The sequence below is a fragment of the Xyrauchen texanus genome, chromosome 43 (assembly GCF_025860055.1).
Source record: "Xyrauchen texanus isolate HMW12.3.18 chromosome 43, RBS_HiC_50CHRs, whole genome shotgun sequence".
In the NCBI taxonomy this organism is placed as follows: domain Eukaryota; kingdom Metazoa; phylum Chordata; class Actinopteri; order Cypriniformes; family Catostomidae; genus Xyrauchen; species Xyrauchen texanus.
Window position 1 is genome coordinate 11,717,004 of NC_068318.1, and position 144,179 is coordinate 11,861,182.

General features: G+C 39.0%; 6 protein-coding genes, 1 long non-coding RNA gene and 1 pseudogene across 14 annotated transcripts; 3 read left to right on the forward strand and 5 right to left on the reverse strand.

Moving 5' to 3' along the window:
- The first annotated feature begins 12,457 nt into the window (after nucleotides 1–12,457).
- Nucleotides 12,458–15,467, forward strand: LOC127636023 (uncharacterized). Of its 2 annotated transcripts, none has more exons than XM_052116381.1 (2): nucleotides 12,458–13,908; nucleotides 14,269–15,467. In XM_052116381.1, the coding sequence occupies exons 1-2, from the start codon at nucleotides 13,024–13,026 to the stop codon at nucleotides 14,557–14,559; spliced, it is 1,176 nt and encodes a 391-aa protein (XP_051972341.1). In that variant the 5' UTR covers nucleotides 12,458–13,023; the 3' UTR covers nucleotides 14,560–15,467. The 2 variants fall into 2 exon arrangements, with proteins under 2 accessions (XP_051972341.1, XP_051972342.1); XM_052116382.1 differs by having other exon boundaries at nucleotides 12,458–13,335.
- A 9,230-nt stretch (nucleotides 15,468–24,697) lies between these two features.
- LOC127636029 (AP-4 complex accessory subunit RUSC2-like) lies at nucleotides 24,698–28,696 on the forward strand (annotated as a pseudogene).
- Nucleotides 28,697–31,587: 2,891 nt separating this feature from the next.
- Nucleotides 31,588–41,269, reverse strand: LOC127636176 (protein FAM166B-like). The gene is made up of 6 exons (XM_052116601.1): nucleotides 40,830–41,269; nucleotides 39,329–39,552; nucleotides 34,101–34,255; nucleotides 32,713–32,845; nucleotides 32,344–32,556; nucleotides 31,588–32,238 (listed from the first exon to the last, which is right to left on the reverse strand). The coding sequence occupies exons 1-6, from the start codon at nucleotides 40,892–40,894 to the stop codon at nucleotides 32,135–32,137; spliced, it is 894 nt and encodes a 297-aa protein (XP_051972561.1). The 5' UTR covers nucleotides 40,895–41,269; the 3' UTR covers nucleotides 31,588–32,134.
- A 4,683-nt stretch (nucleotides 41,270–45,952) lies between these two features.
- On the forward strand, nucleotides 45,953–47,565 carry LOC127635463 (uncharacterized). Of its 2 annotated transcripts, none has more exons than XR_007969478.1 (3): nucleotides 45,953–46,561; nucleotides 46,800–46,828; nucleotides 47,077–47,565. It is a non-coding gene; the product is annotated as an uncharacterized LOC127635463 (long non-coding RNA). The 2 variants fall into 2 exon arrangements; XR_007969477.1 differs by having other exon boundaries at nucleotides 45,953–46,327; nucleotides 46,483–46,828.
- Nucleotides 47,566–48,647: 1,082 nt separating this feature from the next.
- Nucleotides 48,648–63,930, reverse strand: LOC127635462 (RING finger protein 208-like). Of its 2 annotated transcripts, XM_052115539.1 has the most exons (3): nucleotides 63,201–63,930; nucleotides 56,596–57,014; nucleotides 48,648–50,779 (listed from the first exon to the last, which is right to left on the reverse strand). In XM_052115539.1, exon 3 carries the CDS (start codon nucleotides 49,773–49,775, stop codon nucleotides 48,996–48,998), a length of 780 nt encoding a protein of 259 aa, XP_051971499.1. In that variant the 5' UTR covers nucleotides 49,776–50,779; nucleotides 56,596–57,014; nucleotides 63,201–63,930; the 3' UTR covers nucleotides 48,648–48,995. The 2 variants fall into 2 exon arrangements, with proteins under 2 accessions (XP_051971499.1, XP_051971498.1); XM_052115538.1 differs by lacking the exon at nucleotides 56,596–57,014.
- Nucleotides 63,931–72,488: 8,558 nt separating this feature from the next.
- Nucleotides 72,489–84,306, reverse strand: LOC127635694 (sodium/glucose cotransporter 1-like). Its single transcript, XM_052115907.1, has 15 exons — nucleotides 84,072–84,306; nucleotides 82,865–82,936; nucleotides 81,719–81,823; nucleotides 81,400–81,459; nucleotides 81,145–81,249; nucleotides 80,609–80,714; nucleotides 78,504–78,584; nucleotides 78,049–78,260; nucleotides 76,691–76,826; nucleotides 76,245–76,352; nucleotides 75,995–76,145; nucleotides 75,671–75,839; nucleotides 75,077–75,292; nucleotides 74,129–74,234; nucleotides 72,489–73,574 (listed from the first exon to the last, which is right to left on the reverse strand). Exons 1-15 carry the CDS (start codon nucleotides 84,204–84,206, stop codon nucleotides 73,360–73,362), a joined length of 1,977 nt encoding a protein of 658 aa, XP_051971867.1. The 5' UTR covers nucleotides 84,207–84,306; the 3' UTR covers nucleotides 72,489–73,359.
- Nucleotides 84,307–90,488: 6,182 nt separating this feature from the next.
- LOC127635989 (14-3-3 protein gamma-like) lies at nucleotides 90,489–96,424 on the reverse strand. Its single transcript, XM_052116331.1, has 2 exons — nucleotides 96,024–96,424; nucleotides 90,489–94,847 (listed from the first exon to the last, which is right to left on the reverse strand). The coding sequence occupies exons 1-2, from the start codon at nucleotides 96,108–96,110 to the stop codon at nucleotides 94,194–94,196; spliced, it is 741 nt and encodes a 246-aa protein (XP_051972291.1). The 5' UTR covers nucleotides 96,111–96,424; the 3' UTR covers nucleotides 90,489–94,193.
- A 4,559-nt stretch (nucleotides 96,425–100,983) lies between these two features.
- On the reverse strand, nucleotides 100,984–134,673 carry LOC127635471 (GATOR complex protein DEPDC5-like). 5 transcript variants are annotated; one of them, XM_052115557.1, is made up of 42 exons: nucleotides 134,172–134,673; nucleotides 133,933–134,020; nucleotides 133,688–133,734; nucleotides 133,068–133,153; nucleotides 132,762–132,845; nucleotides 132,604–132,653; nucleotides 132,462–132,531; nucleotides 132,297–132,375; nucleotides 132,128–132,189; nucleotides 131,466–131,535; nucleotides 131,302–131,374; nucleotides 131,115–131,218; nucleotides 130,104–130,178; nucleotides 129,881–130,015; nucleotides 129,460–129,521; nucleotides 129,235–129,308; nucleotides 127,947–128,016; nucleotides 127,774–127,810; nucleotides 127,564–127,681; nucleotides 126,585–126,814; nucleotides 126,287–126,487; nucleotides 124,150–124,285; nucleotides 123,943–124,040; nucleotides 123,084–123,137; nucleotides 118,424–118,580; nucleotides 116,605–116,765; nucleotides 115,708–115,828; nucleotides 115,428–115,595; nucleotides 114,756–114,987; nucleotides 113,591–113,724; nucleotides 113,325–113,436; nucleotides 112,129–112,191; nucleotides 110,614–110,750; nucleotides 110,453–110,533; nucleotides 110,235–110,367; nucleotides 110,039–110,144; nucleotides 107,829–108,068; nucleotides 103,888–104,057; nucleotides 102,234–102,405; nucleotides 101,763–101,823; nucleotides 101,529–101,611; nucleotides 100,984–101,420 (listed from the first exon to the last, which is right to left on the reverse strand). In XM_052115557.1, exons 1-42 carry the CDS (start codon nucleotides 134,263–134,265, stop codon nucleotides 101,125–101,127), a joined length of 4,824 nt encoding a protein of 1,607 aa, XP_051971517.1. In that variant the 5' UTR covers nucleotides 134,266–134,673; the 3' UTR covers nucleotides 100,984–101,124. The 5 variants fall into 5 exon arrangements, with proteins under 5 accessions (XP_051971517.1, XP_051971516.1, XP_051971518.1 ...); XM_052115556.1 differs by having other exon boundaries at nucleotides 110,039–110,141; nucleotides 118,424–118,607; XM_052115558.1 differs by having other exon boundaries at nucleotides 107,889–108,068; nucleotides 118,424–118,607.
- Between the last annotated feature and the right edge of the window lie 9,506 nt (nucleotides 134,674–144,179).

The following is a 144,179-nucleotide window of genomic DNA, read 5'->3' on the forward strand; positions in this document are numbered from 1 at the left end:
TACCTTCAGGCATTTGGAAATTGCTCCCAAAGATGGAGGTCCACAAATGTTTTTTCTGAGGTTTTGGTTGATTTCTTTTGATTTGATGATGTCAAGCAAATTGGCACTGAGTTTGAAGGTGGGCCTTAAAATACATCCACAAGTACACCTCCAATTCAGTACACCTCCTATCAGAAGCAAATTTTCTAAAGGCTTGACATAATTTTCTGGTATTTTTCAAGCTGCTTAAAGGCACAGTTATCTTAATGTATGTAAACTTCTGACCCACTGCAATTGTGATACAGTCAATTAAAAGTGAAACAATCTGTCGGTAAATAATTGTTGGAAAAAATTACTTGTATCATCCACAAAGTAGACTTTCCAAAATTATATTTTGCTAATATTAAATCTGTGTAGTGGTTAAAATTTGTTTTTTAATGACTTCAACCTAAGTGTATGTAATCTTCTGACTTCAACTGTATGAACAGTTAAATAGATCAAAAAGATCACAAAGCCATATATTACATATCTTTGGAAAGGTCTTGATTAGTATTATATAATGAGTAAATTATTATTATTATTTCAGAGATGAAACTACAGTTAGTATTAGCATGTGAAATCCACATGATGATGATACACAGATAGATAAACGGTATTTCCGTCACATTGTGGTTTAGTACTTCATGAAAAGTTCACATGATAAAAAAATGACATATCACTTACAGCAGAGCCCAATCAAAGAGAACAATCAAACAAGCCCTCACTAGACGTCATATGGCGTATAAACGTAAAATGGCGATCGCTATATCAACGCTGTTCTCTGGAATCATCTCACTGAAAAACGACCCTTCACGTCATAGATGTGTCAGATTCCTCACTGGATAATATTCAGTGTGGGTCAATAATAGAACCAGAGCGCACATACATAGACTGCCCACAAGAGAGAGCTCAACGCACATTTTTGGAGTGATGGAATACGGTTGGACCATTCAGGACGTAGTTGTTATTTGTGTATTTATTTATTTGATTTTTGCTTTTATAGTTTACAGTTATTCTGTCTTAATTTTCAATAAAACACACAAATTATGGTTTGGGGAGTTTTTTTTTTTGGACACTTTGATTAACAAATGTCCACCTTGGGAATAAAGATTCCAGATATAACTTTGGATTGCTTTGTTCTATCAAAAAAAGAATTCTGGTATAGTTGACATGTTGTGTAGAACAACACCAAAGTATCTGTCAAACTGAATAATAACTGAAAAGTTTATTTTTAGCACTCATGTTTAGCACATGTGTTTTGTCAGCAGTGTTGTAGCATAAGAGTCTCTGAGCAGGATCCAAATATATTTTATTACATTTTGAAAGGTTTTCTAAAAATGTATACCATGCAATTGAAATTCTTTGCAATTTTTTAGAGCTATAAGCTGTTTTATCTCTTACATTCAGACACCGGCCACGCTGCATGGGGGTGACGTTTAGAGGAGCATGTGAACGCTCAAGACTACAAAATAATATGACATTAAACTGTGTTATCAGTTACTTCATGGCTCATTCTATGAGTGGAATTCGCACGAGATCAGTAAAAGAAGCTGTTTTAACTACTCTATGATGATTTAAAGTAATATCTACAGTAGATAATGTGTAATTTGTAATGTTTACCTTTTGATTTTATAGCGCTAACATGCATATGCAGCCATATTTTGCACAGATTACACTGTTATTGTAATTTATGATGACACTGATACTACAGCAAAGATGGGGTATAAAAGATTGTTAATGGGTAGAATACATACAGAAGAATGATAATAAGAGGCACATCTCACTTTGGGAAGATGCGAGAATGGCTTCTGAATGCATACGGCACTGGAGTGAAGAAGCATATTAAAGAGTGAATGGGCACTTAAGAGAATTTGAGCAGATTTGATTCCTTTTGTTGACTAATTAATCCAAAAAATTGCAGGACATGTTCTTGGAAAATGTCTCTACATGAACTACCATACAGATGTTGGTAAATTTGCTCCAGCTCGCAAATAACTCTTTACAATGGTGTGCTCATATTGACTGATCTTAACTGACTGAACGGGAATCAGTTGTCAGTCTCAATGTAGGTGGAGCTCCAGGCCACACCTACCAATGACGTGGACTAATGGCAGTAAGAAAGTGCTTAGCAGCCGGGGTGAAGTTTACCTGGACTTTCACCTTGGCGAGCTGTTATGAACCACTAAAATTAACTCAAAAACACATTAGTTTTGGCTAGATTTAGTTCTAAATTATGTCATACCTGTTCAATCAGTGTGCAGAGGCCTTTACAGAGTGAAAAGAATGATACTAATGATACATTATAACCAACTTTAATCTGTTTGTGCTGAACAGCTGATTCCACAGATCTCATCTCTGTCTTGGTTTACTACTGCCGTCCCACTGCTGCTGGTGCGGGTTATCACTCTAGCTAAAGATCTATCTGATGACATTGTTAGTCCACTTCTTGTCTGCGTCCACTACTGAAAATAATGTGTTTGATTATCTATTCAATTTCTTTGTATCTTTCTTTCATTCTTTCTTTCTTTCTCTCTCTCTCTCTCTCTCATTCCTATATTCACCTTACACACAGACCAGACTCTCTCATTCCTATATTCTGAGACTGAATAAGACTGACAAGCAGGTGAACAACAGAAAAGTTGAAGTGCTCATAAATGGAGAGTAAGGGTACACCCTTGCATGTTACTTATCAGTATATTTACAGTATATTTTCCTCCAAATGCATTTTTAGACCGGTGTTGCTAGGGAGGAGGAGGGTTTCATTGAGAAAACTCTCATAGTACACTGCAGTGAAATGGCTCACCTCTAACAACTGAAACAATTTAAATGCTAGACAAAGAGGGATTTCACTAGTTGACTGACTAACAGATTACACACCAAAGGACATCTTGGGTCAGCTTGGGCCATAAAGCATGCCAGTTGATTGGCCAAACAAATGATACTGTATATTCAAATTATCTATAATCTTAAAAAAAAACAAAAACGAAAATTCTCTCATCATTTACTTATGCCATACCAGATGTGTATGACTTTCTTTCATCTGCTGAACTCAAATTAAGATTTTTAGAAGAATTTCTTTCTCAGCTCTTTTGGTCCATATAATGTAAGTGAACGGGTTCCAAAAATTTTAAGTCAGCATATAAGTAATCCAGATGACTCCAGTGGTTAAATAAATATCTTCAGAAGCGATGTGATAGGTGTGGGTGAGAAAAAGATTTTCACATTCTTCTTCTTGTGTTTTTGGTGATTTTCATTCTTAATGCATACTCCTATTGGGCAGGGAGAACATTTTCAAGCAAAAAAAGTACTTAAAGATTGATCTGCTTCTTACCAATACCATTCATATCATTTTTGAAGATATAGATTAAAACACTGAAGTCATATGGATTACTTTTATGATTGTTTGCAACAGAAATAGAGGGATAATTTTATGAGCCCAACTTTTAACAGAAGTGCTTCTATCCTTCTAACCACTTTAATGTTTTTTACACATTTTTAATGGTCAAAAAACTGGTAAAATTGTAGGAAAGTATGTTTTAATTTACGTCAAGATAAAATATTTATAACCAAATTCCATGGTCTTAAACAGGCTGAAGAGTGAAAAATTGATAAACGTTCAAGTGGGTGCAGTAGCGGATCATGGCCTAGGTGATATAGGTAGGCGCCTAGGGTGGCAATGCTCTCTGGGGCATCAGGACAAGGTACCATATCGATCGCCCCTGCACAGAGCTCGCAAGATCACGATGGGAGAAAGGTGCCCTGAATTGTGCCACCCAGCCCCTGGATCGCGATGGGTGAAAGGTGCCCCAAATCGTGCCACCCACCCAAGCTCGCAAGATCGTGATGGAAATTATGCCACCCTGTTCCCGCACAGAGCTCGCAAGATCGTGATGGGAGAGAGTTACCCCAAATCATGCCACCCTGCCCCTGCACAGAGCTTGCAAAATCGCGATGATGGAAAGGTGCCCTGCCTAAAAGGCTCTAAATGGTTAGGATTATAGATAATGCATTCTTACATTCTGAACAAACGTAAGATAACCATAATCAACAGTATAGGTACATGGTGACACAGGATTGACTCAGTGGTCTTGAGAAAATAAGAATAAACCATGTGTTTGCTGGGCAAATTTGACAAAGTCATTGATGATTTTGCATCAATGAAAACTAGGAGGGGAGGACTAAATTTGAAATGGGATTTATCTGTAATAACACAAGCAGCAATCTGTAAGTACTCTGCCATTTTCTTAATATATTGACTCTATAATTTAATTGTGCATTTTAAGTTCTATAAATATAATATACATGTTAATATTATTTGCCTAATATATATATATATATATATATATATATATATATATATATATATATATATATATACACACACAGCATTTGTTGTGGCATCAATGATATAAAAGTATTGTAGATATATACTGTATATATATATATATATATATATATATATATATATATATATATATATATATATATATATATATATATATATATATATATACACTAACTGTGTGTATAAAAAGATTTTATCCTTTCTTTAACAATGATGATAATAATATCCAAATCTGGTTAGGTCCGTACACAAAGCTCATGAAGTATATCTAAGTATATTTTCAAGAGAACAAGCATTGATCGCCTCATGAATGCCCTAGTGCTGTTTGTGGAACAGGGTGGCATGATTTGGGGTACCTCTCTCCCATCGCAAGACTTTTTACCCAAAAATCTGCTCTTCACAATGGGCAGCTCATCTTCTGAGGTCAGAAGATGAGCCACCCATTGTGACGAGCAGATTTATAAGAAAAACGTCTCAGGTGGTTGAGGATGAGGACGTCGATGGAGAGAATGGACTGCTCATTAACGGTCACAGTCTGGTAAGATTGATCTAATCTTGGTGTACTAACAATAAAGATCATCCACTCCTCATCTTGTTCTGAAATAATATAGGATTGTTCATTAGTAGACAAAACCATTTTATTCCTTGTTTCTCTGGCTAGGCATTCGCTCTACAGAAGGACATGCAATTGGAGTGTGGCAGGGCAGAGGGCTGGGCCGGGTGATTAGCCTAATAAGAGACCGGGTGTGTAGGATCACGACCCGGCCCCACCCTCCGCCCTGCCACATGGAGGGAGCTCTTGAGGATAGTGTGCATGTGCCAGACAGTCATCTGTTGTAGGGTCACTCCACTACAGAAAGCTCAAGTGGTGGAATTAATCAAGAAGTACAAGAAAGGCATGACGTTGGCCATTGGAGATGGAGCCAATGACACCAGTATGATCAAGAGTGAGTGTTGAGATTGGATGAGTAAGATGAGTGTCACGGAAGAGTGGTACATGTGTAAAAGACAGAAGGAAGTGATCTGAAAGAGTAGAATTATCACTGTGTTTCCGATGAGGAACTGTGTACTAACACCATGCACATGGCCATCTAGGGGGTATTTACAGTTTGTCACTTCATGCGTTTTTACTGATCGGATTGCTATAGGATTGAACAAGCACATTCCATTTATACTTGGCCTCATCAGTGTCTCCATACAGATACAGATACAAATCTGTTATTCAATTTCCACATTAAATGTAAATAAAACAGAGTTCACTTCTGTGATTATGCTAATGCCAGGCAGCGAATTTAAAAGATTTGATTTATTATTTGATTCCAAGTGACTTTGCAACGTTAATGGGTATCTGTGTGTGTGTGCAGAATCTGCTGGCCATTACTGCCTGCTGCACCTCTGCCAGTGCCTTCAGTCATCCAGCTACAGAGTCATCAGCTTGGTGCCACCTATCATGGATGTTTCACCCCATTAATCCCAGAACATCTCTTGGTGGTGGGGCAGCAGTCAGGGACGTCTCCCTGACATCCAACAGCAACTGGACACCACATCCTCTTAATTGCCTCTCGTTCTTGCTCTCCAATCAAGACAGTCTTCCTTTCACATCTAGACATAACGTGCAACCAGGGATCAACCTCCCCCCAACCATGTGCAGGCCTACCCTATGTCCAATGGCTCTTCTCTGCAAATACAAAATTAAAACAAGCTATCATTCTAAACCTACCACCTGTCCAGTGCTTATCCTTAGACCAATCCTCCAACAAATCAAGTAGGAGAGCGACATGAGAGGTAAGCAGCAAGACTGCATCAGCCACCCCTCCAACACCAAGCTTGGCATGGTTTTGCTCCTCCATTCAGTTCCTCTCCAGAAACCCCTGGAGTGGGTCAGCAGAAATAATTAATCCCCACACCTTTTCCTCTTTCTCAAACGACCTCACCACATATAATGCATGTAATATATGATGCATTTAATGTGTTGCCACTAGGGTCGCCAACTGTCCCGTATTAGTTAGGACATCACATATTGTGGCTGAAATTGCGACGTTCCAGATTTTAGCAGATGGAGAAATGTTCCGTATTGAAGTAGTTGTGTTCCGTATTGATGGCAAAGTATTTTGCATCCCTAGCCACTAGTTTTAGCACTTTATCCAACTTGAGTTTTGAGAAAAATAAATTTCTGACTATTAAATTCACACTGCATGGTGTGATGGTAGGTAAAGCATTCAACTCACATTTGTAAGGTGCAGTCTTCACAGAAGTTTCGGTTGTTGCCACGTCTGCCATCTTGACAATTTTTTGTCAGGCCAGCATCGCACGCATCCTGAGAACTGCTCCTCTTCCTCTACATAGGGAAACCTGCAAGTGTTGAGTGCATGAAGTGACCATCATCCCACACTTTTTTTTTCATTTGAAGAATATCATCCGGGTACTCGTGGAACACTGCATCAGGGTTAGGGGTTAGGGTTTGTACGTTTTACATTTATCAGTGTGAACAAATTACTCAATGCACCCACTTTAAAAATGCTGTAGAAATTCTGTGCCTTAACTGTAATGTATATACACCCCTCATTCTTACTCGGTAGCTGCCCATATCGGTGTTGGCATTAGTGGGCAGGAGGGCATGCAAGGAGTTCTCTCCAGTGACTTCTCCTTCGCCAAGTTCCATTACATCCAGCGCTTCCTGCTGGTTTATGGTCACTGGACATATCTGTGCATGTATAAGTGCGCTACATCTTCTACAAGAACTTTACCTTCGTCCACTTCTGGTACGGCTTCTTCTGTGGCTTTTCTGCTAAGGTGAGAACGAAATCAGAATGTCTTTGAATTATATCACAGGAATTTGGTTGTACAGATTATCGGCCAACCCGATAATTCATGTGATCTTCGGCTATTTTGAGATTATCTGCATCATCCTAAAACTGTGGCAGCAGTTAGGTAATGTTCACATCAATCATCAGAGGGGAGGCTGTCAGTCTCCACCTTGAAGGTTTATGTAGCCACTATATCGGCTCACCATGTTGCAGTGGACGGTAAGTCCTTATGGAATCACAACCTGATAATCAGGTTCCTTAGAACCCTCGCAGGCCATGCCTCTTCCCCTCATGGGATCTCTCTGTGGTCCTTTCAGGCATCCAGAGACCCCCGTTTGAGCCACTAGAATCAGTCAAGCTCAGAGCCCTCTCCTTGAAGACGGCCCCCCTGATCGCGCTGGCTTCCATCAAGAGGGTTGGTGGACCTGCAAGCGTTCTCTGTTAGCGACACTTGCCTGGAGTTCGGTCCGGCAGATGCCCAGGTCATCCTAAGACCTTGACCGGGCTACGTGCCCATGGTTCCTACGACCCCCTTCAGGGACCAGGTAGTGAACCTGCAAGCGCTGCCCACGGAGGAGGCAGACCCAGTTTTTTCATTGCTGTGTCCTGGGCGTGCTTTGCATACCTATGTGGACCGCACTCAGAGCTTTAGATGTTCTGAGCAGGTCTTTGTCTGCTTTGGTGGACAGCAGAAAGGGAAAGATGTCTCCAAACAGCGGCTAGCCCACTGGGTCATCAAATCCCACCCCCTTGCGGGTTCGAGCACACTCGAGGCAATCACTTTCTCCCAGGAAAGTCCACTAAACTCGCGGCCCCTGGATGTCCCTCCTCCCTAGCCCTCTGGTCCGCGAATTCAGTGGAGGAATTCCCAACCAGACCCACTATGGGTACTAATTACTCTGTACAGGAATAGGTGCTCCACAGGGTTGGCCGTTCTGTTTGTTGATTGGCCTTGTTACCCTTGACCTTGTGTATTTAAACCCTGTTTATTCCTCAATTTCCTTGTCGGTCGTTGAATGTTTGCACTTCACGTGTATGTGTTAGTTCCTTGTTTCCTGCCCTGTTCCCTACTTTCACTTACTCGTTCGAGGTTCCTGTGCCCTTCGTAGATGTTTCTGTTTGTTCCTGTGTTTTGTATTTTTTTTTAGTTTTAGTTGTTGCTAAAACGACCAACCACAATGGATCCAGCGGTTCTTCAGACAAGCTGCCGCCTCCTGAACCTGAGGCAAGGAAGCCGCCCGGTGGAGGACCACCTTAGAGACTTCCTGGACCTAGCGTGGGCTACCGACTTCCCAGACTCCTCCCTGGTGGTGTTCTTCCGGGCTAGTCTGACCGATTCGCTCAAGGAGCTGTTGCCACCAGCGACGCGCGGCTAGACGCTCCGCGATTTTGTGAAGGAGACTTTGCTGGTCAGCGGCTCACCCATGGCTTGTCCCATCACACCTGCCCCACCTGTCAGCAAGCAAGCCTCCACACCAGTCGTTTCCCATGAGCCTGCACTGCCCACTTCGTCTGCCCGGAGGAGGAGGAGAAGACGGGCTTCCGCCTCCCGGCCCACGCCTGCCCCGGCCAGCGAGCCAGAGCCCACGCCTGCTCCGGCCAGCGAGCCAGAGCCCACGCCTGCCCCGGCCAGCGAGCCTGAGCCCTCGTCACCCACGGTCAACCAGCCAGAGCCATTAGCCCCCGATGTCAGTGAGCCAGCGCCTGTCGCCTCAGTCATCAGTGAGCCAGCGCCTGTCGCCTCAGTCGTCAGTGAGCCAGTGCCTGTCGCCTCAGTTGTCAGTGAGCCAGCGCCTGTCGCCTCGACCATCCCTGAGCCAGCGCCAGTAGCCATGACCGTCCAAAAGCCAGCGCCAGTGGTCGTACCCGTCCAAGAGCCAGTGGCCCCCGAGCCTCCCAGGCCTCCTCCTCTCGAGCCTCCCAGGGCTCCTCAAGTCTCTCGAGCCTCCCAGGGCTGCTCCTCTCGAGCCTCCCAGGGCTCCGCCTCTCGAGCCTTCCAGGGCTCCGCCTCTCGAGCCTTCCAGGGCTCCGCCCCCCCGAGCCTCCTACGGCTCCGCCTCCCGAGCCTTCCATGGCTCCGCCTCCCGAGCCGCCTTTGGCTCTGCCTCCCGAGCCTCCTACGACTCCGCCTCCCGAGCCTCCTACGGCTCTGCTCCCAGAGACTCCAGAGCCTTCTAGGGCTCCACCTCCAGAGCATCCTACGGCTCTTCTCCCCGAGCATCCTACGGCGCTTCTCCCTGAGCCTCCTACGGCTCTTCTCCCCGAGCCTCCTACGGCTCCGCCTCCCGCTCCGCCTCCTGAGCCTCCTACGGCTCTGCTCCCAGAGACTCCAGAGCCTTCTAGGATTCCACCTCCAGAGCATCCTACGGCTCTTCTCCCCGAGCCGCCTTCGGCTCCGCCTCCCGAGCCTCCTACGGCTCTGCTCCCAGGGCCTCCCGAGCCTCCTACGGCTCCGCCTCCCGAGCCTCCTACGGTTCCGCCTCCCGAGCCTCCAGCGCTTTCCATGGTTCCACCTCCCTCAGCTCCGCCTACTGAGCCTCCAGAGCTTTCCATGGTTCCGCCTCCCTGGCTCCACCTCCGAGGCCCTCCTCAGCTCCGCCTCCTGAGCCTCCCTCGGCCCCGCCCCCAGGGTCTCCTGCGGCCCTGCCTACGCTTCCTTCGGCGCTGCCACCCAAGTCTTCCATTGCTCCGCCTCAGAGGTCCTCCTTGGCCCCGCATCACACGGCTCCACCCGCTTCCCCAGTGGCCACTCCCAGGCCACCCAAACCGGTCCTAGCCCTGTGGCCACCACCCTGGCCTCCTAAACCTGTCCCTGCTCGGTGGACGCCTCCCAGACCACCTGACCCGGTCCCCGTCACATACCCCCATGGACCGCCTGTCGGCCCCTTGCGTCTCCGTGGCCTGCCTGTCTTGTCCTCTGTGCCCCCCAGGACTTCCTGCCTGCCCCTTGTGCCCCCTTGGACTGTCTGAATGCCCGTTGTGCCTCCCTGGTCTGTCTGTCTTCCGCTTGTGCCCACTTGGACTGTCTGTTTGCCCTGGGTGCCCTCATGTTGTTGTGGGTTTTTGTCTTTTGTTCTTTTGTTTTAGGATCGTCTGGAATCCGATCCTTTGAGGGGGGATTCTGTCATGTTCATTGTTGTTCTTTTGTGTACTTTTATTTTGAAATTCCTGTTCTGTTCCTAGTCTTGTCACATCCTGTCTTCCCTCCATGTTCTGTATCTGGTTTTTATTGGTTCATTGTCTGATTACTTTGATTCAGTTCTTGTTTGTCATTGGTTTTAGTTAATTATATTGTTATCCTGTTTCAGAGTTCTGTTTGTGATTGGCCTTGTTACTGTCCTTGTGTATTTAAACCCTGTTTATTCCTCCATTTCCTTGTCGGTCGTTGAATGTTTGCACTTCATGCGTATGTGTTAGTTCCTTGTTTCCTGCCCTGTTCCCTACTTTCACTTACTCGTTCGAGGTTCCTGTGCCCTTCGTAGATGTTTCCATGTTCTGTCAAGGTTTAGTCTCTGTTTTCCCATCGTGGATGTTTCCTTCTTTTCCTGTGATTTGTATTATTTTTTTAGTTTTATTTGTTCCTGTTTAGTTGTTTTAGTTTTAAGTTCCACGTTTGGATCCACACCTCCCGTTTGCCTCTGTCTCTAATCATAACAGCATGTAGCATTGATTTTCTCTGCTGTCCATAGAACAGAACCTTTAACGTGTTGGTCTGTTCCATGGACAGTAGAGAAATGAACACAATTAACATGTTGTTCACATGTATTGATGCACAGATGCATCCGTTTTTTTATGTTCTTTTGTTTAGAGTTAATAAGAAACAATGACATACCAATATATTGTATGTGAGGCAGTTCAATACTGGACGCCAAGTTTTAGCCACCTTTCCTAGCAATGCCTACAGCAGATGTTTGTAAGATTACTTCTAGATGCCAAAAAGGCAAGTCTGTTGTCTTGCAACTAGAATGATGTTGGGGTGGATGAGAAGAAGTTGATAGCTGTTTCATATATATGTAACATAACACTGACAACTAGGATGTGAGGACATTGGGGGCTTAGCAGAGACACAACTGAGTGCTACTGAAATAATTGATTTCTCAGAGTTTATCAGTTTAATGCACAATGTATGTTTGCACTGCAAAAGCGATGTGGTACTGAGTACTATCTCAATTTCCTTTTCCAAGTCCGTGGGGTGAAAGCAGAGGAAAATTCCCTCAAATGTGATCCCTCAACAACAAAGCACTGAGCATGCTCAGTGGGCTCTGTGATGCTGTTGCTATAGGATGGTGTGAGGCTCAGAACCACTGTACTGGAGGAGGAGGGAGATGAGAGGAACACAGGAGCCATGAGGTGTGCTGAACAGAAAGAAGTGTGACTAAAGAGGAACTAATAGAGCAACTTCACCCATTTCTTTCTTTTTATTTGTGTTTATCTTTTCCTTTGCTTAAGTTTGTGCTCAGTGGATGTAGAAAATGAGGTTGTGGTCATACGGCATGTTTGCCCCAGTTACTGTGCAGACAGAGTAAAAGAGAATGTGCTGCCTCTTGGATTAATGGAGCTTCATGGCTAGGTGAGTTGATGTAGTTGCCTGTGCTAACAGCCAGACCGACGAGTCCTTTTTTACTGGTAACACAAAATTCTATTTTTCACAGAATTCAGACCCCTATTTTTAAGAGTTGGAGTTTAGAGAAATATATAAAGGTTTTATTATTTTTTTTGTACATCCTAAAATGACAAACACAATCCTCAGTGTCTTAAATATAATTGTTACTGACCTACACTGCAAAGTTCTCTGAATTTCCAGAGAATATATTTGCATTAGATTTAGTTTTCCTATCCCGTTGGCAAATAGTGGTTCTTGTAATTTTTCATGCATAAATATAAAAATAATTTAGTAGGTTGATACTTTAAGCAAGAAGTGGAATTCTTGAAGTATATTTAAACTTTTAAGGACAAAATTACTGAAAAATGTCTCAAGAATTTGGCTTTAAAACAACCAAAAAGTTCCTGAAGAGTGATAAAAAGACTGAAAGTTGTAGGATTAGGTCATAATTAGATTTATTTAAGAACAACATAAGTCAGTAAGAAGTTCAGATTTTGTCATCCCATTTTGTCACGTGTCATTAATGGGTTGGTTTGTACTGAAAACTTGATTTAAAAGGAACCCCGATTATTAAGACACAAAGCCCTAAATATGCTACAACTGTTCTCTCCTACAAAAATATATAGTTAGAAATACATAAAATATTTTCGTTATTTAAAAAATCCTCAAAGTGTTTACAGAATTTGAACTACGAAGACAGCCATTATTTTTGCGCGCGCAATGCATTCTGGGTCGATGACGCATATTGGTTGTGTCGGTTGTGTTCAGAACAGAGAGAGGTGAGCTAGTGGCGCTATGTTTAACTGTAGCTACATCCGAAAAGTGAATATAATGCCACATTGTGCAGCGTTTGGTTGTAATTTCCAGTCCAAAGGCAACAGGGGAGTGATGTAAGCCTCCACTCCTTTCCAAAGGAGAAGAAAATAAGAAAAGAGTGGGAAGTTGCTTGCGGAAGAGTACAACTCCCTAAAGACCCACGGCTGTGTTCCCGTCACTTCAGCCCTGATGCGTTTGAGGCATTTAGTCGGCTAAAAGAGCTCACAGGTGCAGCTAGTTACAAGCGAAGACTAAAACCAAATGCCGTGCCTTCAATTTTCCCCCACAAGAAGCATAGCAAGCGTCCGCGCATAGCGAGTGAAAGCCGCGCTAACAAACGACAAAGGCAAGCGACTCCGGACACTCTACTGCTAGGATGTAAACAACCCGCTCCTGCAGTCGCGGAAGACGAATCATCGGACACTACGCCGATCATGGAGGTAACCGACAATCCACCAGATGCTGTTAATGAATCCACTGTAACGTTAGGCCTACAGAGTTCTCCTAGTATGGTTGATGCAGCAACGCAGACGGATGTTAACCAGTCGGATGCAGCGGTACAGTGGCCAGCTGATGTGGACTACCCGGTAAAAAAGGACCATAGTTACACAGGTAAACATGAAATTGAGATGGGCAAACGTGTACAGGAGGATGACATTGATAACTCCCAGGATCTGTTCCTCTCAAATGATGAACTTGGCGAACAGAGTCAACCACAGTGCAGTCACTTTGATCCGGAATACATTGTAAGTTCATCTGAGTTTTCTCAAAGCACCCAGGAATCACAAGCTTCAACCAACACGCATAAAGAAATGAGGGTTTTTCTAGTTTTTGAGGAACAGTTAAACCAATTGCTTCAGCGTTGTTTAAAGTGTGGCTCCCTGATTGTCCAGGAAGAAGTGAAAGAGTTAAAAATTGAAGGATCACAGTTGACACTTGAGATCACATGTGCTAACAACTGTAGTTACAGATGGCAGTCTCAGCCTACTCTGAGTGGGACCAAAGGGACAGGAAACCTGCTTTTAACAGCATCAGTTTTCTTCAGTGGCATCCGTTTTGCTAAATTTGAGCATTTCTGTAGTAACATGAACCTCAAAACAATTAGTGAAGACACATACACATCACTGAGGAAGAAGTTTGTGTTTCCTGTCATTCAAAAAACGTGGATTAAAGAGCAGAGTACAGTGTTATCTACAATGAAATCACAAGAAGTTGTTGTTCTCTGTGGAGATGGCCGGTGTGACTCTCCGGGGCACTCAGCCAAATACTGTACATACACTTTTTTAGACGCACAAAGCCAAAAGGTTGTGGACTTCAAGGTAATTTAAAATATTTAAAATACTGTTGGACACTTTTTACTGGTCAGGTAACAAAAGACATTTGGTATTATCAGGACCCACAAATATTCCCCCATTCCATTATTATACATTATATTCAACATTATATATAGTAGTTTAATGTAGTACTGACACTAAAACTCTGAAAATGTTAATTTTTTTCTCACACAGTAATTTTTTTTGGAGGGGGGGGGGACTATCCACGATACATATTGTTGCATTTTTGTATTGCAATATATTGTGGCACGATATATTGTAACACCCCTATGTGACACTGGTTATTGCACACTAAACTGTTCCTAACACCTTGTATCTATTTTCCATATTTCTGTTTTTGAACAGGCAGTTTTTCAGGATGGGGAGAGTGTTGGTGAACCCAAGTTCAAAATCTCATGGAGCAAAGTCCACAAGACATTCAGAGCAAGACCAGTGCCTGTTGAAAAGGACTATAGCTACATGACAGCTATGACTGCAGATGTTCTCTCCTCTGTGTTAGATTCAAAACAGGTCATGGACATGAGAATTAATCCAACACATGTCATGGCTCCACAAGAGAGACTATCCAGATCACAGATCATTTTCAAACACAGCAGTTTTCACGTTTCAAGTAGCTGCATCATTACGAACACATGACGTACACACCAGCATAGTTCAAATGCACAGTATCTTTAATTTTTAATTCTAGTCAAGCACACGTAGTACTTCAAACATACATTTGATATTGGAGTACATGCAACATTTTTTTTTAAACTAACATTTAATATGATATCCTATTTTGTTGCATAGCTTGTTTTCTTGACAAAATGCCTTCAAATGTCAACTATTCAGCTATAGGTCATTAAAATCTCCCCATGCCTCATCTACTTCTGCATGATCAGTGTCTTCATATTCAAACCCTGTATAGATTCCACTTGGTTCAGAGTAGACGTTTCTTATTTTGTTAACTGCACATGATGGAATGGCTCTGCGGACTCTTCTCCCTAGCCAGCCATGCATCCACCATGTAAACTGACGATATGAGGCATATCTGTAAGACCTAAAAGGCAGAATTTTTAAAACAATTATACTATTATAATTATACTATATATTATACTGTTATGAAAAAATGATTTAAGCTGTTTGTCTTAACCATTAAAACAGCTGAAGCCGTCACTGGAAGCGCACAGTCCAGTTAACTTTTTTCCACTATTTGTAGGCTACAGTGTAGGTAGGCTACCATGTAGGCATACTTAAGTAACCATGTTCAAGTTTGACTTGCCTATTAGTGACCTGGTTGCGATTTGGTAGACCAGCACTATGCCGGTCATGGAGGCTGACAAGGGCAGCCCATAAAACATCTTGATTGAGGCAAACTGCGTTAAAGTTTTCATGTGCAGTGATACACGGAGTATCTGTAAATATAACCAAAGCATCTTTTTATAGCGTTTTACTATATATTCTCATCAGAATCACAATCAGCTTTATTGGCCATTTGACTCTGGTAATCTTTGCTCTCAAAGTACAACACTCAGAATAAAAACATAAAGGACAGTAAGACATATTAAAAAAAATTACTGAAGTATGCAGTATAACAATACTATAGAATTTACAAATGTACAAAGAAATATACACTAACAATTGGAGATTGAAAAAATAGTGCAAATCAGAATTATCTGAGATTTAAGATTTTAAATATGTAGTTCAAGGCAATTCAATTATTAATGAATAACTGCAGTTCATTATTAATAACAATTTTGTAATTGTAAGATTAAAAATGTAGAGGTAGATGAGCAGAACAGTGTTGACTTGGTTCGGGAGTGAGGGGGTATTTCTGTGCGTAGTGACTGCTTGGTGAAAATAAAGCAAACGATGGCGGTAGATGACTTATTAAATTATTTATACCGATAGTACGATCGTCTGCTCTATACTTAGCCTACCCAGGACAGCTGCTGACAAAAAGTGGAGCTCTTTACAGCAAACGCACTCGTTCTCGCTTGGCATGGGCAAGCAGTAGCCGCGACAGACACCATCTGTTTTGCCCTACTCCGCTTCCTCAACTCTCTGATAATCTTGAGTGGGCCTATCGTCTTCCGCGTTATTCTCCTGATTTAAGCCTCACGGTGCGCTCGGGTTCAAACTGAAAAGGCTGAACGGCAGACGTGTTCATCTCGCTACCTGTCAAAACGTAGCTAGCTAGCCGGTACGTTGGAAAACGAATAACCGAAGCTGCTAGAGCGGCTAGGCTACAACCAGGCAACGACCTATACACGTCACTACCCAGAATGCATTGAGACGTAAATAAATATGGCGGCCTACGAGTGAACGGATTTTCGGCTTTTTTTAATAAAAACAAAAACATTTGGAGTTTTTTTGTATCACCTTTTTATAGCTGACACCCAATTTAATCTTATAAGGCCAACATGCTGCACTAATCGGGGTACCCTTTAAGATTCAGTTAAGTATGAGTCATGATTTATATGAAGGCACTACCATAGCAAGTCCACTAAATGCTTTATCCTTTTTTGATCCTATCTTTCAGTAGTGGAAATGCAGATATCTGATGTTACAAGAGGTCCTGCTGAGCTTTGCATGCACACTCTAGGATCTGTTTGTTGCTTAACCAACCTGTCTTACAAGGACTGACGTTTTCATGTGCTGTTGCTTAGAAAATGGATGTCTCTCCAAAGTCGGGAGTGACTCTGATTGTGTTCCAGGTCCCTCAAGTTCCATCTGTTGGCTGGCACCTATATACAGGCACCCAGACAGCAGTGCACTCTGAATCTCACGCACAGTATATCTCTGTCTGAGAGGGGAGATCTCCCCGAGAAGCACTTGACTATGGCAAGCCACAACTGCACGTCAAGTTCCACGAAAACTGCAAACAAAAATTTCAAAGGATGAGTCATTCCCATCTCTCCAACTGTTCTCTAGTTTCTCAGAGAACTCCTCATTAAAAAGTCATCAAGGAATAAAAGAGCCGTCACACTGCAGAGGTACTCCCAGATGGCAAAACCTTTTTATCCCTGAATCAGAGCTGGATGATTAAGATGAAGATTCAGATGGAGACAACTTGCACAAATACCATGAGGGTCATCCCTACAACTACAAGGTAACTTCAATGTGGTGCAAAATATGGCCACAGGGTACTCTACTGAATTTTCAGAGCCTTTTGCCACAGAATCCAAGACTGGTGGTTCTTTGTTCAGCCAGAATATTTTAAGCTGTGACATGAACCCTTTTAGCAAAGCCAAAGAACATAAAAAACAAGGGAGCACATCAGATTCAGATTGTCAGTTTGGCAGGGATAGCAATGGAACCCCTATATTAATGGATTGTAATGAGCAAGATTGGTGTGTTGAAGACTAGCAAGCTCTTTATACTCTTGAGGATCATGATAATTGGTGGGCTCAAACTGAAAACCTCTTGGATTGTGAATCCTTCAGTCAAAACCCAACAGAATATATCACAGACTCTTCTTGTAACAGCTCTGATGGAATGTTGGTTAACTTCGGTGTCATCTACAACAAAACCAACAATGTGGTTCCTGCAACTCCACTTAACCTATATTGTCCAGTTCATGAGTCAAGTACAATGTCACAAGATGGTTCCAATCCTATGCCCAGCGGGTCAACACAGAACGTTGATCCAAACTGCAACATCTATCCACTTGATTCTGATGGCTTTTCAAATGGAAATTTCTGACTTCACCATGTGTCTGCAGGGTCAGGCACAGTTGGCAGGTTCCACCCAGAATTATTATAAACTTGTTACATGTGACATATCATCTCAGTCTTCACCAAGCCCAGCTTGGTCTTCTTTGACCAGTTTCTTTGAGACTCATAGCCAGGAAAGCTGTTCTCCACACTCACAATTTTTCCTCTTCAGGCAGTCAGAGGGAGAGGAAATGGAGGGGCTAAAGTTTGACCAGAGTATACATCAGGTACAATATTTATGTCATGACCATACCATAGCGTTAAAATTTATTAGATTGACTGCTTTGTTTAAGGGACCAATATGTAAGATAAGTCAACATGAAAAAGCATTTGCTCGTCCAATGCACGTCCATGAGGGGACCCAGTACATGCAGCCTCTCGCATGATGTAAGCGCGTTGGCATGTTCACATGAGAGCTAACACTATACAACAGGAAGTGCAGATCGATTTGTTTACAAGAGAAAGCTGTTCACAAGCTTCATTATTTTTGCTTTCATTTGAACTTGCCAAGCTGAGGGCTTGGTGACGTCAGCCAAAAAATGAAAGTTGTTTCAGAGGCAAGGCAAGTTATTACATTTTGACAAAAGTATATACATTTTTTTTTGTATATACACATTTTTTCTTAAGAATAACATGCACTGATAATTCGTTCACAGTGAGATATATTTGTCATTATGCATTTGAAACTGGATGATGATATATTTTCAAGAAAAAGGTGTTTTGAACTGAAAATGGTTTCAGTATTTTGAAAGTTTTGTCCAACTGAACAGACATCCAACTTTTCCAGGGAAATGGGCACATTGAGGTGAAGAACACTAAACAAGCTACCAGGAACCAATATAAGGGAACAAAAGAGAGAATGGCACACGCAAACAAATTTCAATCTGCTACAAGAGTCTCAGAACATGATAGCTGTAATGGCATCACGACAACTACCTTGTCAAAGCAGGGAGCACTACAAAACAGCTGTCCAAGCCATTTAGACACAAACCTTGCTTTACCTCTATCCATGCTACATGCCACCTCATTTGTGGAAATTGCCAGATGTGAGAAGGGAAATAGAGATTCATCACCTATGAAAAACAGCACAGAAGTTCATACAGGCTCACACTTCATCCAGAAAGAGGATGCTTCTGATCAGAACACTATGTCATTCATCCCTAAACAGGAAAAAAACAAAACATGGTAGCAAATTCACTGAGTGCTGACAGCGGAAATCAATCCAATCCAAAGGGTGAGAACACTATCCAAACACTAATATTTAGCATTAATTGAACTTCTATGAATCCAAAGCAAAATTCTTGGTTCTGTAAGGTAACCACAAAGACAGTTTTATCAAGTACTCCCTCTCTGACAAACTTTCCTAAACTTGTTTTTGTGCCTATAAAGGTGCTTGCACTTCATCGACAGAGGTTGTGCGCTACACAAAAGCACAAATGCCCACCTCTCTCCCCATCCAACCTTTCATACTTCAAGCACCCTCAGGAAAACAGAGCAAGGCACTTGGATCCCTTCTTAATCAGTTAATTAGCCACAAGTACAGCAAGCCTGGGCCATCCAAAATTACGAACAAAAGCAATGGACATTCACACCATATGCCACCCTCACCTCTTGGGAGTTACTCTACCACCCACTTGAAGACAGCCACCAGCTCAGACACTTGTTCCACCTGCACATCAATTCCTATTTTGCCTTACAGTCATCCCAAATGTACCCAACCTAGCACACTGTTAGGACTCATTCAAAAAAACCTTTAGACTTGAACAGAAGTCCACATACACTCACCTAAAGGATTATTAGGAACACCATACTAATACTGTGTTTGACCCCCTTTTGCCTTCAGAACTGCCTTAATTCTACGTGGCATTGATTCAACAAGGTGCTGAAAGCATTCTTTAGAAATGTTGGCCCATATTGATAGGATAGCATCTTGCAGTTGATGGAGATTTGTGGGATGCACATCCAGGGCACGAAGCTCCCGTTCCACCACATCCCAAAGATGCTCTATTGGGTTGAGATCTGGTGACTGTGGGGGACATTTTACATTTACATTTACATTTACATTTATTCATTTGGCAGACGCTTTTATCCAAAGCGACTTACAAAAGAGGAAGAACATCAGCGAATCATCTTAGGGAGACAGTGTTACGAAAAGTGCCATATTACAAAGTTTCACTATCATCAGAATAGTACACCAAACAGAGTTAAGTGCAACAAGAAATGTAAATATTTTATTTTTATTTTTATTTTTTTTTTAGTGACCGGTTAAGTGCTTTTGGAAAAGATGTGTTTTTAGCAGTTTTTTGAAGATAGAGAGTGAGTTAGCTTCCCGGATTGAGTTGGGAATGTCATTCCACCACCGTGGTATGATGAAACTGAAAGTCCGGGAAAGTGTTTTGGTGCCTCTTTGTTTTGGTACGACAAGGCGACGTTCCTTAGCCGACCGCAGGCTTCTGGTGGGAACGTAGCTCTGCATAAATGTTTTTAGGTATGCTGGAGCAGACCCAGTGACTGTTTTATATGCCAGCATCAGGGCCTTGAATTGAATACGTGCATGAACCGGCAGCCAGTGGAGAGAGACAAAGAGTGGTGTAACGTGCTCTCTTAGGCTCATTAAAGACCAGACGTGCTGCTGCATTCTGGATCATTTGCAGGGGTCTAATAGCACATGCAGGAATGCCTGCAATGAGAGCATTACAGTAGTCCAGTCTAGTTATGACAAGGGACTGAACGAGCAGTTGTGTGGCATGTACAGAGAGGAAGGGTCTTATCTTCCTAATATTGTAGAGTGTAAATCTACATGATCTTGCAGTTTTTGAAATGTGGTCTGTGAAATTTAGCCCATCATCAATGGTTACCCCTAGATTTCTGACCGTTTTGGAAGGCGCAACTGTAGTTGGACCCAGCTGCACGGTGATGTTGTGGCTGGTGGCGTAGTGGCTAAAGCACAGGGCTGTTAATCAGATGGTCACTGGTTCTAACCCCATGGCCACCACCATTGTGTCCTTGAGCAAGGCACTTAACTCCAGGTTGTTCCAGGGGGATTGTCCCTGTAATAATTGCACTGTAAGTCGCTTTGGATAAAAGCGTCTGCCAAAATGCATAAATGTAAATGTAAATGTTGTGTTCAACAGCCGGGTTGGCTGGAAAGACAAGGAGTTCGTTCTTGGCAGGGTTGAGTTGAAGGTGGTGTTCCTTCATCCAGGCTGAGATGTCTGCCAGACAGGCAGCAATTCGAGCGGTCACTGTGGTGTCGTTGGGCTGGAAAGACAAGTAGAGTTGCGTGTCATCAGCGTAGCAGTGGTAAGAGAAACCATGTGACTGAATGATGGGTCCCAGTGATGTTGTGTATATGGAGAAGAGAAGTGGCCCAAGCACTGATCCCTGAGGTACCCCAGTAAGTAACTGGTGTGGCTTGGATACTTCCCCTCTCCATGCTACCTCAAAGGACCTTTCTGAGAGATAAAGAGTTGAACCAGTCAAGCACAGTTCCAGTGATACCCAGTTTAGAGAGGGTGGAGAGTAGGATCTGATGGTTGACTGTGTCAAAGGCTGCAGAAAGGTCCAGCAGAATCAGAACGGATGATCTGGATTCAGCTTTAGCCTGTCTCAGCGACTCGATGACAGACAGCAGGGCAGTCTCAGTGGAGTGTCCACTTTTGAAGCCTGACTGATTGTCATCCAGCAGCTTGTTCTGTGAGAGATAGGTGGAGATCTGATTGAAAACTGCCCTTTCAAGTGTTTTTGCCATGAATGGGATGAGAGAGACTGGTCTGTAGTGTTCTATCTGTGTGGGGTTAAGTGCAGGTTTTTTCAGCAGTGGGGTTACTCGAGCCTGCTTAAATGTAGTGGGAAAAGTGCCTGCGAGAAGGGATGTGTTAATTATGTGTGTAAGTGCTGGTAGGATGGACGGAGAGATGGCCTGGAGAAGGTGTGATGGAATGGGATCAAGGGAACAGGTTGTGGGGTGGTTGGAGAGGAGGAGTTTAGAGACAGTGTCAGTTAAAGGAGAGAACATAGGGAAAGAAGGGTTGCATACAGGAGCCAGGTGTTTGACAGGGTGTGGTGCTGTGAATGTATTGCTGATGGCTGTAACCTTATCAGTAAAAAATGTGGCGAATATATCTGCTGTCAGTGATGTGTCAGGTGGTGGAGGGGGAGGGCAGAGAAGTGTGTTAAATGTTCTAAACAAGCTACGAGTGTCTGTGGTGCTGTTGATCTTGGTCTGGTAATATGAAGTTTTTGCAGTTTTAACGTTAATTGAAAAAGTTGCAAGCAGAAGCTGATATTTACCTAGATCAGCTGGATCTTTAGATTTCCTCCATCTCCTCTCAGCTGCCCTGAGATCAGTCCGATGTTCACGAAGGACGTCAGACAGCCAGGGGCTGGGTGGTGTAGTCCATGCTGGTCTAGATGAGAGAGGACATATGTTGTCTAGACAGGTTGTTAAAGTAGAGCTAAGTGTGTCTGTGGCAGTGTTTACATCAAGCATGGAAAATACATATATTGTGGGAAGAGAGGCAGAGACATCAGTGGAAAGGCGAGAGGGTGAGAGGGAACGTAGGTTACGGCGAAAGGAAACCAAAGGTGGGGTCGGTTTTACAATGGATGGGAGAATCATGTTGAATTGAACAAAGTAGTGATCAGAGACATGTAAAGGTGTAACAAGAATATTAGAGGTGGTACAGTTACGTGTAAAAATGAGGTCCAGCTGGTTGCCCGGCCTGTGAGTTGCTGTGGTGTGTAGTCTTTCCAAGTCAAATGAGGCCAGAAGAGTATTCAGTTCAATGGCCTGGGGTTTGTCTTGGCGTATGTTGAAATCACCAAGAACCACAAGTGGCTTGCCATCCTCTGGCAAGGAGGACAGCAGGACATCCAATTCCTCAAGAAAGCTTGTCAGCTGACCTGGGGGGCGATAGATGACAACAACATGTAATTTTGTGGGTTGCATTGTAGTAATGGCATGGAATTCAAAAGATGTATTGTTACATAGGCCTGTGGTGAAAAAGTCCAGTTATTATGAATGAGCAAACCTGTTCCCCCACCCCTACCAGTATGTCGAGGGGTGTGGGAGAAGGAGAAGTTGTCGGAGAGAGCAGCAGGCGTTGCTGTATCCTCAGGACATATCCATGTCTCTGTCAGTGCCAGGATGCTGAGGGTGGACTGCGTGGCGAAAGCTGGAATGAAGGCAGCTTTGTTAACAGCACACTGGCAGTTCCAGAGTCCCACTGAGAACGAGAGTGGAGCAGGTGTTGGAGTACAAAGCGGCCGTAGGTTGTGTGGGTTGCGTTTTGTCTTGCATCTGTATCTTGTGAACGGTCTGCAACAGATAACAGGGATGTGCTTGAAGGCATGTGTTATGAGTGAACTAGACATGTTAGTATGTATGTATAAGTAAACTAATAAAGAGATAGAATAGAAAAATACTTAAGTGCTTTGGTGAGTAGTGCCTTGTCGGTGTCCTTGCTCGGTGGACTCGCACAGGTAGACTCAGCTGGTCTTTACCCAAGTAGGTCTTCACACGAGGAGGGCTTGACACGAGGGCCACCACTTCGCTGCCTCAGCGTCAGCATTAAGTCCAATAAATAACCACTTTACGAGCCGTTCAGTGGAAAAAAAGCAGCCACGCCTTAATGCTACTTATCACAACAAAGCTAGTCACGTGGTCACCGAAACCGAAACTCAGGGTTGCGCTGGAACAAACGCTAACTTCTGTACAGCGCAAATAAATTATGCTGCACTTTAGCAATAAAAATACTCTAAAACAAGTGAAGCACTGTTTGCAGACACTAAAACGACGATAGTTTTACACACACACAGGATAACCAACCCGAAGTCTAAGCAAATCTACCAACGAATCCTACGTGACAAGTTTAAACAAGTCTAACAATTCTATCAGCTGAATACTATGGGACAAGTCAACACAAATATAAGCACACACACCAAACACACGTCTAAGCGACCCGCGTTCAAGACAGTAAACAAACAGCACCTGATCTAGCAATGAATACCACTATGACAATGTTAAAAACAATGAAATAAACACACTTACATACAACTGCAGACTCCGTACAGTGAACTCATTGTCATGTTCAAGAAACCAATTTGAAATGATTCAAGCTTTGTGACATGGTGCATTATCCTGCTGGAAGTAGCCATCAGAGGATGGGTACATGGTGGCCATAAAGGGATGGACATGGTCAGAAACAATGCTCAGGTAGGCCGTGGCATTTAAAGGATGCCCAATTGGCACTAAGGGGCCTAAAGTGTGCCAAGAAAACATCCCCCACACCATTACACCACCACCACCACCAGCCTGCACAGTGGTAACAAGGCATGATGGATCCATGTTCTCATTCTGTTTACGCCAAATTCTGACTCTACCATCTGAATGTCTCAACAGAAATCGAGACTCATCAGACCAGGCAACATTTTTCCAGTCTTCAACTGTCCAATTTTGGTGAGCTCTTGCAAATTGTAGCCTCTTTTTCCTATTTGTAGTGGAGATGAGTGGTACCGGTGGGGTCTTCTGCTGTTGTAGCCCATCTGCCTCAAGGTTGTGCGTGTTGTGGCTTCACAAATGCTTTGCTGCATACCTCGGTTGTAACAGTGGTTATTTCAGGCAAAGTTGCTCTTCTATCAGCTTGAATCAGTCGGCCCATTCTCCTCTGACCTCTAGCATCAACAAGGCATTTTCGCCCACAGGACTGCCGCATACTGGATGTTTTTCCCTTTTCACACCATTCTTTTTAAACCCTAGAAATGGTTGTGCGTGAAAATCCCAGTAACTGAGCAGATTGTGAAATACTCAGACCGGCCCGTCTGGCACCAACAACCATGCCACGCTCAAAATTGCTTAAATCACCTTTCTTTCCCATTCTGACATTCAGTTTGGATTTCAGGAGATTGTTTGACCAGGACCACACCCCTAAATTCATTGAAGCAACTGCCATGTGATTGGTTGATTAGATAATTGCATTAATGAGAAATTGAACAGGTGTTCCTAATAATCCTTTAGGTGAGTGTATGAGCCCAATGAGAGCAAGAAGTCCTCAAAGCACAGAGCACACAGAGTAGAGTTCAAAGGCCTGCTCAAACCACACATACCCAACCCAAAAACATAATTGGACTGGAAAACAACAAGCTTGTCCACAGTCATTGGCCTCCACAAACCACGAACAGAAATGTCCTCTAGAGCAGTTGCCCCTTGTTCAGACTCCACCAATAATCAGAGAGGAGCTGTTGGCCAAGGACCCTCAGTATTACTCATACCCTTCTCATCAAAGTTTCTCCCCTGCCACTACCTCCATCCCCTCCTTGGTTTACATCAACTCTCTCATCTCTTTACCCTGCACTGGACAAAGATCCCTGTGGCCTTTTGAAGCAGCCTCACAGGTCTGCACCAATGAAGAACTCAGCACTAATATCCACCATATATTTGGGCCAAGGAGGTCACCTTGTGGGTGTCTAGAAATCTTAAGTTATTATTTCAACTAATTTAGTTAAATTATGTCTTGACAATGATTTGATCTGATTTGCACTTCTTCAACTCTGCAGGTGTAAAGAGGGAACTTCATCATGGTGACTCATTCACCATGGTTGATAGACCCCCTGTGGAGTTCTGCCTTTTTCCAGAAGCCCGTTTAGAAGTTAATTTTCTACACAAGAGAAGTGAGATGCTAAGTATTCAGATTCTGCATACATTTGTTCGTGACTATACCCTTCACCTTTTCCCCCCTACATTTTCACATGACTATCATTACTCAATTGCCAAAATGTGACGTTCTGTTATTGTGACTCAGTATAGAAATGTGCTTAAGATTCGCATGGCCATGACATTTATGAAATTTCTGCAGACATGCAGAAATTCCCACACAGACATGCCAAAAACTGAAATTGAACGATTAAAAACAGAGAAATACAATTCTGTCCACTAAGACAGGATTTATTTAATTAAATAGGGCCGAAATCCTCTCTCCTCATCTATGGTTATAGAAAATGATACAGAGTGGATATCTGCAGCATTGCTACTGCTTCCCTGAAGAGGAAAATGTGACCTACTTTTAACTAGCACTGCCTTGGATTGATTAAAGCACTCTGCCTGTTTGTGTGTTTCTAAGTGAGCACAAATGTACATACTACTGTCCTTTTTATAGTAGGTTTCCCATGTCCTCATTTACAGTTGTCCTTGGTTAGAAATGACCCATAACTGCAGCACTTAAAATGTAATTCAAACAACGAGTGTATATTTGTACGTGTTTTTTCCTTACTAAAGTCATTTTTTAATTAGGATGTTGAGGGTTCCGAAACACTGCTGCTAAGCAGAATATGTTGTATGAATTCTATCCTTCTAATTTTCACTAACACCCCTTCTTTCATTCATGTTTTTCTCCAGGTATGTTGAAAGCTGTGAGTTTGGCAGTGGATCTAATAACAGCACATTTCAGTTCAAGACGAGATCCAGAGGAACAGGTCATCCCAACTGACAAAAATAGTCATTGATGCTTATGTAACATTGAAATTGGGGCAAAATATATTGGATAAATGAATCACTGAAAATATGAGAAATTTCAAAAATCACCCAAGGTTCCTAGCACAATTGCTCTGTATACTGAAGAGTTCGACATTCAGATGTGTGGTGTCATTTTCGATGTATATGAAGTCTCAATTATATTTTGTCATTTCATATCTGTTTTCAGATCAGACTTGAGAACAGCTCACTGTGCACCAGTATCACCCAACTTGTCCTGAAACAGCTCTGCCCCGCAATACAGAACATTCTTCGCAATGGTCTGAAAGCCTATAAATTGGGCCTGATCATTGGACAGCGTCGCAACAAACTATGAAATGTCGTAGAGGCAACTGCCCAGCCAGGTCAGTGCGAATCAATCAGATTTAATGGAAAATCAAGTTAGTGTTCTTTATTCTGATTCTGTCCCAAAGCTTATGAACACTGTAGTATAACAGTTCCAACATAAATCATTCTCCTCAGGATCATCTAGCCGAATGCCTGACAGATTGGTATCTGAGGTAAAGAAATGTTCCCAATTATCAAGTCACAGTATGAGGCTAAATGTCTTCATCATGGATCTGCTAAACTAGGTCAAATGCTTAACACATCTGTAAAGGTTCTGTTACAACAATACAATTATCTAATGAACATCCTGCTCTTTAGCTTGTGTGCTCTGGAATTTTGGATGCATCATTTATACACTTGTGTAGGTAAGTCATTTTCAGAGAGAATAGAATGCACTGGAATGCATGATTGTTCACCATTCTATACTCATTTCTTTCCAAGATGTTTTGATGGAACACTATCACCAATGGGGTTTCTTGGCTCTGGCCCAAGGGTCAACGTACAAGCCATTGTTCCAGGAGCTGCTCCTCTTGATGAAGCCACTCTCCTTGCTGCCTTTTGATCTCCATTTTCCATCTGAACCTCACCTTCAAAGTAAGCAGAAGCAAAAAAAAAAAAAAAGAGTACCCTGCACCATCTGCTTCTTGCTCAGTCAGCTCAGATCTTTCAGATGAGCCTGATCCAAAAGAACCACAAGAGTCCTTTAGATCAGCGTAAAGTTTTTAGTAAAAGGGTAACTGATGGGTGTTGGCTTAATCAGACACCCACCTCAGATTGTGGAATGGCGATCAGCTGTTTTGACACTACACATAGGGAAGAGGATGATGAAACCAGAATGGAAACTGGCGAGGTGCCAGGATCTTCACCAAGGCCTCAGGAGGACGAATCCTTAGGTGAGCAGAGTTGGGCCAGGCTCTTTGGCTCTGGAGTTGGAACCCCAGCTGGGTCAGAGAGGGCCCAAAATAACTTAAGTGGAACTCTGAGAAATAGGTTAGTAGCTATAATTATTCATTTCTTTTCAAAACGTTTTTTAACAGCAGCTGTCTTCATGTCAGAACATTTGTCTTTTTGCAGGCGGCCCTCAGAATGGCTCAAGCTTGGTGCATCAAAAGTGGATCTGCTTGGAAAATCAGTGTGGACAGTGAAATGGCCAGAGATTCATCTCAGTAGCAACCATGTCAAAAGCACAGCAAATGAAGAACAAATGCTAAATCTAAAAAGCCTGTAAGTATTCTGTTTTCAGAAAGAGAGTATAGAAGCACAATTAATACATAATGACAAAAAAGCACTAGAATAATATTTTAAGATGAATGTATAATTAAGTACTGAACCGATACACCCTGTTTAATCCAACCATATCTTTTCCTCAATGCTTTATAGAATGGTGCCTTGAAGTTATTTCCAAATCAAGAGAAATTGCTTTATACATTTTTTTTTTGTTTTTTTATATACAGTATTTGAATATTCACTACCAAGTCATGATGTGATGATAAAGCTTTTAAATTCAATTTATCATACTTAATCAAAGCATAGTATCTAGAGTATTTGATGAGGATGGATATTTTCTGCCAGCACTCAAACAAACAAAACTGGAACTGAGGTCCCCAGAAGTCTTTTCCAAACAATCCCTGCACTTTCTCTATGTCTCACATTAGCTGTCAATGTAAAAATAAAATATGTTTTTGCTGTTGTTGAACTCTATAAAAGGTACATACCTATCTGGTCTGTGTTTATTATTTTGGTATTATGCTGAATAAATGCATAAATGATGATGCATGACAAACAAATTGTTTTTCCCAATTACGTACTAAGTGAATTAGTATTCCCGGATTTATTGCATTTTTGCATGATTAAATCTATTAAATATAAATATTTTCTTTTCATAACAATGCATGCGGAGTATTTGTACATTTACTACCGTTTCAGCGGCTGGATTAGTTAAGTAGTGGTATTGACCCCTACTGTTTAGTGACAGTAACATGGACAAGAGCTTATTGAGTTTGACACTTTGATTATGAGTCACTGTGGGAGAAAGTTTTTAAATGGCAGTGATTTTCCAATTTCCTGATATTAAAGTTGTGCCTAGTGAGATCCTTGTGAAAATAAAAGCTTTTTGAAAGTTTGTATTGTGTTTGTATTGGTGTACATGTATAGATATGTATGGAGTACCACAGGGATAAGTTTTAGGGCCTCCTTATAAATGCCTCTCTTAGGAGATATTATCAGGAATCGTGGAATAAGTTGCCACTGTTATGCCGACGATAGTTCTTTGAAACCCAACAAAATTTCACAATTCTCCAAATTAGCAGTGTACTAAATGAAATCAAAGACTGGATGGCCAGAAATGTCCTTTTACTAAATTCCAACAAAACAGAGGTACTGATTATAAGACCAAAAACCTCTAAAAATAAGCAGCTACGAATTAATGCGTTCATACCTCAAGACTAGATTATTGTAATGCATTACTGGGAGTTCAATAATTAAACTTAAATTGGTAGTTGATGCATAATGTGTCCATGGATTTTTATATATAGTATATATATATATATATATATATATATATATATATATATATATATATAGTGGATATAAAAAGTCTACACACCCCTGTTAAAATGCCAGGTTTTTGTGATGTAAAAGAATGAGACAGATCATGTCAGACCTTTTTCCACTTTTAATGTGACCTATAATGTGAACAATTCAATTGAAAAACAAACTGAAATCTTTGTGGGGGAAAAATGAAAAATGTACAATAACCTGGTTGCATAAGTGTGCACACCCTCTTATAACTGGGGATGTGGCTGTGTTCAGAATTAACCAATCAAATTCAAACTCATGTTAAATAGAAGTAATTATACACCTGCCATCATTTAAAATGACTCTGATTAATCACAAATAAAGTTCAGCTGTTCTAGTAGGAGTTTCCTGACATTTTCTTGGTTGCATCTCAGAGCAAAATCCATGGTCTGCAGAGAGCTTCCAAAGCATCAGAGGGATCTCATTGTTGAAAGATATTAGTCAGGAGAAGGGTACAAAATAATTTCCAAAGCATTAGATATACCATGGAACACAGTGAAGACAGTTATCATCAAGTGGAGAAAATATGGCACAACAGAGACATTACCAAGAACTGGACGTCCCTCCAAAATATATGAAAAGACGAGGAGAAAACTGGTCAGGGAGGCTTCCAAGAGGCCTACAGAAACATTAAAGGAACTGCAGGAATTTCTGGCAAGTACTGGCTGTGTGCTACATGTGACAACAATCTCCTGTATTCTATGGGGTAGGGTGGCAAGACGGAAGCCTTTTCTTACAAAGATAAACATCCAAGCCCGGCTGAACTTTGCAAAAACAAACATCAAGTCTCCCAAACGGACGTGGGAAAATGTGTTATGGTCTGATGAAACCAAGGTTGAACTTTTTGCCATAATTCCAAAAGGTATGTTTGGTGCAAAAACAACACTGCACATCACCCAAAGAACACCATACCCACAGTGAAGCATGTTGGTGGCAGCATCATGCTTTGGGGCTGTTTTTCTTCAGCTGGAACTTAAGGAACTTAAGTTCCTTCAGCCTTAGTCAGGGTGGAGGAAAGTATGAACAGTTCCAAAAACCAGGCAATTTTGACACAAAACCTTCAGGCATCTGTTAGAAAGATGAAGAGGAATTTCACCTTTCAGCACGACAATGACCCAAAGCACACATCCAAATCCACAAAAGCATGACTTCACCAGAAGATTAACGTTTTGGAATGTCCCATCCAGAGCCCAGACCTGAATCCAATTGAACATCTGTGGGGTGATCTGAAGAGGGCTGTGCACAGAAGATGTCCTCGCAATCTGACAGATTTGGAGCGCTTTTGCAAAGAAGAGTGGGCAAATATTGCCACGTCAAGATGTGCCATGCTAATAGACTCCTACCCAAAAAGACTGAGTGCTGTAATACAATCAAAAGGTGCTTCAACAAAGTATTAGTTTAAGGGTGTGCACACTTATGCAACCGGGATATTGTGAGGTGTTTTTTTTTTTCTTAAAAAAAACAGTTTGTTTTTCAATTGAATTATGGCTTTCCAAGGTGTTACCTGATGTGGTAACACCTTGGATGTGCATTATGTTTCAATCATTAAACGGGCCGCAGTCAATTATTCCGCTTATACCACTGTTACCATAACTTAAGGCATCGTTCAGGATTTTATCTCAAGACATTTTCTGTTTTTTGTCCCTAAAACACTCTTGTGATTGGAACTACTTTCTTCTGCCGTGGATTCAGCATCTTGCTTTGATACAGTCTGAGCCATCATGGCTAGTTCGAAAACATCACTTTAGAACTAGCAACAGAGGATAGCGAGGCTTGAGCTGCTTTACTGGAGTAACAAGGTAGTGCGTGTGTGCGTTTTATTTTGAGGGATCGAAAGAGAGAAACTCATAAACAGAGAGATCGCGTCTGGGATTAACTTTTTTGATGCAGCTCTCGTCAGCAGTAACATTGCTAAAAATCACCAAGATGTAAGTTTATGCAATTCTCAGCAGCAGCAAGTGTTGCTATTTTTGTATATAGCTTCTCTGATGTAAACCTTAACAACTGTTTTCCACCCTGCTGACATGCAGGTGTGCACTGACATGATGGCTCTGTTTTTTGCTCGTAAGCTTGTGCGTAATGCGTATGTGTGTCCATGTGTGCGAGAGATCTTAAGAGAGGGGGAGCGCGAGGATGTTTCACAAAGATATTTCAGATAATATAGAAATTGTTGATCAAGTTTATCTAGCTTTGATACAGCTCAAGCCTTTATCTGAGAGAGACCGCGTGTGGAATTACCTGTGTTTAAAGTGGCTCTCATAAGGGAATAACATCACTTCAAATTGACAAAGTGTAAGTTTAAGTCTCACTTAAGTGTCACCATTTTTGTACAGCTTTTGCATTGCTAAACAACTGTTTACAATCACAAAGTCAAGGGGTGCACTGACTTTGCTCCTGAGAGAGTTTGTGTGAGAGCGATAGAGAGGGTAAGGGGTGGCACAGTGCTTTCCACTACAGCTATGTGAGGCTGATTAGGGTGAAATACATTGAAATATAAACATTTTCACATATTAAAAGTTATTTCGGTAATAGAAACTGTTATATTGAACAAGTCACAGGGGGTGCGGCTCAATTTGTTGGTTGCAACTCGAGTCTCGATATGTGTGTGTGTGTGTGTGTGTGTGTGTGTGTGTGTGTGTGTGTGTGTGTGTGTGTGAGACGAGTGCGAAAGAGAGAGACACTTTTCAATCAAAATTTAAATAAATTTAGGATATTATAGACATTGTTTACCATTCTTATCTGATGTACTTAACCAGTGTCTTTGTTTTAATTGGTTATTTTGTTGTGGTAGCCTGTACAGCTCTTTGAAATAAGAGTGATATGGAACGAGTACCTCCCCCAATCGCTCCATCTACCCCCTGCCTGGAACTTCTTCATAGCTGTTAGTTTACTTGAAAAATAATTGCACACCTTAGAAAGTCCATCAACTAATCAAAATCAACCATTCAATAGACCCAGAGTATAAATAGAAACAAGAGTTTTGGTTAAACTCAACAGCTACAACATGTTGCTTGTTAGCTGACCAAATGCCTTTATTTGCCCTTAGATGTGTTGGGTGTAATAACTGTTTTCAGTTGAGTCTTCAATTCAGTCTGTTTTCCCCACTTTTCTTCCTCTGTGTACCAGTCAGACCCAAAGCATTATTAGTGAGCTGTCCAAATGTATGGCCATATTGAAACCTGTATCCTGGTGATATAAAATGACAAAACCGTATTTGCATTGCCCTATTACTAAGACAGAAATCATAATTAGGTAGGAAACATAATTCACTACTATGTTAATCAATCACACCTGGTATGTGCCCTGTGTAGCAGGGTAGGAGACCTGTTTTGGAGGGGTATATTGTGGTGATCATAGGCAAGCTGTCAGTCTCCTCCTCTGGCAAGCCGAGGGAAGTTTGACCTGCTTTCATTTCCTTGCCAAACTGGATCAGTGCCTTATTGGTGGTCATGGGATATCCAGCCCCGAAGAGGAACCGGGCTTTTGGGACATAGCCAGTAAAGCCTGCACATACACAAGTCAAAATGGCAAAAGTTACACCGTGGTGCAAAATTCTGAGCAAGCTATAAATGTTGCAGTAACTCATGTCTTTTATTGTAAATTATGTAAATATTTAAGGTACTGTGAGGTACTTCTTCCTTAAGCTCAGCTCTGGCTAACCTGAGATGAAATACTTATGTGGGCTGCTATCCTCCATGAGGTACGGAGAGCCTTGAGGCTTCCAGGGGTCCGGGGACTTATACGGTGCTGGATCTTTAGATATGGCTATCAGAGGTGTGTTCAACCTTCTAGGCTATAACAAAGGACAAACGTTAGCTTAAATATTTATGAATGAATGAATGTTACATTTATATAGCACTTTTCTGACACTACACTGAAAGTGCTTTACACAGTGAACATAGAACTCTCCTCAACCACCACCAGTGTGCAGCATCCACCTGGATCAGCAGCAGCAATAATGCGCCAGTATGCTCACCAAACACCAGCTATTGATGAAGAGAAAATAGTAGAGCTATAGAGCCAATTAATGGATAGGGATTACTAGGAGGCCATGTTTGAAAGGGACCAATGAGGGGAATTTGGCCAGGACATCCGGGTTACACCCCTACTCTTTTCGAGAAGTGTCCTGTGATTTTTAATGACCACTGAGATTCAGGACCTCGGTTTAAAGTCTCATCAGAAGGACGGTGCCTTTTTACAGTATAGTGGTCCCATCCCTATACTGGGGCATTAGGACCCACACAGACCGCAGGATGAGCAACCCCTGCTGGCCTCCCTAATACTTCGTCCAGCAGTAACCTTAGTTTTCCCCAGGAGTTCTCCCATCCAGGTGCAGACCAGGCTCAACCCTGCTTAGCTTCAGTGGGCAACTGATATTGAGCTAAAGGGTGATATGCCTGCTGGTTCTGCTAATACACATGTTATTCTAAAACTATACATTTAACGGAATAGCTCACCCCAAAATATACATTTTCTCATCATTTACTTTGGTCTTTCCAACCCCATTTTCCGTCTTTGTAAGGCAAAATGTATTTTCTATACCATTAAAATACATGTTGATATTTCCTGCCAAGCACCAAAATGGACAAACAATTAAGTACCATAAAAATAGTCCATTATGACTCCTATGCCATTTTCCTAGTCTTCTAAAAGAAAGTTTAATGAGATTGCAACAAAACAGGGTTGAGTAAATTATGACAAAATTTGTATTGTTAGGTCAAATATTCCTTTTAAAATAACAAGCTAGAAAAGTAGCTGATGAATGAGGCTAAAGCAATGTACTTAATAGCATCTTTATCTTCTTTTGGATTTTTGTTATTGCCAAACAGTCAATCAGTGGACTTCCACAGCTTGTTGCCACATAATGGGATGATAATGGTTTGGTCCTGGTTTAAAAGGCTGTTTAGTAGCAGTATATTTCTTTTTCAATTACAGGGCCTGTGATACTCAACCTGCTTTGATACTGGATATTTAGCATGTATAATTAAACAGGGTGACCCTACAGAGAAGAGCTGTGAAAGAGAAGTAAGCTGAGTGTGACGGCTCACTTTGAAGTCTGGGAAACTGCTGTTGACAGCAGGAGGCAGGTCAGCAGAGATTGCACGAAGCCTTCTCTCTTGTTTCTGGTTAAAATCTAATAGCGCCTCTCGACACGTTTCTGCATATGTTTTGCAGAAGTAGTTTTGACGCAATGGTACAAAACCTGGGAGAACAACACATAGAAACAGTGCATATTAACAGTTCTGCGAACCAGACACAAAACAGTCTGAAGGCATTTCAAAACAAGGGGTAAACTGCGTAACATTTATTACAAAAGGCACATAAGAGAACTGCATTAGTAGAGTCAGCCCCACTGCACATATTTAGAAATATTACATAACATAAACATCCACCTCATCTGCTAATACAATGTAAAGGATGATATACAGTCAGCCAGATATTATTGTAAATTATTACACAGCTCTCTGGAATACTTGATTCTGATTGGTCAATAACGGCATTCTGCACTAAAATATTTTTTATAATGCCCACTACACAGTTTAATTAAATGATTCTCAAGCTGTGGTACACAAAGCACCCCCAGGTGGTACTGTGTCAATTTAAAACACGAAAAAGATTTTGGCAACCATCCACTTGCATTGGATGGACCCAAACAGCTAAGAAAATCTTCTAAAAATCTTAATTTGAGTCCAGCAGATGAAAGAACACATCTGGAATGGAATAAGTGTGAGTAAACGATGAGAGAATTTTCATTTCTGGGTGAACTATCCCTTTTAGGGAGATGGTGCAGCTGGCAGCACCTTCACGGTCGATCCTGATATTCACAGAACTCCTTGAGTCAGAGAATGGCTATGAGGCAGTACAATTCAGATTACCACAGTTTGGGGTTTACTGTCACTGACACGGAAGAGGACCCAAGGCCGTAATGCGTTATGTGATGTGAGATTCTAGCTTTAGTCGCTTTCACAGATACAGCCTTTTCAAGAAGATTACCTGCAACTTTCTGTTTAGATGTCATGTGTGAACAGGCCCTGTTCGAAAATACTGGTAAATTTTGCACTGGCTATTTTCTGAATGACAAGATGTAACATCACCTTAAAAGGTCAGTTTTGATGCTATGTGTGAACATAGTCATAAGAATACCAGTTTGAGCATGTTCAAGGTCAGGATGGCCTAATGTTTGACAGAGATGATTCAGTTACTCTGGTTTTAAATTATTCCATTTAATCAGAAGATATAAAAAATATTTGACATTTTTGAGTGGACTATAGAGAAAATCTTGTAGTGTATGATGCTCCACGACTTAAATCTGAAGTCATATGATGAGCAGCCAATGGAAATTGACTGTGCGTGGCTACAACACTGTATCACAAAGAAATGGAGATGGCAAACAAATGCTCAAAGTGGAAAAAATATTTAACGGCACTTACTTTCGATTCGCGTTGCAGGCTCCGCTCAAGACCCCACCCAGAAATTTGCATGCTCCCCCCCCGGACATACCGGTATAAAGGGAAGCGGGGCAGCGAGTGTCAGTCAGGATTTTGCACTGAGGAGCCGAAAATAAGGTATGGCCGTTTACAGTGGTAGGTCTAGTGCTGTGGCAGGACGGACACAACATCTCGTTTCTTCCCTTGGGGAACGGAGGTTACAACAGTAACAATGACTTTCCCCTTTGTCACTCACTCGAAGTTGTGTCGAATTAAGTGACACAAGGGGACCCATCTAAAAATGCCACGCATTGACCATGTTACGTGAACCGTCGAGACAGGTGCAAGCAGGCTACTGCGTGCTAGAGGCAACTGTGTCGGCTGCACGTAGCCCTCCCCAACGCCCCCAAAGAGATGTCACATACAGACCTTAGGTTCCCCGCACCCCTGAGGGGGGGGACAGGTACTACATGACTAGCATGGGAGCAAGCCCGGCAGCCGTGGCCTTTTCTCTTGCTATGTCTCTCACATAGGACATGAAGCGGCTTAACGCTATGAAATGCATCGGGGAAGGCGGTCTATCCCAGTCCTATTCTTTCAGGGGGAAAGACCCTACGGAGGCCACATCCTGCCCAGTCTAGGGGGAGGTAACATGTGGCAAATACACCACGAGGGTTGTGAAGCCGTATATAGGAAATGGCGCACTGGCAGGTCCAGCCTAATGAGGGGGGACTCTAAAGCACGGCGACCGGGGCAGCGGTGCTGCTCAAAGGAAATGCGGGTCCGCTGACAGGGGGACTGTACCGTGGGAAATACATCACGGGGAGTTTGCCTGAGAAAGGAACTAAGCCTGTGGAGCCCGACCCCAGTACAGAGCACCTGTGACTCGTAGTGGGTCTGGCCGCGAATTGCTCCACTGAATTTGCCGGCCAGAAGGCTAGGGAGGAGAACATCCAGGGAGCGACGCTTAGTGGCTAACCTGGGATAGAAGGCGCACTGGATCAACTTGGTGAAGGGCGCTGTGTGCAAGCGGAACACCCGGTCGGTTGTGCCGCATTACCGAGTTCTACAGGCTCAGACCTGACAAAACATGGAATGAGACCAACTCAACCCTGAGATTGTAAAATCTGGCAAAGGTATTGGGTGTTGCCCAGCCCGCTGCTCTGCAGATGTCTGCCAAGGAGGTGCCATGGGCCAGTGACCACAAGGATGCCACACTTCTCGTAGAGTGTGCTCGAACCCGCAAGGGGGCAGGCACGGCCTGGGTGTGATAAGCTAAGGAAATAGCATCAACGACCCAGTGAGCTAACCTCTGTTTGGAGAAGGCGAACTCCGCCAAAGCAGACAAAGAGCTGCTCAGAACATCTAAAGCTCTGCATGCGGTCCAAATAGATACGCAAAGCATGTACCAGAAAAAGCAATGAATGGGCTGGGTCTGCCTCCTCTCGGGGCAGCGTTTGCAGGTTCACGACCTGGTCCCTGAAGGGGTTCGTAGGAACCTTGGACACGTAGCCCGGTCGCGGCCTCAGGATAACGTGAGAATGTGCCAGACCGAACTCCAGGCAGGTGTCACTGACAGGGAACGCTTGCAGGTCCCCAACCCTCTTGATGGAGGCTAATGCGATCAGGTGGGCCATCTTCAGGGAGAGGGCCTTGAGCTCAACTGAATCAAGCGGCTCGAAGGGGGGTTTCTGAAGGCCCGAGAGAACCACTGAGAGATCCCAGGAGGGGAATAGGCTAGGCTGGGGAGGGTTCAGTCTCCGGGTGCCTTTCAGGAACCTGATAATCAAGTCCTGCTTACCTAGGGACTTGCCATCTACTGCGTCATGGAGGGCTGCGATAGCTGCTATATACACCTTCCAGAAACCTCTGGAGGACAAGAGATACAGCCAGCAACTCTAGAAAGTTGATGTACCAACGCTGCCAGGGTCCTGTCCAGAGGCCAGCGGCAGCGTGCCCATTGCACGCGGCGCACCAACCCTGTCGAGAGGCGTCTGTGGTAAACACGACATGTCTGGACACCTGCAGCAAGGGGACTCCAGTCCGCAGAAAGCAGAGGTCTGTCCAAGGGTTGAAAGTCTGATGGCAAGAAGGGGTGATTGTCACACGGTATGTGCCGTTGCGCCATGCCCATCTCGGGAAACGAGTCTGTAGCTAGTGCTGAAGTGGTCTCATATACATCAACCCGAGCGGAGCGGCCGTGGCTGAGGATGCAATATACCCCAGGAGCCTCTGGAATTGTTTTAGAGGAACTGGTGTGCCGGGCTTGAAGAGATCAAGGCATGTGAGCACTGATGAGGCGCACTGTCATTGAGACTGAGTCTAACTCCATGCCAAGAAAAGAGATGCTCTGAACCGGGACGAGCTTGCTCTTTTCCCAGTTGACCTGAAGCACTAGACGGCTGAGGTGCCTGAGTACCTGGTCCCTGTGAGCGCATAGTAACTCTCGAGGGTGAGCCAGGATGAGCCTGTCATCGTGGTAGTTGAGTATGCGGATGCCCACTTCCCTTACCGGGGTAAGAGCTGCCTCTGCGATTTTTATCTATTGATAAAATAAATAAAAAAACTGGTAGATTCTGCTTGTTGTGAATTTGATCAAAGCTTGACCCATGAATTCACATCTGTTTAGTGTGCTCTGTAATGAGGCAGTAAACATGTGCAGTTTTTGCTACATTCTAAAGTGAGATGTTATCAAGTGGCAAAGTACTCATGTGGCTCTATGAACTTCCCTCCGAGGTGCAGATAATTTTGCATCAGCTGCAGTCTCGCTAGCATGTCTGTTTGATGAAATAGGCTGGCAAAATTAGCCTATTTGGCTGATATATTCTCACATTTGAATGAACTGAATTTGTAACTGCAGGGGCTCATTTTATAATTTTTTGATGTGCATGATGATTTTATCTACCATGAAGAATAAGCTACAGCTTTGCATCAATAAAGTCAAGATGTAAAAGTTGTGCACCTCTCGTCATTAATAAAATAACTTACAGAGTACTTTACAGAGGATGCAAGACCAGAGTGGGTCATAAATCCCATTACTACTGATGTCAAAGAAAGCCCTCCAGAACTGACTTGTGTTCAACAGGAGAAGTTGTTAGAATTATCATCTGATGTAACTCTCAAGTCATAATAGAAATGACAGTCACTTTTGAATTTTTGGATCCAAAGACAGAGTGAACATCCTGCCCTCTCCTTCAAAGCTGTGCAGGTTTAATGCCTTTTGCTACTACCTACCTTTGTGAGAAAGGCTTCTCTGCACTCACTGCAATAAAGACCAAGTACTGCAAATGAATGGATGCTGAGGCAGTGCTGTGTCTCAAGCACACTGAGATCATCCCTAACATTGCAAGGCTTTTCTCATTTAAACTGTTTTATTATTATTTGTCTGTAAAAGAGAAAATGTTTACATTGCGCTGACCCCTTTGATTTTTGTAATGTTTATATATGGTGGCAAAGTAATACATAAAAAAAACAATAATTATAAAAATAAAATATTAATATAAAATTATCCACTTTTTATTTAATTTTTTTTCTAAAAGTGTGATTTCTCTGGTGGCGAGTAGGTGGTACTTAATTGTTTTGTGTTTATTGTTTTATTAGAAGACCACCGAGTAATAAAAAATAAATTAAACTAGTACAGCTATGTAGGTTTTCTGGGTCAATGGTCAATTATACAATTTAGTGGTCATTATACAGTACAAAAATATTAGACCTCAGAATGATGCAATTGACCAATCAGAAATAAGCACTGTAGGACATTCCAGAGAGCCCTGTAACACAGTATACATATTTGATGTACATCATATTCAGTAATTATTAAAACAATTTATGCCCAAGCTAATTATAACCTGTGTATCCTGGTATCATTTTCTCCAGGTTCCTCCTTCCTTCATGTTGGCTCCTCCAGATCTCGCTGATCGGCCCGGTGTCATTCTCTGTGGATGGGAAGTGGCCGGATTGGAGCACAAGCCTCTGTGAGTGGGACACATCTGGAGAAGTCAGGAGCTTTGCTGTTAACTGACCATATGTCTGGCCCACATGATACTTCAGCTGAGGACAGTAGCCTGCATACCTGAACACAACCATCAGCAGATTTCAATAGAAATAAAGAAATTATACTCTTCCATAAAGATAACAAAAAAGTGGTTATCACAAATTTTGTGAACTTTGCATTTTTCTGTGTGATTTCAAAAGATGTAAAATTAAGTGAAACAAGCTGTGAAAATCCAATGACAGACAGACAGACCAATAGATAGATAGATAGATAAGGCAGGCAGACAGACAGACAGACAGACAGACAGACACACACACACACACACACACACACACACACACACACACACACACACACACACACACACACAGATAGATAACTGTGAAGATGAATAGATAAATAAAAGTTTTTAGTTTCGAACCACTTGCACTAGTTGCCATGAGATTATATGAACTCATCAAGTGTGACAGCTATCATTAAACATGTTCACTTTAAAGGTGCACTCAGTAATTCTAATCCAATACACTTCATGTCAAATTCTGCAAATATTCTGTCTGTTCTGTGGGTGGGCTGTAAAACAAATCTAGTATTTGTACACAGCCCCTGGCTCTGTAAATGGGACAAAAACAAATTGGAACAGACCAATCCACAGAGCAATTCTCCAGCCAATCAGCAACAGGGGGTGGTTCTTGCACGTGCACAGGATGGGGGGTGGGGGCAGAGCAAGAGGGAAATTCGTTAGAAGAGCGACAGCAAATCTGACTGATGTGAACTTTCTAAACTCCAAGGAGGACATATGGCTGAGAAACAGACCAAGAGAAAAAGGTCAGATGAATATAAATTAAACGAAGGAGGATTATGATCAGTCGACATCTAGAAGCCGCATCAGCTTTTGAACAGTGGAGAGATCTCAGAGAGGTGAAAGGCTTGAAGACGGATGCAGAAGTTGCTCTTTTTCTTCTTGATAGGTGGGTAACATAAATGTAGCTATGTTTCACAGAACACATATGCTGTTGTTGTGATGTTAGATTTAGTAGCAGGAGAGATGTGAGTGTCTGGAGTTGGTGGGGGCGGAGCTACCAAAGAAGCACTGAAGGTTCGAATATCAACAGTGTTTCTCAGGAATCTCTGAGTACACCTTTAACAGAGCATAGTTTGAAGTTAAATTTAGAAAGGAGTTTTATTTACAACTTTGGCAGATCAGGATTTGGATAAACACAGACCTAGAAACTACCTAAACTATCCTGCAAAAGCAAGAGTGCACCTTATTAACATTATTTAAAAACAAACAGTGGTTATGGGACCCAAACTATAACAGTTCATTTACTAATTCAGAGAACTCGACACAGACTTACCCTGGAATGTACTGCGGGTCAGGTGTCACCAGCACTTTACTAAATTTCGGTGGAAACTGCTCCATGTCGTGTTGGCTGAATTTAGTGAAGCTCGCAGTAGTTTCCAACACACTGTAAGTGTTGTGGACGGTTGCTAGTGAGTGCGTCACGGTGATGATGTAGATTGTCCGCGTGCCACTATTGTGTAGAGAACGCGAGATGATGTCACGGATAGTATTTGGTCATCCTGAAAAAGAATAGGCTCATATTAAAGCGAGCAGCTAAATTAAATATGATGGTGATTAAAAACGACAGAAAAGAAAGTGAATTCAGCCATTAATTCTTAAACACAAACTGTAAATTAGAATAGGAACGCTTAACTGTTTACCTATTGAGTTTGACGGTACATGACAAGTCAGTGGTGATGTTGCAGCCTCTTGTGGTTAGCAGCGGAAATGCACTTACAGTATAAGATGGACAGATGTTTAGTTTTACTGCATTATAGTTATGTCATGTTGTTACTATAACTGTGACCGAAAATATAATCGATTGAGCCAGTGAATGTTAACGTGTGAGAAGAAAACACACATTGCATGCTTGTTTTTATACTGTCACTGGGAACAAGAATGAAATATAGGCCTACTAGTCGAAATATATTATAGTTGTTTTTTATTATTATTGTTGTTGTTATTGATATTATAATTTTTTTTTTAATTCTAATGAATTCACTTTGTTTTCAGCTTGATGAGATACAAGAAGACAAAGATTTATGTAATATTTATTGAAGTAACAATTTAATTATGTGGACTAATTTGGCTTATAGTTGCATATAGGGTTGGGGAGTAACGGAATACATATTTGTATTTAAAATACAAAATATTAGTAACTGTATTCCACTACAGTTACAATTTAAATAATTTTTCATTATAATAAAGTTACATTCAAAAAGTATTTTGATTACTGAAGAGATTAATTTGCATTTTATTGTCATTTGTTTCATTTAATATTTAGTACTTTGGATCACATCATTTATATGTGTAAATGTTTTCCATCTGAAAGTGCATTTGAACAGCGGTGAAACACTTTCTTATGATGTGTTATATTCATACGAGCAGACAGAGAAGTAAGTTTGAAGTATGTTTGGAGCAGAAGAAATAGAAATAAACCTTGTGTATATTATCAGCTTTACGCTAAGCTAAAATGCTATTTCTAGCCATTTTACATAAACATGTAACCAGACACAATCATATTTCTTTATCAGGAAAATTCACTTTGGATCATAATTTCTCCTTTTATAGTAAGACCTTTGATATTAGGGCCAATATCAAATTCTTGATAATAATTTTTGTCATGTTTTCCTGTAAAATATCTAAAAATCCTTAGAACAAGATCGATTTGATTTATCTTGTTTTAGAAACAATACTACATAAGATATTTAGGTTTTTCAGAGAATGCATTTTTTAAATTTGTATTTTGTCTTACTGTACTGAGTTTTTATAGTCAAAACAAGTGAAAAAATCTACCAGTGCTGAAGAAGTAATTCAACGTATTTAGATTACTTTACTGACCTTGAGTAATCTAACAGAATACATTACAAATTACATTTTTCAAAAGTAACCCTGGTTGCATAATACCATAATAACATACACTTAACCACACAGATTAGAGTCATAATATCATAAATCTATTCACATTTTATTGATTATCATCATAGGAATTTAGAGATGCAGTCTGTTTAATGTTTGACACTTGAATTTAATGAAGTGTAGGCCTATTTTAATTTTTCCTACACAGAAAGGAATTCTGATGTTATCAGTGAACAGGAATGTGTATTCCTCTGTGTGGCTCAGACCAGTAGACTTTGCATAGCTGTGAAATGAATGAGACTACAATTATGCAAGTTTCACTAAGTTTACTCTTATTCTTTACTAAGGTGAAAAATTACTGTAAAGTGGCATTTTCTCTTAACTTGAGTGTTTAAAGATTGTTGTGTTGACTGCTAATTGGTTTTATGGTTTTCAGCACTGGCAACAGTCAATTGTTATAAACTTGACACTTTCATTTTTTCACTTATGCACTGTAAAAAAAAAAATACTTGCCGCAACAACTTACAACTTTCAGGAACAGAAAAAAGCCTCTTAATGCAGCTTTTCTGTTATGATATAAGTTACTCTAATTTTCTTTGTCAAAAAAAAAGCATAGCAGGTGACTTGGATTCATGCTTCTTTTTTTTAGTTCACACAGGCCTACAAATTCAAACAATTAAGCTAAGCAAAAATGTTGCCTTCAGTTTTTAAGTTTTTAACAGCTAATTTATGTTCAATGTGTATTTTCAAAGTAACAGTATATTGTCATATTGTTATGTTGGATAAAATCATGTCTTTTAAATGCATCTGGGACCTTCTTTTGCACTTTCTTTTCTGGATACCAGCAGATTCAGTGAGACTGCATATATATATATATATATATATATATATATATATATGCAGTCTCAATATATTCTTTTAATTTTAAGTTCATCCCACTCACAAAAAGTCTTAACAGATCAATAATCCAAGAGCATGAGTTCAGCCTTTTGAAAAGGTGCTTTTCAGTTCAATGTCAAAAACTGACTTCCCACAAGCTATTAGTCAGTCAAGGTGAGGAACTGCACGTGATCTTATTGATGACAACAGCTGAATTTGGAGTCTCAAGTTAATGGCTCTGTTGAGGATGATGTTCGACCTTCATCACCATCTCCTTCTGTTTGCTCTTCCTCATCCTCATGTGTCTCTCTGCTCTGTGGCTCCAAGATGAACATGTCCGAAGGTGGCGCAAGCATTGAGACGAACAGAAACAAGTTTGGGGCATGTCTCATAGAGAGGACTCCCACAGAAGGTGGAAAGGGGAACCGCTGAGCCATGGTACCATTGCAACACAGCCACATTTACAACCAGCTGTCACACAATTAATTTCAGATCACATTATCGATTCAGTTATCCAAGGAGAATTCATTCACTTCCTTCAAATCCCAAGAAAGCAGAGTTGTACAATAAACAGTTGAGAGCCAAATGGAGGTGAGCATCTTTCAGTCAACGTCTACTTCTTTTTAAGATATTGATCTTTATCACATCACAATACACAGTACAATGAAAAGTGACTGCTGGTCTGAGAAAGTAATGAAACAAATTTTACATTATTGATTTGTAGTAATTTTATATATCAAATAAAGCAAAAGTGTTTCATGGAAAACCATTGTGCATGATGCAATACCAAAGAAAGCTGTTTAGCATATCTAGGACAATTCTAGCAAAATGATTTCAGTGTGTTTATTTGTTATGAAATAATTTACCAGTTAAATATAATCATGCATTTCCACCTTTGAAAGCATGTTTTAGAACCTCTTTGTGCATTGCTGTTATGCACTTGACACATGCATGAAATTTTTTCATATCATAAACTTGGACATCAGACGCCGAAGTGACTCACCTGGTAACTTCATGCATTTCGGTCAAATGCATAACAGACTTCCTGAATTCACCTTGTAATTTTGCATGCTTCGGACAAAGTAAAAACAAAGATTATTCATAAACAGTAACATATCATGGTTAGAGAATTTATTAGCTTAAGTTTTACATCATCAAGTTCAAAAGGGTAAGCATTACATAGTATAAAATATTATTTTATAAAATAAGTATCCACCGATAAAGCACCTCTGATGAACCCCCTACAAACACACACACACAGATTTAATAATGTGGTTTATTGGAATAATTCACACAAAAATGAAAATTATGTCATTATTTACTTACTTATTTAATGTAAAACAAAAGGAGAAATAATTAAGAATCTTCATACAGCTCTTTTCCATACAACAACAGTAATCATATCTACTGTATCAAGTGGCAAAAAGGACAAAAACAATATCACAAGTTGTCCATATGACTCATGTGCTGTATTTCAAGTGTTCTGAAGCCATTCGATAGCTTTGGAACAGGAACAGACCAAAATTGTTATTGATGGTAAATTTTTATTCACTGATAATCTTCGCCTCTGCCATTGCTCAGAAAATGACTACAGAAGTTGTGTATGGACAACAACAATCCTGCGTCGATGCACCACTGCCCGATTTTACAGCATTAACACAAAACGCTATCGGTTTCCGTGTGTCTCATGACAAAACATCACTGACATCAAAACTAACACAATGTGTCTAAAGGCGCCACACTGAATTGGAGGACTATGATAAAGAATTCTTTCAGTGCATAACAACTTACGTTTTGGTCTGTTCCGAACACGAAAAGCTACATAAAACTTGGAAAAGGGTGCACAAGTCATATGGACTATTTCTAAGGTACTTTTATGTTTTTGCCTTTTGCATTTTTCACAGACATAATCATTGCAAAATGTCTTTGGTAAAGAGCTGCATGAAGATTGTTAAATAATTCTCCTCTTGTGTTCCATGGTACAAAACTAAAAGCATGTAGGTTTGGAACAACATGAGGGTGAAAAAAATGATTACTGAATATTTAACCAGACTGACACACACATGTATGTCTTTCTGTATCATGCATTCTCAAACATGAACTGTCTAGACATCTTTTGTGTATACTGAAGTCTCTCTTTGGACTTTTTCTGGATCTGTGTAATGAGACCATGAACTAGTGCTGGTTGACTGTGAACCGGTTGGTTCAGGTGAGGGAGGGATGGCTGGAATGGTTCCAGCATTGTGCAGGAAGCAAGTATTGTGTGGGTGTAAAGAATGAACATATTTTACAAGAAATTGGAGTGAAAAGTCATTAAATGTTGATTGCTGCTTTACCCATCATTTATGTGGGCTTAGCTTAGTAACAGCAAACTCTTGAAATCAGTCAAGTTTTAGTTTAGTCTCCCGTGAGTAGCACTATTTGTATTTGTATTTGAGAAGAAGGCAGATGCCTATGTAGGCAGTAAGCAGCAAGGCAGGTCAATAGGTTTTGGAACAGAGCTGATCTAGAACAGACATCAGATATTACATTCCAAATAGTAACCATTATGTTCTTAGATTAGCTTTTGCCTTTTATATTGCATAAAAATTTTATTACATGAGAGGGTGAACAATGTGGACAAGCTCTCTCCAGGGCTGCTTTACATGGAGCAGGTGTGCAGGATGATGGAGAACATTGCAAAGCTACAGCAGCAAAATCAAACTCTGCAGAAGGAGGTGGAGATCCTGAAGAGTCTGCATGCTGAAATTGAGGTTAGAGTCTTTCCATTTTCTGTTTTGCTTCGGAATTCATGTCTGTTTGCTAAAATTGGTATCATTTATCAAAATGACTTATTGTTTCCTGCGAGTTGAAACAAGAAACCAGTACATAAACTCTCAACTAAATGCTTTGTCTGTGTGCAAGCTTGAATGAGGAGGAAATTCACTTCCCTGCCAATAAAAGTTTAGAGATTCTGGGTCCTGAAGATCTAACCAGCTTACCGATTCACCAAAAGAAAACTAGAGTTTCGGCACCGATCACAGTCTGATACACGGGCATTCTTGACCCTTCACAGTGAGTTTTATCTGTTTTTGACAAACTCTCAAGACAGCTTAAATAACAGAATAAAATAATCACATCATTTTAAACTAATATTTCATCTGTAATGTCACTATTTAACTTTTAAAATGAGCTATTGCTTAGCTGATTCATATTGAACTTATTCACAGTAGCACCATCATTGATTTGTAATGGAAATGAAAATGAGGCTGGAGGGAAAGACTTACCATCTCTTCATTGGCACACATGGTAAAGCTGTATTAAACTCCTAGATCCCATCTGATTTTCAACAACTCATGTTGTCTGGAGTGTTTTGTCAACTGAATTTTCTTGAAAATATATTTTTTCAGTGTTTTTGTCTGCGGAACGATCCAAAAACACTTTTGCAGTACAGTCTATTGAAGAGACTGTCTGACATTTGGTTCATTTCATATACATTTCCACATCATATCAGTCTAATGCCTGACATGTGCTGTCTCTCCCACAGGAAGGGCAAGAAAATAAAGAAAATAAAAGGTGAGGTTTCATGACAATTAAAGTGTAATGCTTTCTCTTCTTGATAAATAATAATAATAATAATAATAATAATAAAAAATAAACATTTTATATATATATATATATATATATATATATATATATATATATATATATATATATATATATATATATATATATACTTATTTATATGTTGATTTAGTTATTTTTCCTGTACTTTTCCTCAAAGCATTCAGTCTGAGGAAAACAAAACTATCTAACATTTTCAGGAGTAGAACGATGACCACACGGCTTTGTAATTCATGTCTCATTGTTGCCCAGTCAACGGCCTCACAATGGGAACTCACACCTTCCAATTATGTGAGGATTATGCTGCATTTACGTAACACGTTTCTGTCATATTTTACATTGTAGTGTTCATGTTACTGTGTATTTACTTCAGTAAGTATTGAGTAATACTAATAAACTACATGTACTTAATTTGTATGTATTTTGTTCAGTCAGCCGGTCATGATTGCAGAACAAATCCTGACAGGGTGATCAGGTTTTTATTTATTTTGCAATAATAGTTGGCTGACTGTACAATATCCCACTTGTTACAAAGCTGCTTAATCAATACATTTTTGGATATGAAAAATATGCAGGAACTGTCAATTATACAGTTTAACTATTTAGCCATGTAGTAATAATTTTTAATACATGTAACATGGTCATTGTAATTGAAAGTATCGCCATTGGACCTTTCTTATAATCTTCCATTTTCCTCACAAAACAATGGAGTCACATCATTTTGTGATCTCGATTTCAGTCAATATACCTTTGCTGCTAAAATAATAATTTCCTTTCGTAAACATGTTATCATATTTCTGTATTCAAAATAGCTCTTTTTTTATCATGTGCAATATTATTGTACAGTGCATTTTTGTGTTTTGATGATAATTGTTTCATGTAATAAAATAACCATTGTAAGTGCAGTCTCCTGTCATTGTGTCTTCACCTTTGTACTTGTAGCCGCATATGTCAATGACACCTTCAAATACTATATTCTCCACTGGAATCTGGGGTTTCATCTCAAGTTTTGTGTGCAAGGCTCTTCCTCAACAGCTTCTTCCCCCAAGCCATCAGACACACACAACTGTACACCATCCAACTTTCACACATGTCCAGAGTTGCACTTTAATTCATTGTCAATTTATACCTGGCTGCTACCTCAACAACTGCTATGTCCATGTTTACATTTGGCATTTTTAGAAAGTGTCATCTTTTTGCACTACTCAGAATACAATGTGTACTGGTCGGCACTGCACTGTCTCTCACTGTGCTTATTGTGCTGTTCCTTTAGTAATTATTGTATTGTCCCGTACTTTTTGCACACGTTTGCACATGCACTTCATGTAGAAATGTTATTTAGTCTGTGTAGTCTCATGTGGTTCTGTGTTTGTCCTATGTTGTTTTTATGTAGCACCATGGTCCTGGAGGAATGTTGTCTCATTTAGCTGTGTACTGTACTAACTGTATATGGTTGAACGACAATAAAATACCACTTTGACTTTACTTGACTCAATGTACTGTACTGTACTGTATGCATGCAAAGGCGAAGTGTGCCATTTTAGCGCCACTAGTGGCATCAAACGGTATTGCAATCTGTTTGTTTGAGTAGCCCTACTAGGCCAGACATATCAACACTTACCAATGGCGTTAGTTTTGGGTGAGAATATCTGTTTGTACAATGGAAATTGTAGAAGTGTTTGAAAACAGCTTCCAGTTCTGTTTGGTGCCACTAGTGACTGAGCTACTGGTTTACCTTTGAAAGTTTAAACCAAACAAAAACTTTGACTTTTAAATTCTTTATTGGTCTTTATTATACCCACGATAGGGGAAATAGACTTCTATTGGCATTCCCATTTGAAGAGATGTCAATGATGAACACATCCAAACAAGAGCTTGAGGGCTAGAGGGGAATAAGTTCATACATAAAATACATTTACTCTGATATTTCATACAGTAGCTCTGTTACTGCGCACAAGTGTCCTTTTCACTTCCACAATGTATCCTGTGCTATTAAATATACTGATACATCTCTGACTTTCATGGGGAGTGAATGTGAGTGGCTCAAGTTTTTAAGATTGTGGGCACAGGTGGATTGCATTTTTTGGATGAGTTGTGCCGGTGAGCTGCCCTCTCGGGTCTACATGATGCCACAGGAGGAGAGGGGGTTGGCAATGTGGCAAGTGCAAGCCGACTGACAGTACTGGCGCACCGTCTGATAGCAGCTGCGGTCACCATCGGTGCCCCACTGCACGGCCCCTGCAGAGTCAGGTGGCAGCCGGCTGAGGATGCTGGTATTGATGGCCAATGCTGCTAGCCCGTAATCGGTAAAGAGGACGGTCTCACGGCGGCAAGTGGGGCAGGAGATGAACTTGTACTTGGGACAGGACTCATACAAGATCTGCAGGCACTCCTCACACACTGAGTGCAAGCAGGACAGAATGCGTGGTCGCTTGCCGGCAAAGTTGTAGGTGTGTCCACAAGTGGGGCAGTCTAGCGGTTCACATGGCATTACTGGGCCTGAGGAGGTGGAAGAGGAGGAGGAAGAGGTGGAGGAAGAGCGGAGCACATACTGGTTGACGATAACGTTGTCCATTTTGTAATGGAACTGGTGGTAGCAGATGTCGGATGCGCTGGCCTTGCGCTGTGCAAGGTAACTGGCTTCACGGCGGAGGACAGGGGCAGGGGACGACACCAGGGGTCTTGGTGGGACAACTGTGTTTCCGTTAACCTCCATGGTCAGGTCACCACATGCCTGGTTGACAATAACCTCTCCCTCACCTCCTCCATCCCATGCCACACGGGGAGGTGGTGCATAACGTGGCTGAGTCTCAGGGACAGGACACTCCCGAGGAAACTTCTCAGACTGGATGATCTTGACAGTGTCCATGGGAATGGTCACAGGTCGCAGGCAGGACATTCACTCCTTGACTTGGTGTTCTTGGCAGAGGAACTGTGTGTAGCTAATGGTCCTGCAGGTTACGTTGTCAGTGCACTGGGGGAGGACACTCAGCCATTGCAGGGGACATGAGGACGGATGGGCTTGTCCATTGCTGTCTCAAAATACCTCCTTGGTCACAGGCTGTTTCACCCTGAGTCTTTGTATGGCACAGATGGGCAAAGACTTCCGGCCAGTGCAGAAAGCGTACTTTACAAAAAACCCTGAAAGACAACAGTTGTCTTTGTCCAGCTTCAGAGGTCTCAAGAGGTTGCAGTTTGTGGCTCCAGTTAAAAAGACTTGAGGCAATGACTTACACCCCGTTTACTGATATTGCACAATTCAATGTTGTTAATTTATAATAACAGGATATTCAATTAAATTATAACACTACACAGTGTGTCACACTCAAAATCAGAAGATATGTTGGCAATTTTTTCAATGTTTTCACATCTATCTTGGCATAAATTCAATAAAGTCCTAAATACAGAGTAGCTTTAGGAGAACCTTCAGATATTATATGCTGTTTAGTTTAACTCAGTTGTTCACCATCTGTCGTTAGGTTGCTTTATGAGTTTCAGATAGGAAATTATGCAACAATCGTTACAAAAGTTTCATCCACCTCAGTGTCACAACCACCCCGTATCTTCTTCCTGTTTTTGGCCCCCGTTGTGGTATGACCCTGTTCTGTTCTAGAGTTTTCTTGAGACTGGCTACACATCCATGAGCTGTGTTCTGATAAGCAAAGTCTTTTTTGGGAGGTGCTCACGTGGCATTGAACAAAATCTGTAAGGCAGTCTCCCAATCCTTAAAAGCCCAGAATTCCTTAAAGAGTCTGTGTTGATTCTGACAGTAGGTGTGTCCACTCTTTGATGACGTGACAGATCTGATAGTGTCTCAGGAGTCTTGCCAGACCTTTCTTACTTCCAGTACTTTTCCCAGCATGGCGCAGATATGCAGACTCATAGGTAGTGCTGTTTCTTTTCCTGGGGAGGTAAATAAAAGGACAATGACTTAAAATGTGCCCTGTCATCTACAGATAAGAAAAACAGCACTGGGGAAATTCTGATGAATACATTTTAAGAGATGATTCAGTGCAATTCGAAAGCATTCAGCCAGGCTGTGATCTACACAACATGTCCATTCACAGCAGATATCTGGAACCCTCTAGCATCTTTTCCAATCTAAAAAACTATCTTGCTCTAGCAGATAGCTGCCATCTGTAGCCCTATGGGGCACCTAACATAACTGTGGGCAAAGAGATTGAAGACCTGACTACAGAACAATCTGTCCTACTGTTAAAAATTGCTGTAATAAATGCAGTATAACAACACAATATTGCAGAAGCCCACCGAATCTAAAATGGCTGCTGGTGTGTATATAAGCAATAAGGCAGGGAAGGTTGTTCTACCGTATGTCAAAATTTAAGACATTTAGCAGACAACCTTATCCAATTGCAAAAAGTGCCTTACCTTCAAATTTGATTATTATTGTGACAATTATGAGAATCTGTTATGGATATAGTTAACTGTCATTGTTAGGCAAAATCCCATAGCATGACCTTGAGTGCCGTATTGCTTTTATAAACTGGTTACTTCAAAATAAAAACATTAAGCAACAAAAATTTCATAAAATTATTTTAGCAAATTTATTAAGTGCAATACATCCACTAGAAGATATAGTCCCAACCATAGTACCTAATGGCTAGGGTATAAAAGTTTTTCTGTGTGCCATTCCCATCTTGCGCACGGTTGAGTACTCAGCCTTTTCAAAGTGACCGCAAGCCAAATGCGAATGCATGCACACTAATACTGCTTTGTAATACTCTTTTAGCACAGTCAATGTCAGGCACATATGCCGAGGCCACACAAAGCCACGGACAATACGCGTGTCTAGAAAAACTAGGATGCACATGGACAGTACTGTGCTAATTACGAAATTTGTGCATGCGCAAGACATACCAGTACATGGAAAACCAAGGTAAATTACACTTTGGCCTTAAGGTTAAAAGTTGGCCTCTGTGGGTGATGCGCAGTGATATAAACACAGAAGCCAAGTTTTCCGTGTCACAGTTGTTGCTATATTGTGTATTGTGGAGCGGAGGGGGGCGGGGCCGGGTCGGAATTTTGCGCGCCAGGTCCCCAATCGGCCTGATGAGGCGCGCGAGGGATAAAGGTGCCCGGTGACGATTGTTCGAGAGAGAGAGAATTACGGGCATGTCCGTCATGTGTGTTTGTTTATGTGTTTTTGAGTTTTCATTAAATTATTATTTACATTGACAAGCCGGTTCTCGCCTCCTCCTTTTCCATCCTTTAACTGTTTTACATTGGTGCCGAAAGCCGGGAGGGAGGAGGGATGGTCGTCGCAGAGTCCTCGACACTGCCGTCCACCAAGGGGAGCGCCGCTGCCATCTGCCGGGTGACGGTGTAGCCCAACCGCCCGGATGCGGGGTACGGCCGTCGTCCGCGGGGCAAGTGGGGACTGGATACCCCGACCACCTGGAGCAAGGGAGCCGCTGTCGGGGGCGGAGGAGTGCCTTGCCGTCCCCAGAGACGCGGAGGGGTCGAGGGAAGACCGCCGTCAGAGAGGGGAGGAGGGAAGAAACTCTCCGACCGCCCGGAGCGGTAGAGCCGCTGCCAGGGGCGGAGGAGTGTCCCCATTTGCCGCCAGAAAAGCGGAGGCGCGTTCTGCCCGCTGGGGGTCGACGGTTTCACTCCGGTTCCCCCGGGGGTGGAGCGGCTGTCGTCCGCCTGAGTGTGGAGGAGTGTTCGAGGACCACGCGACGGTACATCAGAGAACCGGTGAGTGAGCTTTTTCTCTCTCTCCTCTCTCTCTCCCTTTCGCACCGTGTTGGCCTTTTCCCTCGCCTATTTTGTTGTTGTTTTTCCCCTCCTGTCTCCTCCCAGGGCGAAGAAGGCGGGGATGACCACGCGGGACGCGAGATACGTCATGCTGGTGGCACCCCGGCCTGAGATAACGCCGGGAGGAATGTGGAGCGGAGGGGGGCGGGGCCGGGTCGGAATATCGCGCGCCAGGTCCCCAATCGGCCTGATGAGGCGCGCGAGGGATAAAGGCGGCCGGCGGCCTTGCCTCCTCCTTGCCCATCCTTTAACTGTTTTACATGTATTTTGTCTGAACATTAAAAATAAATGTAAAAAAATTGTCCACATTCACTTTCATTGTAAATGCCTCACTGTAACCTCTAATTTTGCTTTTTTTTTTAAGAAAAAGGAGGAACGAGTAGAAATAATTTTTGGTTGTAATCAACATTATGCCACAAATGCTGTCGACTGAGCTAAACTTCTTTTGAACCCGGAACATTCCATTAATTTAGTGAGTGTTTTGCTGCCATCAACAATAAAGCAGCAAATTAATTTGTTTGAGCATTACAAGTTTTGTCACAATTATTAAAAATATCTTAGGTCTTAAATAGCTTTAATAAAATCATTATTACGGTAATTAGGTCATTATGAGTTACACGTCATCTCGTAAATGTGGAAATTCTGACAGACGTGAATACACCGTAAATGTAACCTCTATTTATGGCCTCTTTCCACTATCTCTTCTCTGTGTTCACACTTCACTGCAAAAGCGCTCCACCCACAGATGTGGACAACCGCTCTCGCCCACACACATAGACACATACGCAAGCGTACAAAAACATGTTTCTTTTGTACCAGCATCCAGATGATTTTATGACTAATCCGACCTAATAATTAGTCATCATAAACTCTGTTCATCATCTCTCTCGTTGGTTTGATTGTTTTCACTGCTGTAATTAGGATGTGAACACAGAATGTTGCTCCAAACCATCCTCCCTTTACTGGAGGTCAGATGCACCGATCATCCAACTGTCAGTCACTTTCATTTGAGTTGCCACAGCACCGCAGAGCTGCAAGGCAGAGCCAAAAATAACCACACACTCTCACTAGTTCAAACACACACACCACACACTCACAGGCAAAGGTGTGAATAAGCTTTCTGAATTCAGCATAGTCAGCTGGTGCATGGGCGTTGGAAACCATGAGATGTGGTGAGTAAAATGGTTCTCACGCTCTCAGATAGAGATCTTCAAATATATATTGAATGACATGAAAAGACTGTATATTATCCTGCTTGTTAAATTGCTTCTTACAACAACAAATAAAAAAAAAATTTTTTTTATCAAGAATTCTGATTGAGTTTAATCAGAATCAAGAAATCTAGAAAACCATATAATAATTATAAAAATTAAGTTCTAAACATAAGTTTGGGAGGAGCTTGTTCATCAAGAACATCATATGCCAAGGATATATAAGAAGCTTCTTCCCTTGCACTGGCGAGGACTCTTCCGACATCCCTACACCTCCACATCTCCACCTTAATATTTAATAATGCCTATAATCAGAGCTCAAGCCCAGTCCATGCTCGAGCCCCTCCATTAAGAACAGCACGCAAAATCCATGAACTTTTATGCACTACAGGACTATTTGAACCAGTGAACTTCTGATAATTTGATTTATATAAAGACTGCTGTCAAATTTAAAAACCTAGTCCATTATAGTCCATAATATAACGTATTTAGCTTTTGTTAATAAATCACATGTATTTTTTTGTTTGATTAATTTCTCTACAAAAAGCACTGACAGTGTGGTACATTTATTCTATGAGATCATACAGTAATCCCATGGTACAGTACTTTAATATATACCAGATTAATATACCATGATATTTACAGTACATGGAACTCCAAGGTACTTCAAATAATACCGGAGTACAACCATGTACATATCCCAAAAACCATGACAATCTCATGGTACTTTTTGTAGCTTGACCCAGCATACCCCTCAGTGTATGCACTGTATATCATACGCAAAAACTGTCTGTGCTGTGAATCAACTGTGAATTTTAGTGCTGTGAATCAACTCATTGCAATTATTTTACTTGTTTGGTTTATTCAATAGCAACAGGAAATGTGGCTCAGCCTCTCTTGGCTAGCATCGCACACAGGATTTTACATTTGAAAAGACAAGCATCTCCGTTATGTAAGAGGCTCATCAGAGAAGCAGACAGCAGATCATACATTAAAACAGGCCAAATGCCTGCTGCTCTGCCCGCCATTGCTGGCCCAGCAGATGAAAGAAAGGCAGAAAGGAAGACGAAGGGACAGCAAATGAGTGAGATGAGCTGGACCATAATACAGGAGGAGAACCGATTAGTAAATATTAATGAATGTTAAAAATGCACATATGGACACCAGAGTGTGTATTTGTATTCACTGTACTCAATACTCTTAAGAATACCACGTAAGGGGGCCTGGGTAGTTCAGCAAGTAAAGAAGCTGACCACTACCCATCGAGTTCGCAAGGTCGAATCCCAGGAGGTGCTGAGTGACTCCAGCCAGGTCTCCTAAGCAACCAAATTGGCCTGGTTGCTAGGGAGGGTGGAGTCACATGGGGTAACCTCCTCGTGGTCGCTATAATGTGGCTCACTCTCGGTGGGGTGCATGGCGAGTTGTGCGTGGATGCCGTGGTGGATGGAGTGAAACCTCCACACGCGCTATGTCTCTGTGGTAATTTGCTCAACAAGCCATGAGATAAGATGTGTGAATTGACGGTCTCAGACGCAGAGGCATCTGAGATTCGTCACTACGCCACCACGAGGACTTATAGTGTATTGGGAATTGGGCATTCCAAATTGGAGAAAAAAAAAAAAAAGAATACCATGTTACATGTCCAAAAAAAAAAAAAACAAGTCTGTTTTACTGGTGGTACCATGATCTTTACATACTAAGGTAAATACTGCAGTACTCCAAATAATGTAATGGCATTACCAAGGTATTACTACTGTATATGTCCAAAACAGCATGGTAAAACCATGGTACATGTTTGTAAGATCAGTGTCAATGTTACATATACACCGCTACAATCCACCTAACAAAGAACGTTTCACTTTGGCTAACGTTTGACGATTTCCAATCAGAAATGAAGCGCGAACTCTGGAGGGAGCAGGTCACTTGTGTCTCATTATATGGCCACTTGGAAAACAAGGGAGCAATGAAAGACAACATCACTTCCTTTATCTTCAAGTGGAATGTTACCATGGCAATGCAGTGCATCAACTTCATTGTTGCAAAATTGGTCTACTTTCAACATTATCCACCTTATTCCTGGGGGTCTCACTGGGGAAAAGGATATGGGATGAACTTCCGCCAGAAGTTGTTCTGTAGCATTTGCTAATGTAGGCAGTGGTCATTTAGACCCCGTTTTCAGCTGGTATTAAGATGTGATTCGGATGATTTGATGACAAGTGATCAGCAGTATATACAGGTGTAAACGGGGTGCAAAACCTTATGTGATCAGATCACAAAAAACACATACAGAGGTAGTCAGAAACACTGTAAACACCGTCCGGGATGCAGCGAAATGTCACTCCTTATCTGTTAATCAACAGCTGTGCTAAATCAAGAGTTTAACTGTTCATGACTCTGGTGACACCTGGCTTTAAAAGGAAATAACTGTCCGGTCAGAAAAATAGCTTACATATACATGGTACGAGATCTTTTAAGATCTTCGGTGTCTTCGTGTGCACTTACAGTAGATTACATTTGAGCTGTACCTGGTGCACCATTTTTCCAAGCTTCTCTTTCTTTTGTGACATTTTTCCTGTTTATTAATTTATGATAGTATAGATGCTATATGTCACAAGTGCTCACAGGAGATTCATTTGTGCAACCAACAGCGATGTGTCTCGTCTGACCACATGTGATCTGTCACCTGAGATACATCTTAATACTGTGATGATGTGCATTAATTATCAATACCTGTTATTCTTCATGAATCCAGTAGATGGATAACTTTGTAGATCATCAAGTAAAGATGCTGACTACAACACCTGGAGTCTTAAGTTCGAATCCATGGTGTGCTGAGTGACTCCAGTCACGCTTCCTAAGCAACCAGTTGGCCCGGTTGCTAGGGTGTGTAGAGTCACGTTGGGTTAACCTCCTCGTGGTCGCTATAATGTGGTTCTCGCTCTTGGTGGGGCACATGGATTGTGCGTGGATTCCACTGAGAATCATGCAAGCCTCCACACACACTACATCTCTGCGGTAACGCGCTCAACAAGCCACATGATAAGACCCACGGATTGACGGTCTTAGATTCGTCCTCCGCTACCCAGATTGAGGCGAGTAACTACGCCACCACGAGGACTTAGAGTGCATTGGGAATTGGGCATTCTAAACTGGGGAGAAAAGGGGAGAAATAAAAAACAATGTATCCAGTAGATGGCACTTTGTTCAAGCCAATTTTTGCAAATGGTTTGAGAAACAGACATACAAGACCAACTTGTAATGTGTGATCAGTCAATAAACAGAGACAAGTTGAGATGTGAGTCATTTTATTTTGAAACATGTTACGATGTCTTTACAGAGCTCAGGGATAACATGTGCGATTCGTAGCTCAACATACATCCTGAGGCCACTTCTTTAAATCGTCATTATTAAGCTCTGTCAGGCTGTGCTCACACATCTAGAAGTGTGAATGAATGATCAACACCACAACGAAAAACATTTATGAAAGTATGGTGCAACCAGAACTGTTTACTTAGAGGAATTATCTCCCACATTTCGTGAAAAGCATCACAGGGTGTTGGAATAAGAAGGATAGCCTTCACAGATCGCTGCATGTAGTCACATTTAACTAACGTAACTACTATTAAACACACTACGAAACTTATTTAAACTACATATTAAATATATTCCATGCATGACGGAAATGTGTGTAATATATCACAACAAAACAATATTACATTTAATGTATATGTAATATATTACATCATATATTTATATACTTTTTAGATATTTTAATATTTCTACTTACATTTATACATTAACCCGAACTCTCCCACCATCTTACTTTAAAATAAAGTCGCCAGGACTCGCCACCCAGGGTCGCATGATAACAAACGGTAAAATTACTTAATTTAAGTGACCATCACATGTACCCTTCACTAACAGCCTTGTGGAAGGGCCCTTTGTTTAGGGCTTGAGTTAATCACTTTCATTTGGAATGTCCATTTGTGTGGCTTCACCTTTTTGCAGTGCCCTTTAAGGGTGCAAAAACACCGTTTGGTATTAACCCGTATTGTTTAAATAATGTTAAAGGAATATTTTCAGGTTCAGTAAAAGTTAAGCTCAATAGACAGCATATGTGGCATAATATTGATTTACACAAAAATTAATTTTTACACATCCTTCCTTTTCTTTAAAAAAAGCAAATCTTGGTTGCAGTGAGGCAATTACAATGGAAGTGAATGGGGCAAATCCGTAAACATTAAAATAATTAATGTTTCTTAAGGAGAGCCACAAGACGTAAAGGAAATGTGTGTAAATATGATTTTTGTGTGATAAAATCACTAAACATTGTCTGTGTAAAGTTATAGCCAATTTTACAACACTGTTGCCATGACGATGTGAAGTCAACAAACCCTAAAACAACTGTAAAAATGTACATTTTAACAAATTCACAGCTCAAATAATACATGAGTTTTAACAGAAGAATTATTGAAAGTGCTTTTTTTTTTTATTATAAGCTTCACACTTCTGTTTAAACCCTCCAAAAACTGGCCACATCCACTTTCATTGTAAGTGCCTCACTGTAACCTTGATTTTTGTAAAGAAAAGGAGGAACGGTCAAACATTTGGAAAATGTTTGAAGAACATGAATGTGTTAGTTAGAAGCTTTAAAGGCTATTTCGTCCATGTGACTCATCACATGCCACGTCACACAGCAGTACTTATGTAATCAAAATGGCATATGAAGACTAAAGCGCAAAGTGAAAAAAAACACAGGACACAGGAATATGCATTCAAAAGAATGTACATTGACAGGCTCAATGACAGAGAGCATTGAGTAATAGTCAACAGCATTCATGAATTCATTCACAACCTTATCACATCGTAAAGTCATCACATTCCTCACATCCTGACACCTCCACATAAACAGACATACAAACTGGTACAAAGCTGGCCTTAAATCACTTAAAATCTACACTAGTCTCATCAACTGAACCTAATATAAAACATAGAATGCAAGCAAACTGATGAACGCACACTCATCAAAACACCTAGAACATTCCTGTCCTCATACCCCACTCACTCCTACTTTCACACACACACAACAAAAATACACACAGGTATCACCCAGCACATTCCTTAACCACATCCCTTTCCCTGACGCCCACACTCTCTCTCTCTGGATGCATTCCACCTTTGCAGTGAGACAGTAAGAATGAGACATTAAGGAAGAGGGCACCAGGTCCTTTGTCAGTGATGTTAAGAGGTTCACCTCACCTGTCCCGGGCCCTGCCCTTATGCCCACAGCTGATCTCACACATGCAGTCGCAAGGTGGACTTATTCATATTCTCAAGTGTTGTTTGTGAAAAAGACTGGTAGAACTGAATTTGTTGGAGACTATGCATGGGCAATCACCACTGTCTTTACCATTTAGATTTAGAATCACACTTAAGTCCAGCATGAACACCCAGTGGCGAATTCTCAGGGCCAGCAAAGCCTTCTCTGCTGGCCTAACATGCCAAATAAATAAATAAATATTTTTCATCCTTTTATTCTCCATCACCTTGTGTTTTTAATCACTTTCCACTCTTAATCTACAAACAAATAGAGAAAAATGAAATTATTATCCAGTCAGGATTTATTCCTTGATGCTTACAAGCAAAGTGTGACAAGTGATTCACAAATCACATGTCCAAAGCAGCATGTGAGTCTGAACTCCAACCCTTCAGGCCTTCGGAATATCTGCAGAATCCCTCAACAGTGCAAATGAATGAGCAACTAAAGTGAGATTCATCAGCCAATCAGATTGATTTATTTGTTCTTGGTTGGTGTGATCTTTATGATATGTCCTGGTCGAGGCCTTCTAGCTGACCTTGAGTGATGCCAGGAACGGATTACCAGTCAACAACTTTTGGGCAGGAAAACTAAACCCCGAAAACAACAATTGGAGGGGGTGCTTGGAGATAATTGGCTTCAGGGCCTTTGCGAGTCATAATCCACCCCTGAGTGATGCAATCACGCTAAGTGATGTAATTTGAAATTGAAGAGCACCAGATCTTGCTGACCAGTCGACTGTCATTACTGCCGCTATCACCATTTAGGAAGAGATCCTTATGGGTTTAAAAACACAAGATGTTCTGCATGACCGTGTGATTGATTAATTTATTAATCAGGAAAGGAGGACTGATTTTTCACTTCAAGCAAAGTGCTTTTTGTATTGTTACTGCAACATCAGGAGTTTTCCAAGTGTAAATTAGGCTGCTTGAGCATTCAGTGTCAGTTTTGAAAAGAAGTGCTGCATTTCATTGTACACGGAAAGCTGAATTTTACAACTTCCTACTAGGAAAAGTGCAATGGATTGCATCTTGAAGTCAGAATTACAACTTGTAGGCTCGGGCATAAATTCTCAACTCTGATTTCACCGAGATGCAGGGGCATGATGTCACACAAACATGTCGACCCTTGGGGAGGTATACAAAGTAAGTGATAAACATTCACTTTATTAAGTAATATCGATAAATGAGTTTGTTTCCACATGACATGATATTAAAGCTTGTTTAACAAACGCCTGCAGAAACAGGTGTATAAAACATTATAATCTCTTTTGATAATCGTACACCTGAAGCACAAATGTTAGCGCTGCAGCGTTATTTATCAGTTGGGTTGCTAGGAGGCCTCTCTAATGAAAGTTAAACACCTGCTAAACTAACGGGAGAGTTGCAGTTCAGAATATCGGAGATATCAAGCAGGAATATCCCACATCCAACTTTAATTGAACGCAGCATAACCGTGTACCCTGATGAAACAAAATGTATTGCAAGAAACATTTAAATCGCAAATATTATTAGATAGATTTTTCCAGGTATTATAGACATGCTTGGTAGATTCATATGAAAAATTATGATTTTTGAATGTCTATTCAGGAGATGTTCATTTCACAAAACAGTCATGCTGCAGTTAAAATTAGGCTTCCTTGAGCATTAAGTGTCGTTTCAGGTGCTGGCTTTCGTGCGTGGACGTGCTTTTATAATGTCAATTGGTATTATTAGTTAGCTGCGTCATAATGTATGATGTCCAAAGGCATAAGGTGTCTTATTCATTGGGAAACTGTTTGTTCTTAATGGCATGAATCACATTATAGGCCTAGACTTTTAATGCACAGCCTGCCACTGTGAATACCTATAACTACAAACCTACGATACCTAATAATGAGATAACTTTGGCACTTGCCACACCACAAACTTGAGCTTCTTTATAATGACAGAAAAAAAACATGTCAGTTGATGGAGGCTTTTTTAGGCATTATTATAAATTAATGTTGGTTTAAGTGATTGCTTGTGCCCCCGAAAAATAATGAGCCATTGCCGTAAAATGCAGAAGACATATTCAGCAGATAATACAGTTTTTCTAGGTCTCATTAACCAAAAGCAAATTTGTGATATTGACTAACTCCTTGGTACAAAAGGTCAGATTTCCACAATAATCACAATGCAAACAATATATTTTTTTATTAAAATATGTGTATAAAATAAGAAAAATGCTAAATTGTAACATTTTCATTAGTGTTCTTAGACCGACCCCATTGTATAAATCTTTCTGTGTATTGGGCTACGGTTGAGAAAGCATGCCAGTTTTAGCGAGAAGGCGGCAGCATTTAATAATTCAGTGGCTGTCATTTAGAGTAAGCGTCAGCCATTTTGCCCACGGTTCATTCAGGAGACAGACTCTTTGTTTCCTTTGACTCTACTGATGGAGATCACCTTGTGCTTTTCACAGGACATGTCACAAAGATCATTACAAATAATGTTAGCAATTTTCTAAGACAAAAGAGCACAAAGACATCCAATTAGCTTTGAAAGGTTAGCCTTAGCAGCGATGTTTTGACCTAAACAAGCCAAGTGATTCTCAATGATAATGAAAACATTTGCTAATGACTGAAAAATGATTTTCTCAATCAGTATATTTGTTGTTTTTCTGTAAAAATATCGAAACATCCTTAAACAAGATACATTTTCTTGAGAAGCAAAATTAAATAAAAAGATAAACTAAGATTGAATTAAGCTTATTTCTCGATTAATTTAAATTCTGAAGAATAAACTGATAAATAGTTATTACAGTACATCCAGTAGGGCCTTATTTGATTCTAAAAGGATTCTTGAAAGGACTTTTGATTGATCCCATTAGGATTTGTTTCCAAATTGCATTCCAACTTAATTCCATTAAGATTTTTTGACAATAGTGCCTAGTGAAAATAAAATGCCCACTAAAAAGATGATCCATATAACCACAAATTCCAATAAAACATATAAACACAGTGTCGTTATTTGACTAAGCAAGGCTTATTTTGCCATGACCTCAGTTGCACAGACATCTTCTGCTGTCCTCCTTTGAGATATTAATGGACCATATTGATTGTTCAATCTTCACTGTGTCAGAAGGCTAAATCTACAGTGCGGGCAGCAAACAGGAACTTTTGGATGTTCCATTGAGATTTTCATATTTCTAAGTATTTTGGGACTATGTGCCTCAGAATTGGCGGTTTTAGTGCAGTGTCGTGGGAGGGGTGTGCCAGCAGTGGCAGTTATGCAACCAGAGCAGCATACGCAGCACCCATACTGACTGCAGCGCCCATGCATGCAACACACACACACACACAGTGACTCAAAAATACAGGTGCTTCTCTGTCTAAACCGCAATGTCGGTTCTTGTTTGTTGTAGTAGTCCCATGCGATACGCTGCCTACTCACAAAATGTGAGCCATTGATGGAATGCGTGTGTGTATGTGTGTGTGAATGCAATCATGAATTGCAACCTGCCTGGTCCACAACATGGTCAGCATGGTTCTACAAGAACAGAAGTGCAATATGGGATGTGGAAACCAGAAATGCAGATATGAGGAAAAAAAGGTGAAAGACGAAGAGACCTGCTCATACACAAATGCAAAGACCACGTGCTAAAAGAAACGTATTGAACAACATAAAAAACATTCAAACAAATGTAGGTTGAAAAACAAATACTGTATATTCCCCAAACCTTCAATATCAGTGTACTCCAATCAACATGGAAACTGTAGATGTTTTGTGATACTCTAGAAAATGCACTCCATGTGGTAGCTTCTAAATAAACTGGTTTTATTCAAGTCAAATATAATACTTAATATGGAAAAAACCCTTTACAATTTAGGTTACACCAATGAAAGTAATCTTTAAGAGATTATATAGAAATATCTCAAGGAAACAAAAGCACATTTTACCGTGTAATAAAACGTTTGACAAGCACAAACATACATAACTCATATAATCATAACATATGTTACCAAATGAAAATAATACACCTGTCTTGGCATCCTTACCTGTACATATATATGTGTCTCTTGTGTTTTTAGTTGCAGATCTCTGGATTTGGATGTGTGGCGTGGTTTATTCAGTAGATCTTAGCGTCTCTATTGCATGAGAACACAAAGTTCCCCAAATCTGTTGTCTCGGGCTGTCTTGTCCCTCGGTGTGCTGCCCATCGCATCGGATCCTCCTGTTGCATTCGTGAGGACGAAGAAAACACTTCCCTGTCTGTTTTCAGAAGCCACGGATGGATGGAATGGTGGAGGATGGGAAAGATGGAGGTTGAGATGTCGGATGCGTCACAAAGCACCTTTGCTAGAAAAGATTTAAGGTGCACTATATTCTTGTTGGTCCAGAGATGATTGAATCCTGTGTCCCTCCAGTCAATCATTCATTCACTCACTCACTCGGTCAGTTGTGTAAGAGGTTTCATGGATGTCTTAGTCTGCTTTCCTCCTTTTCGATGTCCACACACTCTGCCCCGTCCTCTTTCTTGGAATTTTCACATGTACGCAAGATTTTTCTGCAATATCTTTCTCTACAGCACTGCGAGCACCATTTGTCTGTGGAATTCCTTTCCCTTCTTTCTCTATCTGTCTGTCTCTCTGTACACACACTCATACACACCCACAAACACACACACGCACGCACAGAAGCAATCTGACTCACAAGCACATGCTATGCCTCTGTTCCTGTGTGTATCTCGTACTCTGCCTCCTCACAGACTCTCTCTCTCTATCTCTGCTGCAGTGCCTCTGCAGGCTGTATCACGTTTTCTCATCGCCAGGAAAACAATCCAGCCAATCAGAGCCCACACTCACTCCCCCTCGCTTTGCAAGCTCTTGTTCTCTCTCTCTGTCTCCATCCATCTCTTTGTTTTACTGTCTCTCTCTCTCAAACACAAACAGTGTACAGATGCAACTGCACTCACATTTGCATTGTATCATTGTATTCAGCTGCTCTGGATCATTCTGATGCTTTGCCATGATATTCACAAATCAGCGCACGCTGGATACCTTGAAAACAACCAGGCGACACATTAACAGATTAAAGCTTAATACAAGTTATCTGCCTTCAAAGAGGCAGAAAGGTTGACCATTAGAGCTCATTATATTTTATTAAACCACTTAAAAGGTGTGCAAATGTGCCTATATGTATTCGAAAAGAAACACATGCAATGTGATGAGCAGTATCAGCATGGGGATGTTGGGCTAGGAGATTGTGTTATATAACAGGCAGAGAATTTCATCAGTTTTAGCTTTAACACATGTCCTTGTGCTGACCTAACAGATAATCCAAAGGATTAAGAGGGGAATAGTGTACTTATGATTTTATATGCATACACAAACAGAAAGAACAAGATTTATACATCTAACAGAAAATGTGAATTGTCTAGTCTCACCTCCTTGATGTTGTTTTGGGTGGTGTCCAGGGATTTGCTCTGTGTTTGCCAAGGTGTTCTGGGTGATTGCTAGGACATTGATAGGTGGTTGTTAGGGTGTTCTGGGTGGTGATTACTGGCCCAAGTCAAAAGAGCCCATCCCCAAGTCTCTATGTTCTGGTCGCTAGATAATCTATGGCCCATTTTACTGTCTGCCAGGCAAATATTATTGGTACTCTCCTCAACAAGCCAAACAATTTAGGTATCATTCAAACCCAGAGCACAAATAGTGCAGGGCAAAGTAAATGTTTAATACTTAAGGTAAGGGATTCAAAAATAGAATAGCAATAGAGATAGTGAGGATTGCCTTAGCAAGCAACACTAAAAAGGTGTGAGTATAGAATTCAGGAATTAAGCTAACAGGACTGGAAAACACAATTAATCTACCTGTGAATATGCATTAGTTTAGGGAATAAACCGTACTAGTTACTGAATAATGTAGACACACATTTTTGTAAGTACATGTGCATGCTTTCACAGAATAAAACCATGTCCTCATTCTAGCTAGTAAATAATAGCTCAACCTATCCTGCTACCCCTGCATCACGTCACACATTTGTGCAGTCCAGTGTGTCGGTAATCTATTAAAATATACGCACACACACACACCATTCATCATCAACTTATTTCATTGTACAGGAAGAGAGAGGGAATAATAACATTTGTGTGAGGTAACATGACATTTATGATTTATTAACATTATATAATTAGCATGAGGCCATTTTTCTTAGCATACTTGTGAAATGCAATCATTCATGTAATCTTGTAGATTACATTTTTGGGGTAATCTAATCAGAATACTTTTGTATTACGAAGTAGGATAATAGAGTAGGATAATCATTTTAACATAAAAGTACAAAGAGAAAGAAAATGTATTTTATTCTTTTTACTAACAAAACCAGCCTCACAAAAAGCTCCTTATGACATTTTTTCAAAAAGTGCATTAAACAACACATAAATGAAATAATCATTAAATCTAACAGCAATGACACTGCACGGCCCAAATATATAATTCAAAACTCTAAGACACCAAATTAATTTTATGTGCATAAAACACGCAACATTATGAACATGAATGACCATAAAACAAGATAACAACAAAAAGGATAATGATTAGGATGATCAATAAATTATTAACAGTTTACTGCCATTGCCTTGCTAATATGTAATCATGTAATCTATAAAAAGTAACACTACTTAGTATTACTTACTAAGTACTACTTACTATTTTAAAATGTAATTTAATCCAATTAAAAGTAATCTGATTACATAATCTTGATTACATGCAATCTGCTACTACCCAGCAATGTGTATATATATATATATTTTATATACAATAAAATATACAATTTTATTTTTATTTTTTATTTTTTTTTCATGTTAATACGGATGTTCTATATATCGAATGACTGACGAGCTTATGTGTTGTTGGTATTTGTTGCTACAATCTCAACCTCAATTCATGTGCATGCTCTCCGTTTTGAAAAGTCAGCCTACAGTGAAAAAAGCATTAAGAGATTATGTAGCAGGGCGAGAGAGAGAGAGAGAGAGAGAGAGAGAGAGAGAGAGAGAGAGAGAGAGAGAGAGAGAGAGAGAATGGAATGGATATGAAACCTTGATCTAGAATAAAGTGTAGATATAAGTGATATGAACAGATGAGGTGTCACTGTCAATACGTCATTGAGACAGTAACACTGGCACAAGTAATATGGTTCAGCATCACAATATCTATTACATATTATCTTTAAAACAGCTCCACGTGAGCATTATAAGGTATATAGATCCATATTTAAAAATACATAATAATAAAAAACATCCCCAATGCTACGCCACTGCCTACCCCTGGTTACTATTGCTAGGATAATTTTGGACTTTGTTCAATTAAGCAGTTTAATAAAAAAAATAAAAAATAAAGAAATCCCCCCACTGTCTAAATGTTTGACAAGTTCAATTAGTGATAGCTAAATAATTAGTAGTTAAATACAAACTGTTAAATCATAAGTTCAATATAAAAAAAAATATATGGTTCTACACCTTAAAAGAATTGTCGTAGCTCTTTACACCAATTAATTTATATATGTAACGTTGACGTCTTACGTAATAAATCACATCATCGCGTGATTGAGCTACTTTTAGCGACATTTCAGTTAGCCTTTGGTGACTTCCAGCCTGACTGGCAATCTGACTGGCCGACGTACTTTGAGGCCGATGGGAGGGGGTGGTTGACTGGCCATCGGGAGAACCAAGCGGGCCGGTGGATTGGCTGTGAAACGGGCCGAATCGGTTGCTATAAGCTAAAATGATGTGTGATATGCAGAAAAGGACAGCGAACACCCACAGCGACCTGGAGGAACGTACATGCTGCTTGATGGTTAAACAGTGACCAGAGGCTGACAAGCTCCAAACAGTCCCAAAATACCATAAAAGTAGTTCTGTCTATTTTTTAACCCTATTGTAATTGTACTGATTTCTTCTTTTTTTTTTTGCAATAAAAGTGTCTGGACGTCAGAGACCATAAGTTGTGGAGACACCAATCTTGGCAGGATGATCACAAACCCCCTCACAGTCGCACAAACGTACACCCATCTGATCCTAGGTGTGCTATATCAAACACATTTAAGTTTAGGCTCATATCTCTGCAAACGTAAGGGTTAGAATCAAAATTCTCTTTTTCTCTGAATCCTTGAGTCAAGCCCTACAAGCATCTCTCCGATTTAATTTCCGCCATTTTAAACTCCTAGACCGTTAGTCTGACTGACATGCTATTTGGTAAACATCATCTACAGACCCTCCTGACAAAATGTTATCAAAAGAATTTTGATACGTGAAATTGTTCTGAAAATATATCTCCTTTGCTTTAACACAATTTGAGTAATTGATCAATATCTACTCAACGCAAACTCCAAAAGTATCCAAAGTCAACAGGACATTTAGAAGATGTCAGCAAAGATTCATGCGATTTCACCCCTAGGGGGCACTACGACAAAAAACTGTCATAACTTTGCAGCCATTTGAGTGACAAAGTTCAAATGAAATATGCACCTTCTTTGTTTCAAATGCTATAAATATGCTTTAAGATATTCTTAAAAAAATCGATTCGACAAATTAACAAAAATGGCTGCCAACGGCCAGTCAAATTTCAGCACCTTATAACTCGTATTGGGAATGGCCGAGGTTTATGGAAATTACTAAACACATAAAATATTAAAATATAAAATGTAATTTTGTGTGGTGGGGGTATAATTAGCTAATTTCTGTTCTTGCTTATAACTCCGGAACCGTATAGGCAGGGTTGGGGAGTAACTGAATACATGTAACAGGATTTCTATTCCACTACAGATACAATTAAAATAATTGGTCATTAGAATACAGTTACATTCAAAAGGTATTTTGATTACTGATGAGATTACTTTGCATTTCATTGTCATTTGTTTCATTTAATACCTTTCAGATGGAAAACATTTATACATATAAATTATGCGATCTAAAGTGCATTTGAACAGCGGTGAAACACTTTCTTATGATGCGTTACATTCATACAAGCAGACAGAGAAGTAATAGAAATATAATAGAAAAAAATAATAGTAACAGAAGAAATAGAAATAAACAAAAAAATTTAAATGCGAAATTACATAATAAATTTTTTTTTTTTTGCATCAATATGACCAAAGTAAGTTCATAGTTGTTGCTTTTTCCCTGAATAAAATTGTATATGTTAATTTTGCGATTGTGTATTTTTCACTCACATGTAACATATCTGTTAATTGGTTGATTGTGTGAACAGCCAAAAGCACTATGAATTTGACATTTTCAAATCCGATCTGGGCCACTTTCATATGTGGAATCGTGTCTGATTTTTTTCCAATGTGTCTTCGGTGTGAACAGCTAGGTCAGATTTAATGTCACTTTTACATTCAACATTCGTCATTTGCACACTTGAGTTCCAGCGTATACGCCTTTATATTTATAAACTTTTAAGTGCGAGTCATATCTGTCAAGTTAATTCCGTTTCTTTTTAAGGGAAGAAAATAAAAGTATAGGCTTCAACATTTGGTTCATTGTTTCGCTTGGCTTGCATGTTAAATATGCGTATGAAAAGATACAGATGTAGATTTATAAAATGCCGCTCTTTGGTCATGTCACTCGCTAAGAAAACACAGTTTCTGTATTTCTCAAACTGTATCAAAAGATGAACGCAAGCAAGTCAATGGAAATATGAAATAAGTAAACATAACTCTTCTTACCTTAAATATATGTAATGCCATTTTCCTGCTATCTTTCCATTTTATGGTGTGTTTCGCTAGTAGGTAATATTACACTTATTATTTAAATTCCACCATAGGAAGGCAAATGACTACATAAAAATACTTTATCCATCAACGGTCTTTCACTCACAGACATATTATCAGATAGGCATGTGTCCTATCTGTGCTAAAAACAGATAATTACATTTTTAATTATAATTTAATTCATTATTCATACTATAATGATGAACATGCTGTAGTTTGTTATACGCATGCTCAAAGAGTGATAAATGCACGTGGGTGAATTTAAGAGTGTCGGCTGTTCAGACCAGTGTCCGATATGGGCAACATTGAAAATGTCACGTGAACAGCCTAACAAAAAATCAGATTTGAGCAAAAAATTACATCTGGGCCACATTCAGTGCGTAGATGATCAGTGCTACAGCTTCTCTCGCAGCAGTCCGCGGCTCAGTGAACACGTGTGGAGAGTGAGCAGTGCACTTTTGCATTTTTACTGAACTCCAAACTGTTCATTTGTAATAATGCCGATACACCTATATAAAAAAAAGTGCAATATCTGCAAACAAGTGATCAGGCTTTCGCTGCTGTTTATGAACAACGAAGCACACTAGTGCTATGCGTGATATTGGAGTGATCTGATTTTGCCTCATCACATCGTGAAGCTCATATTGCAGGACCTTTCACTATAGGGAGAAATATCAACAACAAAAACAAATATTTGTGAACCACTGAATTAAGCTGCTGGGTGAAGAGAAACGCTTAAAACTGACAACTTCATCCTTAAACACCCGTTACATCTCTCATCTCCGTCTCTCTAGAGCTCCATCTGACATAAAGAGGTATTTGTTTCTTCCTTTTGAATAATATAAGTAGGCCTATGTAGCCTACTGATTCACATAATATTAATAATATACATAAATCTCTAAAACATCATCCTATTATCTATCTTTAATATATATATATATATATATATATATATATATATATATATATATATATATATATATATATATTATATATGTAAGTTGTAAGTAATTAAACTATATTTCTTTGTTTCTTTCAACATACCCTCTGATGTTCATTCAGGGGTTTTTTTATACTCGACGTTGGAGAGCGAGAGAATTTTGCCCTGCTCTGCTTGACATTTTACAGCAATCTATCACACACAGCATTAATGAGCATAAATAAAACATTTATTGTTTGAATTTGGTGATAAAATTGATCAATTGAAATCACTTGCAAACAAGCTAAAATCTTGTTTCTCATAAATCTAATACTCACTCAAATGATGGAGCATTTCACATTTGTGAATATGTTGCTGTAGCTGGTGCTGTTCAGTGCTTAAAATCTGCATTAAGTGTGTGCAGATAATGATGCTGGTTTCTAAAGACAAATTTGGCTTGTTTATTGGCTGCTGCGGATCTGTGTGGGTTTCTATGAATGTTTTGTATCGTGAACAGTCTAAAATTCAATGCTGACTGACAACAAGCAAAACCAAAGTAGAAAGCAAATGGTTATGGCAAGCGCTTTTGGTTGTCAATATAATTTTTCAAAATAAAAGTCCTACATTTTTGTAATTAATATGAACATGAATTACATTGTAAAAATAAAGAAAAGTAAATAAATCAAAAGTAATTACAAAATAAAATATTTTAGGTTATCATATAATATAGTGAAATGAGCTTTATATTCTAATGCTAATAAAATACAAATAATTGAAGATTCATTTTAATATCTACTACAAAGCTAATGGTAAAACTGTGCATATTATACACAGTCTAAATGCAATTTGGAACAAAACACATTTATATTTGTGATCTCTGTGATGGTCCTTTTTATTCCAATAAACGTAAGTTTATTTAGGTGGTGGGGGTTCTGGTGTTCTGCACATTTATTTTTTTTATTTTCGATATTTTTTTTAAAAACTACCTTTTCAAACTCGTCCTAGGCCGTTTGCCTGATTCTAACGGTATATATCATCTTCAGACCCTCCTGACAAAAACGTATCAAAAGGATTTTGATGCGTCAAATCATTTAAAGATATAAGCAAATATGTTTTGGCCGTAGCCTATAATGACTAATTAGCTTGTCTCCTGTGAGTGCAATTTTCAAACTTGACAAAATTAGAGAACACTCTGAGGTAACATAAGTTTAATTCAAGTTTTTTTATTTAAGTTTTAAATCTCATGAAATGTAGTACATCATTTACGAGTTGGCTATTTCGTTTGGTCTCACACAATGTTGCTCGCATAAACTCGTATGACTTCATCACATGCAAATTTCCGGATGTCTAATGTGGAAGTAAGCGTGAGTTCTGCGCACAAAGCATTAAAGACATACTTATTAATATTATGCCCTTACCCAAACCCCTTACCTAAACTTAACCAATCAGTTGAGTGGGTAAACATGCTAGGAAGCTGTTGTGTTAGACAGAAACAAGTAATTGTCACATATTAGATGGAATCGATGTCTAACGACGTCAATTGACTGTAGTGAAAGTCATAGGAATTCAAATGAGTGCAGTCGCACGATATCATACGAATTAGCGAAATTTAAAAAAGTCCTACGAATCCTGATGATTTCGCCATGAGAGTGTGTTTTACTCACTTTTGATGTTAGGGGGCGCTATAACTTAAGACAATCCTATTTTTGCAACTGTGCTCAAAGCAGGTGAAATGTCATACCAAAATAGCTGTCAATAGCATCCACATGATCTTTTCTGTCAAATTTGTTTGCTTTGGTCATCTCGACATGTGTGCTTGGCCCCCGACAATAGATGCTATATTATAATTATTATTGTTTTTTGTTTTTTTTTTGCATTGGGGGTATGGCCTCATGTTGGGGTTTCATTTTGTGATAACTTGACTAGCTGACCACATAAATACATGTCTGCTTATTAAATAAATATATATATGGCCATGAAATATTAATTTAATAAAAGTTTAAATTATGTGGTAATAAAAAAGAAACAAGAGAGACATCAAGCTAGCACAGCTAAGTAGAAAAAGGGTTGCCTGGGACAACTGTCAATTATGCTGTTTACACAAAAACATGCGATTGATTGGTCAGAATTAAGTATTCCAGAGAGCTATATAATGACATGCATTACTGAAATGGCAAACAATTTGTAAAGCTAGTAGCCTAGAAATTGTACTCAATTTGTTCAAAATCTGTGAATTAATCAACCAAATGAATGTCTCCATTTTCAGCTTCAGGGAAATCCATCATTGAATCACACCAATGGATCACTCATTGCTTCTTGAGTGGCTGTAGAATGAGGAAACTATGACATTCCTGGACTTTGATTTCAGATGTATTGATAGAATCTTTATGCAAAATCAAATATTAACTTTGCTATGGTCGGACCTTTTGTAAGAGTTCTGATCTTCTCACCTGAGATTTCAGTGGTGAAAATGATTTTGCTTCTAGCTTGTAGGCCTTATATGTGCAAATCTTCTAAACACATAAAGACAAGTGTTGCAAAGTAGATAATACATTCATTTATTTTATTACAATAAGGCAGAAACCATAAAATTAACATTATATTACAGGAAATATATTGAATATATATACCAAAGCAGAGATATGAATATTATTAAATAATATCCCTCCATGTCCCAGCAAAAAATAAAAATAAAATAAAATAAAATAAAATATATATATATATATATATATATATATATATATATATATATATTTCTACTTACAACAAAGTAAAAAATAATTTAGTGAACTCTCAAAATTGTAAGACCAAAATATAAAAGGAAAGACAAAAACACTTATTTTGGGAGTTTGGTTAGTAAGAGAAAGAAAATGGATTTTAAAATGTCCTATCATGTGAGCTCCTAGAGCCTTTGCTTTCATCATACTGCATTAGAACAATTTGCAGAAAACAAACAAAAAAGTGGCAAAGAACTCAGTAATATTAGTTGAACCTATTACTCTTCTGTATGTATTTTGAAGTAAACGATATGATGACAAACGTGAGGTTTTGGATGGGTAAATGTTGTTTGATGTACACGAAAACTTGCAGGTATGTGTAAAATTAGCTACTGTAGCAGATTAAAAGGTATGTGACATGACTACTGTACAAGAAAACACCAAAAACATCATTTGTATGAATTGTTAGTTTTGTCATTGGCTTTAAAATGAAATTCTAGGTGCTAAAGGTGCTAAAAACAATGTATATTATCTACGTAAATGTACAACAACAATATATTTTATTGCGCTTTCAGCCAGTAAATCTAATCGGGCAGCAATAAGGAATTATATGTTTGTTGAGGATGTTATAAGGAAGTATTAAGTGTTTGAAGAGGAACACTTAAAATCAGGCTAATCATATTTGGCTTTATGATAATGAGAAGGTAACTGTTAAATCCAGAGAATAGGTTGAATAGTTGTTATCCTTTACAGTATCCGCTGTTACAAATACTTTCAAACACATTTAGCAAATATCTAGAACATTTTTTAACTGAAGAAACCATGGAAAAAGACACAGACAGCAAGGAGGATGATAGCATTAGCGTTAACCACATTTCTCCACAGCGGTTTCTCAGATGTGTCAGTAAGCTTCATCTTCATCTCTGCCTCCTGCTCTTTAGTCAGTTTAGGGGCACTGCCCTGATCAAAGCCACAGAACCAGTTGTAGGCCTTCCTACAGAAACTTGCTTCTTTACGATTTTCTGTGGGGTCAAGAGACAATCAGAAACAGTTGTTATCAGTTGTTAAACGCTAATATTCTACATGCACAATGTAATTTGCTTCATTAAAACGTGCCTGGATCAAAATACTTTGATGTTGTAAGGACAACTAATCATAGCAATATAATCAGAGGGCAATGATTGGTCGATAGGATTGTTGATCCAGGAATATGTCCTGCTTGCATAAATTATTTTAATTTAAATAACTTGGTCATGTCTGGATGTTAACTCTTTTATTATCATTATCATATAAGTATTGGTAAGTAAAATGTAGATGAAAATTTTTGTTTGTTTAGTCACTGAAACTTAAATTGCCGGACTTTGCGAGGGTACCGTCGCAGTCATGTTTTATATGATCCTTAAATGATTCGTAAGTAATCATTTTAAGTAAATTTTGTATTAAATATAAGAAATTTTTGTACGTTTCAGTGTCAATTTATGTTGACTATCTAGAAACAACCATGTCTTGCCATGATACACATGAGGTGGGTTTACAGTGTGTCGTTGTGTTGTGTCATGTCAATATGTAGATATACCTTCTATTTCCATACTGTTGGAATCTTGATCTTCAGTCCAGTCATCTTCCTCTAGATCTATCCTCTCTTCAGTGTTGTTCCGTAAACTCCAGCAAAGCCTGTAAAGCTGTAAAAAAACAAGGGGCCAGAGAATGAACGGCCACATGAGGATCATGATAAAGAAACTGCTTTTTCACAGATATACTGTAGAAATACTAAAATGACACAGTTAAACTACAGTGCAACTGTTGTCGTTCTGAACAGAATGAAATGTGGTATTAGATGGCCATTTAAGGAATATTCTGGATCACAAGTGCACTGGTTTAAATATTCCTGGAACGCATTAATGTAAACAGATTTGGAGGGGCTCGAGCACAAGACTGGGCTTGAGCTCTGAACTTACGTTTGGAACTTCATTTAAATACGGGAAGCCTATGGGGCAAATGTTCACTTGCCAAAGTACAAGTCAAAGAACATATTTCAAATCAGCAGTAAAATCTGACAAAAATTGTCTCATAAATTGCGCTTCTTTAAAACTTATTTTTGTGCATCCGACATTTGGGTGTTCCAATTTTTCCCATTCATTTTAATACAAGTGCTCCGTCTTGAGCTAAGTAGTCTCTGTTTCAAACTGAGCTGACATCATTTTATGTGGTAACTGACTGCATGCTACAGATTCTGTGGATAGCTTTAACCTGGAATATTCCTTTAAGTGATATATAATCAAAATTTTAAGTGTATTTTGAAGTGTATTACTTTTAGTGACACCCAATGGAAATGGGGTTTTCAAACAGTTGTCCAAAACACACACACACATTCATGTGCAGTTTTTTTAAATGTGTAAAAAAAATAATTATGTATTTATGTAAATAAATGGAGGCTTGATTAAGGACACAAAATAAGAATACAATGTACCATACTAGTCACAGAGGCACTAAGTATACATTTTTTGTTGAAAAAAGAGCTTACATGTTTGTCGTCAATGGGTTTGGTCATGAGGGAGATGGCCACTATCAGTATACAGGACAAGCTGAAGAGGATGAGGGCAAAATAAAGGTAGTGCACGCCACAGATGATCGTAGGACAGTTACTGGGTGCCACACAGCTGCCCGTGCCATACGCAAACTCAGTTATCATACGTGCCAGACCCACCAACAGACCAATACACAACCCGTAGAAAGCACCCTGTCAGGGAAGATTAATATGTATCAAAAGCCAGAAAAATAAGCACCAAAATGCCCACATTAAGGCATATTCTTGGAAGACAATCAAGTATAAAATGTGTACAGTATATAAAAAAATACCATGGTAGATGTCCAAAAAAACTGTGCTATTACTGGATAAAACTAAATGAAACTGGGTCATATTTCATCCCAAATATGTGACCTGGACATGTTATTGACAAGTTTTATGAGATTCAACCAACCATGACACATGTCCAAAAACAATGGAATTTATGTTTTTGTTTTTCTGTTAGTGAAATATAAAACCTAAACATATACTGTATGACTGATAAAATGAATTGGGAGAAAATACAGAAAAAACCTGCAATGTGAGACTCACTGGTTCATTGATTCGCTTGCAGAAAATGGCGAGGGTGAAGACAGCAGCGATGGGTGGAGCCAGATAACTGGTAATAGACTGTATGTAGTCAAAGAGCTGCCCGCTCTGAGCTGACTGTACGATGGGAATCCAAGCGATACTCACACCGATAAGAAACAGCATAAACACCCTACACACATAAATAGGACCATCATCTCTTCAAATTCAAACTTTGAAGACAGACAGTACAAATTGTCTTTCTATTTCTTGCTTTAGTCAGTCCTGATAGATGGGGGGGTGAAGACCAGTCCTGTACACAAGACAAACAGATGAATGCAAACACACCTGCCAGCGATCATGAGCTCCTTTTCCTTAGCCTTGGGACGGATCTTGGTGTAGATGTCCATGGTGAAGAGTGTGCTGGCACTATTAAAGATGGAGGTAAGTGAGCTCATCAGAGAGGCCAGCATGACGGACAACATCAATCCTCTGAGACCTTCGTACACACATACACAAAGAGCAATTTAGACTCATATGACAAACCAAACCCTTCAATCAAAATTCAAAATAGAGAAAGAAACATCATATTATTTACCGTTTGGCATCAGGTCCACCACCAGTTTGGGATAAGCAATATTAGTGCAGCCCACACTGGTTCCACAGTAGTAGTTACACTCATCTGGATCCACACACGCAATCTCATCTTACATAAATGGAAACACAACCATTAGCCTCAGATGGAAGTCATGCTGCACACAAAAATGGCAAGTCATCGCTAATATTACCAATTCAATTATGACTGGCTTCTTCACAACTTCCAGGAGTCAGGGTTTGCAGGTTTATGCCGAATGTCAAGGGTCTGGCTACATGCAACTACCTAAACATTAAACTTGCCGTATATCACTCAACCAAGATTCTGTCAAGATATTTGCAGACTACGCCACTACTGAGACATGTACAAAATGGTTAGTCACTACACTGCCATTAGTTTTTGCAGACCTACTGTACATTCCCAGCAAGCACAGTGGCAGTGTTTCTCACCTGTGTAGAGCACTCTGCTGATCATGCCAGGGAAAACCATGAGGAACATAGGCAGAAGTTTGAGATAACCACAGAGGATGCAACCAGCTTTCACATGAGACAAGTTCTTGGCAGACAGGCAACGCTGCACAATCACCTAAAACAAGATGGAGTCTTCAAGTCAACAAGGTACATCAGGAACTGTGCTAAACTATTTGATGGCTTATTGGAGACGTGGGCTGGTGGGTAGCACACAGTCTCAACATCTGTAAACATCCATCTTTTGTCTGTTAGCAGCTGTAAATGATCTACAACACTGACAATGTTAATGGACTTTACAAACCATTTACTAAACACTTCTCAAAGAGAACTGCTGCAACTTGCAAACATCTTAAAAACAAAAATCAATGTGGTTATGTAGTTAGCGTATAACCATTTTTTGCTAATGTGACCAAATCACTCAACTAAAATCACACACAATTTCCAAATTAGGATGGCCAGACATGGGAACCTGAAACAGACAGGGCTAAGTGTTGACTCTTGCTCATCGGCTGTTAAACTAACTTAGCAAGTGCGCGAGAGTGTCTGTCCCCTTTTTGGCTATTTGTGTATCTTATCTTATTTAGCTGGGACTAATCTGGGGTCTAACTAAAAGGCCTGTCTAAGTGTATAGGTCTCTCACTTGGACTAAAAAAGAAGCCCACTGTTAATCCTGAGAAACCCAAGATAAAAGTGTAGTTTGTGGTCTTAAAGTGGACACGATGTCTGTCAATGTATACTTTATGTGGGTTGAAAGATATGTCAGCGGTTGAAAGACATGTCAGTGATGTCTGCATTTTAGCCCATGTGGTTGAAAGAACTCGTTTTTCTCAAACATGTGACCAAAAATTGCCAAAAAAGGAATAGTTCACCCAAAAATGTAAATTAAGTAATCATTATACACATCCTTATGTTGTTAAAAATTTATATCACTCTCTTTTGTAGAATACAAAAGAAGCTATATATAATATTTACACTGAATGGGAAGTGTTAAGCACTAAAAAACACCATGAACACACATAAAAGTAGTCCATATGACTTATGTGCTATATTCCAAGTCTTCTGAGGGCATATGATAGCGTTATGTGAGGATAGCGTTATGTCACTGAAATGTAAGTAATGTTTATTTTCATTGTATGGATAAGAGCAGCATGTAAATTCTGCCTATCCTTTCCTTTTGTGTTCTACAAAAGGATGAACTTTTCCATTAATTACATACTGTATACACAGAGCAAAAAAATTAATATATATATATATATATATATATATATATATATATATATATATATAAAATAAAAGGTCAAAGTCATGATCATATCTACATGTAGATGTATTAGTACCTGGTCAGTGCACCAGTACCAAGCGGCCTGGATAGTCAGACCAAAAATGAGTCCGGGCCAGGGCAGATCACCAGAGATGGGGTCTCTAAAAATGTGAAAGGCGTCTGCACGAGGAGTGTAGCACTTTTCACTGATGTTTACACCCACCACTGATGGGATCGCATTCATGTAACGCACCTTGAAGTTCTCATAGCCTCCAACCTCAGTGAACGCTGTCAAATTAAATAGTACAACAAAAAAAAAAGAGTGAAACTGCTTGTTGAACCTGTGGATGTTTAAGTAATGTTTTTATTCAAAGCACCTTAAGGGATGACCAGACCAAGCTACCTGTTACCAGCCCTGAGAGCTTTAGCCATTACGCTACAAACGTTCTGAAGAGGAACTGTTTTCTGTAACATGCAAAGATGGGAAATTGTGAACCTGACAACTCATGCAAGTAAAGTGAACAGACTTACCAAATCCCATGAGAATAAAGGATCCCACAACCATGATGATGGTCTGCAAAGTGTCTGTGTAGATGACTGCAGCTAGTCCACCTGAAGACAAATAATGTTCCATCAACATTTGAATGTTACGATTGTTTTTAGGTATTTTCATGATCTTTAATTTATTTATTTTTAAATCTCATTTTTGAAACAAATATCACTGCATAATGTGTTATGTTTCACATGGTATTTTTCTTTATGTTCTATTTAATACTGTAAACAACGGCTCTATACAGGATATACCGTGCAGTATGCAGTTCGTACTGAGCTAGTATTCCATTCCAACATATAGTACAGTATGCACAGCCTGAAATATATATTTTTTATAGTTTCCATTCCATCCAGATTTTGATGTTAATTGTGCTAGATATCGTATTATAACCATCATTGTTAATGGCCTCTAGCTGCTATAGCTATGAACTGCAGTTTTGACCATAAGAGGACTCTCGGTGTAAACATTTACAGCAGGCTGGATCATTTCTGATGTCTGTCCCCTAAGAACAAACCAGCACTAAACAATAAACTGAGATAAACCCATTACACAACTGACCACGTGGCCGATGAAAGTTTAATGTCACAAATTCAATGCATTATAGCTCGCCTTCTACAGGCTTATCTTGTATTGTCAAAATGGGCAATTACCCATGACGCATACACATCACCCTATAAGCATCTCACCTCATTCACCACAATCCCATTGGTGGCCCTACATCCTTGTGAAAAACAAAGGCTGGACTTTACTCTCTGTTGTAGTTTAAGCTTCAGAGTGCATTTAAAAAATCAATTTAACACCCCTGAACTTATTTAATCCCACGTAGAAACCTCTGTAAGGTATTCTAGATAAGGAAGGCAGGGGACCTAGGTATAATAAGGTACCTCTGGAACCATGAGCTCACTGGTCCACAGAGGTCCCCTTCCATTTGTTTTGGGACTGCTGTGTCTGCAGTGGCCCCCTTCCAGTTGTTGAGAGGGGGTGGGGGGTTCATAGAACTGCTGTGCATTGAACAAGCACTACACGGATGTCTTTAATGGTTGTGCACTGTCACCATGTCAACAACTGCATTTCGCGCTGAAAGTGTTTAAATGAGCTCCTCCCGTGAATGTGGATTGGGGAAAATGGGCCCCATGGCCACGATCTGGGTCCCATGGGAGTTGTAGGCCCTGGGCTCCAGCCCGTATAAGCCCGTGCATTAAGGCGCCCTTTCTTCAACTACAGGGTGCCCCCCCCAAAAAACGAGGCAACTATGTTTGATTGCTCTTATTTTAAAAATGCATGAAAGCGTTTGCACGATTTTTGGAGTACTTCTACGAATTTTTGTAAACAAGAAAATGACGTCACTGTGACGTCACCTTGAGCAACAACTTGCTACAAATAAATAAATAAATGATTAAGTAAATCGTTTTGCCCCACAAAATGGGGTCACATGGCAAAAGAGAAGCACCTACATTTACTGCCACTGAAAACGTATTTAAACAATTTACTTATTCACAGTGACATCATTTTGTTGTTTACAAGAAGTCGTAGAAGTATGCCAAAAATCATGCAAATACCTTTTTGCATTTTTAAGATATGAGCAAACAAATATAGTGGCCCGTTTTTGGGGGGCCACCCTGTAGAGGTAGTGTACTAACTGTCTGTACATACTTGACTGAAATGTTTTTCTTGTTCTTAAAATTTTATTTATTATTCCTATACTTCCATTTGTGTTATTTAGTAGTTTTGATGACTTTACTATTATTCTAAAATGTGGAAAATAATTATAATAATAATGAATAGGTGTGTCCAAATATTTCACTGGTAGTGTTCAAGTTTTGGGTAAGTTACCCAAAAATGTAATCTACTACAAATGACTTATTACTTGTAATCATGTTATTTTGCTGATTACATCATTTTCAATCACATTACTAATTACTTTACTTGTAAATTACTTTCTATATACAAAATATAATTACTTAATTGTATCTTTTGATTTTTGATTGTATCTTTTGGAAGAAAAAATTGGTGGACATTTTCTAAACAGCTTTTCAGAGAATCAACAACACAGTATACAGAATTTACTCAGTGATCAACCAACCTGTTATTGTATATAGAGCTGTAATCATCAGCAAAATGATCACAGCCAGGTAAATGTTAAGTCCCAAAGCCTGGTTGATAAAAATGGCTCCTGCAAACATGTCCGCCTAAGATGAAAAGGAAGAACATGTGGGTGGCGTTCTGGAATTGTTTGGGCTGTTTGTTTCAAAACAGGCTCCTTATATTGACTTCTAAAGCAAATTTAGTTTGACTTGACATGGCAATAAAAGCATTTCCATGTGGACATAACCGTCAAATCAGACCACTACTATCAGACTACAATCTATGGTTAGTTATGATGATGTAAACAATATCAACAATCTAAATATTGAGGACTGGATATAAAGTAGAATACTGAGCTGTTGTACAAGTACAGATTTTCCAAACCATTACTGTTAATGGACAGATAAGATATGGCAAAAAAAAACCATACACGTACACAACCTTCATATCAGAACCTTGAGAAGGAGGAGTATTTAAGTATTACCATTTGATCCCAGTGCTTTTTACATAGTGACATAGAGATACCAGACTCACAGAGATTTTGGTGAAGACATAGAGAAAGAGCGACAGCACAGACAGGTAGATACGGATGCGCTGCCCTCCAAAGCGTTTCTTCAGGTACTCTGGCATGGTCACAACCTGCAGATTACATAAATAAAGGACCATAAAAAATGTTATCATAGAGATAAAGTGGTCCCACTCACTAATGTTGTATAAGTAAGCAATAATGGGAAGTTCTTTTTTGTTGTTGTTGCAATGCCTAATGCAGGAGAAGAAATGAAAGCATACCCCGGCCTTTATGTAAATGGGCACAAAGAGCCATCCCAGAATGATCACCACAACAAGAGCCTGTGTTAAAAAAAATGGAAAAGTATTTATTTAGATATATATGTTTCTAGTTAAACTGGCATTCGGTTATAAAAAAGCAATATCAGCCAATATCTAGTAGTAATAGTTACTATTAGTTAATAGTCACTTACATGCAAAATGCTTTTGATATAGAATATTATTTCTCTTTGTAATCACTCATAGTCATGAATATGAAGCTTAAAAATACAATCATGCAACAATATCATAAGTATTTGTCATTTTTAGATTTTTAACATACATTCCATTCAAACCCTCCAATTGCAATACCAGCGGCTGCTCCAGTTCCTGCTATTCCCACGAAATGCCCACTTCCAATGTTACTCGCAAAGAGAGAAGCACCAATCTGGAAAATAGAGTAAGGCCTAGTTGAGATATGCCTCATAATAGTTTGTACTGTATATACTGTATGTGCAGATGGATGGAAATACAGTATACAGTACAGTAGATTGATATGTACTGTATAAATATAATCTAAGTGATCTGTTACTTGTTTTCATAGTTGAATGGTTGCAACAAGACATTAGGATAGCACTGAGTGAGCTGTTCTATGCCAACACATGTAAAATGTCTTGCTTCAGAATATATTAACTCTGTCTACTGTTTGACTATATCTGGCAATACAATCACCATAATGATAAGCTATGAAAACTGCTTCTACTGCATAATCTGAGGTGTATTTCAAACAATAATGATTGGAACAATGAACTTTGTAATAAAAATGTCAAAAAGAGATAATTTTGATGACGAACTTGAATCATAGCATGACATGACAAATTCAGCTCAATAAAAACTGCTTTCTCTCCCAAGCATGATCAGACAGATAAAGAGTTTCAGTGCATTAAGATCAAATTAATTGTGTATTGCATCTGACATCACAACGTTATGGCACCATAAAAGATTTTGTTCACCCTGTCATGAGATGAGGGTGGCCATGAAAAACATGGACTAGTGCAATGAAGGTCTAGTTAGGAACATTATCGTGTCGTATCAGGTCGTGGTATTGATAAATACATAATCTGCCCCAACTTTTATGGCCATTTCAGTCTTGCATAGCAGATTACAACAGGGTAATATTGTTGATGGGATTTCTTAAAACTGTAAACTTAGCACATTAACTGATCTCTCTCTCTCTCTCTCTCTCTCTCTCTCTCTCTCTCTCTCTCTCTCTCTCATATATATATATATGTATATCTATCTATATATATGTGTGTGTGTGTGTGTGTGTGTGTGTGTGTGTGTGTGTGTGTGTGTGTGTGTGTGTGTGTGAATTATCATACAGTCCAATTTTTGCATTGGATGTCTATACAAAGTTTTAAACTCAAAATAGCTTCTTTTGTTTCTTTTTTTTTTTAAGGTTTAAAACTTGGTCAAGTGTTCTCCTTACCGGCCACCACACCATACTCCTACCAGCCAGGAAAAATCCCCCTACAGTGGATCGATTGGTCCTCACCATTGCCTTTGGAAAGAAAGAGGCACACCCATTGAATTCTGCGTACATTGTTGCAGATCCTTCATTGACAGATTGTTGACTGATTATTACACAGATTGCTTCACTTTTTACTTCATATTTGGCATCATAACTGCAGGATCAGAGAGTGTTTTTTCAAAGCACAATGTAGGGGAGACTGGGGCTATTTGTCACATGAGGAAGTCATCTATGTCTCTATGGCTATATCTAAATAACTATCAAGTTTTAAGTAAAAAGTCCAAATGTTTTCTTTAGTAGTGTTTATCTATATGTTTGAATAATTTTTGTAATTTTCTTATAGAATATTACATTATTAGATTTTAAAGTGTGTACACACATATATTGCATAAACAGTGAAGGTAGATTTTACTTGAAAGGTTAAACCGTGTTCAGTTTTTGTAAATGTCTCATTTTATTTGTTGTAATTTTATGCAATTTATGAATTACAATTTCTGTTGACCAAAACAATAGTTATATTTCTTGTATACCTTTTACATGCACTGTTTACATTTTGTGCTTCATAAGTGTTTTTCTCTTTAAATGTTGCTGAAAAGCCCATAATAGGCAATTTAATGTGAGGTTGCTACTGTGACAATTTACCCCATAATGTGTGACAACATGCCCCAATAGTGGGTCACTAAAGGTCAAGGATGTGTTAAATTAACTGCATTTTTACCCCTGTATTTTATTTATTTTTATTTTTTTACTTTTTGTGCAATAGAGAAAATGTTCAATATAGCTTTCCGTAGCAAAGACTAGGTATGGGCCTGTACAGAAACGTACCTACAGTACATTGAGAAAGTTGATTTGAGTTTTATCCATTCATATAATTTACTTATATCTCTGTAAAGCCAAGTAAAATATATATTTTTCATAGGAATAATTATTTTCAAAAACAACATTTCCTAAGACACATTGCTGAAGGATACATTTAACTTTGAAATAAACATCTGTTTGCATTGCTATTTAGCTTTTTCTCCCCATGAAATCAGTCACATTGTCCACATTCGGATTCTTAAGGCTTATCTCACATAGCCATTGTCCATTTATATGTTGATGCATGGTTAACAATTCGCAAAATGTCAAATGTTTTACCAGTGGATAGAATAGAATGGTCACTTACCCATACTCCCACAGCCAGAACCACCAGAAAATAAATAACAATCACGGAGATGTCCGCTGCATTGTTAATAACTGTGGTGACATTCTTTCTATTATCATTTCGGACATAGGCGAATCCAAAATAATCTGCACCCATTTTGACAGTGTTTCAGGAGGGCTAGTGGACCACTACACTTCGTCCCTCTCTGACACGAGTCTGATGGTAAAGACACCTGGCACACTTACATACACCTGCAGGAGTCTCTCTGTGTGTGCATGCGTACACATTCACCTGTATATATGTGTGTGCGTGTGGGGATGGGTGTGACCTCAGAGTTAATTATAAAAGTGTGTTTGTGCCTTAGAGCTGTCAAAAATCTACGACTGAGTGCTGATTGTGGGCAAGGGAGTCATTAATGATCAACTTAGCAGGAAGTGGAAGTGTGAGATTCAGTTCTATGTAAAACTTAAGAACACAATTTACAAAGCTGCATCACCTGCATCAACTGTGTTAAGTAAGGGTCCTTGACTGCAATATTTGGTGTGCAGATTTGTGCATTATACTGTAACATGGTCATGAGGACACCCTGAGGTGCTGCGTGGCATTGCAGGTAGACGGCTGCAGAAAGATTAGACCTCTATCACAGGATTTTGCAGAGGAAGATTTAGGGTGACTAAAGCAGGGGGTCAAGGTTTGGATGCCTAGCATGGCCCATTTAGACCCTGCTGGTAGATGCTTGCTATAACTACATCATCTAGGGCCAAAAAGCATCTTTCACCATTGACGTCCATTCAAAAGTAGCCATGTATTCTGACAAAATAACATTTTAATTAAATATAGGGTACAATGGGCAAGTTTGATTTCTCATAGTAAGTTTATTTCTGTCAATTTCTGTATAGAAGAAACACACAGTTCATTGCACAGTCCTTCAAATCTACTGCCTGTTGTAGGCTTTTCAGCTAAATTTCAAATGTAAACAAATAGAAAGCACAAATTTAACCATGAAACTGCAAAAAAGGCAAAAGATTATATATAAAAAAGCAAAATATCAACGTATCAAACCATTGTTATTGGCCAACAAATATTGTAATTGATAAAAGCTCTACTTTTGTGACATTTAAAACATGTGACAACATGCCCCGACCTGACATTTTTAAAATTATGTTGTCCTGAGAACTCAGTTCAAACTTTCCGTTAAAACCTACCTTTATTTTATAGTTAACGATAGCCTAACTGCATGCCAGTGTGGTTTTATTGTGTTCACTTGTTTACCAAACTAAAATGATGATGCCATGATGGTGGATATAATTCACAAACAATATTCAAATTTAAGAGGTTTGAACTAGGTGTTTGAAACTAACACAAAACCTGTGCAAACCTGTACATAAACACATTTATGTAATTGGACTTCTGACTCAAAACCCCCTAGTTACTGAGAAAAAAGCCACTGTGAAAACCTACCAACGTGACAACCAAAACTCCCCTTTGAGCATTTTGCCACTTAAATAAGGGACAACAGATATCCTGTATGGGACGTATTAATTTCAGCCAAAATACTGGACATCCTGGCTAATACAAGACAGTTGACAACCCTATTCTTACTAGAGAAACACTGAAAACTCTAATAGGATGACTTAGTTCAACTGAGGGAACACGTTAACTCGTGGCGTCACCAGAACTTGTATGATTGAGGTCACTTTATATGTTGTTCATTTAGAATTAAATGAACTATTTAAGTCGATGCAAGTAGACTTAACTCAAATTTGCTATTTAAATATTGTTTTTCAACTTAATATTAGTTGAATTGACTCCAATTTAAATCACAGCTCAAATAAAGCAATCTATAACTGATTCTAGATTAATCATTAATCCTTAAATAGACGTATTTCTTCACATACCCTGTACATCTGTTGCATAACAAGAACATAGAGTTACCGGTGTCCATCTTGAATAAAGGGGACACAGATCACCCTAACGGTGACGTCACACAAAACAACTATTTGCAAAATAGCAACATAAATAATACTACAAAAGAGCTAAATAATAGCTAGAGTATTTAGCCAAGAAACTTTGGCCAAGAAAACATTAAATAGTTCAAGTGCAAGGGATTATGGGTATTCCCCAAAACCTACATTTTCTACTCAATCGTTATTAACACTTAAAATCTGAAGACTAGGAACATATATATATTTGAGTTATGAGTCACAAAACTTGACATTTCAAGTAATGCTTAATTAAGACTACTTGATTTTTCCTTTAATGACAACATTTGGGTTTACAATGAATCCCTGACAGATATGAATGTATAAAGGCATATGTTTTGTTTGTTGAAAGAGCTGGGTCAGTATGAGATGAAGGCACAACTGGACCTTTCTCTCTGAAACTGGTCAATGGGCGCATACGCAGCATTGCAGCAAAATGACACGTTTCTCAACTTCTGGTCGCATGATGGAGCATCTCTTTCATGAACCTTTTCCTCTACGTCTTTCCTTGCAAGGCACCATGCCTATTAAAATCAATGGATTCGTACCATTGTGTGAGTTTACAGTAAATTATTGGCTAGTTGCATGACTTTCACAGTATATTTTACAGTAGTATTTCTACAATTTATTACAATGAAAATACAACTGTACACTGTGACTCTTGAGGAAACAGGGCCATGAAATTACTAAAATGTATAATGGAGTGAATGGTGACTTCAAATGAAACACAATTATCCCACAATGCAGTGTGATATTGTTATTTATTTATTTTTTTTACAGTCATTTGTTGTGTTATAACAGAAAATGGAGCAGACTGCATTAATTTTACAGTAAAATTCAGTATATTATTGTAAGAAATTTATGTAAAAAATTGTTTTACATTGCGCCCTTAGCCATGAGATGCTCTATGGGGGAAATGATGCATCAATTATTCTTAACTTAAGAGTTACTAATGGCTATAACAGAGCATTGGTCACCAAGATTGTCTAATCTAAACCCTGTGCTTGGGTGAGAGAATTAAAATCTTGAATTTCAACCACTATCTTTTAGTTAATGCAATAAACCACATTCCCCAGAAACCCTCACCTGCCACAACAGCCATGTAACAAATGGATCAATCATTAACCAAAGATTACTTGAACAAATTCAGGGACGTTATTATTCTCATAATATCACTATTTACATTTTGTTTGAGCATCAAACCCCATCGCATGTGACCTAATTCGTTTTAAAAATCTAACCATAAAGATTTGATGTGGATTACCTATGAAGATGCATAGATTTCAGTTCAAATCACGTTAATTTGGCATAATGTGTGGTGTGACAGAGGTGTCTGTGAGTAGTCAATATCAATTCCTGTTCAAATCTCCTGATTTTCCCAATAGTCATATCTGAAGAGTTATACCTCATCAAGGCCAATAACTTTTTATCTTTAAGATGTAAAAAAATCTGTAGTCATAAACTCTGACCTTCTGAACCCAAATGCCAAGACGATAAAAGAAAATGTCCTTCAGATTTTATCCATTGTGCTTTAACTACACTATTATAAATCGATCATAACATGTAACGGCTGCATGTCGGTGCAATCGCTATTTATGGTGTGGGTTATAAACATATTCAAAGGCATCAGTTAATGATAACGTAAATAAAACTTCAACGTGCCAAGTCAATAAGAAATCAAAATTGACTCCATGTACTTTATAATACACGTTCCTGGTCCTATTTTGGTTCATTCTTCAGCGCATGTTATTCCAAAGAAAAATAATGTTTGTCTTTGTAATCTGTCATTAAAGTGTAACACGTGCAACTTCTGAAACAACTTTACTTTTCAGCTGACACCACCTAGGCTATGCAGGCTACTAGATAATGTCAACCAATAGCCAAATACTGTATATTTTCAGCAGGGGACTTGTCCTCCACAATCAGATGCAAACTGGCTCCATTCCAGTATGGCATGCCAACTTTTCAATAGCCCATGAATTCTCAATAGAAAAAGATAAAATTACACTATTATAAATAAAGGACTCCATGTAACTGATGCACATTGGTGTAATTACTATTTAGCATGTGTGTTATAGATATATGAAAAGGCATCAATGCTAAAATCTTTTACATAATGAAAGGGCAGGACTGCATGGCCAAAGGGCTTGTGACTTATTGAGCTCACAAGAAATTGTACACCAATTATGCGTTATACGTGTGTGGTTATATAAACACATTAAACTGCTTTCCTGTAATGGTGTATAAACTGCTTAAGAATAAATCGATCGACACAGGTAGATTTTTGCCCATTACCTTGATTCCATGTTGCATGTAAATACCTTTACCAGTGTTCCTACAAGCTTATACAATGTACGCAATTGTACGCATACCTCTTCACAATATGATGTCAAAAGCAGAGAATAATGTGATTGTTTGGGGACTTATCAGTATATTGGTGTTCATGTAAACGGGCTCACTCAGTATTCTAATGCTAACATAAATGAACACTGAATTGCTCAAAGTCAACATGAAATCAAAATTGACACTGTTCACTTTATACTATGTCCTTAATACACCTTCCTGGTCTTTTAATCCACCACTTTACATTTTTGTCTCATGTTAACTTTATGACCGCAGTTTTCTTTCCTGTGTTCACGTATTTCCTAGCTTGTCAGGGAGATGGGCTTGTCACCTTTCTTAAAATAGCCTATAGGCTGAAGTTAAGTCACAGCCATGAACCCTGATTTGCTACTTTCTAAACGGTTGCAGCTGGTACACACTTAAAAACATTGTAGTCAGGTAGGTGACATTACTTAAATCGTTTTGATTTCAAAATGTTTAAGTTATAAACTCGATATTTATGTGTTTAGCCAACCAAAATAGGGCAAAATGATCTGAATGCATAATTGTATTTAAATGTTTGTTTTTAATAACTTCAACCATTTATTCCAATTGAGTTGGTCCAACTTAATTATAAAGTTGGTTGCCAAGTGTAGCCAACAGAAAAGAAAAATACCTGATTGTATTATTGTGGGCTATTTAAATGTATAGTAGAACATCCCTACAACCAGCCATTAAAATGAGTTGGATTAGTCCAAGTTCAATAGAGCAACACCTGAAGATGTGTCAAACTTTCATGGGGTGACATGCAAACCTGTGGATCTTGCTTCAATATATTTTGAAGAGAAGATAACAACTCTGTCAGGATATACAGGATATAAATAGTTTATAAATAACTGCCTTGATGTCCAGTTAGCAGCCATACATTATATATATGAAAGATAAAAATGTGCAAACAACCTGCTTGTTTGTACTGGAAAAAGTACTGTAAAGAAGCCTAGGACCTTTTGAATTGGATACCATTAATCCAACTGCACCTGCTCCTGAATATATTACACAGACTTACATAACATAAATTGCCATAAATGTAGTACTTTTTTGTTTGATGAATTACAACTTATCCATGAGTGAATTTTTCAAATCAGCTACAGGTCTTTTCTGCAATTTTTTTAAACTGAATGCAATTTGAGCTAATCTGCTGACATGATCTGCCAGCTCTTAACTGCAACGGAGAGCCATTACTGGAATTCAAGCTCAGCACTACTTCAGTCGATTTGTTGAGTTTACCCATTTCATTTCCTGTACACCTATATCGAAGGAATCTTTTTATTTTTTTTACAAATACAAAAAGTAAAAGGGAATACATGATCATTATCCAGTTTTTGCCTAGTTTTTCAAATGACTTTTTTGGCTTGTGTACTGGATTGTCTGTCAGTTTGCATTCTGACTCTTAAGAGATCTGCCAATTTCTGGGAAGTTTTAATTTTTTTTTCAAGTCAACAATTGTACAAGTAGGCCTATATTATTTTGGACATTAAAGTATAATTTGATTTGTTTACCTCTTTCACTGTCTCCTTATTTTATGTTCATGACATATTGTGGAAACTAAACGGATAAATAATGTCAGTCTTGAAGTTCGACCGGTTCACCCCAAAAACAATGAGACCGTTAACATTCACACTATGCTGATAACTCTCAAAAATCATGTTATTTCAAAAAATCTGACAAAGTAAAAAAAAGAAAAGAAAAAAGTGCACAACACTTGCTCATTAACATACTGTGGATACTGTATTAATTTTGGAATTACTCAACAATATATCATATCAGAAAATACATTTAATTATGTATTCAAAATATGTATTCTTTATATATTTATTTACATCGGCATTAATATTTCTGTTTGTTTAACTTAACATGGCAACCTTTCCTAAAGATTAGTTAGGTGAATTTAATTCTAAAAGATGAGTCATATTTACATAAATGTACTTGAACATTAACATATCTGTTGGTTTTACTTAACATGGTAAACTTTAGTTAGATAAACTTAAATCTTACATTTGAAACACCAATTCATTGACTTGAAATTTAATTTTGATGTTTGATTTACTTTACTGAAAATAAAATATGTAACAATAACTTAATATAAATAAGTGTTAAAAATAAAGATGCTCAGAGCACTTAAAATTATTTCATGTTGAATTCACACACAAAAAAGGAAGAAAAAATGCATTCAGATAGTTGCTTCGATTTGTATATATAATTATTTTTATAGTGGAATTCCTATTAAAGAACTACCCATGATCCAGATGTTCCAATAATAAGAGTATCACCACAATAAAGCCACAGCGAAAGTCAGTCTTCCTTCACTCCCAAACTACTTACTTTTCATAAGTATTTGTATATTTCTGAATGTTGCAGGATACTTTAGATATATGGTTGCTATAATTATTATCAACTAATTTAAACAAATAGTAGTTAGATTTTTTTTACATAATTTATCATTTGATTACGCCATTGGAACATCCCATTGCAATGGGAATGTAGTTTATTTCCTCACAGAAGACATTAATACCCATCCTTGTACCTTTGTCTTTTTGTCCGATTTTCAAATATTATTTTGCTTAAAATCAGGCTTGTAATCTTTGATTCACCTGGGAGCTGGTTGCTTTGATTAATGACTTAAACTTGTTTTATGAAGGATTTTATAAAATCTCTATGGAACAAAAATTTGAAAAATACTTCCAGAACTAGGATGGCTGAAAAAGAGGGTGGACATTGTTGCACTTTATAAGGAGGAGGAATATTTTTGTTTAGAAAGCATTTGATTGGACAACATTTTGTGTAGTGCAAGATGAGTCATCAATATTTCTTGGTTAGTTTTCAAGGATGAGTGTTCATTTTAAATGTGTATACCTGTTAATGGTAAAATTGCTGCATCATCCATACAATGAAAGTGAATGGTGACTGAGACTGAACATTCTGCCTAATATCTCCCTTTGAACATAAAATCATACAGGTTTGGAACAACATGAGGGTACGTAAAGGATGACAGAACTTTTTTTTAATATTTTTTTTTAGGTGACTACCCCTTTAAAAAAAATTATTTCATTATTGTCATGTTGCATGTGAAAGTTTATAAAACAGACAATGAGAATCTGAAAAACCATAAGAAAGTGCCAGAGATAGACTGCATATTGAGAGTTCCAATGGTATGCAATGTCTTTAATGTCATTACCTTGCATATGTAATCCTAATCAAAAGACTCTTGAATCACTGCATCTCGTAACAGAGTGCCGCCCACATTTTAGATGACAACGTACTGTTCTGAGATCAGCAGATATACACAATTCACAGTGGTAGCAAGGTGTACAAGGTAAGCTTCATGGGGGATTGACAGACAAACACATCTAAGCAGTGATGGAGGTATAGATCAAGGACAAGTGAAGAATAACAATGTAACTGGTAGTAAAATGTAACATCAGCACTGTACTGTGCCACGTACTGAAGACCTCATCCTGCAATAAGCGTTACAGAGTTTCTACAAAGATCGAGTCCTTACAAGCACGTATTAAGTAAATTATCAGCAACTCATCAAGGGGAGGAGGAAGAGAACAGCATATGGAAAAAGAGTGGAAGAAAGGAAAACAAAGAAAGAGACAAACAAAAAGAAATAGCCTACAGAAAGAGAGAGCTAACAAGTAGGATTTGGGAATCGAGAACCATTGTTTAAAAAAAACAATGTAACCTGATGATTTTCATGATGCTCGGTTCCGCTGATGATTCTGGAACATCAGAATGCTTCCAAAAGACACCTTAAAATAAAAAGCTTTCAAATTAAAAAAAAAAATAAAATACAAAAAAACATTTTTGAATGGCCAACAGGCTATTTACCATTGCTACTTACTAGTTGGTTGCAGTTGGAATTAGGGGGAGGTGCATTCTCATTCTAGAGAGTACTCAATTGGACAAAAATCTGTGTAATGCAACAGGAGTCATCAAAATTTCCACTCTGCCTCACAGAACATAAAGTCTGTAAAATTGAAATATATGAATATCTGCTAAAAGTTCATCTAGAGAACATTTAAGAGTACATACAATGGTGGCCAAAAGTTTGGAATAATGTCCAGATTTTGCGGTTTCGGAAGGGATGGAATTGGTATTTAATTCACCAAAGTGGCATTCAACTGATCACAAAGTATAGTTGGGACATTACTGATGAATAAAACAGCACCATCACTATTTGAAAAAAGTTATTTTTGATCAAATCTAGACAGGCCCCATTTCCAGCAGTCATCACTACAACACCTTATCCTTGAGTAATCATGCTAAATTGTTAATTTGGTTCAAGAAAATCACTTGCCATTATATCAAACACTGCTGAAAGTTATTTGGTTCATTAAATGAAGCTTATTAGCAATATTAGGACAAAAATGGCAAAAAAGAAACAGCTTTCTCTAGAAACGCATCAGTCAATCATTGTTTTGAGGAATAAAGGCTATACAATGCTTGAAATTGCCAAAAAACTAAAGATTTCATACAAAGGTGTACACTACAGTCTTCAAAGACAAAGGACAACTGGCTCTAACAAGGACAGAAAGAGATGTGGAAGTCCAGATGTACAACTAAACAAGAGGATAAGTACATCAGAGTCTCAAGTTTGAGAAATAGAACCCTCACATGTCCTCAGCTGACAGCTTCATTTAATTCTACCCACTCAACACCAGTTTCATGTTCAACAGTAAAGAGAAGACTCAGGGGTGCAGGACTTATGGGAAGAATTGCAAAGAAAAAGCCACTTTTGAAACAGAAAATCTAAAAGAAAAGTTTAGAGTGGGCAAAGAAACACAGACATTGGACAACAGATAATTGGAAAAGAGTGTTATGGATCTTAACCCCTATTGAGCTTTTGTGGGATCAGCTAGACTATAAGGTGTGTGAGAAGGGCCCGACAAGACAGCCACATCTATGGGACGTGCTACAGCAAGCGTGGAATGAAATGTCACCTGAGTATCTGGACAAACTAACAGCTAGAATAACAAGGATCTGCAAAGCTGTCATTGCTTCACGTGGAGGATTTTTTGATGAGAACTCTTTGAAATAGTTGAAGAAGTTCTGAACATTGTTTTCAAATTGTAATAGTAATTTTTCACATTATTAATGTCCCGACTATGTGATCAGTTGAATGCCACTCTGGTGAATAGAATTACAAATTTCTTTCCATAACAGCAAAATCTGTACATTATTCCAGTCTTTTTGCCAACAGTGTATCCGTAGATCACTAGCATATATGTAGATTGCCTCAAAGCTAACAAACATTGATTAAAATACAAAAAACTCTTAATTTTCCATGGAATGTATTTATGAGATGTAACAAGGCAAGCCACTAGATGGAATACATGCAAATGGTTAGTATACCCAATATAACACTTTTTTTTTTTTTTTTGCAAGAACTGTCTTTCACTTCTTTGTTAACAAACATTTGTTACCAAACAGTTCCAACCATTCTTTCATCCTCAAAATTACTTAAACAATCGTAAATGGAATCGTTAAGGAACCATAATCATTAAGTGGATTTGGAACCAGAATAGTGAATTGGAATCAATACCAGAATCATTAAATTCCTTAAGTTTCCATCTCCACTAACAAGGGTCTACAGTGCAGCCCTGAGGAACCAAAAAGGAGCATCTAGGTGTTACAAAGAGACAAGAAGGATTCAATAGAGAAGAAAGAAAGACAAAAGGATTGGAAAGAGAGAAATAATATATTGCATTAAAGACATTGTAGGAGGGACAGACGGGTGCTACTACAGCTAGAAGTGAGAGCAGACAGAGCAGATCTCTCAATTATTGGCATCCCCTCCTTCGCTGTCTTGCTGGTCACTGGTCCACAGGGTGAGGTTGTCCCGCAGGAGCTGCATAATAAGCGTGGAGTCCTTATAGGAGTCCTCGTTCAGATTGTCCAGGTGGACGATGGCATCATCGAAAGCCTCCTTGGCGAGCTGGCAGGCCTGCTCGGGTACGTTTTGGATCTCGTAGTAGAAGACAGAGAAGTTGAGCGCCAGGCCCAAGCGTATGGGATGGGTTGCCGGCATTGCCTTGCTAATATCGAAAGCCTCCTTGTAGGCCCCTTCAGACGATTTGACGGCAGAGGCTCTCTTTTCGCCAGAGGCCACCTCGGCCAAGTAACGGAAGTAGTCGCCCTTCATCTTCAAGTAGAAGACCTTGCTCTCTACCTGAGTCTCATCACAGTTCTTGATGAGGTACTGGTCCAGCAGGGTGAGAACGTCCTGGGACACTGACTCCAACTCCTTCTCGATGGTCTCTCGGTAGACGTGCACCAGTTCCAGCTTCTTCTCGTTGCCATCTGCTGCCGTCTTCTGCTCTATGCTGGATAATACACGCCAAGATGACCGTCGGGCACCCACCACATTCTTGTAGGCTACCGAGAGCAGATTGCGGTCTTCATTGGACAATGGCTCGTTTAGCTCTGTTACCTGATGGTACAGAAAGCAAGGGAGATGTTGGGTCAAAACAGGCATTTAAAACAACCTTGTATGCAATATAAGGATGGATTAACCTAACCGATATGATGGGCCGCAACCACAATTGACATTGAGGAGGGCATGTCCTCTCCAATATTCAAATTAGCATTGGCCTATTATGAATTTAATGCTTGGCCATAGATTATATAGATTATAAGTCTATACTCTTTTTTTTGTTTTGTTTAAAGAACAAGTTTACTGTAAGAACAGGAACATTTATGATAGTATGTGCTGCCAGTACCCATATTAGTTGTGGGCCGATATGTGCTCAGTTGAATTTAGTAATTATCTGTTACATCACATTTTACTCTAAGTATTGCCACTGGCCACTAAAAAAATCCATATTGATTGAGCACTAACCGGTATAGCCACCAATCCTAAATCCTACATGCATTGTCAAAAAAAGAAGCTAGACGACACTAGATACGGCAATGTCAAAGAGGCATACTCTACAAATGACCATATCTAATGAAACGACAAATTAAAAAAATATTGACAAAAGCCATTGTGTCCTGATTGATCCACCGTGACTGACTGACTTCCTTTGTGCTGGGATGTCAAATCAGACAGCTGATGCTGACCTGTTGGGTTACATATTTCGCTTCACATTAGAACAATAAAACATCGGCTGTCAAGCCTATTTAAGTTTTATTTCACCATGTAGCACAGTTTATTACTTGAAATTGAGCTCATTTGTTGTTTTATTTATTGTGTTGTTTTCTCAGGAACAGATGCACAATAGATGAGGGTGTCTCTTAGCGCCGCCTATGTTCTTCCACTGTAACGACTGATGTGCACGATATTAAAACGAAACCTACAATTTAGGAGCTTTCAATGCTGTCATCAGTCCTTTTAGCTACTGAATATTTATTATCACATATCATAATTAGTTAGTGCACATTTGTCTGTTTCCTTCGTTTAACAAAACATATTTAATATAAACCAGAGAGATCCTCTCCATGACAAAGACGAGAGCTTCTGTAAATGCATAGAGTAGAATTCCACCTTGATTTCAACATTGCTTTATGAATTTGTCCAACAAACAAAAACATCAATATACATTTATTTTGTGATAGGCTCCTTTAGGATTAATGTTGCCTTAATGCATGCATGTTAAAAATGACCCACCAGCTTCATCGCAGAGGCCATGTCATCGTAGCGCTCCGCCTGCTCCGCCAGACGGGCTCTTTGGATCAGTTGTTCCCTGTCAGCCATCCTCTATGGTCGGGTTCAATCGCGCCGCGGTTCGGTCGTTTCTCAGCAGAACACACTGGCTGCGTTTGAGAGAGCGCGATCCAGTCAGCACACACAAGTGCGAGCAGAATCTGGAGCAGCCGCGCACGTGAGGGTAGAACGGTGAGCCAAGGTTTGGAGGTGCAGATTTATATTTTTTGTTTATCTATAAATTTTTGTAAAGATTGAATTCCCCTCCCAGTCCTGTCTTCTACAAGTTTCGGTCGAATCTTTTTTTCTGATCTCCCTTTTGGCAGGCGGCTTGTGGGGTACTGCTGCTGCAAGCGTCCTGTCAATCCCAGTGAACGGGGCGGGGGGGGTTGAATAGAGAGGGGGGGTGCGCGCGCGCTCTCGAGCTATTTCAGGATGACGTCACTTTCTAAAAATAGCCGCGTGCCCTAAAGGCGCGCACCTGCGCACTGAGGTTTGCTGCATTGTTCATTGCAGCGGAGCAACGGGCACGCGCGCGATAAGAAACTATTCCGCACTCAAATGAAGCAATGTTTCTGTGTCCAAAGGTTGGTGAAAGGATAATGAGATGCATGAACATGTTCTGTCGGGTTATATCTTAACAACAATGGTCAAAACACATAGACTGTGTATGGACAGATGCGTGTTTTCAATGAGAACAAAGGTCAAGCTTTATCCATTCACTGGCTGGTAGTGTGTGACAGCTGAAGTGATGCATTTACTGCATTATAACATTGGGGCTTTAATGACCTGACCTTGTGGATAACGTAAAGAAAAAAATCTGTTCTTTAGGATTGGTGTGATGGGTTTTATTATTATTATTTTCATAATACATTTGATGCCCTTGTTTAATTCCTGCAATATCCTTAGGTGCACAAATAAAGTGCACAGATTATTTTTTTTGCAGCTGACATATTAATGTTACCATGACATATCCTTGACCATCACCCCCCTTAACCCTTGATCAGTGCTATACTAAATGTATAATCCTAGGGATGTTTAAATCATCTAAATTTTCACCTAAAAGCATGATGCCAGTAATCATTGTCAATTATTTAAATGTAGTAAAGTGTTAAAAAGGGCTGAAAGTACTACACTCTTTTTAGATGCAGAAAACATCAAAGTATCTAAAATATTTCATAAACAAACATGCAAGGTGTGGTGGATGTATAGAATCTTTTTGTGATGGATATTGCAATTCTGCGGAAATCTGCGTGTGCAGATTTTGTGTGAATGGCCCAATAAGTTAACATACATAGATTAATTTCCCAGAAATTTGTAAACACTATGGCACTATCAAAACATCCTGACCAGCCAGGCAAAGTAAAATTGGCAAATTAAAACCAAATTTTAATGAACCCTTTCTCCAAGTTCCATCTCCCTTGGGTACTGTTACTCAATCAGACAAGCTTTACAGAATGTCCAATTGGAATAAATTTCCGATTTCTGTGAAGTGTAATTTTCAGTAAAATGTGCCTAGTTGTTAACATTTTATGGATATATTCTGCCGTGAGCTGTAATGAAATGTGACATTATAAAGCATTTTTGTTTCGAAATTGTTAAATTACGCAATAACACAATTAAAAACTATCTGCGACTGTGAATCATAATACAGACAGAAGCTTATCCCAGTCAACTAGAAAGAGAAAAGCCTAATTTAATTACAATTACAACCAAGGCTGTTGATTTAACACATTACATTACTGTGATAAATGATATATAAAAAAATACCACATTAAAAACTCACATTGCAAATTCAAGTCAGAGGGGGGCAGTAAGCACAACTCTAGCTGTTCTTAGCCAACTGGATGGAGTGTATGAGTCAAACTACATTTAACATGACATAGCGTCCTAAAAATACAGCGTTTATAGCTAAATATGCTGAAAACCAATGAAGTGCAACGCAAGCACTGAGACGCTCCAAAAGCACCCGTCTGTTGTATGTGTTACGACGGAATGGAAGAATAAGTCCTGTGAGAACAGCCCAAGTCTACCTCAGATTGACGAACTGGACTGTAGGCCAATGAAAGATATATGTTCAATGATGTGGACATAAATCAAACAATAAATTGACTTCTAAAGCCACTATTTGCATAGATTAATCTATGCTTTACTCAACTGCCACAATAATGCAATGCCTTTGGATTGTCTGAATTAATATAATATAATATAATATATATATATATATATATATATATATATATATATATACATATATACATATATACATATACTGATCAGCCACAACATTAAAACCACCTGCCGAATATTGTGTAGGTCCCCCTTGTGCCGCCTACCCGCATCTCAGAATAGCATTCTGATATTATATTCTTCTCACCACAATTGTACAGGGCGGTTATCTGAGTTACCATAGACTTTGTCAGTTCAAACCAGTTCAAATTGGCCATTCTTTGTTGACCTCTCACATCAACAAAGCATTTCTGTCAACAGAACTGCCCCTCACTGGATGTTTTTTAGGTTTTGGCACCAGAGTAAATGCTAGAGACCGTTATCGTGTGAAAATCACAGGAGATCAGCAGTTATAGAAATACTCAAATCAGCCCGTCTGGCACCAACAAACATCCATGTGATTATTTAATCAGCCAATCATGTGGCAGCAGTGCAGTGCATAAAACCATGCAGTTACAGGTCAGGAGCTTCGTTAATGTTCACATCAACCATCAGAATGGGGGAAAAATGTGATCTCAGTGATTTGGACCGTGGCATGAATGTTGGTGCCAGACAGGCTGGATTGAGTATTTCTGTAACTGCTGATCTCCTGAGATTTTCACACACAACAGTCTCTAGAATTTACTCAGAATGGTACACAATATTAGGAAGGTAGTTTTAATGTTGTGGCTGTGGCTGATTGTGAGAGGTCAGAAAGGCCCCTCTGCACAACCTCCTGAACTTCCACACAGAGTTAAAGCAGACTTTTCCTTGAAAGGTTTCCAAAAGACCATCAGATTTGCAAGATTCGAATACTTACACATTTCATCATAATCCAGGAACATTTTACACAGTCACAGTACTTTACCGAGTTAGCCTTGTAAAATGTACAGAATGCATTTAAATCCACGATTTATACAAGATCTAGTCTTGCTAGGTAATTCTGAAATTTTCTTTTAACTGTGGTAACTTGTATAACTGACAAATTAATGATTATAGCCTGATATACCTCTTTAAAATGTGTGTAATGTTTTATCCATGTGGTATAACCAAGGAATTAACCAGTATGATTTTGTAACCAGGGATTTTCATGTTTTGTTATCTACACGTATAATATCCATGGAAAAAATGTCATGTTTAGTATGTAAGTGTTCGCTGGCGTATGCAGAGAAAGCTGATGATTCTCAAAATATAAATGTTCATGATTAAATATGCACTATTTTTGAGTGGGAGATTTGTAAGAATCTGAAACAAAGGACCATAAATCAACAGTTGGAAAAGACAGCCCAGTTTACCATGTGACTCTGAAAAGTCACTTCTGATTGGTGCAGGACACCTTTGGGGATGCGGACAATTTCAGTTCAAATGTTTCCAAACAGGAAGATCACGCTCTCTTCTCTCTTCAGTCTCTTCTCTTCGCTCGTCTGGTCGCTCCGCTGACTGCCAGGCCCATGCCATATGAAGTCCAAGGGAGCTCAGGACTCGAAGTACCTCATCAAGAAAGCTTGTTTAGAAAGCTCATCAATCTCATCAATCTCTACGGTTCACACACCCATGAGAAGGCCTCGCTTCAAAGCCAACCTCATCATTCATACAGACAATAACTTCGATCATACAGAGGTCCAAAACATCGACAGAACAAACTTTCGACCAAGTGCCAAGAACCAAGCAACACAAAGAACGCAAGGAAACACCACAAAGACACGCAAGTACATCTCCAATATTGTGCTCAAAGTGCTGCTGTATTAATTAAATTATTTGGGTAATCCGATAGCAAATAGATGTAGACTCAAAGAAGGATAAATGGTTCTTAAGGTATTGTCAACAGACTACATAAAGTTCATTTTCACTGTACTGATCATTTATTTCACATTCTGTCACTCTTTTTACCAACCTGTCTCATGTATATATGTGTTAGATTAGATTTATGTGTAGAATAGTAATAAAGTTTGTCTGTGTTCAAAGACGACGTGACTGTGGTATATTTTGATAAATAATCTCATCCCTGTTTCTAAAAGATTTTGCTTCAAATCTGTACCTAAATACATGTGATATTATTTTCAATAAGCCATGAGAATTAATATCACTCCAATATTTGAATTAATCATAATTAACTTATTAAAGCAAATTCCTTACAGTAGAAATTGTGAGCGGATACAACGAAACGTGTATTACAATTTTAATGGTATATAATTATTTAATATTAATTTAATAATCTAGTTATTTGTCATTTATCTAATTTATAATGCTTGTCGAATGCAACTAATTCCATTAAACATTTCATTACCTAATAATATACAATAAGGACAGTTTAATTTAGTTCATAGCTCACATATTTCGAGACCCTAAATTCCCTTCTAAATTTAGCATACCAAATATCCTTACATATAATGGTGTGAGAATGAGGGCAATTTAAAGTTCCCTTTTAAATGTTGTATACCAAATATCCTTATATATATATATATATATATATATATATATAATACTAACAAAAAACTGAAAAGGGGTTGAAGAAATACTGTAAATCCTCTCCGTGTATTAGTAAACATTTTAAAGTGGGGCTTAGCGAAGTGTGAATTTGCTAATTATTATTGCCAAGTACAATTTGCTGAAGACCTACCAATTACTCAAACCCAATCATAACTGTATCAAGATGGCATCAAGACCAAAAGCACTGCAGGTACATTTGCAGACACTCTGTAAACATGTGACTCCATTTGAATGTTTGATGATGAGGCTGTTGGCTTTATTTGTCTTTCTGATTAGATGGTAGCAGCAGTATATTAGCTCTTAAAGCAGGTATACTCTCTCGCTTTCCTCTGAAACAGTATTTATTTCTGTCCTTCAGTGTCTTTTCTCAAGGGGCACTGGCATTCATTTTCTCCACACAACTCTCCCAGAAGGTCAACAGTCGATTATCCTTGTTGGCACAAAAATCAGTGAAATCACGCAGCAGGCGGTCTGCCAGTTTCTCGTCCCCCAGCACGCCGGTCCTCCATGCTTTGGTCAGCATGGTGTTGTAGGCCCAATTGTAGCCCACCCGCTCCTCAGAGCCAAACAAGCTCTGATTTGCTGAGGTAGTGGAGTTACGGCGCCGCCGCTGTCCACTGGAGTATTTCCTTTTTGAGTAAGGTAGCTGAAGAAAAACAGTACCTGGATAAAGAAATGGAAATTCAGAGAGGGATAGTGTAAAAAAAGGCAAGGTTTCTATCATTTTTAAAACTTCCAGCTAAAGTTTAATTCATTCACAAAAGCACATACCTGTTAAATGGATATACTGTGGTTTGTTTTCTGATGGAAAGTTAAAAGCCGATGCTGAGAACTTATCCTGAACGAAGCCAAATCTTCATAGAAAAAAATGGAAAGATGTTTTGAAAGTTGACGTTTCTAACAGTATTACAATATGACAACATACAGGACCACAACACCTTGACAAATAACTAGATTTGATTGATATTTTCTGAAGAAAATGTGTGTGACGCTTGTTCTCCATACCTATAGATTATAGCCTCCTGAAATAGCTGCATTCTGTCCCAGTACGTCTCTGGCTCAAAGCCTAAAAGAATAAAGCAGTGCCATGACATTAAAATACTTTTTCTGGGGCTGTTGATCATATTTCTAATTAATTGAATTATGTATTATTAATATTTAATTATCTTTATTCCAGAGCCTTTCTATGAGATTCATTGTCATGTAATATACTCAATTAAAAATTTTAATAGATTGATAGCCCTAATTTTATCATGTTCTTTTTGGCAAACATGTACAGTGTTTCTCATTTTTCTCTAGAAGTATTGCATTATAATATATTTTGTGTTTTAAATACATAGTTTTATAAATAAAGTAAACTGTTTAAAGTATGCTATCTTAACTTGATCTGCGGGTTTAGAATGTATTAGCTAGATTTGTGGATTTTGAGACTTTTAGCAACACTGTGCTATTCAGTACAACTTTTTCTCTCCTCACCCTCAAACAGGTTATCGCTGCCCTCCTTTAGCAGGCACTGGATGTTGAGAGGGATAAACAACTGGGCACGCAGAGGGTCACCATACAAGTATGATGGCAGAGCAAAGGGCACCTCCAACACAGGTACCAGCAGGAAGCCACAAGATGCCGCTTTCCTGTGCCAGCCTTGCACCTGAAAGAGTGCAGTGCTTTAAGACTATGATAATGTTCAGAATAGCATACTATGGTAACATACACTCACCTAAAGGATTATTAGGAACACCTGTTCAATTTCTCATTAATGCAATTATCTAATCAACCAATCACATGGCAGTTGCTTCAATGCATTTAGGGGTGTGGTCCTGGTCAAGACAATCTCCTGAACTCCAAACTGAATGTCAGAATGGGAAAGAAAGGTGATTTAAGCAATTTTGAGCGTGGCATGGTTGTTGGTGCCAGACGGGCCGGTCTGAGTATTTCACAATCTGCTCAGTTACTGGGATTTTCACGCACAACCATTTCTAGGGTTTACAAAGAATGGTGTGAAAAGGGAAAAACATCCAGTATGCGGCAGTCCTGTGGGCGAAAATGCCTTGTTGATGCTAGAGGTCAGAGGAGAATGGGCTGAATGATTCAAGCTGATAGAAGAGCAACTTTGCCTGAAATAACCACTCGTTACAACCGAGGTATGCAGCAAAGCATTTGTGAAGCCACAACACGCACAACCTTGAGGCGGATGGGCTACAACAGCAGAAGACCCCACCGGGTACCACTCATCTCCACTACAAATAGGAAAAAGAGGCTACAATTTGCAAGAGCTCACCAAAATTGGACAGTTGAAGACTGGAAAAATGTTGCCTGGTCTGATGAGTCTCGATTACTTTTGAGACATTCAGATGGTAGAGTCAGAATTTGGCGTAAACAGAATGAGAACATGGATCCATCATGCCTTGTTACCACTGTGCAGGCTGGTGGTGGTGGTGTAATGGTGTGGGGGATGTTTTCTTGGCACACTTTAGGCCCCTTAGTGCCAATTGGGCATCGTTTAAATGCCACGGCCTACCTGAGCATTGTTTCTGACCATGTCCATCCCTTTATGGCCACCATGTACCCATCCTCTGATGGCTACTTCCAGCAGGATAATGCACCATGTCACAAAGCTCGAATCATTTCAAATTGGTTTCTTGAACATGACAATGAGTTCACTGTACTAAAATGGCCCCCACAGTCACCAGATCTCAACCCAATAGAGCATCTTTGGGATGTGGTGGAACGGGAGCTTCGTGCCCTAAATGTGCATCCCACAAATCTCCATCAACTGCAAGATGCTATCCTATCAATATGGGCCAACATTTCTAAAGAATGCTTTCAGCACCTTGTTGAATCAATGCCACGTAGAGTTAAGGCAGTTCTGAAGGCGAAAGGGGGTCAAACACAGTATTAGTATGGTGTTCCTAATAATCCTTTAGGTGAGTGTACTACTATTACTATTTCTGCAGTATATAGTATGTATACTGTGCATATGCCTAAACCTTAGATGTTAAATGTGTGCCCTTTTCAATGTAGTTGACTACCTTTGACAGCACTTAAGTCCTCAATATTATATAAATGTGATCCAGCACCTCAACAACTCATTCAGGATTTTTAGAGCCAACTATGTTCACTCTGTGCTCACCATTTCAAAGAGTACGGCAGCAGTGACAGCCATCCAGTGCAGCTTGATCTCAAAGGCTGTGTTGAGGGAGAAGTTGCCATGGTAATAGCAACTGCACCATTCTGTCCGATCACTGCGATTGTTTACATCAACATCCAAGGTGACTGTTTTCTGCTCAGGAACTGTGGCGGCTGAGAGGGGAGGGGCAATAAGAGAGAGACAGAGAGAAAGACAAAGAGGAAGAGAGAGTAGAAATAGCCAAGAGGATGAAATGAAATCAAGGTTAAGCATGGAGTTATAAAGGTCATAGTGCTGGGTAGATTACTTCAGAATTACAATCCGGTACTGATTACAAATTATGTGACTAAAACTGCAATCAGTAACGTAATGTCTTGGATTATAATTTTTAGGAAATCTAATTTTATTATTTTTAGATTACTTTGAAAACCTCTGACCTAACTCTTGTTTATTTGATGTGAAATGCATTAAGCTGTATAATCTATACTACTGTATTTTGATATATATTGTATTTAAGAAAACACTTTTTGTGTGTGTGTGTTTGTATTTTATTTGCTACTTTTTGGCCAAGATGGCAGAAAAAGATGGTGTGAATTATTCTTATTTATTAGATGATTTTAGAAGATAATTTTTGTCTTCCAGGTTTGATTAATTAATTTTTTTGTCCAGACTTCCAGAATCAATAATTAGTAACGGTCACTATAATGTATGAGGTAGACATATTATTTCACAGCTATAAATCAGCTGTGTTTAGTAACTTGCATAATTTTTTGTAATGAGAAGGCATGTTCTAACCTTTTTCTGCGGTAGGCTGATTAAGAATGAATAATGTTATAGATTAAAAAAAAAAGAATTAGGGCGATCAATAAATTATGAACAATTTACTGCCATTGCCTGTTTAATATGTAATCATGTAATCCATCAAAACAAAACTGAGTATTTTAAAATGTAATTTAATCTAATTACAAGTACATTATTTTTGTAATCTGATTCAGTAATCCAGATTACATGCAATCTGTTACTACCGAGCACTGGTCATAACTGAGTCAAAGACAGAAATGAAGGGTAAATGTGATGATGAGTTTAAGGCAGTTAATTCTTAGTCGATGATGTCTGAACCAATCAAAATCAAGAGGGATGCTAAATAATAATTCAGAGATTCAGAAATAATTCAAAATTTATAAAAGACCCTATGAAATATCTTGACAAGCACAGTTTCATTCATTTGTTGTTGACATATGTCCTGTTGAAACAGGAAGTTTGGATGGGACATATCACCTTTAAGAGGTTCAAAAACAAAAACAAACACACACAAAAAAAATAATAGGCTTTAGGTACATCAAAGCCAGGAACTGATCTGCTACTTACTATTGCTAGTCAGAGGCAGATGGTATAGGGGGAGTTGCAATCTAATTCTATAGAGCAATTTATTGGACAAAAACTTGTTGTACAACGTGGATCATCAATATAGCAAAAAGCCTTTAACAACCTGCTAATTCAAGGGATAGTTCACCCAAAAATGAAAATTCTCTCATCATTTACTCACCCTCATGATATCCCAGGTGTGTATGACTTTCTTCAGCAGAACACATTTGAAGAAAAATAGAAAAATATCTTAGCGCTGTAGGTCCTTAAAATGCAAGTGGATGGTGATCAGACCATTGCAGCTCCAAAAAGAACAGTCAGTTAAACCATATGACTTCAGTGTTTAAATTAAAGTCTTCTAAAGCTTTTGGTGTGAAAAAAGATTCATATTTAAATACTTTTTATTTATAAACCATCGCTTCCGGAAAGCTTCACGAGAGCGCTGAGTTCACGCACCGTTGTCAGTAAACAAACAGATACAAATACAGATCTAAACCAAAACCAACGAAGCAAATGTGTTCTGCTGAAGAAAGTCATACAAACATGGGATATCATGAGGGTGAGTAAATGATGAGAGAATTTTCATTATTTAGGTGAACTAACCCTTTAATTGCATCATGTCTGGTTAGGACACTAAATACGGACCGTGTATAAAAGCATTTAGAAGACCTCAGAGCTAAAAGATATGAACTAAAAACTAAAATTTTTATTTCATAGGGTCTTTAAAGGCAATAAAAGCACAAATACAGTTTTGCATAATGTATGAAGCTTTCCATGACAGAAAACAATGAAAATTTAAGTGCAACAGAGCAGCAAGCAAAGTAATACTGGCAATGGGTTGGCGGCAGTGGTTTGCTCAGTTTTGGGAATAATGAAGGAACGTATTTCATCCAGCGGGATAGATGGAGGAGAGCAAGAACCCATACCACAGCACTAAAGGACCACAGCCACAGCATGCACTACACACTACGCACTACTGCTGTTAGCCCACCCAGCACAGTGCTTTGATTGGTGTATTGGGGCAGCTGTCCATGCTTTGATTGGACCAGCTTGTTGTCAAAGCAATTTGCACCCTGATTGGCTAGAATAGATGTAATCACGCCAGTTGAAGAGTGCATGTATCATCACACTAGTCACAGTTATTGAATGATTGGGATATACTGGGAGAATTGAAAACAAAGTCTATTCATCAATCTTGATGTCATAGTGGTCGACCGATATGGGGTTTTTAATGGCCGATGCTGATATCCAGAGAGCAGGGTGGCCGATAGGCTGATACAGTGCCGATAAATCACACTATTTAATATAGTAAATAACAAACGTAAAATTGTACTATACTCTTATTTATCACTATATTTACTCGATTTAACACAAAACAAAAAAATATATATTTATATTGTATTTTAAATGGTAGATTTTCAGATTTCTGTTTAGTCATCAAATTTTAGTAATTTATTTTCACTTGAAGAAATTGATAATATATAACAAAGAAGGAAATAACAGTACACACACTTTTACCTTGGGCTGCATTCGAAAACATAGGCAGCTGACTTGCTACCTTACTGCCTTATCAGTTAATGGCTTAACTGACAGCTGTTTTGAATGAATGGCAGCTCAACGGGAAGAAAACGCTGAATTTGTGAATTACATCTGTTTAAACGAGATATGCGCACATTTGCAGATAGTATATGATATTCGTTTAATAGATATTTAGATATATAGATATTAGACAAGACAGTTAAATGTTACAGGGAACTGTTGAGGAGAGAGAGGGAGAATGAAACAGGCGAGTACTTTTAACAATATGAGCTCAAATGCGTCTGCTGCAGCTCTGATATGCACACTGTTTAAATGACAATGTGTTGCACACTGGTCTACTATTGTAGTAAAATGATGGCATGGACCATCAAAATGAACCGTGACTGGTCTTTACATGTCTCCATCGCTTCACACGCAAACAGATGATTTTCTGTTCCCTCAAGAATAAAAACAAAATCAGCTAAACGAGAAAATGTATCGGCCGATAATTCAATAAATCTGAATATCAGCCTATTTATCAGCGATATATTGGTCGACCACTTGCCATTAACAAGGTTTGGGAATTTGTAGGAATGGACAGGATGTACAAAAAGTGAACTAGCTTTCTATGACAGCATGCGTTTCTGGAATGGAGAGTCACTCATAGTCATTAGACAATTTTAAGATTAGGTGCTAGTGGTTGAATCCAGACACTTGGTTTCATGCTTTCTGAGAAGAAAATAATGATGCATACTGTACAGTCATTCAATTTAAAGTTGTTAAAACATCAACCTTGTGTTAACATGTTAGTCAAGTTTTAGAAGTTTCCAACTGTTGGATCGTAACTGCATAAAGTTAAGGAATGTGTAATGGCTGTTTCAGTTTGGTAACAAGTAAATGGCATGGTTTTTGTATGCTTTTGTATTATGAGAAGTCGTCGATTGGGTTGTGACTTTGTGTGACTCTCCTCTAGCTTTCCAGAACTTTTTGGGTAGGGGTGTGTCATGCTGCCTTAAGGGGTGGAGCATGCTTGCTCTACGAACTGAGCCGGCTGTGTGTACCTAGCAGTGCAGCAGCCTGGCTGCGTCCTCCGAAGCTGCGACTGAAGGAGCTATGCCTACTTGCGTACGAGGCTGGCCGACTCGGCAGCCAGGGTAGCAGGAAGGCAGGTAAGTCACAGGGCCGACGTTCCTCCAGGACAAAGGCCACCTCAAACCACTTCCTCTGGAACAGGGCAAAGTCCTCCAAAGCTGCTGCAGACCATACACTTGCTACAGCTGGGGGTAGCTGAGTAGTTGGACCTATGGGAAATAGTAGTCCATTTTCATGGATGGTAGAATGACCAAGGTACACAGCACAGGATCTTAAGGCCTATACTCTTCTGATGTGATGTGATAGCTACATATGTAAGTTTTAGTCTCACGGACGGTTTGATGCATATTCTACACTAAAAAGGCAAGAGATTGCAAAAATCATCTGTTCCAATCTGATGCTTGATATCAAAATAAAATTACATTCCTGGAAACATTACAAATTAAACCCAAACCATTTCTTTGGGGCTTTGCAACTTGGGCCGATTTGCTAAGACAATGCGACCACTAATTCATTCATTTTCAATGAGAGTTGGTCGATTTGAGGCCAATAAGACCATTGCCAATGCAGCAAATTTGAGCAGAGTTCAACTTCATGCAAACTGCAGTGATGCAATGTGGTGACTATCAGTGGTAATGAAGATACTGCAGCCGAATAGAAATTCCTACTAGCAACAAAGAGAACAACGACTAGGCAACTTCAGGGGATTTTAGGGCACCTACACAGTAGGGAAATCTCAGATGGAGCGTTTGACAGATAGGAATACGTAAACTCTGTTTGGAGAGTGTGGAAAGAGGTGTGTCAGTTGGAAATCAAAGAGTTTAGCAAATTGGATTTCACAAATGCATTTGTTCATTCTCATCGATGAATCAATGCATAAGTCAGAGTATGTTGCGGCAAAAGTTAAACATTTCTCGTCAATGTCCGTGAACTTTTGGTTTCATGGACGAAGCATCACTTTTGTAAATACTAGCATTTATTATGTCTGTCCTTCCGACACACCAGCCCTATTGAAATTAATGTATTTGCACCTTTCTCAGATGTATTGTAATCTCTAGTGTGTAGGTGCCCTTAAGGCTTCTATACTTCTACAGCTAAATGAAATAAATTGTCTGATATAATTCCAAACAAAATCGGTCCAATAAGGTGTTTTTGAGTTCTTACAGGAACTTTACACTGAACTTTCAAGGAAAACTTCGTACCAGGTGCTAAACACCTTGTTACTGCCACTAGTTCATGTCATCGTTGGGTGTGACCCAGTGCTCCACATACTTTGATGAAGCATTTGCTCAATCAGTCAAGATCAGTCAACATGAACACACAGGGATACAGTTGCTGAGCTGGTGTAAACCTACCAACATCTGTACGATTGTTCGTGTAGAGGCATTTTCCAAGAACAAAAAGATTCCTACAAAAGGAATCAAATCTACTCAAAAAAAGTGCCCATTCAATCTGTTGTTTGATATGCTGCTTCACTCATGTGCTGTCTGCAGCCAAAAGCCATTCACACAAAAGTGAGATATTCCTCTTATCATCATTCTTTTGTCTATATTCTACCCATTAACACACTTTTATACACCCATCTTTACAGTAGTATCAATGTTATAACAAATTCCTATAACAGAGGGTAACCGGTGCATATTATCACTGTGCATAGCATGTTAGCGCCAAATGTACACATGACCAATTACCGGTACACATTTTATACTGCATACATGTATATTATTCTAAATCAATTTTGCGGTGTTAAAACAGGTTATTTTACTGATCCTGTGTGAAACATTCTCAGAATGAGGCATTAAGTCATTAATAACAGATTTGAATGTCATATTTGTTGATATTTTACATGCAGTCTTGTGCGTCCTCATATGTAAATGCTCCTCTAAATGCCTCCCCCAGTGGCATGGCCGGTGTCCAAATTTTTGCTCATGGAGACTGCCACACCATTACATAAATAACATTTTCCCATGCCAGTCTTTTATTATGGCATGATATAGCTTAGATAACCCTGCTCCTAAACAGCAGAGAATGAAAAAGCACACTGTGATTGGTCACTTTACATGTCAGTTAGAAGGATCTTTCTGCCTAAGTGAGCAGTTCTTGGCCAGTTTAAGCTGCCAGCTGCATTGCCAAACCTTTTACCGTAGTCAAAGGTCTGACTACGCAAAACTTTTCTTACCCTTTTCACTGTCTTTGTCGACAATCCGATAGAGGTAGAAGCCATAGACAAACGTCCGCATGGCATCACCAGAGGCATGAGTAATTAGACCTTCCTCCAGCATCTTCTAAAGGAGCACGAATGAAACAAAGTCAAGTTTTTTTTTAATACAAACACACACAGACTACTGTGCTCTCTGCAATGTTCTCCATTTCACCTGCATGATTTCCACAGCAATCCCTTGTGTGGCCACATTTTCCACAGTGCTGACCAGCCAGTGTACAACCTCAGCACTGACAAAGCAGTTGGGCGTCAGGCCTCTCTGCTCTGGTAGGAGCTGCACTCCAGTGCTGTAAGCATAGGAAGTACGTTTAATTTACACATGGGTAACATAATAGAAAATTAATAAATAATTAAGCACATGAATGCTCTCACGTGGGATGCTTAATGGCTTCCAGGATCTCCATCAGTGTGGAAGATGAGGAGAGGCTCAGTGCACTGGAGCTTGACTGCACACTACAAAGCAGCAATAAAAGTGACATGTTCTGACTTGAATATATCTTAAGCAATGTTCTGACTCTCTGAAGTCTTCTTACCCGGCCTCTGAACCAGTTCCTGGGGTTGGGTCTCCTGTGGCTTGAAATGTAGCTGTTGTTCTTTCACCTGGTTGGTTGCTTCCTTTGTCCGTCAACCCACCATCAATAGGATTGGCTGGAATCTGTTCGGATGGCAGCTGAGGAACCCAGTATATGTCAGATACAGCTTTGGTAAAGCAGTGTGCTTTACTAGAGCATTTAACATAAAACAGTTCTTGTTTCAAGCAAATAAGAACTACACAGCGGTTGAGGTGAACTAAACAGATGGGGACAAGAAGAGGAAATATATAGATACTTTCATGCTATCAGTGTTCAGTAACTAGCAGGAATGCATCTTTGGAAAAAGATGCACGGAAAAGTACTTAAGTTGATGTACAAGTTTGCCAGAGTTTATGAGGCTTGTGTCATCAAATCCTTGAAAGATATTCTTTATTTTTTAATTTTTTTGTAGGTAGTTAGCAAGTAAACCATATGCCCTTAATCACAACTGTACATTCTGCTTTGTTTTCGGAGTTATGTTAGTGAATTGTTCGGTACTTGTTATGTTTGGACAGTTTGAAATTCGGACACATTTTAGAATTTCTTTGATGTCGTCTTTACAGCTCTTCTGTTGTGCTATTATTTGAATAATTTACCACTTTGTTGCATGCTGGTCCATTATTGTGACATCACTGATTTCAGATTTACTTGCCCCTAAATACCATGTACAAAAGCACACTTTGTTCAGTCATTTTATATGTTGGTCAGATGGCCTCTTTCCAGCTGTTCTTGGCCAGAATAAGCTGAAATGTGGATTGAATGTTATGCTGGGAGTCAAAAGCCTGACTGCAGTCACAGTGGTCAAGATGTTAAATGAAGTGTGCTAATCTAAGATGCATTGAGTATGGTTACATAAACAAGCAGTAATGGACCCTTTTCATATTTCCGGTTTGGGATGCAAAAGTAAACTATAGCAGGCTAAACAGCACCGCTGGCATTTAGAGGTAAATGGGAGAACACAGCCATTTTTGTGTTCCCATTTGCTCCTACACAAAAATAAAAAATCCCCTATAATGTGGCAAACGAATTCAAAAACAAAAACAAAAACAAAACAAAAAAACACAATTAGTTAAAAGATGCCAAATTTAGTCACTCCCACAGCAGCTTTATTTGAATCCCCATCACAACAGTGCCGATTGGATTGCTGATTTTCTGTTCTTATTAAATGCTAGGGTAATGTAACACAAAATCACAAATAATGAAAGAAATGTAGATTAAACAATCAGAAAATGTCAAATAATTGAACATTTGCTAAATTTCCCCTGGAAATGCATCATCAAAGTCTGTGAATAGGGTCCATAACTCTTTATTATAACATTCCATGTTAAACACTAGATTTAAATACACTAACCTTCACATTTCTAATCCCAGTGAGAAGTTGGAAATGTAGATGGCATGCACATATGGTTTATAAGTACACACATGCATGCAAAGAGACAGACAGTTCCGCAGAACAGAGAGAGGGCAGTGACTGACCTGAGAGTGACAGATGTAGGAGGAACGTGGACTACGAATAAAGTCCAAAATGAAGGCAGCATCCTGTCAGCATATTAGGAAGAAAACACCAGAAAGAAAGAAGATAACCCCCACAGATCAGAGCAGGAGGCAATAATAAAAGAGGAAGAGGCAAAAATCAAGAGGCAAGAAGGGAGAATGAAAAATGAACCCACTGCAAATAAAAAAACGTGAATTAACATTTAGAAAACAGATAGACAAAGTAAAAGAAAAACATAAAACACACACCACGAGTGTGAAGAAAAAATATCAGAATAGGACTAGAAAATATATTAAAATGAGACTCTCAAGTTTGACTCCTTTCCGTGAGTCTTTTGTTTTGAATGATCAATTATAGTAGTCGTTTCAATAAATTAGTTTAAAATATTGATTAAAGGGATAGTTCACCCAAAAATGTTAATTCTCTCATCATTTACTGACCCTCATTCTTTCTTCAGCAGAACACAAATTAAGATTTTTAGAAAAATATTTCAGCTCTATTGGTCCATACAATGCAAGTGAATGGTGGTCAGACTTTTGAAGCTCCAAAAATCACATAAAGGAAACATAGAAGTAATCCATAAGACTCCAGTGGTTAAATCCATCTCTTCAGAAGTGATATATTAGGTCAAAATTAAGGTCCTTTTTTACTCTAAATCTCCACTTTCACATCTCAAATTCACATGTGGTACCTGATTAGTTTCACTTTCATATCTGAAAGATAAAGTGGAGATTTATAGTAAAAAAGGACTTTAATATTGTTCCGTTTCCATCCACACCTATTATATCGTTTCAAAGGATATGGATTTAAACACTGGAGTCAAATGGATTACTTTTATGTTTCCTTTATGCGCTGTTTGGAGCTATAAAGATCTGATGACCATTCACTTGCATTGTATGAACTTACAGAACTGAGATATTTTTCTAAAAATCTTTGTGTGTGTTCAGAAGAATACAGGAAGTCATAGACATCTGGGATGGAATGTGGGTGAGTAAATGATGAGAGAATTTTCAATTTTGGATGAACTATCAAAGAGCAAAATTCAAAGATCAGGCAAGAGATTGACATTACAAAATAGAAGAGCCCTCTTCCCTGCTCAAAAGCACAGGCAAACACACAGGAAGCCAGCAACTAGACACCAGCTCAGTCTATTCAGCGGTCTTCCTCAGGGTCTCACCTTACGGGGGCTATCGACATAGGTGGTTGTCAGGGCAACGTTGGCAGCTTCACTGAAAGGGCCACATGGTTTCCCGGCATGCTGTGCAGCAAGCTGCTGCTCTTCTAAAGTCCTGCACACCAAAGACATCTCACAAGAATTAGGAAAAGACCTGGAATCTCAATTTATAAAACCCTTCCCATATGTGGAACTAGATGGCTGGACAAACACTTGGTTCTTATTGATTTTGCAATGTCGCTTTGCAGAAATCTGTCTGCTCAACTCACTTCTGGGTCTGGTCAAGTTCCAAGAGTGCAGAGAGGGCGGAGGTGCCTTTTTTTCCCACAGGGGGTGCTATAGGCTCCGGAGTGTATGATGAGAGGGTTCCAGTCACCTGCAGGCCTTTAATGGTAGCTCCTTTCTGTAATAAACAAAGCAATTTTTATTCTTTGTTCAGATTGGTCTGCAACTCCTAACACATTTTAATTTTTGGGGAATACGTTGAAGAAAGTTCAGACAGTCAATAGGAACGGTTAACCCAAAAAAGAAAACTGTTATCGTTTATGCACCCTCATTTTGTTCCTAATTCAAATGACTTTCCTTCTTTTATGAAGCACAAACTAAGAAGTTTAGCAGAATGTCCCGGGGTTCTTTTCCATACAATGAAAGCAAAAGAACATCTTATTCTCAAAAAATCAATGCGACTATATTCCAAGTCTTCTGAAATCATACGATAGCTTTGTGTGAGGAACATTAAAGTTATTATTCACTGGAAATCTCATCCACTTGTATCTGACACAAGAACCAATGGTGCTCGACATTAAAGTCACCAAACCTGGTGTGATGCAACTTATTGTGCCATATTTGAATATGCGCTAATGCAAATGAGACCTATTGCAGAAGGAAATATATTTTCAGTAAACTTAAATTTCAGTCTTTTCCTCATGCGAAGCTCTCATAGGAGAGCTTCAGAAGACTTGGAATATAACGCACAAGTCATATAGTGGAGTGGTGGTGTAGTGGTCTAAAGCACTAAACTGTTCAGCAGAAGGTTGCTGGTTCGATCCCCACAGCCACCACCATTGTGTCCTTGAGCAAGGCACTTAACTCCAGGTTGCTCCAGGGGGATTGTCCCTGTAATAAGGGCTCTGTAAGTCGCTTTGGATAAAAGCGTCTGCCAAATGCGTAAATATAAATAAATATAAATATATATAAACTACTTTTATGGTAATACCTTGGTGTTTTTTTTTTTGTTGTTGTAATTTTTTGACAGCATCCATTCATTGTGTGGTAAAGAGCACAAGCACAATCTGCTAAAACTTTTTATTTTAATAAAAGTAAGTTAAACGGTTTTGGAACAAATAATTGAGTGAATGATGGCAGAATTTTCATTTTTGAGTGAACTATACCTTTAAAAAATTATTTGTGTTTATCTTGTAGCTGTGCACTCACACGAATAATTCGATCAGATCGATGCCGGCGACGAATCCTGTTCAGGCCTTCCAATAAGCGGATAAATCCATCCAAAAGAGACCAGTCCCCACTGCCAGAGAGGCCATCCCGCCCTGCCCCCATTCCCTCACCATACACGTCCCAGTGCCCCTCACCATCGGCCACTCGCCTGGCTCCACCCGCTGGCAGCAAAAGGAAGCGTGTACGCCAGAACTTCAGGGAGTCAATAAGACTGTGAGATAGAAAGGGGAAATATAAGGGTTCCTTTACACAAAATTTAGCCTGTGCAATTACAATTACCATTATCAAGCCTTTGGCTGACAAGAGTCCAGTGAAATGTTAAATGTAAATATTACTTCAAAGCAGTGTTTTCCAACCCTGTTCCTGGAGTACCCCAACACAGCTGATGAGTTGAATCAGGTGTGTTAGATTAGGGAATGTGTAATCTCCCTAAAGTGTAGTGTTGGGGGTTTGCCAGGAACAGGGTTGATTACCACTGCTTTAAAGTATAGAAAAAACAAAAATAATTCAACATTCAACAGCATTTCTAGCTTAAAAAAATATTGGAATCAATTGTGAGTCGGCCTCCACTTGTGTTGTGCGCGTGTTGCTGCCTATGCAGAGCAGCAAGGCTGTCACTAGGTTTTGGAACCAAGCTATGGTACTCCTTGCCTAAAGTCCTCTGAGCCAGCAGAACAGATGTACTGGTCCAGATAGTTCCATTTGTACTCTTCCAACCGCTCGTGGCTGAACTCAACCCAGAAAGGCAGGAAGTGGGCATCTACATGAGGAGGGCACAGATTGTAGCTGTACTGAATCTGCGTGGATTCATATGGATACCTAATTTCAAACAAAAACAAACATGCATCTGTAGAAGAAAACCTAGAATGCCTATAAAAACTGAAAAACACAAATGCTAATCAAATGTTTATTTTGTGGAGGTGAGACTGACTTTGGGAGGTAACGTGTGACAGTAATGATCTTGTCTTTAAGGCAGACTTTATGAAATGTTCTGCCCATGCTGAGCCAGTACAGACTCTCCTCCTCATCTGCTTTACGCCGTGACACTAGCCCTGAAAAATACATGCAAGAGACCATTAAAATTACCATCTGTCTTCACAGTAGTGACGGCAATCTGAATACCTACTCCGAATCCACTAAACACTTATGCATGCAGATGTACTTTACTGTACTGGAGGTCGACCGAAAGTGGATTTTGCAGACAACTAAGGATTTTATAGATTTTAAAAACGATTTATAGAAAGTTAAAAGATTTTTTGAATCTTTCCTTACTGTGATGGGCACAAACACAGAAGCTACAAGAGTCAAAAATGAGAAAGACCCAGAAGTAGTTTACTGTTTAACCAAAATCCCAATAATAACCAGAAAATAAAATTAAGATTTCTTGCATAACGCAGAACGTTTAACTATAAACAAGCTTGAAACACAACGGGGACTCTTATTTTGAAGTGGCGAACTCTTGGCTCTTGTTACAAAAATACGGATGCATATTCTCAATGATAAAAGATTAAGGAACAAAAACGGTCTGAAACTATCAGCATTCATTTTGTCAGATAACGACAGTTCCAAAAAGCAACTATCGGCACGATTAATTGGTAAAACTGATATATCGTCTACCTCTAATGCTTTTAGCTACCAATAAGAAGAGTATAGTACTTTACCTCGATCTAACATATTTTACCATGTGTACATCCATTCCACAGATGTTCCCGTAAAATCAGAGCAGAAAAAGCAGATAAGTCTGCAGATTCAGTCTTTGCTTGTTATGAACTCATTTTCTGAGGTACTTCATACAACAGTTCTGAGTAATAGAGTAGATGTAATGTACCTCTGGAATAAAGGGGGCTGCTGCTGAGGGCTGGGGCCATAGCAGGCTGTGGCTTTCGGTTATTGGTCTGTACGATGATCTGGTAGCCCTGCATCAGCCTCTGACAGATGAACTCCTCAAACACCTGATAAGCCATCATCACTGGAGCTTCATCATCACGCCTACACAAGATAGAGTTGTGATGCCAATATACATAAGCCATGCACTTCACTTGTCATTGCACTGTGACAAGTGAAGTGCATTATTCAACAACTTAATAAAAAACTGTGTTTGCACTGTGTCATTATTGCAGGGCATGTCAAAGAGAATTGACCCTTTGCTAAGCTCCAAACCCTCATGGTTACCGTTGCTCACTCAGAAAAGCTGTGCAGAACTTCAGGAATCAGTTTTAGGAAAAATATTCTGCTAAACGGAACGGATATTATTCTTGGGTGGGATGGAATAAAGTGTGACGCTGCAAAGCATTTTTTTCCTACGTTTTTTTTCCTTAGTTATATGGTAATGTGATTAAAAACTGTGGAGTCTGTGAATCAGAACTGAGGCAAAAAGGTTATCATACTCACTTGAAAAGAGAAAAGTGTCATTTGATAGTGATTACACAACTGATAACATTAGTGTAAGTGAACAAAGAACTGCTCATGACCAAGGTCAAAATTAAGGAGGGCTCGGGGCACAAACGCTACCAAATATTTAATTCAAAATGTGGGGGCGAAAAATGCCCGTGTAATGAATTCTTCAGTGTTTGTATTTCAATATCTATTACAGTTCTTAAAGGGATAGTTCACCCAATAGTTCATCATTTACTCACCCTCATGCCACCCCAGATTCTTCTGCAGAACACAAACAAAGATTTTTTTATATATATTTCAGCTTTGTAGGTCCATACAATGCAAGTAAATGGTGACCAGAACTTGAAGCTCAAAAAAAGTACATAAAGGCAGCATAAAAGTAATCCATACTCCAACTCCAGTGATTTAATCCATGTCTTCAGAAGCGATATAATTAATGTGGGTGAGAAACAGATCAATATTTAAGTCCTTTTTTACAATCAATCTTCACTTTCTACTTATTTTGTGTTTTTTTCAATTTGTATTCTTCACACGTATCACCACCAAGGCAGGGAGGAGAATTTATACAATAAAGGACTTTAATGTTGATCTGTTTCTCACCCAAACCTATATTATCACTTCTGAATATAGGGATTTAACCCCTGGAGTTGTATGGATTACTTTAGTTCTGCCTTTATGTGCTTTTTGGAGCTTCAGAATTCTGGCCACAATTCACATGCATTGTATGGATCTACAGACATATTCTAAAAATCTTAATTTAAGTTCTTCACAAGAAAGAAAGCAATAAACACCTGTGATGGCATGAGGGTGAGTAAATGATGAGAGAATTGTTGTCTACAGTACAACACATTCTATGTTGCTTTGAACTCTTTATTTACCTATATGACCTGAATAATACATAAATGAATTAACGTTACATTATTAGCATTAATTTACCTTGGAGCAGGTGTCCTTACTGATGTTACTCATGTTCATTTGGGAATGAGGTCTGACACACAGTTTAATCCATAGCATTGTTCCTTTTTTCTTTTTTGCTTTCTGAATTGTAAAGCACTTTGGCTCAAAATCTGCTGCTTTTAAATGTGAAATATAAATAAACATTGACTTGATTCAATTCAAATAGCATTTAAGATGTGATGGTCAGTCTTTCTCTGTAATCACATTCATTTCAGACTGCAAACTCTAAACTTCAGTAAGTAGATTCAGTAATAGTGCAGCATCTCTGCCAAACAGCAGTGCAGGAAACCTACCTCTCCAGGTCAGTGTGGGGCAGTAGGTCATAACAGCCCTCTGTGTAATCGTTCTGCAGGGTTTGGCGGTCGGGAAAATAATCAGTGGTGAGGGGGAGGCAGGCAGGAGTGGTGAGGGACTTCCAGTCCACCCCCACTGTACAGCAGAAGCTAGGCACTATCGGAGGGGCAGACAGCAGCAGGACTTCAGGGGCACCCCCACCACACACACACACACACACACACACACACACACACACACACACACGCACACACGCACGCACGCACCACACACACACACACACACACACACACACACACACACACACACACACACACACACACACACACAGTATCCCACAGCGCAGGGCATGTAGACACAATAGACCACATCCAAAATAACATTCAAACGTGAAAATTAGAAGACAAAGAGTTGAGAAATATTCAGAGAGAAATAGGGAAAGAGAAAGAGGTGTAAGAAGAAGGTAAACATGTTCAGGCAGACAGACACAAAGCAACGCACAAAAAAAAAGAAAAACAGAGAGAGAGAGAGAGAGAGAAGGTGGGAAGAGAAAAGGAGTGTTACCATCACTGTCATAATTGAACTGAAGATTACAGTGAATATTACGTGCAAAATTAACACATGCAGCCCAAAGGGCATTGTGAGGATTGTGATGTCACTGATAAGTATACGCAGGTGTGAACGAACATCTGTACTGAAAAGACAGCCAGTATCGTCCAGACAAGGCATGCATGATAATCTTTGAGTGCAGTGTTGTCATTCGAAATGCTTGTGATTTGTGATTTAATTGAATGTTACAAAGTCTGAGCGCAAGACTGAAGTTTGATACTTGATTAGAGAGAAAAGGGAAGATCAAAATTGTTTGTGAAATAGGTGTCAGGATTGTGCAAAGAGAGAGACAGAAATCCCAGACAAATCTGAGGTTGTGACCCTTGTCGCTCATCAAACTTTCACCCGTAAACAACAACAGAGCCACTCAGTTCCAATGATATGGTCTAATGCACTGACTGGAGATACCAAAACAACATTTGAAACCTTCTAAAAATATAAAGAACAGTATTTCCTTCACCAGCACACCTGATTTGAGCTTCTTGCCCCAAAGACAGGCCAACACGGGATCTGCGCCTGCAGAAATTCACTGAAAGTCTACAGATTGGATGAATATTTATTTATTAAAAGAAAATTCTGTCATCATTAACCTCAATGTAGGTCCAAACCTGTATCTTTTTAAGTGGAACACATAAGGAGAACGAATGTTACAGTAGGGACTGACGGCCAGTCCCCCTTCAGTTTCATGGTATAGAGAAAAAAAAGAGCAATGACAAAATACTTTTAAAATTTCTCCTTGTGTTCAACCGCAAAAGAAAGTCAAACGGTTAGGCACAAAATGCGGGTGAGTAAAATACAATGTATTTTTTATGTATGGATGAACTTTGAAATATCTGAGCTAATTTAACCCTCCTATTGTCTTAGGGTCCATTTTAATGAAGTTATCAATACAGCATAGTGTTTGGATCTGAAAAAATTTTTTTTTTGTATATAATTGTTTAAGAGAAATAGCAATTTAAAACAAATGGTTCCTTCCATTGTCTTAATGAGTCAATGTTGACCCGTATGGGAAAGGTCACCAGTTGTGACCTATCACCAGCAGACTTTCCGGATGTTCTACAGCTTTTATTTTTTTTTTTACATATATTTCAACTTTTCTAAAATTTAGTCCCCGTAATGTTCTGTAAATCCCCCCACCTGCTTCACTGGCTATTGCATCTTTCCCACAAATTGAATACTTTCCTCTCAAAAGCGATTTGTGCACACATGCACAAGTCCACACAAGCACACACACAGAGAGTAATATTTACAGGTAATATGTTAGTAACTGGTGGGGTGTCAAAGTAACAGTCAGTATCTAGTGTGGCCACCAGCTGCATGAAGTACTGCATTGCATCTCCTCCTCATGGACTGCACCAGATTTGCCAGTTCTTGCTGTGAGATGTAACCCTACACTTCCACCAAGGCACTGGCAAGTTCCCAGACATATCAATAGTAAACAAGTTTAATAACATTCCTGTATATGATAGGGTACAAAGGGGCTAAAGGCCCCCAATGTTAAAAACTTTTGGATGTTTTTCTCCAACAACTTTAGATGGCATAAAGAGTGCTGGTTACAAATGTAACTGTGGTTCTATGACAGGCACAGGCAGTACTAAAAGCACTAGTGGAAACTCTTGTGCTTGCTTTGACCAAGAATCGAATTAAAGAGTTGTCACCCCATGACACGTGACATGTCTTCAGCAATAAAAGCCCCTGAACACGTCAGCTCGATCTCAGATCATTCTCACGAATTCTGAGTGACCAGAGACTCTGGCGGTCTTCCACTTAGTCATAGAAACACTGTTACATTCGTAACCAGCGTTCTATTTCCTTTCGTTCCAGACCCGCCAGGGACAGTACTGAAAGAATGGAATACAAATACCTACGCAGTCACAAGGAATTCCCTTGCGATGCATGAGTGCATGTAGAGAGCACCTCAGCACACACTGCTTGCAGGGGAGTCACATTCAATCTTAAGTAACCAGAAAAAGTGCAGGCTGAAGCCCTCATAGCTGCTGCACAAATCTCAGAAAGCGATTCACCTTGGAGCGCTGCCCAAGATGAGGCCAATAGATGAGGAGACAGGATGCCCTGAAGACTTGAATGCATGAGAAGTTACCTGCGTCATGCAGTGCGCTAGTCTCTGCTAGGATAGCGTAGTCCCTTGTGTGTATCACTAAAGCAAACCAACAATTGATCAGTCTTAGCCAGGCTTCTGTCCTGTCAATGTAAACCCTCAAAGACCTAATTAGACATAGCTCAAACCGCATGGCAGCCTGATCTGATGGCAGAGCAGCCAGCACAATGGGCTGATTCATAAATTGTGGAGACAAGGTCTTGGGAAAAAATACTGGATTGGCCACAATGAAGCATTATTGAAATCAGGCCCAAGAGCAAGCAGGGAACACTGACTGATAATGCGTGGAGCTCATTCACACGCTTCACTGTTGTAATGCCCAAGGGGAATGCAGAATTCAAAGACAGTCATTTAACATCCGAGTCCATTATAGGCTCAAATGGTGCTTGACATAAGGAATTGAACATTGCACTCAAGTCCTACGTTGGGCTTCGCACATCCTGATAGGGCACAGACAATTAGCCCCTTTCAAAAAGGCCACAACTAACCGGTAAGACCCAAGTGAGATAACACTCACCTCAGAACGGTGGCATGCCAAAGCTGCTACATACACCTTGAGTGTAGACGCGTCCAAGCTCCAAAAGATCTTGCAAAAATCTAAAATTCGTCCTAAAGGACAGTGAAATGGATCAGCGGTATGGTCGGTGCACCAGTCTCAGGACACCTTCCACTTACCAACTTGTGCAGTTGTTGGCTGTCATAACAACTCAAAGTCGTTAATGATATCAACGTAACTAAGCTTGGACCATCGCTTCATGACACCTACACATTAAGGTCTCAGCAGGGGTGATGGTCGGACTATCGTTAAAGAGATGAGTGTTACACCGAAGCCTGTACTCTGGAGTGGGATCAATTTGGAGGTGGAGGGTCTGTCATGGTCTGGGGCGGTGTGTCACAGCATCATCGGACTGAGCTTGCTGTCACTGCAGGCAATCTCAACGCTGTGTGTTACAGGGAAGACATCCTCTTCCCTCATGTGGTGCCCTTCCTGCAGACTCATCCTGACCCTCCAGCATGACAATGCCACCAGCAATACTGCTCGTTCTCTGTGTGATTTCCTGCAAGACAGGAATGTCAGTGTTCTGCCATGGCCAGTCAAGAGCCCAGATCTCAATCCCATTGAGCACGTCTGGGATCTGTTGTTTGAGGGCTAGGGCCATTACCCCCAGAAATGTCCGGGAACTTGCCAGTGCCTTGGTGGAAGTGTCGGGTTACATCTCACAGCAAGAACTGGCAGATCTGGAGCAGTCAATGAGGAGGAGATGCAATGCAGTACTTCATGCAGCTGGTGGCCACACCAGATACTGACTGTTACTTTGACACCCCACCAGATTTAGAATAATCAAAAATGGATGCATTTTAATGAATTTCAATATGGTTCAAAAATAAACCAAAAGGACAAAAGGAGGGTGCAGTTTTTTAAAACAATAGGAGGGTTAAGAGTGTAGTTTGTTTGTGATTTAATGCCATGCCAGCTTCTGTGGCTATTTTCATTGTGAAAAACAAGTTTAAGTACAATAAAAGGTATAGTTATGCTAATAACATTCTAAAACTGATTCAGGCCTGACTTTGTCAAAAACCTTGTCAAAAGTGTCAATTTAACAGTGTAGTACTCTCAGAAAAGTTTAACACATTTTACACTCTTCAATCCATTCTGTAGAATCCAGCAAAATCCCATCGGGCCTGATAAAAAGTGCCAAAATGTAAAGAATAATTTGTGTTGGCCAGTATGGACAGAGGCAAGAGTGAAATATAAACCAGACTTCAAAGGCCATATCAAATCATTCAACCATAGATTCCAGATTTTTTGTCCTGTGCCCCTCCCCTTTAACTATGTGATTGAAGCAGACATATGTATATATGGGGTAAATGTCCATTCATGTGGAAGTGGATGGGTACAGGAGTGTATCCATTGACTGATAAAAACTCACTTGGATCAGGACTGCTGGAGTAGTCCTCAAAGGAACTGCGATTCATTTGTGTTCCTTCAAAAGCAAGGGCAATAACAAGAATATAATAACCTCAACCTTTCATTTCAATTACATAATCCGAGGCACTGTAAAGAGGAGATTGTAAATGTTATTTTTTAAATTGCAATGCTCAATATAGTGGCTTTAGTACAGGAAGTCCCGCATTTAAATGTAAGGTGTTGTAAGCTAATTGGTTTTTTTTTTAAATACCACATATAAAAAAGTCCCGACTACCTGACAGATATCACTGAAATAGCTGGTCTAAAAAAAAACACCCATCTCTGTGAAAGTTCTAGGTTCAAAGATCAGAAATATAGCCAATGAAAAATGCTATCTGCATTTGAATAATTTGCACAGACTTTCTGATGTCTCTGTAGGGTTTTAAAGAGTGGGTTACAAGAGCTAATCGTGCATTTAGTAAAAAATACAGTTTTATAGCATGATTTGAGCTAAAGAGGCATAATTTATGATACATTCTGAATTATGACCCAAAATTGAATTATGACCCAGTTTCTGGTCTCTTATACTATGATCTGTCCTGTGCCAGATAGGTTTAACTAACTATGCTTGGATTAAGAGAAAACAGGGGGAGACTATTTTATAATCCACTTTCAGATGGACAGTCAAAAAGCTTTGAAGCTATTTTCTCAGTTTAGGTACTGGGATAGTAAACAACTGCCAGTGGGTGTTGCCAAGATGGACACTAAGTGAAACGATTTGCTCCAATAAGGACTTTTGACAACATCAAACATCCTTTGATGATGCATACCACACAATTATGTAATAAATGAATGGAAATAATAATAATTTATAAATGTACCAGTGCTGATACTACTGGCTGGGCTTCCAGAGACACAGTCAGAACCTCCAGTGATGTACAGTCCATTCTCTCCTGTGTGACGAGATGACGTCCTCTTACTAGAACACACACACATACACAATTATTCGACTTGTTTCTCAGCATCTCTAGTGAGTTTGTGTATTATTTCTCTGCTAATGAGCCCTCCCCCATCTGTGCATGACTGACCTTCCCGTGGCCTCGTGATAGGCCAGTTCTAGCAATTCTGCGGACGTGCGTGCCGGGTCTCTCTGTTCACTGCCTTGCAGCTCTGCCATGTTCTGTCTGGTCTGGTGGTGGATCTGGATCGCCTCTCCAGATGGACCTTAAACCAACACCACATTATGTAAAAACAAGGACAATATTATATAAAAACACCGGCAACCTTTAACAAAAAAGTCGTTTACATTACATAACTAGATCAGATGTTCTAACAATGAACAGTACAGCATTACTTTTTCTATAAATTCTCCTCCCTGCCCAGTAGGTGGCGATATGCATGAAAAATGCACCAAAAAAAAGAAGAAGGTGAATGTGAAAGTGAAAGTGGAGATTTAGAGTAAAAAAGGAATTAAATATTGATCTGTTTCTCACCTAAACCTATCATATCACTTCTGAAGATAAAGGTTTAAATACTGGAGTCATAGAGATTACATGAATGCTGCTTTTGTGTGCTTTTGGAGATCCAAAGTTCTGTCCACAATTCACTTGCATTATATGGACAAACAGAGCTGAAATATTCCTCTAAAAATCTTCATTCGAAGTCATACAAATCTGGGATGACGTGAGGGTAAATGATAAGAGAATTTTCATTTCAGGGTGAACCATTTTGTTATGTTTTACATGTTTTAAATAAAAAACATTTACAACCATAAACTAAGAATTAACTATATCTTTATAAATCAACATTAACCCAAAAATTGGCAGCAAAGCAAAGTGATTGATAAATCACTGTTTGGAAATAATCTTTTTTTTTTCTTCTTTTTTATGCCACTTGCAGTGTAGAGATTGCACACAGCCTAGTTAAATAAGAGATAATGTGTTGACAGCCAGTCATTATCACAAAATAAACACAAGAGGTCCTTGCTTGTTTGAAGGAGTTTATTTTGCAATGCTGACATGCTGACTGTACATTATCCTGCTTATTTACATGGCTACTGATGAAATAAATATATAAATAGACATGAAATATTCATTTGAGCTGAAACTATTTTATTATGGGAGAAGAAAGATACCGCAGAGTGGTATCATTAAACTAGTACAGCTATTAGGGCTGGCTATAGACACATATTTCCCAGTTCGATTCGGATTCACAAGCTCTCGATTTGATTAAATTTCGATTCATAATGGTATATTTTCAAGTTATATTGTCATTTTTGCTTACATATGAAAGAAATCCAGCTAATGCAGTTAATTATACGGGGTCCTTCTAACTTGGTGCATTATTAAACTATTAATTTGACTAATTATATTTGATTAGTTTTTCATTATTTTGTTAACATTTTGACTTTTTAAAAAGGAACAAATCAAGGTATTCAATCAATAAATAATATATATTACGTGTTTATTGTTTCATTGCATAATTTACTATTTACAAGTATTTGCATTCATTTGTTGAACACGTACTAAAAGCCGGTACCGTCTCTTTAAGAATACTGTCATTTCTGTAAAGAGCGTATGTAAATGAGCGCATGTTAACGAGAGAGACTCAAATGGCTTTACCTCATCTGTGCTATGTGTGATTAGAATTAAATGTTTCTTTTTTGTTGTTTTTGATCAACAACTGACTGTAAAAAACAGGAAGGGTATTAAAAGAGCCATTATTCAATGACAAATGTGCGTGGACCTCATCTTTGGACACTCATTAAACGGAACAACATTTACTCTCAACACACAGTGAAAAGGATCTTGCTATTGAATACTCCACCACTATACTACACAATCACTGGTAAGTGAAATGTGAACATTTACCAGCCAGTTGCAAAATATATTTGCATAATGTGAAATCTGGTTGCAAATGGGAGGAATTTACTCTCATTGTATGTAGAAAAGGTTTGAGTATAGAGTAAAAGATCGATCTTGGGATTTGAGAATCGATATCGTTCAAATGAAGATTGCGATGCATCGGAAAATCTTTATTTTTACCCTCCCCAAACAGCTACGTAGGAGATCTTCTGATGGGACAACAGTCAATTATGAAGTTTACTGGTCATTATACAGAGGTATTTGATTACAGAATGCCACGACTGACCAATCAGAATCAAGTATTCCAGAGGGATGTGTATTAAATAAAGGAAAAATACTTTAGAATATGAGTGTCCCTCACCCACGGGAAAGGTGTGCATCCAGCGACGCCGATTGGAAGTGAGTTTCATAGGCATGCGTGAGGGAGCGAAGGGGTTGATGAGGGCCCTCTGGGGCGTGTAACCACCCGGCCGGACATGTAGGGTGGACTCAGCACTGCCCACAGTGAAGCGGCCCGGAGCGCTGGAGTCCCTTTGGGATTCAACCATCTTCTCCAGTAACTCTATAGTAGAAAGGGGAAAAGCAAACATGTGGATATGTTCTGACAATGCCAAAACCAACACACAGGTATAGCAGTGCATTGATTTCTCTCTGGTTACCTCTTGTACAGCTGGTGTAACCCAGTGAGCTGCTGATCTCGTACTGGCCCTGAACTGGCCGTGGGATGAGTAGGATGTTGGAGATGTGGCCCAGGCTGTCGTCTGATGCCAGGCTCCTCTGTTCCTCCAGTCCGGTGGGTCTGGTGGGGGGAGAGTTACCCGCTAGACCTCCGCTGACATCAGCTGAGCCCCAGCTTTTCCTACTGACAGATTCCCTCTCTCGACTCGACCTGAAACACAAATGAGTAGAGGCTAAAACTGCAGCTTAAATGAGAGAAGTTGCTCCATGTGTAGGTTTCAAGAACTAAAATGGAGTATGTTCCCTTCCTGAAGTTGCTTTGTGACAAAAGAAGACTGGTATCATTGCTGTCACATGTTAAGTTCACCCAAAAATGATAATTCTGCCATTTACTCACCATTATGTCCTTTCAAACTTCCGTGGAACACAAAAGGAAAGGTTTTGCAGAATGTCAAGGCTTTTCTTTTCCATAAATTGAAAGCATAAAGTGACCAGTGCGTAAGTTATTTGTACAGTCAGGAGACAAGCAAGAATGAATGGCGTTTGGTGTCACTGACATCATACCTGGAGCAATATATCTTGATGTGCAGAGTTTGAAAATGTTCATATGCAAATGAGATTTGAGAGCTACAGCGAAGATCTTTTGAGAATAACTTAAACTTAACTGAAATATCAGTTTGTTTCATACACAATAGCTATCCTACATCTTCAGAAGACTTGGACTCTAGCACAAAAGTCGTATGGACTACTTTTATGGTACTTTTATAGTGATTTTGTTCCTTTTTTGGCCCCCCTGGTCACTGTTAACTTTTATTTTATGAAAGTGAACATTCTACAAAACATCTCCTATTGTGTTCTACAGAAGAAAGAAAAGTCATACTGGTTGGAACAACATGACTGTGAGCAAATGATGACAGAATTAAAATTTTTGGGTGAACTTTCACTTTAAATGTACAGTACCTGAAGTTGGTGGACCGCTGAGCTCTTGAGGGACCAGGAAGTCTGAAGACCTGAGCATCATAGGCATCATAGTCCACCTGGATGGGAAGGCTGTTCTCATCTTTGGGAGCACAGATAGCTGAGAAAGACAAATCCAATTGAAGTTAGAAAGTGGCTTGTCAATCCTTGACCTAAAGATCTAAAAACCAATCAGTTACTCTAAAAACTCACCATGTTCTCTGATGTTTTTGGCTTTCTCAGCATGAGCCTTTAAATGAGAAGAGATCAGAGAGACAGCTGCTTCATTAGTAAATTTACAAGCAAAGCCGATAAGACGTTATCTTAAGAATATTAAAAATAATGTTACTAATTCATGTTGTCAGTGGAGTTATGATATTTCTAACCTTCCGTCCAGCCAGCTTGATCCGAGGGGTAAAACAGCTGCAAGAGTTTTGGCTCTTTGAAGTGTAAAAGCTGGAAAATTAACATTCATTTTGGTCAATACATCAGTGGCAACCCTATTAAGCAAGCATCAAAATTGCTCAAACGTAGTGTTAGGGATGTGAACAAACCCCTAACTTTAAGTAGTAAACTTTGACATGTCGAACCCGTCCCGCACCATTTGCGCAATGGATATTAATTAAACCTCAAATCATGTGGCTTATTTAAGAGAAGTGTCATTTTTTCCCCCTGGCAGACAATAAAACACATGAAAAAATTCCATAGACTTACATTGAAGGAGGGACCCAAGTAGAGGTTGGCCGAACCAATAACTAAGGTGGTAGAAAAGGCTGATAGCCAATTCTTTTAATGGATTACTTTATGGATTACTTTAATGCTACTTTTATGTACTTTCTGGACCTTCAGAGTTTTGGTCACCATTCAGTTGCATTGTATGGACCTACAGAGCTGAGATATCCTTCTAAAAAAAATTATTTGTGTTCTGCAGCAGAAAGAAATCACACACACATGTGATGGCACGAGGGTGAGTAAATGATGAGAGAATATTCATTTTTAGGTGAACTATCCCTTTAACTTAAGAATTAATCAAATTTAGCTTTTTATAGCGTATATTCACCAGATGAAGGGTTTTGTATATATACTGTTGTGACGAGGAGGATGGTATTGCCGGGCCATGATGGAGCACCGGATACGTCGGTTCGAGAAAGAGAGACACAGGTGGCCGCGTTGCATGCGTGTCTGTTAGTTTATGTTTTATGTTGAGTTTTAACATTAAACCTTATGTTTACGTCCGGTTCCCGCCTCCTCCTTGCCCGTCCTCAAACTGTTACAACTGGATATTAACTTGCTTCAATTTCAAACACTTGGTATCTAATCAAAGTATACATTGAAGTGAGGATAAAAATATGGATAAATATTATTTAATTGGAGCAAAATCCTCCAATGGTGGCCACAGAGCAAAACAGAGGAATAAAAAAAGAAATTATCAGCAACTATTAACATGGATTTTGCAGATAACTAATAGTTCCAAAAAGAAACAATCGGCACAGATGAATTGATAAAAACCAATATATATCGGTATACATCTAGACCCAAGTCATATCTAGGGGCTAGAATAACACAGATACATGGGGTTGGGTGAGTATGAAATCACCCAGAATACCCTAGTAATGCCCCATTTTTCCATGCATTTTAACCACTCATAAATGAAGGGTATCTTCCATATCTCACCTGTGGTTGATCCAGTGAGGCAGGTTATAGTCATCTCCGATTCTGGAGTCTCCAGGCACCGTGCGGTTATGTAACTAATTGAAATGACAAAGCCTATGTCTGATTGCGCATGACAAATGACTCACAAGAATGTTCTTTTCATCCCATTTAAAAAACTATGGCTAACAATGTACATAAACACATCTGCTGTCCTCCAATAGCTGACCTGACATGGTCATAACTAACCTTAAAGAGTGGAACAGCGTGGAGGGGCTGCTCTCCCATACACACAAGATCTACGCCAATGCCTGTTAAGAAGAGATCACAATGTTAGCGATGTATGTCCTAAAATGAATACTTTTTAATCATATACTCACCTTCATGTTGTTTCAAACCATCATGATGTACTTTCTTTTGTGGAACATTAAAAGGATATTTTAGGTAAAAATACAACCTCAGTCACCAATCACTTTATTTTATGGAAAAAAGATGCATTAAAAGTGAATGGTGACTGAGGCTAACATTCTCCATAACATATTTTTTTTTGTCCACGAAAAATAAATTCTATGGGTTTGAAAAAATTTGAAGGTGTGTTAATATTGAGAGAAATTTCATTTTTGGGTAACCTATCCCTTTAAAAGGACTGGCCATTCAAGCAAACACTGACCATTGTCTATCATGCGTTGTTTGGTGAGGATCATGAGCAAGCGGTCCACCTCAAACACACCCACTCCTGGAGTGATGACTACAGACATCTGACCAGTGCGATCGAAGTTCCGGTTGATGTAGTGCTTATCAAACACTGAAAAAGATAAAAAGGACACTGATAAGATGACAAATCATTTTGCTGATACCACATAGGTAAAAAGCTGTAAAATACAGATGCAAACCATTGAATGACAAGTTGATGGCTTCAAGATAATTTCCCTGAGCAGCTGTGGAATTCTGGCCACAATGGAATCCATCTGCAATGTTGTGGGATAAACAAAAATGCATAGTTCATCCTCCAAGGGGCAAGGCATTTTCAATCAGTAAAATTAAATTATTTCACCTAAAAATTTTAATTATCTCATCATTTACTCACCCTCATGCCATCCCTGATGTGTATGACTTTCTCGCTTCTCCAGAACACAATTGAAGATTTTTAGAAGAATTTCTAAGCTCTGTAGGTCCATACAATACAAGTGAATGGTGATAAAAACTTTGAAGCTCAAAAAAGCACATAAAGGCATCATAAAAGTAATCCACATGACTCCAGTGGTTTAATCATTGTCTTCTGAAGTGATCCAATACATTTTGTGTGAGAAGACCAAAATGTAATTCCTCTTTAACTATAAATCTTGACATCAGCGGTCTCCTTGGCGATCAAGATTCCAAGCTTGATTACACTTCCTAGCGCCATCTAATGCTCTGTGCAAACATCAATCACTTGAAAGTGTAATCGAGTTTGAAACCATGATGGTGCCTAGAGACTACAATGGCAAGATGTACAGTGAAAAAAGATTTATATTTTGGTCTGTTCTCATCCAAATCTGATTGGATGGCTTCAGAAGACATTGGTTTAAACACTGGAGTAGTATGGATTACTTTTATGCTGCCTTTATATGCTTTTTGGAAATTCAAAGTTCTGGCCACCATTCACTTGCATTTTATGGACCTACAGAGCTGAAATATTCTACAAAAAATGTTTTGTGTTCAGCAGAAGAAAGAAAGTCATACATATCTGGAATAGCATGAGGGTGAGTAAATGATGAGGGAATTTTCATTTTTGGGTGACCTATTCCTTTAAGGTTAAGGGATTGTTCAGGTAGTAGTAGTGAACGATAGCAATAGTGATGCTTGCCTTACCTGATTTTAAAGAATTGTGAGCACGAAATGACTGATGACATTGCCATACATACCTGCTCCTTTAAGACGCACCAGCACAGGATACTGGATAAAAAGCTTCTTAATGGTGATGAGCAGAGATGTCCACTCATCACGTCTTTCATTCTGGGCCACCACCCTGAACCACAACCCATAATGAAACGGAATTAAAGTAATGTGCAGTACAAGTTAAGAGCCTCAATGCTTAGTAAACTGCCTGACCTGTAGAAATCTTCATAATAACGTCCTTCATGGTCTTGTCTCGCGGAGGCTCTCTGGGCTTCTGGGAACTCTTCTACATGAAGAAAGAACATTTTTGACTGAAGTTAGTAAAAACAAACATTGGACATAGCACATAATGTGTTTAATTATTATGAAATGCTCACCCAGTGTTTTGGTGGAGTAGAAGGTACGAGAGAACAACACTACTGTGACCTCATGGCTGCAGTTTTTCTCCTAAATTTAATCAAAGTTGCTAAATGTTAACAAAGCAAACCCCAGCATAATGTGTTAAAACATTACTACTGGTCAGTGATTCAAGGAATGTTTTGTGTTCAATACTAGTTAAGCTCAATAGACAGCATTTGTGGCATAAAGTTGATTACCACAAAAATGTATTTCCACTCATCCCACCTTTTCTTAAAAAAAGCAAAAATCTGTGTTACAGTGAGGCACTTACAATGGAAGTCAATGGGTGCCAATCCGTAAAACGATAAAATGCTCACTGTTTCAAAAGTATAGCCACATGATTTTAGTGTGATAAAATCACTTAATAACTTCTGTGTAAAGTTATATTCAATTTTACAACTTTGTTACCATGACAACATAATACTGAAAACCCTTAAAATGTTAAAAGACCCTTTAAAAAAACTTTACATTTCTGTCTTTAAACTCTGCCCTCTTTAAATTTGCCCAATTCACTTATATTGTACTGTAAGTGACTCACTTTAACCTTGAGTAGAATTTTTTTTGTGGTCATTAACATTATGCCACAAATGCTATCTATTGAGCTTAACTTGAACCAATATTGCTTTAGGATGGCACTCACTTTCCATTTGGCAAACAGATCGGAAAGGAAACCATTGACAGCTTTCTCAAAGTATAGATCACCTGTCAATGAAGATGCCGGCTTATATAACTATTCACATTTCAAATTGACATACAATAAGTACAATTGTAAATAACAGGTTACTGATTCAATGGGAAGTCTTTGTTACCATAGATATCAAAGTCCCACATCTCACAGCTCATTTGAATGAAAATGTAAACCATCGCTGATGTGGATCGGAACACCACCTAGAAGAAGGAAACAGTCACTATACGCAATAAAGATTAAGTAACAATTCATTTCCAAGGCATTTCCAAGGAAATGTTCTTCTCACCCGTGTATCTTCACTAATGTAGCCACAAGTGACCTTCTCTCCTTTAACCCACAATTCACTGGCCTGGGCCCTGAAAACATGATAAAAACGGTTATGTAACGTAACACACATGTTATGTACACTTAATTGACGATGTTGTTACCTGATGCCTGCGAACTCTACTTTCTGGGTCACATATGCACATGTGCTCACCTGAGGGAAGCAGAAATAACACCATGAAGACAAAGCTGACATCATCAAATATTACCATTTCATGTCATTTATATATTATGCACACAGGCTAGAGAGTGATGAACATACTAAGCTCTTCTTCAGTCTCCACATGTCTCCTCGTCCAATATACTGATCTTTGAAAGTCAGCTCCACCAGATCCAGAGTCACATCCTGTTAAATTTTAATGAAGCCTTTTAACTTGTACTACCATTGTAAGAATGGAATGGTAAATATTTTATAAATAAATGAAATATATATATATATATATATTTCATTTATTTATAATAGTTTTAACATTCCATTCTTACAATGGTAAGAATATGTTATAATGCTTAAAATATGTTTATATATATAAATAATATAAATTAAAAAAAGTATTTCAGTATTAAAGACCTTTGGATCCACAATGTTTATGATGACATCCTGGTAGGCACGTAGCTTGAAGGCCTGAGCTACTGTCTGATCTACACTGATGGTTTCTGTTATTTTGGGGGGAAAACACTAAGTAAAATTATAGTTCACCCAAAAATTTAAATTCTCTTATCATTTACTGACACTCATGCCATCCCAGATGTGTATGACTTTCTTTCTTCTGCAGAGCACAAATTAAGATTTTTTTGATGACTCTGTAGGTCCAATAAAAGTGAATGGTGGCAAACAAATTTAAAGTGCCAAAAAGCACATAAAGGCAGCATAGAAGTAAGCCATTAGACTCCCATTCTTCATGCATATTGCCACCTATTGGTTAGGGCTGGTCAAATGTGGAGACTTATAGTAAAATATATATATATATATATATTTTGCACCCACACAGATCATATCGCTTCTGAAACATGGATTAAACCACTGGAGTCAAATGGATTATTTTTATGCTTTTTGGAGCTTTACATTTCTGGCCACCATTCACTTGCACATCTGGGATGACATGAGGGTGAGTAAATGATGAGAGAATAAAATTTTTTTGGGTGAGCTATCCCTTTAACACTGAGATGTAAAGTTAAACACAAATTGACCTTTCTGCAGGTCCTCTTTCAAACTCTTGACTTGCAACAGGAGAGGACTAAAGGAATGACAGAGAGGTGACAAGAGTAACACATACTGAAATATTACATTTATTATTAAACACACCTGTATTTTTATCCATATATTTATTTAATAATATTACAATGGATATGATAAGACAACAGCACAACAAAACAAGAATTTTTTCTCCTTTCAGACCAAATCTGTAAACTGTCTTTTCAATATTTCCTCTCACCTGTATTCATCATTTGGATGTGCAATCTCAACAATATCCCCCAGTTTAACCTGAGGGAACACCTTTGGATTCATCATCAACTCATCGTCTGTGGAAAACCAGTTAGTGTTAAAATGCATGTAAAGACATACAAGAATTTGCATTAAAAGTCTGGTGTCCTAAACAAAAACTAATTCAGTGCTGAGATCAGTTCCTGAATGTACGGCTCTATTAACATACACAATTGACAGCATACTCACCACTCCCCCCAAAGCCCTTCTTGTGCACCACAAGCTTGTAGGACTTGTTTGCCTTCATGGTCACAGTCATTGTAGTCTTCAAATGTACAATCATACACACATTTAGATGCAAATTTTTTAACAACGCTGAACCAGTCTACAGAATATCAACATCCTCATTGCTACTTTATCCCAATCAACAATATATCCAAGAAAACGTTTCAAACATTGCAACTGCCTATTTAAAGTGCAGATCGATTGCATGGCCGCAGTAGAGACACATGATAAATGAAAAACAACAATCAAAACTCGTGTCAATCTGTTACCCTGCTGTTTGTTTACATCTCGCGTGACGCATGTATACCGTCTCAAACAACGCGCTGAAAAAAAGCTTTTCCAAATTGAGTTTGTGAGGTATAGGTTGAATAATCGTTTATAGCCTAACATCACATAGAATACATTCTATCTGCAACAAAAACAATGAAATAACTTCTTGTTTCTGAACTACTAGGCACTGACTTCCTCGAATTAATTACAATAGACAGAAGTACACAGCGCCGCCTAGCTTACTGTAGGTACCCCTGCAATGCATAAAAAAGGCTAAAAAATAAAATAAAACAAAGGAGAAATAATATAATAAATTAAAATATCTTGCCATTTACCACATTAGAAAATGCGATATTTTACTTTATTTGTATAAAAGCTGCAGATAATAAATATAATATGCAGTCATGTGTAACACTTCATGATCAATGATGAATCAAAAGCTTGTATACTGTACATTTCTCCAAACATACAGCATGTTTTTATTCGAACAGTGTTTTGCATAATATATATTTCTCGTGCTGGGATAGAAAAATGTTGATCAACAATTTTATGAGTTGAGATCAATTATGATGCACTTTTTGATGATTTGTAAAAAAAAAAAAAAAAAAAAGGCAAATATTTATATAATGTAGTCATTAAATGGCAGTGATTTATGCAGCAGTACAGAATACTAACTTCAGGAATATTCCAGGTTCAGTGAAAGTTAAGCTCATTCAACAGCGTTTGTGGCATAATGTTGATTACCACAAACATAAAAAAAATTCTCCAAATTTAAATTTAACAATATGCGTGTTAAAATTATTTTAGTGAGAAAAAATCATTACTCACCTTTTCTGTGTAAAGTTACATCCAATTTTACAACTTTGTTGCCATGACACTGTAACGCTGTAAACCTTAAACCCTAAAATAACCGTAAAAATTACAATATAAACAACTTTACAGCTCAAATAATACATGAGTTTTAACAGAATAATGAATGTAAGTGCTTTTATAAAATTATAAACTGCACATTTCTGCTTTTAAACACTCCAAAAAATTTGCTCCATTCACTTCCATTGTAAGTGCCTCACTGTAACTCAAATTTTGCTTTTTTAAAGAAAAGGAGGGAGGAGCCGAAATAGATTTTTGTGTTAAGCAGCATTATGCCACAAATGCAGATTGAGCTTAACTTGTACAGAACCCAGAATATTCCTTTAATACTACCGTATAAAACATTATCATTGGGCGATCAATCCCTTGTTTTAGTGCTGTTCTCTTCTAGTATAATACACAATAGAATTAGTGATCCACCAACTCAGAGGTTGGTTATGTCAGGGAAACAAATCCCTTTTTCCACTATGTTACATATTTCTTCTATTCCTTCCTATCATAAACACACACTGGTTGTTTTTCTTCTTTAACCCTTGATATTCCTTGAGGATAAACAGCAGGATTGCTTCATTTGGCTTTGCTTGAGCATCCTTCAGTGCTTTATCATCTGAAATAACAAAGCCACAAGGACATTTAGAGAGATATTACTTTTTCTTTTAATCTCCTTCATTTTACACCTTAAAATACATTTACATTGCATTTCCCCCCTCCATCAATGTTTTCTAACCATCTTAGGGTGTAATCTCTTACTCAGAATGCGTCCATCTCCAATCTGTGCTGTTTCCTGTCTCTAGGTCTTTCAGAATGAAATCTTCAAACACCAGAGCTGCCACACAAAAGAAAAACTGCACATTCTCCCCTATGGAAAACCCCTTTTAGCAATAGTAATGGTAGTTACATTAAGACATTTTAGACCCGACCATGTTTTCTTGTATGGCTCAACAATAAGGATTTTCACTGGTTGCCAACTGAAGTCAGTAACACTTCATTGGCCCTGTCAACATTTTTATTAACCCCACCACAAAACAAAGGTTTTCACAAAAGGTTTTATATTTCAGCTCAATAGGTCCTCACAATGCGGTGACCAAACCTTTGAAAGTCCAAAAAGCACATACAGCATAAAAATAATCCACAAGACTCCAGTTGATAAATCCATGTCTTCAGAAGTGATCCAATCGATTTTGGGTGAGAACAGACCAAAATGTAACTCCTTTTTCACTGTACATCTTTCCATTGCAGTCTCTGTGCATGATCATGATTTCAAGCTCGATTACACATCCTAGTACTTGACACAGTAGATGGTGGTTAGGAGCTTGAAATAATGATCGCCAAGAAGACTGCTGTTATACAAGATTTATTGTGAAAAAGGAGTTACATTTTGGTCTGTTCACACCCAAAATGTATTAGACCGCTTCTGAAGACAATGATTAAACCACTGGAGTTGTGTGGATTACTTTTATGCTGCCTTTGTATGCTTTTTGGAGCTTTAAAGCTTTGACCACAATTCACTTGAATTAAATGGACCTACACAGCAGAGATATTTTATAAAAGTCTTCATTTGTGTACTGGAGAAGCGAGAAAGTCATACACATCTGGGATGGCATGAGGGTGAGTAAATGATGAGAGAATTTTCATTTCTGGATGAACTGCTCCTTTAAAGGCTAAACGTACATTACCTACCCTGAGCTCCTCTGTAGTATGCCGATGAAATGCATTTGAACTTTTCCTGGCCAGCTGTGTCCCATCTACAAATAATATAATGTGAAAAATCAAACATCAAACAACTAACATTCACAGGATAAGAACGGTTGCTTGACCATTGAGCTAATGTGTTGTTAATCATTACTCATATTTGAAGAGAATATGGCAGCCCAGACAGTTCAAATCTTTCAATTTTAAAGTCAACCCCAATAGTAGCCTTGTAGTCTCTCTCAAACACATCTTTACAGAACCTACAACATACAAGAACATCTTAATGGACCTACATGAAAAATCCATTATTAAACTAATCAGGGGTGGTGAAACCTTGCTGACAACTTAACATTACCTCTATTTTAACTGACAATATCTTAGAGAGTTTTAAGATCTTTTATTGTGGAAAGTAAATCAATAAAATTACCAGTTTATTAAGCATGTCTTTCCTACATTGAGGTCTCCAACTACCACAGCTTTCCACATCTTAAGCCTGTCACATCTAAAATCATGTAAAATGATATACTGTAAATATACTGTACATATTATTTAACTAACATTGATCAATATAATCATCAATACAACCCACTCAAGCCCTGTCTTTGCAAGCCATCTTGGCTTTTGAATTCCAGTTGTCCATCATCTGTTGGCAAACTTGAAGATTATAACACTAAAGAATAAAAGAACAATAAAGTTTACTAATAAAAGAAGAACTAATAAATGCTGAACAGCTCTTCTAACCAGGAACAACAACAATTGCCAGACAATTTTGGCCATCAAGTATTGATTGCTAACAACTTCTGAAAATGTCTTTAATTTGTTTCCACATGCAATAAGGTGTGTATTGAAATATTAACGCTTAGAAACAAAAGGGTGGGACTTCATTTAATCCATCAGGAACTGATTGGATCATGAAAAGTGGGTGTTATATACCAGAATAAGGCTGAGTGGTTAGAGGGGAGGGATTGAAAAGAGGGATTTGTGATATCATCCAAAAAGGACAGTCGTTTTAGAGGTTTTGAAAACATTATGAAGACAACTTTTAATAGAGTGAATTTTTGCACAAGGTGTCAAAACCATCGACCACATAGAATGGCTATTTGCACTCCAATAATCTGGTGGAAACACAGAAATTCAAGACAACCTGCACCATTTTGCAAAACTGTCGCTTCAGTGGTTGGGGGTGTAATGTCAAAATGGATATGCTTATTTGTGTTTGTTTTATTTTCAAATGTTTTGAATGCAAGAACGTAACGCATGTTTGTGTTGTTCTGCCTACTGAAGTGTTTTCTTCACTGTATAAACTGCACATTGTCACACAGCTGAAATTTCCACTTACTGCCGTGCCCTGCGAAGTAAACAGGTGGTACTACAAGCTTGCATTTCTCAGGAATCTTCCTTATTATGGTCCGGGGGCATTGCGATTAATTGCGTACATTTTTTTAACGTGTTATTTAAAAAAATAAAAATAATCGCACTGAATTAATGCGTTAAATCGACCGCACTAATATATATATATATATATATATATATATATATATATAGGCTATATTTACACTGGCAGCAAATGTTTTGAATGATGTACACATTTTGCTCTTATGGAAAAAAATTGGTACTTTTATTCACCAAAGTGGCATTCATCTGATCAGATTGTATAGTCAGGACATTAATAACATGAAATATTATTATTAAATAAAAAATTTAAAAAACTTAAACTACTTCAAAGAGTTCTCATCAAAAAATCCTCCATGTGCAGCAATGACAGCCCACACTTCCTGTAACACTGGCCATAGATGTGGCTGTCTTGTCAGGCATTTCTCACACACCTTACAGTCTATCTGATCCCACAAAAGTTCAGTGGGGTTAAGATCCATAACACTCTTTTCCAATTATCTGTTGTCCAATGTCTGTTTCTTTACCCACTCTAACCTTACATTTATTTAATTTTTTTTCTGTTTCAAAAGTGGCTTTTTCTTTACAATTCTTCCCATAAGTCCTGCACCCGAGTCTTCTCTTTACTGTTGTACATGAAACTGGTGTTGAGCGGGTAGAATTCAATGAAGCTGTCAGCTGAGGACATGTGAGGGGTCTCTTTCTCAAACTAGAGACTCTGATGTACTTATCCTCTTGTTTAGTTGTACATCTGGTCTTCCACATCTCTTTCTGTCCTTGTTAGAATTTGTTTTCTTTTGTCTTTGAAGACTGTAGGGAACACCTTTCTATGAAATCTTCAGTTTTTGGGCAATTTCAAGCATTGAAATTGAGCCTTTATTCCTCAAAACAATTATTGACTGAGTTTCTAGAGAAAGCGGTTTCTTTTTTTGCCATTTTTGATCTAATATTGACCTTAAGACATGCCAGTCTATTACATACTGTGACAACTCAAACACAAACACAAAAACAATTTGAAGCTTAATTTAATGAACCAAATAACTTTCAGCAGTTTTTTGTATAATGGCAAGTGATTTTCTAGTACCAAATGATCAATTTAGCATGATTACTCAAGGATAAGGTGTTGGATTTATGGCTGCTGGAAATGGGGCCTGTCTAGATTTGATCAAAAACAAGAACGAGCAGTATGGCTGGTGGCATTGTCATGCTGGAGGGTCATGTCAGGATGAGTCTGCAGGAAGGGCACCGCATGAGGGAGGACGATGTCTTCCCTGTAACACACAGCATTGAGATTGCCTGCAATGTCAACAAGCTCAGTCCGATGATGCTGTGACACACCGCCCCAGACCATGACGGACCATCCACCTCCCAAATCAATCTCGCTCCAGAGTACAGGCCTCTTTGTAATGCCCATTCCTTCGATGATAACCATAACTTGTCAGCGAAAAGCATTTTTTCCAGTCCTGTCTGGTTCAGCGAAGTTGGATTTGTGCCCATAGGTGTCGTTGTTGCCGGTGATGTCTGGTAAGGACCTGCCTCACAACAGGCATACAAGCCCTCAGTCCAGCCTCTCTCAGCCTATTGCAGACAGTTTGACCACTGATGGAGGGATTGTGCGTTCCTGGTGTAACACGGGCAGTTGTTGTTGCCATCCTGTACCTGTCCCACAGGTGTGATATTCGGATGTACTGATCCTGTTCAGGTGTTGTTACACGAGGTCTGCCACTGTGAGGACGATCAGCTGTCCTTCCTGTCTCCCTGTAGCGCTGTGTTAGGCATCTCACAGTATGGACATTGCAATTTATTGCCCTGGCCACATCTTCAGTCCTCATGCCTCCATGCAGCATGCCTAAGGCATGTTCACGTAGATGAGCAGGGACCCTGGGCATCTTTCTTTTGGTGTTTTTCAGAGTCAGTAGAAAAGTTTCTTTAGTGTTCTAAGTTTTTATAATTATATAATAATTGTTTTTATTTCTGCAGAATTAGATGAAGTCCTGTGATCCTGTAAGCATTAGTCAACATTGAGGGCACTCAATGGATGCCACACATTCTCAATAACTTAATCTACAGCACTTGGTACAGTTACTGAATTTTTGCAGAATTTCTTGTAGCATGAGACACAACATGAGACAGGCTGGATGATTTAACTGTTTTAAAGTTGCAAACAAAGATGTTGCATAAAGTATACATTTAAGAAACGTGGAATGCTCTGTTGACTCGAAGGAAATGTTTACCATCATGTGACTTCAGAGTGATGTGTACCTTGGTAAATGTTTGTTGTATCCAACTAGGATGTGTACTGTTAAATGAGTATGAAATCCATAGCATGTGCAGGCGTCTACTAGTTTATATTGTCGAAGCGCTGTGTTTTTGATTCCTGCACTGATGTTCTGCATCAAATCTTGCCGTCATCTCCATAGCAACCACGTGCCGGAACCCGCCGTCACGTCATGCAGGAGATACGAGTTAATGTATTTTTAGAGTAAACTTTTTTTTTTGTATGTAGAGACAACCAATCTATTTTTGTATTATTTTTTTTATTGTGTATATTACAATTATTTTAGAGAGGATAATTGTTACCACAAAAAAAAAAAAACTCCCCATATCCCCAAAAAAATCCATATCCTCCCCAAAACTGTTATATGTTAATAATATATAACATATATATATAACAGTTTATATATATATATATATATATATACCACAGTTAGTTCCGGTCCTCAAATCTGATTGGACGAGAGATGTTCCATGAGCACTGATGGTATGACAGCATCAGCACTCGGACACTTCACTGTGTGATCACTCCGCTTGTGTTCGTGCTGTTCTAAACTAAAGTGTATCTGTTAGGAGTTACTGGCTTTATTTTTTATATTACATATGTTAGCCAGCAGGTGGTGGCAAAATATATTTTTTTGTGTGTAATATGAGCCAGTTGGTGACATAAAGTGAATCCGTTAGTCATTGTTTACATAGAACTGTGCTCTGTGAGTTTCCACATTGGATACACACTGTTTAAAATGGCGGAGGACATTTGTGCACCAGCTACCCCGAAATAGAGAGGAATACCCCGCTTGGACATCTATATTCAACTGAGAAAACGGACATTCAGAAAGCTGTAAGCATCTCTGATTGGGTGTGGCAACAGGTGATTGCACCTCCATCTCTCTCTCTCTCTCTCTCTCTCTCTCTCTCTCTCTCTCTCTGTCACACACACACACACACACACACACACATCCATCCGTCTATCCTTGTTTATCCAATGACTTGTTAGAAACAGCACAAGCCGTGATACTATTCCTGAAATTAACATTTTGAATTACTAACGAAGGCTTGGACGCATCATTTGTTTTGAACCAGCAGATTCTGATCGGTCGCGTAATAAAGTAGTTCCATGTAGTTCGGTTTTTATGACCGTACTCAGTTTTTCCTAATTTTTTTCAAATGCACTTGTTCATTGAACTGTTGTATTTAAGCAATATCACACTCACAATCATGCTATATGGCCCTACATCAGCACTGCTGTAATTACCTACGGCACTCTGTCGCAGCGGCAGAATCGCAGCAGTGCTGATGTAGGGCCATATCGCACACTTGCTCGTGTGATATTGCTTAAATTGTATTATTATTATTAAGTTAATTTTAACAACTTGTTGTATGATAACATTTATGTTTTACTGAATTATGAAATATAAAAAATAATCTAGTATCTTATTTATTTCCATAGGCTACATGAACCCTGGACTATAATGCATTTTAAGATTTCGCCATCCGCATCTTCCAACACACAATGCAAATAGGCTGTGATGACGCGATTCCGCATTATTTATCAGCGTAAATCTCTCAGTTGTTTTTTATATTATACGTTTTTTAAATATTAAGTGTAAGTTTCTAACATTATGCTTTGTGTTATATTATTTAGATTTAAAATACGAATTACCACAGCAGTAAGGGGGTTTCTATTACAGCTGCTCAGAGTGACAGTAAATTTGGCATCTTCCCACATCTGTCATAAACCACCGCTCTCTATTTTTCCCTCTTCTGGAAAGTCATCCAAATGTAATAGTGGATTTTGTCTTTTTGTCTTGGAGCAAATGGGTAAGTGCAAATAATATTTGCTGTGATCTCCCATTCACCGTTGTCAAAGTTTATCCTGTAAACGTTTACTTCCGCGTTCCAAAACCCGGAGTGTGAAAAAGGATTGTTGGTTTAATAATTGTTCTTGTCCAAAATATTTAATGCATTTAAAATGGGACCGTATTTACCTTGAAGTAGCGCAATTCTCTGAATGACCACAGGGAGGCAGCAGATCCTCTTCAAAAACGTATGTTGCGTGAGAGTGCTGTGTCATGCCAAGCAAGTCAGATTGCGCTTATCATTTATGCATGTTGCCTCAGGTATGTTTATTTGATACACTTGAAGAGATATCCATTAGAAACACATTTCTATAATTTATCGTTTCTTTTCACATGTCATAAAAGAAGCATGAAGTTTGTAATGTCACACTACATTAAAAAAATGTAGATGGGCCTCAGAGATAGGTAAATGTCATTAGGGCAGATTTTTGGCTTATAATAACTACCCTGCAAAGTAAAATCCATTTAATAGACATTAAAGTTAAATGTGACTAAGTTGAATAGTTCAGTCTGGCCTGTGGTGTTATTCCATTTCACAAAGATCAATAATGATGGACAGTCTGGCAGTATGACTCTAGTGAAAAAGTAATATACCAAATTGTATTTAAAACATTTATTTCATAACATAATTGCACTTATTTCATGCTTTCTTCAAATGCGCATAGAAACTTTGATCACTACAAATAAAGTGGTAAAGTAGTATAGCTTTTACAAATGCAATTAAGGGAAGTATACATTAAGTTTAAATATAGTGTACTTTAATAAAGTACACTTCATTTGCATTTCAACATACTGTTATCATATGTCTTATGATGATACTACTGGAACACTGAATTGGTTCAACTTGGGTTCCTCCTCTTTATGTGTTGCTATGAGACAGCTCTGATCCTGTGTAAATTAGTGGTAGATTTAAAACAATTCTACAATGTTTTATTTGTTGATTAACAGAGTTTTAAAACTCATCATGCTTGGACTCCCAAATTTCTTCCCAGTAGTTCCCATGCTGTAATTCTTTTAATACAAGCTCCAGAAGTTTATACAGTGCCTTCAGACCCCTGACCAATTATCTCATATTACTGAATTACAAATGGAACACTGAAATTTAATTATGTTTGATATTTTATTAATAAACACTGGAACTCAAAATCAATTATTGCTAGGTGACATTGGTTTTATGTTGGGAAATATAATATTATATATATATATATATATATATATATATATATATATATATATATATATTTTTTTTTTTTTATTTTTTTTTAAAAACCCTGAAATATCTTCCTTGCATAAGTATTCAACCCCTGTGCTGTGGAAGCTGCCAGGTTACACCAATGAAAGAAATTGCCCTAATGAGGACAAACACTATTCACTTACTTTACCATTGACATCCACCTGTGAATCATTAAAGTTGCAATCACATTTTCTGTATAAAAAACCCATTGTTGAAGGATCATTGGTCAGGCTGTGAATCTGAAGGAAAATGAAAACCAAAGATCATTCCATAGCAGTTAGAGATAATGTAATAAAAATGCATAGATTAGCTATAGGGTACAACTTAACATCAAACTATTTGCATATCGCAATGAGCACAGTTGGATCAATAATCAGGAAG

Excerpts from the sequence above, each read along its gene's own strand:
- LOC127636023 (XM_052116381.1), top strand. The coding sequence starts at position 13,024 with ATGGAGGTAACCGACAATCCACCAGATGCTGTTAATGAATCCACTGTA. Across the intron at positions 13,909-14,268 it reads AAAAGGTTGTGGACTTCAAG|GCAGTTTTTCAGGATGGGGA; the intron begins GTAATTTAAAAT and ends GTTTTTGAACAG.
- LOC127636176 (XM_052116601.1), bottom strand. The coding sequence starts at position 40,894 with ATGGAGCAGTTTCCACCGAAATTTAGTAAAGTGCTGGTGACACCTGAC. Across the intron at positions 39,553-40,829 it reads GACCCGCAGTACATTCCAGG|GTATGCAGGCTACTGTCCTC; the intron begins GTAAGTCTGTGT and ends GGTTGTGTTCAG. Across the intron at positions 32,239-32,343 it reads CTACACAGGGCACATACCAG|GATACAGGTTTCAATATGGC; the intron begins GTGTGATTGATT and ends TTATATCACCAG.
- LOC127635462 (XM_052115538.1), bottom strand. The coding sequence starts at position 49,775 with ATGTCCTGCCTGCGACCTGTGACCATTCCCATGGACACTGTCAAGATC.
- LOC127635694 (XM_052115907.1), bottom strand. The coding sequence starts at position 84,206 with ATGGGTGCAGATTATTTTGGATTCGCCTATGTCCGAAATGATAATAGA. Across the intron at positions 81,824-82,864 it reads GGAGTATGGTGTGGTGGCCG|ATTGGTGCTTCTCTCTTTGC; the intron begins GTAAGGAGAACA and ends TCTATTTTCCAG. Across the intron at positions 78,585-80,608 it reads AGCTCTATATACAATAACAG|GTGGACTAGCTGCAGTCATC; the intron begins GTTGGTTGATCA and ends ATTTGTCTTCAG.
- LOC127635989 (XM_052116331.1), bottom strand. The coding sequence starts at position 96,110 with ATGGCTGACAGGGAACAACTGATCCAAAGAGCCCGTCTGGCGGAGCAG. Across the intron at positions 94,848-96,023 it reads TGGCCTCTGCGATGAAGCTG|GTAACAGAGCTAAACGAGCC; the intron begins GTGGGTCATTTT and ends CTGTACCATCAG.
- LOC127635471 (XM_052115555.1), bottom strand. The coding sequence starts at position 134,265 with ATGATTGTACATTTGAAGACTACAATGACTGTGACCATGAAGGCAAAC. Across the intron at positions 131,375-131,465 it reads CTACTCCACCAAAACACTGG|AAGAGTTCCCAGAAGCCCAG; the intron begins GTGAGCATTTCA and ends TTCTTCATGTAG. Across the intron at positions 110,751-112,128 it reads CCTACATCTGTCACTCTCAG|CTGCCATCCGAACAGATTCC; the intron begins GTCAGTCACTGC and ends TGGGTTCCTCAG.